This window comes from Phasianus colchicus, chromosome 1 (assembly GCF_987193195.1).
Source record: "Phasianus colchicus chromosome 1, bPhaCol1.hap1.1, whole genome shotgun sequence".
Lineage (NCBI taxonomy): Eukaryota > Metazoa > Chordata > Aves > Galliformes > Phasianidae > Phasianus > Phasianus colchicus.
In genome coordinates, this window is record NC_143436.1 from 7370513 (window position 1) to 7513644 (window position 143132).

At 42.0% G+C, this 143132-nt stretch overlaps 4 protein-coding genes across 12 annotated transcripts in view; 3 read left to right on the top strand and 1 right to left on the bottom strand.

The window, feature by feature from the left end:
- The first annotated feature begins 3880 nt into the window (after window positions 1-3880).
- SEC61A2 (SEC61 translocon subunit alpha 2) lies at window positions 3881-19723 on the top strand. 4 transcript variants are annotated; one of them, XM_090134710.1, is made up of 13 exons: window positions 3881-4071; window positions 4786-4847; window positions 5736-5803; window positions 9576-9641; window positions 11337-11415; window positions 13424-13555; window positions 13704-13813; window positions 14406-14559; window positions 15436-15596; window positions 16931-17128; window positions 17360-17551; window positions 17707-17783; window positions 18464-19723. In XM_090134710.1, the coding sequence occupies exons 5-13, from the start codon at window positions 11355-11357 to the stop codon at window positions 18648-18650; spliced, it is 1272 nt and encodes a 423-aa protein (XP_089990836.1). In that variant the 5' UTR covers window positions 3881-4071; window positions 4786-4847; window positions 5736-5803; window positions 9576-9641; window positions 11337-11354; the 3' UTR covers window positions 18651-19723. The 4 variants fall into 4 exon arrangements, with proteins under 4 accessions (XP_089990836.1, XP_031468566.1, XP_089990841.1 ...); XM_031612706.2 differs by lacking the exon at window positions 4786-4847 and having other exon boundaries at window positions 3883-4071; window positions 18464-19719; XM_090134715.1 differs by lacking the exons at window positions 3881-4071; window positions 4786-4847 and adding an exon at window positions 4229-4542.
- Window positions 19724-20419: 696 nt separating this feature from the next.
- On the bottom strand, window positions 20420-34615 carry NUDT5 (nudix hydrolase 5). 4 transcript variants are annotated; one of them, XM_090134748.1, is made up of 11 exons: window positions 34528-34612; window positions 28899-29080; window positions 27502-27610; window positions 25216-25283; window positions 24028-24080; window positions 23242-23349; window positions 22622-22717; window positions 22174-22275; window positions 21733-21789; window positions 21032-21085; window positions 20441-20778 (listed from the first exon to the last, which is right to left on the bottom strand). In XM_090134748.1, coding segments are annotated over exons 2-10 (606 nt in total). In that variant the 5' UTR covers window positions 28910-29080; window positions 34528-34612; the 3' UTR covers window positions 20441-20778; window positions 21032-21083. The 4 variants fall into 4 exon arrangements, with proteins under 4 accessions (XP_089990868.1, XP_089990885.1, XP_089990881.1 ...); XM_090134742.1 differs by having other exon boundaries at window positions 20420-20778; window positions 21032-21789; XM_090134759.1 differs by lacking the exon at window positions 28899-29080 and having other exon boundaries at window positions 20420-20778; window positions 21032-21789; window positions 27502-27607; window positions 34528-34562.
- Window positions 34616-34638: 23 nt separating this feature from the next.
- Window positions 34639-70218, top strand: CDC123 (cell division cycle 123). Its single transcript, XM_031615764.2, has 13 exons — window positions 34639-34811; window positions 36322-36393; window positions 38392-38446; window positions 39684-39716; window positions 42636-42731; window positions 43441-43547; window positions 49841-49889; window positions 51646-51721; window positions 54784-54906; window positions 58429-58457; window positions 64518-64646; window positions 66334-66471; window positions 67272-70218. Exons 1-13 carry the CDS (start codon window positions 34738-34740, stop codon window positions 67296-67298), a joined length of 1008 nt encoding a protein of 335 aa, XP_031471624.1. The 5' UTR covers window positions 34639-34737; the 3' UTR covers window positions 67299-70218.
- Window positions 70219-94255: 24037 nt separating this feature from the next.
- The window catches only part of CAMK1D (calcium/calmodulin dependent protein kinase ID), a 252128-nt gene continuing 203251 nt past the window's right edge, over window positions 94256-143132 (top strand). For 2 of the 3 annotated variants that reach the window (XM_090134801.1, XM_090134793.1), the window contains exon 1: window positions 94256-95149. In XM_090134801.1, coding sequence (XP_089990927.1) covers window positions 95058-95149 — 92 coding nt within the window. In that variant the 5' untranslated portion in view covers window positions 94256-95057. The remainder of the gene's footprint in view (window positions 95150-143132) is intronic. The other variant, XM_031616048.2, reaches the window with a different exon arrangement.

The window sequence follows — 143132 nt, forward strand, 5'->3', positions numbered from 1 at the left end:
GCACATTTGCCTGGTAGAACAGCTTTCAAAAGCTGCTCTGAGGGACTATCCTACCTTAACTAACTTGCACGTTAATTCATTAAATCTGTATGACCCATAAGCAACCTCTGTAATCTCTGCATTGTTGTCTGTTTCATGTAACTACTTCAGCACATCCATCATGACATGAAGTCATCTTTCTTCCACTTTATTCTGGCAAACTGCACAACTTTTTAGGCTTTTTGTAATCAAGATGTATTCTGGTTTAAAATTCTGCTCAGAATCACTTTTGTATTGTACCTGGAGCTCTGCCTGTTCTTTACTCCTTACTGTTTTATCCTTGAATATCATCTACTAGCAGCTGTACTTTCCCAGGGTTATGGTTGCATTTTGTCTAGATAAATATACTTGGGGGTATATACTTGGGTTTCTCAGAGGCCTTGCCCAGAAGGGCAATTGTCGTGCTTGGAACTTTTTGTATAATTTACTTCTCAATACGCTGCTCACAAAGAACTTCAGTATCAGTAAACAGAAAAAAATGAGGCAGAAAAGTACCACTGCTTTGGCTGCAGCTGTAGCTAGGGAAGTTATATGGTACAGTCATCAGTTTTGACTGCAAACTGACAATAGCATTAAAAAAAAAGACATTTTCTCACTATGACAATATGCAAGGGCAGAACAGACCAGCATTTTGCACGTTGCCTGAACCTGACCCCGTTATACACCACTCACACAGAGGCAATGCAGGTTTATCTAACCAAGTAAAGGATGCTTGAGTGTTCAGAGCCTGTTTTATGCTCCCTTTGGGAGCACTGTTACCGTAGTGCTGCTTGGCTAAATGCCCCCAGCCCAGCATTGCTGTGCTGGGGTAGGGAAGGAACACTTTGGCTCCGCTCTCTTAGGTATTGCTGATATAGAATTATCTGCAGAATACTGCTGTTTTGTGATGGCTAACAGCTACCAGGAGCAACACAAAGCCTGTGCTGAGTTAGACATTAACACAGTTCCCCTGCTGATTTTGGATATACACAAGGCTGTTTTCCTCCTGTGTGCTGTGCTGAGCTCTGCATGCAGACTTGGCTCACCTTGGACAAGTGCTAGTTTGCTTTTGCAATGCTGGGACTAGCTGTCTTTAGGGGGCCCTTGTTCAGACTGGGTACCTGCCCCTCCAAAATGCTGGGCAGCGAAGGAAGCGCTTGCATTTACACCTGATGAATCACTTATACAACTTCTGTAGTGATAATATTGGTAAACTTGCAGTGTCTTATCTGGGAAGGTGTCCTATAGCAGTGAATTTGTAAATCTGCATATTGTGAGTGAATAATTGAAAAAGAATGGGTTTGGAAAGGGAAAAAAAGGGGAAAAGAAGGCAAAGGAGAAACCTGTGTTACCGGTAGCTCCTGTAAAGCAGTCAGAGGAAAATGATATACTCAGTTTAAAATAATTGCAGAAAAGAGGGGCAGAAATCTTGAAAGCTTCAGACGAGGGTGCTGCTTGACAATGGGAACAAGTTCCCTGTGCAGGATGTGCAATTCAGGGAAGTGCTGGATAAAATGGTATACAAGTTAGGTGAGTGGTAACAGAGTAGGGCCCAGTGCTTGGACAAGAGAAATTTGTTACTAAAAAAGCAGAAATGAAGCCCTGTGTGTTGTTAGTAAAAAAGCTAACTAGAAAGAGAGGAAGTGTAACAGCACTTGTGCATTGTGGCACATGGAATGAAATGCAGAGGTAATGACTGAGAAGTTAAGGACGTGTTGAGGATTTTTTAGTTGGAAGTGCAAGAGTGGAAGGAAAAATAAAGACATCAAGGGAAAGAGATGTTAGGATGAGCAGCTCACTGAAGGCAACAGTGACTCGGTTAAAGGAAGAAAAATATTTTAGAACAAATATTTTAATAATAGTGATGTTCTTTTATGAGTTAAACAAGACTAGTCTTAATTTTGAAGCCTTAAAGTTTTGAATGCCATAGTAGTATTAATTTGGAATGAACAAAAAAACCTATTTTTTAAAAAAACTTCAATCATTGGTAACCCACTCAAAGATGATGCTGTAATATTGTCTCAATGGTGCACCTGTGTTAGGATAGATTGAAGGAACCTCCTGGCTCTTTTATCAGCCTTCAGACAAAATGGACCAGTAACTTGTATATGTGCAGGTTTGCTAAGAGTGAGAAAGTCAGCTGGAACTGGTAAGTACAGCTAAAAATCTGGACCCATATTAATTGCAAGAAGCCTCCTGAAGCTCATTCATGAGTCTGGACAACTCATTCCAGCGCCTCTCTACCCCTATTGTAAAAAATGTCTTCCTTTTATCCAATCTAAATCTCCTCTCTTATAGTTTGAATCAATTTCCCCTTATCCTATCACAACAGATCGTGCTAAAGAGTCTGTCCTTTCTTACAGTCCCCATTTTAGATACTGAAAGGCTTCTATTATGTCTCCCCAGAGCCTTCTCTTTTCCAGGCTGAACATTCCCACATCTCTGTCTTTTCCTGTAGGGAAAGCGTTCCATTCCATGGACCAATTCTGTGGCCATTCGCTCTAACAGGTCCATGTTTCTCCTGTACTGAGGACTCCACATTTGGATGTAGTACTGCAGGTGAGGTCTCACCAGCTCAGGGTAGAGGGGCAGGATCATCTTCCTCACCCTGCTGAGCCACAGTTCTTTTGATGCAGCCTAGGATACAGTTGGCTTTCTGGGCTGTGAGTGCACATTGCTGGCTTATGTCCAGCTTCCATCCACCATTACCCCAAGTCATTTCTGGCAGGGCTGTGCTCCATCCTTACATCCCTTAGCTTGTGCTGACACTGGGGGTTGTCATGACCTAGGTTCAAGACCTTGTACTTGAACCTCATGAGATTCACCTGGTCCTGCTGCTCAAGCCTGTCTAGGTCTCTCTGAATGCTATCCCATCACTCAGGCATGTCATTCACAAACTTGCTGAGTGTGCCCTTGATCCCACTGTTGATGTTGCTGATGAAGACACTGAACAGCATTGGTTCCAGTACTGATCCCTATGGGACACCACTGTTACTGATGAGGCATCTCGAGGTGAGATGTAAGGCCAATTACTGATGGGCATGACAGGTGATTGTTGTCTGTACTCAGCACGGGTGAAGGCGCACCTCAGTACCGTGCTCAATTTTAGGTGTCTCACTATGTGAAAGACACTGAGGCACTGGAGTGTGTCCAGAGAAAGGCAGTGAAGCTGTGAGGGGTCAAGAGCCCAAATCTTCAGGAGTGTGACAGAGGAAACTGGGATTCTTCAGTGTGGAGAAGAGGAGGCTCAGGGGAGATCTTATTGCTCTCTACAACTGCCTGAAAGGAGGTTGTAATGAGGTGGGGGCCAGCCTTTGCTCCTAGGTAACAGTGACAGGATGGGAGGCAATTGCCTCAAGTTGTGCCAGGGGAGGTTCAGGTTGGATATTAGGAACAATTTCTTCTCAGGAAGAGTGGTGAGGCATTGGCACAGGCTGCCAGGGATGTGGTGGACTCACTGTCCCTGAAGATGCTCAAAGCAAGGATGGACGTGGCAATGAGGGACGTGTGTTAGGGGGACATTGGTGGACATTGGAGGTGGGCGGACGGTTGGGCTCAGTGTTCTTGGAGGTTTCTTCCCGCCTTTTTGATTCTAGGATTCTATGACTCTGTGATTCATGGGCAGGGTGGGGGTGGAGTAGATGATCTCGGAGTTCTTTCAAACTGTTCACGCTTCTATCATTTATCAGATACTCAGGAAACTACAGGTGAGCGTAACTGCCACGGGGTAACTCGCAGTACTTGTGAAATTACGACTATGCAAACTGGGTGAAAAAAAAAAGCCCTATTTAAGCGACTTCAGCTGAGGGAAGCTATTGAATAAAACTGTTCAGAGCCACTGCGGCAACGCGTCGGCGTAACGGGATCCTCGGGGGCTTCCACCCAGCTCGGGGAGCGGCGGCTCGGCGGGAGGCAGCGGGCAGAGGCGGCCGCAGCGACGCCTGCGCGGGCTGCTGCGCGCCGCGTCACGTGACGGCGGCGGAGGGAACGCGGTGGGGGAGGGGAGCGGCGCTGACAGCGGTGAGGCAGCGGCCGGCCCCGCCGCCATGGGCAGTGAGTACGGCGGCGCGGGCGGCCGCGCCGAGGGGAGGACGCGGCCCGGAGGGGGGGCGGTGGGGGAACGGAGGGCGGCGGGGCGGCCGCCTCGCGGCTCGGCGGCGGGTCGCGTCCGGCTTCTCGGGTCGGACGTGGCGCCCGGCCGGCTCCTGCGGGGCGCGGGGAGCCGTGCGAGCGGCGGTCGGTGCGGGAGGAGCCGGGCGCGGCGGCGTGCGCGGGGATCGGCGCGGATCTGCGAAGGGAACCGCGGCTGACGGCTGTGGGGAGCCGCGCGTAGCGGGCTGGGAGCGCTGCGTGAGGTTTGGCAGGGAAACCGCCCGCCCCGCGCTTCGGGGCGTTGGGGTTTTCGTCGCGAAGAGCCGAGCTGCTGAGCCGCGCTGCGTTTTTAGCGGGGAAGCTGCGGAGGGAGTTGTAGCAGAAGTTAAATCCCACAAACTTCGGTCGGAATACGTGTTGCAGCAATTGAAGGTTTCTGAAGATATGTCAGTGATTTTTTTTTTTTTTTTTTACCCCGCCGGCGAAATAGATGCATAAAGCCTATTAGTTCCTAGCTAGGCGCATCCATTGCTGCTGTACTTGACAGGAGCGCTGGGTCGTGTATTTTTAGGTGCGATGTGATTCAGTTCACTGCTGCACCGCAGGTGATTCCAGCCGTGGAACAAAGGACGGGCCAATCGCTTGTAAAAAAACAATTCTTTTCCACGTTTCCAGGCTTGAGAAGTGAGATCCTAATGAGTTGTAACAAGGCCACGTGCGAGGCGTTGCAGACGTGGGTACGGACCGGGAGAAGAACTCACTGAGAGCAGCTCTGTGGAGATGGGTTTGGGGTTCAGGTGGATGAGAGCCAGCAGTGCTCTTGCAGCCCAGAAGGCCGACTGTATTCTGGGCTGCAGCTGAAGAGAGGTGATAAGAGGGAGAGGGAGGGGGGATTGTCCCCCTCTGCTCTGCCCTTGTGAGGCCCCACCTGCAGTACTGCATCCAGGTCTGGAGCTCAGGAAAGATGTGGAGCTTTTGGAACGGGTCCATAGGAGGGGAGACAAAGATGTTCAGAGAGCTGGATGGCCTCTCCTGTGAAGAATGGCTGAGGAAGTTCTGCTTGGAGAAGGGTCAGGGGAGACCTGGTAGCCTTCTGGTACATAAAGGGAGCTTATAAGCAGAAGGGAGATAAACTTTCTATACAGTGTGGTAGTGATAGGACTAAGGATTTGAACTAAAAGAGGAGAGATTTACTTTAGATGTTGGGGGAAATTTTTCACTCAGAGATGAGGCACTGGCACAGGCTGTCCAAAGAGGTTGTGGCTGCCCCATCCCTGGAGGTGTGCAGGGCCAGGCTGGATGGGGTCCTGGGCAACCTGATCGAGTGGGTGGCAACCCTGCCTGTGGCAGGGGGTTGGAACTGGATGATCTTTGAAGTCCTTTCCAAGCTAAGTCATTTATGCTTCGTGTTCACTTCCTTCAAGAAATGGGCGTTACTTCTTACATGTTCAGTTAGCGAGTGTTGATGAAGTAATTCACCTGTAGTGTTCTTACACTTTATTTTTTTCCTTAGAAGTTATGTGAAGTATGAAGTTTAATAAATCAATACAATACAATCAATAAAATACAAGTTCAGTAAAATGTTCTCTTCTTACTCTGTTTTTGTTCATTTTTTTCCGCAACAGTTAAATTTTTAGAAGTTATTAAGCCATTCTGTGCAGTTTTACCTGAAATCCAGAAGCCAGAAAGAAAGGTGAGTGCTACACTGTGTTTTTACTTTAATTAGTTCTCAGATAAGAGAATAATGCATTCAATACACCACAATACAAATGCAGATAGTGGGCCCTGAGGTAGGGCATATCCTTTTGGAGAAAGGAAATCTGCATTAAGGTAAAAGATTATCATCATAATAAATTCTTAACAGCCTTCTGACAAATCAAATTCTTCCATATGCTAATGGTACTAACTCATTTTGGTTTTTAAATGTCTTATCTCTAGACTGAATTTATTGTATTCAGTTCCTTATGACTACATCGATTTTAACATACCAGAATGGAATTTTCAGGCATTTTTTTCCTGTGGACTTTTTCCCCTCAAAGTATTTTTTCCTCCTACAGCCATTTTTCCACTTGATGAGGTGGGAAAGTGATTTGTGATAAGGTTCAAATAACCTACTAGCTGTGACACTTCTCTTTGTTCTGAGTCCAGTGAAATGAGTTCATTTACATCTGACTTATCCTTGTAGCCCTAGAACCCATTTCTTTGCCTATTTTCTAGATCAAAATTAGTTAATTTCTGTAGAAAGGAAGAGACTGTCCCTGTCAATAATAATGAAAATAAACTTTTTTACTAATACTCAAACATTCATGTATCACCTAGGTGACAAAGATTCTAATTAGAGTCGCAAATTTATGGAATTTTCATGCCAGCCACACCAGAAAATAAGAAGCAAATACTGATTTTTATTGTTAGAAAAAAATGCATGGCTGTGAGCACGATACCATCCTAGAGAATATTCTCACACTGTTGAGAGATTCCTGAGGGTTAGAATTGGATGCAGAGATTATTTTTTCTGGTAGCCACGTGCTGGCTTGAATGGGAAAGGTATGGTAAAAACTGCTGATTGTCCCCCTCTGGGACTTATTTCTGAGAAGGTTGATCCCTTGGCTCTTTGCCTTATCTGCTATTCCCAGCTGATTCCCAGTGTCTTTCCCTTTTGGAACAGATCTTCAGACAAGTGATACCAGTCAGACAAAGGCTTCTTGAGTCTCCAGAGCCAGACCTTGTGCTAAGATCAGGATGCACCTGATTGAGTAGAAGATAACCCACTGTGTTTCTGTAGCTTTCAACTTCAGTGCAATCTTCTCATGTTTGCTTATGGCATATTTTTGATGGGTTTCTAGCATTCATCTGTCCTATTTCTTCTGGTTAAGTGAGGTCTATGAGAAAGCTAAGACAAATCTACAGATACTGAGGTTTCTATAAAGCTCAGCAACAGTTGTGATTTTCTCTTGATTTCTTCCTCTCTCTGAGGAAGGAAAGAGTAGGGAGAGAGACTTGGTTTGTCAGTGTCCTCCATCAGCTGGTGAAGGATGCCCAGAGCAGTTCTTGTCCTAGCTACTTGGGTCACTTTGTCTCTTTCACTATCTAGGTCACTGGCTAAGCAATGATAGTCTGTTGCCAGCTTTGTACGAATTTGAAGTGAAGGATATACTTGGGAACGTCCTTCCCAAGACTGAAGAGTCTTTTGACCATTTTACATAATGTTCCTTGCTTATGTGTAGTCTATCAAGTGACTTAGGCCATTCTGTTTAACAACAAGTCTTTTTTATTTATTGTTTTCTTGCAAGCTGTCACTGGCAGGCATCACTAGTAATTATTTTAGTGGGCTGGTTAAGGCTGGGACAAGAAACAAAGATAACAAAGTAGAAAAAAAACTCTAAGCTTAACATCCTGTGATTGTTGATTGTGCGGAGAGCACAAAGTTTTCATTCAGGTGGGCTCTCATTGAACTTTTTCCCATTACTTGTGATGAAGGAAGTGGGCTTTTTCTGTCACTAGGAAGTGTTGCTTTTGTCATTTGGAGCTGTTGGCTGACAGAAGCAAGTGCTGCTTTTTTGTAGTTGTTATGTTTGTTCATGCTACATGCACAGATCTCTTAGATACTTCACAGACATGAAGTAGAACACAGTGTTCAGAACACCAGGATGATGGGGCTCACATCCATTTATCTTCATGAGCTGTAAGTGAGAAAAATACCAAAAGAAGAAAATGTCCAGTAGGATCTGATCAGATGGTGAAATGTACTCTTTTTGTGCTTGTTATCGTTTGTGGCTGGAATATTTTGGTACCAGTTGGTATTTTGCTGTTCTTGGCATATGGATTCAAATGCCTCCTTTTTCTCTTTTTTATTTCTTTGAATCACAGAGACTGTTCCCTGTGAACCAAGTGTGATTTAGGTGGTGCAAAATTTCTCTAATGCTCATGTTCACTTTAATTGAATTGAGGGCCAGGGTAGTTGAGGAGACTGACACCCCAGAAGCTAACGTTAGGCTTTGGGCTGCAGAAACAGTTCTGCTCAACATTTTTCTTTTTTAAAGTCTGTACTTTAAATCTGAACAATGAAATTGAAACAGTGCTTGGCAAAGTGGGTCAGCACTTCATAAAATCTAAGACAAGACGCTGGATTTATTTGCTGCTGTCACTATTTTTCTTTTTTTAACTTTGTACTCTATGTATTTTTAGCATCTGGCCTCTTTTAGAAGTGAGTCTGTATCAGTAAATACATTAAATTACTGGAACTACTTTGCCACAAATTAAGTATTATGCTTTCACTTACAAAGTTGCAGACTAATTCTGAATTCCTTTTGTCTGGGGAGTTGTCCTGCTGCCTCAGTTTACAGATTCTTGTTTGTGGGTGTTCAGGGCCTATAAAACTAGCCACTAACCTTTTCTCTTGTTACTTCTCTACAGGCAGCATCAGTGGTTGGAAGCAGAAATGTATTACTTACGCTGTATCTGTTTTGTGTGTCAGTTCATGTCTCATTTTAGTAGCTGCTGTGCTCTTGTCTGCAGTGAACACACTTATCCCAGTGTTTGCAGTCCATGGAGGAGAGGTGGGAACTTGAACATAGCACTGCAACAGAGCTCTCTCTTGGTCTCTTCAAGTGCTTTTCTTTCTGTCTTGGGCTTTGAGTAGTTCTCTCTTTCAAATTTAAACCTCGTGGTTCTTCTTCTGTGGAACTGGTTGCAGCATTCTGGCTCAAATCATGGACTCATATCATAGAATCATAGAATGGTTTGTGCGTTGTGACCATGGGGATCTCTTAATGTACTACTGACTGATGATCACTGATCTGTCAATCTTTTAAAAGTAATACCTGATGTACGTTGATAGAAATACTTTGGAGGGGGAAAAAGCTTCTAAAATTTGTAGTCTGTGGCCATTAACATAATGGTGAATTTAAGCTTCATGTAACAACTTTTGAAGAACTTCTTTCTCGCTGCTCTGATTTCTTATCCCAAACTCATGGTTCTTCTGTTTTTTAATCACTTGCCTTTAGCAGTTAAATCTCTATAAACTTTATAGCACTCAAGTAATCTTCAGCCTTACAAAACAGTGCTTTCAATCTGTTGAAGCCTAGTGATAAAATCACAGCAGATAAGGAGTTTTGCATTAGTATTTCATGTTTGTTCTGATATGTCCACATTTAGCCATGCTGTTGTTTTTTGGTAAATATTCACTGTGTTAGAAGACTATATATAAAACATGTTCTACTCTCTGAATGTCAGGCACACTGCCAGATCCCATGCAAGCTGTCTTTGACTACATAGAAGCCCATGGCTGTCACTCTAAAAAATCTGAAATCATATTAAAAATAATTCCTGATGAGAAATGTTGCCGTCTGGCTCAATATCTTTCACATTTAGTTCCAAATAATACAGCATCTAGCACTAGTGTGAAGTAGAGTGAAAATACCAAATGCAATTAACTCAATAATATCTATCTATAATTGGTTCTATAGATCCAGTTCAGAGAGAAGGTACTATGGACAGCTATCACTCTCTTCATTTTCTTAGTATGCTGTCAGGTACGTATGGATATATTCTGTGTTTCAGAAAGGCTGTGTTCTGTATGTAAAATGCTAAACATGTGAGGAGTTTTCATTTCGTGTTGATCTGCTTTCAGTTTTGTGTTTTAATTGCTAATGAATGAAGAGTATGTATCCAAAGTAGTCTTTATTATTCATGTATATGTTTTCAGAAATTAATACGTTGCTGTTATGATGTGAGATGTCCTATGAAATAGTGATACTGACTGCAGGATAAACAGCAAAGCAAATCATTTGTTGAGTAGCCTAAGCAAGCCAAGCAGTTCTATGCGTTCTTTAGCCTCTGTTCATAGCTAAATTTAAACTTCAGCAGTAATGAGTTTGAACAGAAATGACTATTTTTACCTGATCCTTCTTGAACAAGCTAAAAGATTGCAAAGATTGTGGGAAGATGTTTGTCCTGAGGTGTTTAAGTTCACATTTAGAGTGTGTTTTTTTGAATATATTGATGAAGATGCTACCTCCCCCCCAAGGTCTTCGTAAACACTTATGGTTTTGTTCATTCATAGTTGCAGGACTTCCTGGAAACCCTAGAAACTAGGGTTATAAACGTGTATTGTTTGTTGAATATTTAGATGCTGCAGAAAATGAAAATCCGTGCATTACTTTATTTATTTTAGCACTTTTAGACCCTCCAGATCTTTTAAAATGAACCAGACATCTTCAACCTTAGGCACTTTATGTTTTATTTATTTATTGACTTGAACTTATCCATTGCAGTCAGATTCTGTTGCAGCAGTTTAATAATTTGTATGTTTACAACATTGAAGGGCTGTTAAAAGGCCCAAACCTATCTGTTTTTCAACAGAGGATGTGGGAATGATACCAGAGATAGAAGAGTGTGGACTTTATTTGTGTTTCTTAGCTGCTAGATATATGCATAACTAAGAATTTAATCTGTACAAAAGATGGTAGTAGCTAATTGAAAATAGTGCAGAGTTTTCAGGAAATAATCTAAAGGATTGGCTGGGCTTTCTTTTGTGACTGAGTTTTAAAGAACTCAAAATCCTTCAGTGCTGACATATGGAAAATTGATGTCTTTTTTCAATATAAACTTGGCTGACTTGTACAGCTCCATATAGGACACTTTAAAACACATTCCCAGCTGTAGAATTGGAGTATTTAAAGTTGATGGAGAAAAATACTTACGTTGGAATTTATGCTTCATTTTTAATTTGTTCTATAAAGGAATTTTGTATAGGGCTGTTTAAAATCAAAACAAAACAACCCTGCTTTCTTATGTCTTCTCAAAGGTGTTTGGCTACAATTTGTTCTATTGCAAAAAATGTGGTGAAATAAGTACTTGAATATCACATATTTCATGTATTTCAGAAGCAGTGGAATATCGTGGTGGGAGGGGAGGGGGATGCTCTGTTCTCTTAATCATTTTAGGTATCTGACCTATTTATTTTGTGTTTCTTTTCTTGGATATTTTTCCAGGGCTGAGGTACTCTATGACTGCTTATGACAATCATTTACATCTTCATCTATAGTAATCTGCCCAGTGCTTGTCAATTAATATTGTTGTGTGATCTGGTTTAATTTAAAAAACAAAAGATGGTTGGATTACATTATACTGAACAGTGTAGCAGTTGAATCATTACAAGTTAAGGTTCTTAGATTAATGTAGGCTCTCTTCATATATCTGTTTAATATTGCTCTGTGCTTTGGCAGATACCTTTATTTGGAATCATGTCATCAGATTCAGCAGATCCTTTCTACTGGATGCGAGTCATTCTTGCATCAAACAGAGGTTAGTAAATTCTTTCTTTTCTCTTCTTTTTATCAGTACAAACAGACTGTGAGGAAAAATGATTGGGTGTAAAATTTCATAAAGCCCAGCTGTCGTGTTGAAACACTGTAATTGAATGATACCTGAGATGGATTTTGTCTTAGGAATGGAGCTGCCTTCGATGTGCAAATGAGATTCATCTTGATTCTTAACTTCCAGGATGGTTCTTTATCCAACTGTAAAGCAATCTTTTTTTCTGATAATATATGAAACATTGGGTCTCTTCTCCTCTTAGTTATGAAGGAAAATACTTCGTGTGTGCAAGTTGGTTATATCTCATAACACTTCTGCAGCATTGTAGGTAATTGTGTAGGTTGGAAAGCTAAGGACAGAAGTGATTAAGCTTATCTTGTAGCAAACCTGAAGTAGTTTACTGTAGAAAAGACAAATGGAGCCCAAAATAATGTGTAAAAGTATTAAACTAATGCTGGAAGTCAAGAGCTTAAGATTCATGACTTGTCATGCATGTCTCTAAGTAAGGTCACTGACCTTACAGACCTTGTCTGTACCTTGGCAAAATGGCTGGAAGTGAGAGAAGCCATGGGACCCTGTAATGTGAAGGAATTATTTAGGAAAGGCAGATATCATACCAGTGAAGATAATTAGACATTACATTACATTACACCAAGCAGTGGCACGAATTGCCAGCAGCAGTTTCTGAGCATATTGCTCAGTGTGTGCAGGAAAAGGGAAATAAAGCATGATACTTCCTGCACAGGAGGAGTCCCTTTGAATTGAATGTGAGAGTAGATAAGTTTCTTGTCTGATTATTTATTATATATCATTTCTGCTTCCTTTGACCTTTCACATGGCCCTGTCGGCCATGCTTCCCCTGTCAATGATTCTTCTTGACACTTTGCAAGTCTCTAATGGCTAAATACTATTTTCTTAATAATATTCGTGGTCATTTTAGGATGCTACAAGTGAGAGCAGAATTGCTCTTAAGTTTGCAGAGTTCTAGGGAATTGTGCACTGATTCTCATTTTTATCTCTCTGATGAATATTGTGACAATGTCAGAATAAAATGTATTTATGAATGAATTTAATTGCTTTGGTTCTGCTCTCATACCACTTTATAATATAATTCAAGCAGATATCAGTAGTTAAACAACATCTTGCAGAGAATATATTTGCATTAGAGTATGTGGTGGTAGTTCTGTTGTTGCATGTGAGTGCTTGATGCCCAGCTGTTATTACACTGAATGAAAGGCTGGGGGGGAAAAAAAAGGCAGATTTTCTGGAATATGAACCTATGTGCTGCAGAAGTAATGTTTTATGAAGTTGTATCTTCTGGCTGTATGCATTTGAAAGTTGTTAGCTTGATGACATTGTGCCAGTAGGTGAGATGGCAGAGTAGAACATCTTAACAATGTGTTTGTCTCATTAAGTCCTAAACTTCAGTGCTTTCATCTATAGAGTTTGTGATTTGGAGATTGGTGTTATCAAGCACTGTGGATCTGCAGCATCTTGTGGTCTTCACAATTAAACTTCAGAAAATATGGGAGTTGAAGCAGTAGAAGATGCTTCTGGCAGAGGTTTCTTGGTACAGTATGCCAAAAAGCTCACTGCGTAAAGCACTGAGGTTCTGTGTGTGCTTACCTGCAGTGTCCACATTGTTTCACAAAGATACGTAAAGTGAAAAGCTACATCAGTTTGCCTTCAATATCACAGATTTTTACACAGTACTCTTCTGTGAGCTGATTATGGGCTTTAAGAGTATGCCTGTACTGAAATTTACGTTTGAAGGGTTGTGAAAAATGTTCTTTAGCTAAAATCTTTTAACAGGCCTAATATCCTCAGCATATAATCCTTTAGGAATCAGAGAATGGCCTGGGTTGAAAAGGACCACTGTGATCATCGAGTTTCAACCCCCTGCTATGTGCAGGGTTGCCAACCACCAGACCAAGCTGTCCAGAACCACATCCAGCCTGGAAGATCTTTAATTGCATTTGTATTTTCTTTCTGGTAGGTACGTTGATGGAATTAGGTATCTCTCCCATTGTGACATCTGGTTTGATCATGCAGCTGCTAGCTGGAGCAAAGATCATTGAAGTTGGTGATACACCGAAAGATAGAGCCTTGTTCAATGGAGCTCAGAAATGTAAGCACTGTTCTGATTCAAGTTACTGAACATAGACTGGTTTCCCACGAATAAAACTACTTTAGAGATATGGAGTGTGAATTTCTTTGATAGATGAATTCAGGAAATTTTTCATTTTATAAAGGATTTTCTTCTTGTCCTGTTGCAGTATTTGGGATGATTATTACCATTGGGCAAGCCATTGTCTATGTTATGACTGGAATGTATGGAGATCCTGCTGAAATGGGTGCTGGCATTTGCCTTCTCATTATAATTCAGGTTTGTAGTGAGCTATTCTTTGTGTAATTAAAACTGATTAGATGTAGTATGGTTGGAAGGAAAAAATCTTTCTGTGTCTAGTTGCCTTTAACTTATTTTAATGCTGTGAAGCAACATCCTTCACATCTATCTGGCTACATATGAGAAATTCTAAATCTTCCATAAAGGAAGAAAAAATTGGGATAATTAGTATCATAAATATTTCAGATAGGGAGTAGCTGCTTCATTTCAAATATGGGAATTTTGCAATCAATAGCTGCTGTTTGGTGCCACAGAGGACTTCTCACTAAAGGCTATAAATTCAGCTTTGAGGCATTATCCTGTAGAGCAAATCAGTAAATGCACAAATGTAAACACTTAAAAATAAATACTTAGTGTGTAATCTGTTTGCTTGCATCGGTGTTGAACAGTCACAGAGATGTTTGGCAGGTGTGATGTGCATGTGAGGGGGCAGAAATCTGTATGAATGATACTTCAATGAAAAACTTAATGAGCTCTCTCCAACATGATGAAAATACTGAAATGAAATTAATATGCAGTTCCTGACTTGATTTATTCTTGTTTCTGCTCAGTTCTTTTTCTTTTCCCGCAGCTATTTGTTGCTGGCTTGATTGTGCTGCTGTTGGATGAGTTGCTACAGAAAGGTTATGGGTTGGGATCTGGTATTTCCCTCTTTATTGCTACTAATATCTGTGAAACCATTGTTTGGAAGGCATTTAGTCCCACTACCATCAACACTGGCAGAGGTACCTGTGCTATTACAGTTAGTTTTAATGTGTTTCTGTGGATGTGTGCTATATGTACACCCAATCAGGTGTGTACCAGATGGATTTTGAAAAGGTGTTTTAATGTGTGATGGTTAGCTTCTAAAATCCATTGTCTAACATTGAAGATGGAAACGTTGTTTAACTCACACGAAGATAAATTACCTGCATGTTTGCTTTTGTTGATTTGGAGTAGCTAAAATGGGAGTTATAGCCCCTCAATGGAAAACTTCTGATTTTCCAAACTGAAATAGCCTTGTTTCAGCATACCTTAGTCTGTAGAAATTGGGGTGTTTAAATTCTGTTTGTTCAGGGGAGTTCTTTATGACCCAGCTATTTTTGTGGCTGTAGGTTACTGTTACAGTTGGAGCTTCCCAATTACTTTAAGGTTGGTTGTTTCTTCAGGGACTGCTGTTCCTCAGCCAATGTTTGGCTGTGCTGAGACTGTAAATACCAAGCTAAGATGCATCCTGTATTTGCATCTGAAGTTAACTCATTTAATTCCTGTATTTGAAATCCTAAGCCAGGATTTTAGTTAGCTCTCATCGTTACCCAACTTGGAGTTTTTCTGTCAGCTGTGGTTTATTATTGCTTTTTTGAAGTTATTTTTCTCTTCTTTAGTTTTCTTTTTTTTTTTCTTCCTTCTGATCTTCCTCTTACCCACCCAGAAGAGACTCACAGCCTGTGAGTTAAGGCAGCACACTGTGGTGATACATCTATAACAGGACAGATGTCGTGTTGCATCTTATTTTATACCTGTCACTTTGAAAAAATCCTGAAGAAAGATGTGATGGTCTTTTTTAAACTCTATTATTAATTGACAGTTTCAAGTCTCTTCTACTGTTCTGCTTTCTCCAGGAACGGAGTTTGAAGGTGCTGTGATTGCTTTGTTTCATCTTCTGGCCACGCGAACCGACAAAGTCCGCGCCTTGCGGGAGGCTTTTTACCGACAGAATTTGCCCAACCTCATGAATTTGATTGCTACAGTATTTGTATTTGCTGTAGTCATCTATTTTCAGGTAAAATGAGAAATTTCTCATAGTAACTCTGAAACTGTATTGGTAGAAGGACGTGGACTCCTAGTAATGTGGTCATTGCAAAAAGAAATTGCCGAAGTAGAATAAATGAAGTATTTGATCTTGAGATCTTGTTCTCAATTCCTTGAAAGGGTAGATAATGGCAGAACAAGGGGAAGTGGTTTTAAGTTGAAGGAGGGAAGATTTAGGTTGGATGTCAGGGGGAAGTTCTTTACTGTGAGTGGTGAGGTACTGGAACAGGCTGCCCAGAGAGGTTGTGGATGCCCTGTCCCTGGAGGTGTTTAAGGCCAGGTTGGATGGGGCCCTGGGCAGCCTGGATAGTATTTAATCTGGAGGTTGGTGGCCCTGCATGTGGCAGGGGGGTTGGAGCTTCATGATCCTTGAGGTCCCTTCCAACCCTTCTGTGATTCAGAGAAAGGAGCTCTTACTTATTTTTAATTTGAATAGTGTTTCTTCAGTAACATAAACCTGTGACAGTGCAGCTGTTCACTGTTATGGATACAAATATTTCTACTCAGGCAGTGATGTCATCTCACTTTCCACTAAACAGCACACACACATTTGTTTTTTTTACTAAAAATGGATTATGAAACTGCTATGGTTCTATCATACAATTAACATACTTGATAATTCATAGTTGAGTTTAAAAAGAAAATATTACTTTTGAATGGAGCTGAACAACCTTGTTTCTTTGGGGCATGTATAATACAGATTTGTTCTAGAAAACAGCAGTGTAATTAATGCATGGCTTATTGTTCCCCTTCCCCCCCTGGACTTTTCATTAGATCCTTAGCTGGGGTTTGTCTTTAAGCTTGAGTATTTCCTACAATTGACATTAAAGGAGACCTGCATATTGGTCTGTATTGTTTTGTTTGTGTATCTAACTGTGCATCTTTAAAGCAGTTCAGACTGAGTGGAAGCAAAAAAAACCTTGAATTCTACTAGGATAGGAGCCTGCCCCAGAAAGTAGGACTTACAAACATAGGAGGTCTGGTGATACTTGTGAGTTGAGTTAAAAGCCATTAGATAGTTTTATCAAACCAAATGTTACAAAGTAATTGTATTTTAGAGAAATTGTACTTAGAGATGTTCTCTCTTATTTGCTGCATAAAGAATGTAAAACATCCAAGCAGTAACACTTACAAATCCTTAAAGTCTGTAGTTCAGTCTGTAGCAAGTAAGCCTTAGGGCTTTACTGTCCCAGACTTTGCACTCCTTGTTTATCTAGCAAATATCCTCTGGAATAACTTGTAGACATACTAGGAAGCATTTCTTTCTCAGAAATAGATTTGGCATATTTGTGTTCTTTCTTGTAGGGCTTTCGTGTTGATTTGCCTATCAAGTCTGCGCGATACCGAGGACAGTACAGCAGCTATCCGATCAAGCTCTTCTATACCTCCAACATTCCCATCATTCTGCAGTCTGCCTTAGTTTCAAACCTCTATGTTATTTCCCAGATGTTGTCTGTTCGTTTTAGTGGCAACTTCTTGGTGAACTTATTAGGACAATGGGCAGTAAGTATCTTAATCACCTTTTTAAAAAAGAATATATAAATATATATATATATTACTTTATCGTGAAACTCGAGTATTTAACCAGCGGAAGACTGGAATACTTAATTTCTAACAATTGCATGGAAAAGTGGATTTTGGAACGTTGATGAGGAATTCCTCTATAAATGCAGGATTAGAATGTGAGAGGTCTGTGAGAAACACCTAAATGTCTGTCTTCTTCCCCTTCTGTAGGATGTGAGTGGCGGTGGCCCTGCTCGTTCTTACCCTGTTGGTGGTCTGTGCTACTACTTGTCCCCTCCAGAATCCATGGGTGCAATATTTGAGGATCCTGTTCATGTAATAGTTTATATAATTTTTATGTTGGGCTCCTGCGCTTTTTTCTCGAAGACTTGGATTGAAGTGTCTGGTTCATCAGCAAAAGATGTAGGTGTTCTGATAAATGTGCCTAATGACTGTATTTTCAAACACTGCCTGTGATTTAGAACTGACTGATCCTTACTGATCAGTTATTACTGTGACTAAATATCAGATGACTGTGGAAAAAACTGCAGCAATTTCATCAAATTATGTTTCTGCAGGTTGCCAAGCAACTCAAGGAACAGCAAATGGTGATGAGAGGCCACAGGGATACTTCAATGGTTCATGAGCTTAACAGGTAAGATAATGCTGACTTTCAGCTGTGCTTCCTTACTGGGCAATTGAGAGTACTGGGAAGGTGTCAGTGAGAACAAATGTTCTTGGAAAAATCAGGGGCTTGTTTCTGCTACAGATGTCAAGATATTGCTCTCATTAAGCTGTCTTTCTCTGGAATGCAAAAAATGCATGTAGGGTTAATGAAGAGATTAACTTAGAGTGTCTTCCATAAGCAGAATAAGTAGGGAATTTGGATTGAGTGTTTTCTCTGTTTTTAAAAGGAAGACACCATCACATTTACAGGTGTCTAATTTACCATTACTGAGCTAAAACAGTGCTGCAAAAGTGGGATTTTGTTCAGTGTGCAAAGCCTGAAGATCTGCATTGCTAGGCAGATTTATGCCTCTGTATTTAAGCCAAGTCTTAGTCTTGTGGAGGTTAAATAGCATGCATATATTTAAAAAAATAATAAATTGTTATCTCATGAATCAAAATCTTTACCAGTGATCAGTTGTTTATACAGCTTTCCTATCAGTGAATATTTAATTTGTGTTGTGCAAATGTGGTTTAGAAACTTGTAAGAGTTAATGGTAGAGTTGCAGCTGCAGAGCTGAGCTTGTCTCTAAATGTCCTAGCTGGTTGTTTTAACAGTTGAACTCTTGTATGAAAATGCATGATCATAAATGTATGTTTTGGTTCCAGGTATATCCCTACAGCAGCTGCATTTGGTGGTTTGTGCATTGGTGCCCTTTCAGTTCTGGCTGACTTTCTGGGAGCCATTGGGTCGGGCACTGGCATTCTGCTTGCAGTCACCATTATTTATCAGTATTTTGAAATATTTGTAAAAGAACAGGCAGAAGTTGGAGGAGTAGGAGCGTTATTTTTCTAGATGTCCAAATATTTCATGGTTTGTGTGAAAGGGAAAGTATTTTGACAACATGAGTCATTTAGTCCAACAATGCTATTTTCTTTTTACTTGTTTTCAAGTGCTACATGTCCCATTGCTGTAATGGGCCTTGAGCAATGCCTGCGTGCAGCATCAGTACCAGCTGCCTTAAGAATCAAGTTTACATTATCTTGTTTGAGTATATCTAATGTTGCCTGTAATGCTGGAAACCAATTCATCTACCTTGCTGTTCAGACACTACAGTGAGATGGTAAAATGTATCAGTTTGGCGCTGGTAAACATTTTTGCACACAGCATAAAAACATTAAGTTTATTTCCCTATCCTTAATAGGAAAAAATAATAATAATCTGAGTTCAGAATGCCATGTGCCAGTATTCTTGAAAGAGTTGATTTGTAGCCTGTACCTTAATTTTTTTTATACTTTTTTAACTTGGATTTTGCCATCACTGAACTCAGCACTCCTTCCTCCTCTGTCCCCACCCAATCGCCTGCCCCTTAGCTCCAAGGCTGGACAAGCAAACATTTTACCAGAGACTGATACCCATCTCACCTATGAACTGGTTTTGTGGTGGATTTGCTGCATTGCAAGGACTGGGGCACGTCAATTTCTTGCCCTGGGCTTCCTGTGAGACAGCATGGTACTGCTGTCATGCTGCCAAGCCAGCCCGGTAGTTTTGTTTTAAACATGTATTTGTGAAAACTGTGCCACTGAAACTTCATGTCCACTTTGCTTTTGTGAGTCTAAGAAACAAAGCCTGGTTCCTAAAGCAGTGTTCATAGAAGGGAAGGGGGGAACGTGAAGTTCCTGCTGAAAATTTATTTATGTTGTTGCACTTTACAGTGGCAACCTAACAAGTGTAAACATTAGACAATAAACTTATTTAATTAAGCTCTCTCCTGTGTCTTACCTGTGCAAGATCCATGATTCACATGCAGTAATTTCACACACGCTGTGTTAGTGAGGTCGGTCTGGAAGGCTTCTCTCCTGTTTATCCTTTCTCTTGTAGTATAATTAAGGCTGCTGAAAGCTGATCTGAATTAAAAGAAGCAACAATCTGAAGTCTTTTCCCCTTTAAAATCTTCTCTGTTCCGTTGTAGTCAGTGGATTTTTCCCTTTTGGTTTCATATTTTGATTTCTTTTTTCAGCCTTAATTTGGAAGCACCTTTGTGGTGCTGTTTGTGAAAGTCAGAAAACCTTTCACAAGATTTCTACTTAATTTCTGAATTAGGAAAAATCTTCCTGATTATGCATGTTCATCTAAGTATATTTCAGAGACAGTGTTTGATATTAGCACATGCTTATGGTGACTTTTAGTTTCTAATCTTTAAGCTGTGGTGGTTATTTGGATAATAAAAAGCAGGTGACTGTGCACTGAAGGTTTGCTGGGCAAGTGATTTACATAGAAGTGATATATTGAATTGAAGTGCAACCTAGCTGTGTGCATGTGCCCAAGGGAACTGGAGAACTGCAAGGCTCTTCTACTAATCCCATACCTTAAACAGCATCACTTACCTGGCTCCATTCTAGTTTGCACTAGTTTATGTTTTGTAACCATCACCACTGTTATCAGAGCCTCTGTTTTCTTAGATTAAACAATACTTGGATCCAATGAATTCATTTTCTCTTACCACTTAATTTGGCACAAATGCATAATGTGGTCTGTTTTCTCTCTCATTTTGAACAGGTGTTGCTACCACACCAAATACAGTTGCTTAAGCATCCTTCTTATACTGAAATATCTACGTAGTGATGAATAATCAGAAATGAATCATCTTGAAAATTAAGCAGCATTTTTATTTTGATTGTTCTGTCAAGGCTAGATAGACTAAACAGTTAGAAGAAATGCTTTCCGTCAGTTTATTCCAGGTAAAAATATCAGAATCATTCTTACAAGTATTTTTTTCACTCTACAAGTAAGGAACCTTTATTACAAGAAGAGTTACACTTCTAAGCCATCTGGACTGGAGGATTCTCAGCTATATTTATTACTGTGAAGTTTTAGAACTTCATGAAAGGAACTTGGAGCGGTTTCTCTGTTGCACGCTTCAGGGCCAGTGCATAAGTATAAACCCTGGCATCCACTGCAATATGCTCTTCTGCTACTAGTTCTGAGGGGCAAGGGAAAAGAAGAAAAACAAAGTATGAGATGCAGTTACAACTTCCCACAAACTCCTATGTCCGTTATTAAAGTGGTGAATGGGATTATTCATGCGAACACCTCAGGCTACCAGAAATTCTGTCGTAGGGTCAAGTCTCCTGCGGCTTTTTGTTTAAGATATAGACTTGTGAAGAGCTATGAGAAGAGATGCTAATGGTTACTTGAAGCTCAAATTAGTGCATTTAATGTCAGAAAGCTCTTACCATCGATTCTTTGCAGTAAGTCGTTCTTTGGAAGTGAAATAACTTCCACAAATTCTAGGCAAGAAGAACAAAATGTTAAACACCTCTAAAGCAGTGAACAGTAGAGGATGTCTATCTTAGTGTCCTACTTCTTACAACCTACAGGAGGAAAAAAAAGCTAGCTTAATGCTTATCACCATCTAAAAGCGTAGTAGACCTCTGTGTATCATAAAAAGGCTCAGTGCCTGAGGGAAGGCAGTGACTGGGATCATTAACAGATTTGTCAGAAATAAACAGAAAAAACTGGCAGCTGTGGAAGGTGAGAACCTTTCTAAAAGGAGACTTTCTCCTGAGAATGGAAAATCTGTCAAATTGGAATCCTGTCGGGCTGAACTGCATAGGAAGGAATTTTAGATGCACTTGAAGACCACAACAGCAGTTTCTAAAGAAAAAAGGGTGAATATGTTAGCTTACACCTGCCTAGTCTGTATGAATTAGTTGCCTTTCAAGGCTTGAATTACAGCTGTTGAGGATTCGGTTTGTATTTCTTGAGATAATGGTGCCTCTGTTGTAATACTTGAATGCAACTGAAGTGATAATACCCACAGGAATTTTCACATCCAGGCCATAGAGAGTCTTGTGTATGCTTGATTTGGGTCAAAAGATTAACCAAGCCCAAAAAACCCCACAGTTTTAACTGACATTTTCTAAGTAAAACATACAAACACACTTGACCTTCCTGTTACCGGGAGCACAGCTACGTGACATACCTCCATCATCTGTAAGAAACAAAAAAAAACAACACAAGGGTTTTGAAATACCTTTACAGCTAAGAAGCATTTTGTTACCTGACTGTGAATGACATCATAGTTGATGGGCCAAGCCACAAAAAAGGAAAATCTTTTGGCACTCAATAAAGTTTAGCATCTAAATTTCTTGCTGTGGATAAGCTGATACTTTAGATTTAACATCTAGGCATCCCCTGTGAATTTAGCAAATAAACGTGGGTTTGCTTCTCTATGCTGCAGGGTATGATTTGAAGACTTTATTTACGGAGTCTAAATCATCAAGGATGGAAGAGAAGAATATGGTGGTAGGGATAGTTCCATTAAACACGTTCTGTAACCTTCTAAGAGTTTCCATCTAAATGGTACAGAACTCACCAAGCTTTTGCTTAGGTCTTGTATTTGCGGCATCGTCTCCGTTAATGGTAACGCTCACGATGTGTGTTGTGCTGTTTGACACACCTGGGTCCAAGCAGAGTGCTGCAAACAAACAAACAGACATTTGTTTTTTAAAAGCAGAGGCCAGGTGTCTCACCAGTTTACAAAATAACTTCCATCTGAATCACAAGTTTTATGTAAAGGATCACTTGTTAATAGCAACATTTTTCCCTGTAAATGTCAACCTTTAGTCCTGTGCATTTACAGAGCTCAACAACTGATTCATCAAGTACCAAAGTCTCATTGGTACAGCCATGGGATACAACTCTCTGTTCATTTCTGTAGAGCTTTCTGCGTAGTTCTTGTTTTCCTTTGGTTTAGAGTGTTTTGTATCATCCATCAGAGAGAATTAGCTTTGGGATGGAAAGAAAAAAAGAAAAGCACAGACCTGGAGTACATTCAACAACTTCCCCTTTGTAGCCAGTTTCTTCCTCCAGCTCTCGCAGTGCAGCACTTTCTGCAGTCTCATTTTCCTCAATGAGGCCTGTGAGATAAATAATAACACAAGAACAATTTAACAGTTAGCACTTAACCCACAGTATCCATTCTGAGATCAAATCCACTTCACAAATGAGGTGAAATGTCCTCATTGCCCTACTTTTACATAGGAAGAAATCGAGGTTTAGGAAGGATTCAAATTCCTGGACTCATCCATCATTGCTGCTGCTCCTGTCTTCAACTGACTGTCTACAGTATCGTGCTATCTTTCTGTAAGATGGTATTAATATTCTCATGAGGGAAAGAAGACGAGTGCTATGGCTCTTACAGATAAGAGGAGAGGAGGGAAATGCAATATTCTCTTACCAAACTCATGCACAATGCCTCCAGTCTCCTAAAATGAACTGCATTCCCTTTGTGTGCTTCACTATTAAATAGTGCTGAAGATCTCACTGAGCTACAGACCACCATGGAATTCTGGTTAGACCACTTAATAAAGATTGAAACTCCTAGCACATCTAAACACAGTTAACTGTCACTGTTATGCGACTGAATGTTTCCGTCTCTTACCTGCAGGAAATTCCAAGCAGTAGCCATTAATTGGAGGCCTGAACTGTTTCACTAGGACGATGCAGTCATAGTGGAGAGTTCTCTGTAGCACAGCTATCACTGCCACACCTAGGAGCAGTGACAGAAGATGTAAGCACGTACTATTTGAGTATAACAAAGCATTTAGTGCTAGATCCAGGAATGAACCTAAGGACACTAGCACTAGCATCAGGCTGGCAAACATTTAGATCACTGTTATCCTGAATTATGAATTTAAACTCTTTATACCATGCACATTGAGAACTGAAGGGCCAAAATGGGATCCTCAGAATACCTCAGCCAACTAGAGGAAAGTGTGCTAAGCAAGACTTATCCTCAGCCCCCCAGTAGCTTGGGAGGCACTGTCTCACCTGCAGACACTGTCTGGAAACCACCAGATGGAACCCCTTCCTACACTCCTTTCATGTCTGATTTATGTCCATCTTTTACCTGAAGAGTACTGTATGCTAAGCCCCTACAGCAAACCCAATTCATGAGCTGATATGCACCAGGGCATCCATCACAACTTTGCAATTCTCATCAGGTGAATACAGCGATCTTGGGAAAACAGTCCTAGCAGCAAGATTCTGATTGCTGAGCTCTTCAGTCAGTATTTCAGGAGAGCATACTTGCTCAGTGCTGTGGCTTATCCTGCAAGCCCTGCTGAGCTGTCTTTCTATTCACAAACATACTGGCTGCACAGTGAGTTTATTAGAACTGTCACAAGAAAAGTTGCTAACAAACAAACAAACATCACCACAGTCTTACCATCAGCTGAAACACTCTTTTTCTTGCCAACACGCTTTACAGTTTCCCAAGTTCTGTTCAGCATAGAGAAAACAACAAATTGATAGATTAAAAATATCCATGTTTTGTAAGTTGTCTTCTATCCTTGCAGTTGTAATCAGAAAGCAAAACATGCCATTGTTCAGTGAGGCCCAGAAGGAAAGCAGCTGGCTGTAGGTAACCCCTATCCTGTTTTGGCCATGTAAGATGTCTGTGATAGAATTTTGTTTTGCATACACAAATGAGAGAGAAAATAGATATCTGGTGATTGCTCAGGCTCATTAAACATAATGGAAAGACACAAATGATTGTCACAGAACAAATCATATAAAAGTGATCCTGGAAAAGTGCAAGATGGAACAATTTATGTATTTAACATGCCAGATTTTGTTAGTTTTGAAAAAAGACCACGTTCATTCTTTTACCTTGCTTTTATACAATTTATAATGTAATTGTGAACTCACAGCTCACGTACTCGAAAAAGAGAAGCACACAGGAAAGAAAGAAAAACTTTTCTCTCAAAATAAGCAATAGAATGAGTAAACTCCAAAAAGCCATCAGCTATAAAAATCCTTTCACAAAAGCTCCAGTCTTTGCTATTTCTTAAAAGGATACTTTGCTGATAAATAGGGAGGCACTGGAGAAAGGAATCAAGATGGAATGTAATACATTAAGGGGTGGTAAAATAAAGCTATGTCACATCTAGATAAATATGGCATAACTAAAGCATACAAAAGAACTGGACAAGCATGATAACATACAAGAAAACAAGTAACTTTTGAGTAGTATGCAATGTCCTGCACCATCAGCAGTGAAAATGAAGCCCTTAATGAGATCCCAGAAAAGCCAAAGGACAGATTCACTGATCATCTCTGTCTATTTGCACTGCTAGAACTTGCTTCTGTACATCATCTGTATAAGGAACTGCAAATGCAAGGTAAATGAAGGTCTAATGAGTCCCAAAAGATTCAGGAGCCAAGTATGATCCCACATGCTAGCATGCCTGCTAGAGAAGGACTTTTTTCTCTGAACAGGATGAACTGTAAAGGAACTGCTCAATACATAGAATTGTCATGTGTTGGGTAATAGGTTTGTAGGGTTCATATTCTGGCTGGCCCACAGAACTGGGAACATTACAGGAATCTGAAGAGGATCCAGAAAGATGATTACCTGGTTTTACCAAAGGCATCAGTGTAAGTTGTTTCCTCAAGCTTCAACCATTTTCTTTCTATGATTACCTAAAAATAAAGTATTCTTTTTAAAATAAATTATAAGATTAATCTCAATGTTACTTGGCTTTAGGAAGAGAGAAAACACAACTTTATTATAATGCTTTTAGAAAGAAAATCTCAGCATCAGAACATATGCAAGAACACTTAACAACTTCCTGTAACTGCTGGGGAAAAGCATTTATGCCAAGTTCTTGAATTGGAATAGAAATTAAGCCTAGTAATTTCTTTTAACTTTTATAACTACGTTTCAGTGAATTCTTATTGTATAACTAGAAACATTGCTGATAGCAATGGGGGATGTATTAGCAAGGGGAAGAGAAATTCTGGAAAATAAAAAAAACAACAAAAAACCCACAACATTAAATTGTAGCAAAGGATAAAAACCCAGAGACTGTTCATGTGATAGGCATGTTACCACCCTCTAGTGCAGGACAAAGAGCAAACAGGACACGTGTAGCCATGTGGATCATGAACCTAAATTGAGAGAGAGGTTCATCAACCAAAGGAATACCTAGAAGTGAAATGTAGTATGTGATGCAGCTCTTATCCAAAAGAGAAAGAGATGAAAATCGTTTCCTGTTGGCTGTCCATATACTTCAGTTAAACAAACAATAAAGCCAAATATTTTGTAATAATGAATTTTATTTTATAATTTATTTTGTTAAACACTGCAGAAGACACAAAGAACTATTGGTCATGGCCACATATTGCTGAAGCACTCAGCAGAACTGGCAGATCACTGCTCCATCACCACGTTACTATTTGGTAAGCAGAAATGGGAAAATAGCTGAAATCAGATTCTGGAGTCTGACGGGAGAAAGAAAGAGCTGGCTGTAAGAAATCAGACACAGCCAAGCTCCAAAAAGACCACTGAAGGAAAAAAATGTAGATTTTATGTGTACAAAGCAGTGTCAAAGTGTTGTTTTTAATCAGCTACTCTTTAAGCACAGCTTTTGTCCTCTGCTGTCATGGAGAAATAATTAAAAAGTACTATAGGACACGCAGCATAAATGTTAACATGGGAAGTGTTCTACAATCCCCTAAAGTCAGGTAGAGCCCTTCCTGCTCACTGTCTTCAGATTGAAAAACCTGAATGCTGACAAGTGTCTCTAGAAGAAAAATAAAGTTCTATTGTCACCCATCCTGTTGGGTGCGCAATTAAAACTTTTTAGAAGCTGGCCTACAAGCATAACTCTTGCTTTGCAAAATCCTTTATCTGGGGCCTAATGGTACTTTCCAGGGTATGTTCTATGAGCTATAGTCAGTTTCAGACTAAGCTATATTTATTGCTTCACCTATTACTTTGATGGGCAAAGAATGTCATCTTTTGCTCACAGACTGTGGCTTCCCAGAAGCAGGTGGAAGATCAGCAGCTGCTTTCATGCAAGAAGATACTCTGACATCAAACCATTTAGATGCTAAAGACGTACAGAAACACTTCAAGTATAAGAGTGACTGGTAAATGCATGGTAAACATTCTCCTCAAGAAAGCCCAGAAAATTACTAGAAAAGATAAATCATTTTGAATATGTAAGACTTCATAACAAACTTCTGAATGACACTGAAGAATATTACAAAGGAAAGAGGTATGATTAAAAAAAGAAAAAAAAAGAGCATAAAATTAATATGTGACCTGAAACAAAGCATGTTGTAAGGTCTAACAAAAATTGGTAATGAAAGGTGAAAATGCTCCTTATAAGCACACAGAAATACCTCTGAATTCCTTTCTGAGGACCTAATATTTTCTGATTCTGTGAAGGTAAGGTGCAAGTACAACATTTTCAGAACATCTTACTATCTCCTTATCAGCATCCTTAGAAAAGCAATCATCTCAATTCAAATCCTTCCAGAAAGTGTGAAGGAAGGTATAGTTGTAAATTTTAAGGCAACTCTCTGTGTTAGAGGGGAACAGATAACAAGACTCATTTTCACAATCCACCCATTTCTACAATCTAGCAGAGGTATCAGCATTATTTCTTAACATTGAAAACAGCCTGAACAGACAATACAAGACACAACTGTAAAATCAGAGAGAAAAAAAAAAAAAAAAAGCTTAAAAATACCTGAACACTCTTCGACCTTCAGGAAGAAGTACTTCCTCTGAACAGATTGTACAAACCTTTAGCATCTATCACATTTCTTATTCTGCACTCACAAATATTTTGATCAGTCTCAAATAACTGTTATTTAGCAATACAATGTGTCAAAACCAAACATGTTGTACCTCTTCTTTAAGGACGAATTGCTTAGCAGTTTTTGGAACTTCTGTGGATGTCTCAGCTGCCATTTTCAGGAATGTCAGGCTTTTCCCCTCCTGCCCAAAGTCCAGTCTACTATAAAACAAAGTCAATATTTGCTTTCAGAGTAAAGTTAAAAGGTTCATTTCTGCATTCTAAATTAACAAATGAAACTTGCTAGACAAAGTTAGCAACATGTGATAGCATGTGCAATTCACATTTTCAGCTCCACCTGACTGATTCAAAGGAAGTTTGGATCAAAGCCCTGACTTACATGGTTGGTAATAGTCCTGTCAACTACAGAGTGGCTGTACTGGCTGAAGATACTTGCCTTAAATGTTCAAAGTTCAGACACACACAAAGTGGATCAATTTTAGCTGAATTGGTTCATTCTGCTCTGTCAATCATAGAATCATACAATGGTTTGAGTTGGAACAGACCTTTAAAGACTGTCCAGTTCCAACCCTTCTGCCATGGACTGCGTGCTTCCCACCAGCTCAGGCTGCCCAGAGCCCCATCCAACCTGGCCTTGAGCATCTCCAGGGATGGGGCATCCACAGCAACCCCCTCCCTCATTCTGCTGGCCACCCTTCTGTTGATGCAGCCCAGGATACAGTTGGCCTCATGGGCTGTAAGAGCACACAGCTGGCTCAGTCCAGCTTTTCATCCACCAGAACCCCAAGTCCTTCTCTGCAGGACTGCTCTCAATGAGTTCTTCTCCCTGTCTGTACTCATATCTGGAACTGCCCCAACTGAAGAGCAACACGCTGCTTGTGGCCTTGAACCACATCAGGTTCTTGTGGGCCACTTTTCCAGTTTGCCCAGGTCCCTCTGGATGGCATCCTTTCCTTCTATTTTGTGAACCACCCCACTCAGCTTGGTGTCATCAGCAAATTTTCTGAAGGTATATTCAATCCTACTATCTATGTAATTGATAAGGATGTTGAAGAGCACCAGTGTCAAAATATACCTGTGCTGGACACCACTTGTCACTGACTTCCACCTGGACCATGGCCATTGACCATGACCCTCTGACTACAACAATCCAACCAATTCTTTACTCACTGTATTAACCACTGATCAAACCCATCTCTCTCCATCACAGAGATAAGGATGTTGTGTAGGACCTTATCAAAGTCCTAGCACAAGTCCAGATAAATGACATCAGTTGTTCTTATTTTGTCCACTGATGCCATCACTCCATCTTAGAAGGCCAGCAGATCACCTCCTCATCTTGCATGAGCCTTAACATAACTTCCAGGAGGATCTGCTCTGTGATCTTCCTATGCAAAGGGTGAGGCTCACTGGCCTGAATTTTCCTTTCTCCCTTTCTTAAAAAAAATTGTAGTGTTGTGTCCCTTTTTCCAGTCACTGGGGACTTTACCTGGCAGTCATGACTTTTTGAATATGATGGAGAGTGGCTCAGCAACCACATCAGCCAGTTATTTCAGGACATTGAGCTGTATGTCATCAGGCCTCATAGGCTTGTACACATTCAGACTCATCAGGTGGTCTTGAACTTGCTCTTCTCTTGCAGTGGGAGAGATTTTGCTCCCCTGATCTCACCTGTGGGTTCAGAGACGTGAAAGACATGGAAAGCCTGACTACCAGTGAAAACTGAGGCAAACCTCAGCCTTCTTGCCCATTGTTGTCAGCACCCCTTTCTCATTTAGCAGAGGGAATACACTCTCCTGGACCTTTCTCTTCTGACCAATGTACCTACAGAATCCCTTCTTGTTATTTGTCATATCCCTACCAGGCTCAGTTCCATCTGTGCCTTGGCTTTTCTGATCTCATCTCCACATGTCTGGATGGCATCTCTGTACTCTTCCCAGGCCACACATCCCTGCTTCCACTGCCTGTGTGTTTCCTCTTTATCCCTCAGTTTAACTAGCAGGTCCCTGTTCAGCCATGCTGGCCTGCTGCCTCTCCTGCTTTTATCTATTTTATCTATTGGGGGATAGAGAGCTCCTGTGCTCTGGCTTTCTCAGGCCTAATAAGCTCCACTTGATATCACAAATGTGGGCCCTTGGCAGGTAGCAAACCTCTCTAAAGAAGTTGTCCAAGGGGTGAATGGGTGCCTTAGTGCCTCTCAGTGAGGAGTCCTTTGTTACTAATGCCCTTTGCCTTTTTTGGTGGCACTGGTTCTAGTAATAGGTGCTTGGCTGGATCAGCTTCATATGGTTGTCCTTTCCTGGGTCTTGACTGTCACCGGCACCCTCTCCTTTTTTTCAGTCCCAGAGCCTTCTATCTGTTCTGCTCCAGGCAGAAATGAGTCTAGTCTCCCTCATCTTACTTGTTATTGCAGTCTATGTTCTCATAGGTGGAAGCTGGCTTAGCTTCTTTCCCTTGCATGGACTTAAGACAGGGCTGTCAGTCTGCCCTTTTACAGCACAGTCAGTCTCCCTCAGATTCCTGGATACTATCTGCTTGTTGATTTCCTCTCACAACCTGCCCACCTGTTCAAAAGAAAGGTAGGCACACTTGCACCCATGTCACAGCAACCCCACAGCCAAAGGTCTGGATGGCTCCCTTGTTCACTGGGAGGTGTTTGGGTGCATGCATTTGCCCGAGAAGGTTGTGGCCTGCAAGTCTGAGTTTCTGCTCATCTGTAAGACATTGATAAGCATGAATCTACATCAGCTTTCTCACATATAAGATTTGTATTTAATTCTTTAAAGTAGTGTGGAGGAGTAGATAGTACAAAATAGTTCTCTTTATTAGCAGGATTAAAACGAATGTATATAAATCCATTTCCTCACCAAGTACACAGGAGAAGCTCTTCCTTAAGACTGTTGGATGCAGTACATCAGGGTGGCCATTAAGCTTTCAAATTGCCTTTAGGTATCATAGAGCTTGTAAAGGAACCCTGACTAATTAAATCCAATCCTGTCACTTCAAAAACATTACATAAACCTTTCTTAAACAAACAAAGCTTAAAACAATGTAGCTTTCCTATCCCACTACTACTATGAAAAGCTGTTCTATAACCTCACTTTCTTACAATGTCTGTCTTATATTAGTTCACAGTTAGCTGTCACTAATTAGTTCTTAAGCCACAATGTATCAACCCTCCTCACTTAAGAGATGTAGCTGGACAATAACCATATTATCTTGCTGTGACTCTAACACACAATATCAAGGTTTCCACCAAACACATGCAAAATAAGCCCAGCAAACGGGCTCTAAGAGTTTTCTGGTCTACACGAAGCAGCCAGCTAGGCCCTATGTGATGCCCTAAGTATCCAGTTTCAACAGTATAAAAAAATCACATCCCTAAATACAAAAAAATAGACCTCCAGTGTTTGGAAAGAATTGCTGCTTTTTTGATTGACAATATGAACCAGTCAAAAAGAGTACAGTGAACCATATCACTATTCTTTTAGCAGACTGAATAAGTCTTCCTCTTTCAATCTCCTCTCAAAGGAAATCCATTCCATTCTTCATCATAGTACTTCTACATTTACTTGCCAGCATCAGTGTATCACTCTCTCAAACACAGATGACCACAGTTGTATCCAAAATCTCCCACTCTCCCCATGCACTGTTATTAATGCTTAGTATAACTGCATTAATACCTACTATATCAATTACAAATACAAATCAATTACAAAGGACCTTATCTCATGCCAGAAGCTCTTTTCAACACACCTTGTTCTTTTCTGCAGTGGACAAATTCATGAATAATTTGTGACTAAAATTACAAGCAGTTGCTCACTTATTTGAAAAAGCACCAAAATCTAAAATAGGTGAAATTGAGAGTCATCTGTATCAGATTATGTGGTGTTGATCTTTTCCACTAGTGGGTGCAATAACTCTACATATGAGTGGCATTTTAAAAAGATCTAACAAATACATATATATGTATTTTCAAATCCAACTGAACATAGAATTGAGAATTGAAATATCTCTTGGTTAAGCCTAAGGCTCTAATTCTGCTATCTCACATAAGCCAAGGGTGTCCTGGAAAAAGTGGCAGCACAGTTCTTTTTCATAAACATTTGTTGCAAAAGAAAATTGTATCTAAAGCTACAATGTAAATCCCTGCGTGAGGTTTCAGAACAACTGTTGTCTCACAGCCGACACACAGGAAGGTTCTCATAAAACTACCACTGCAGCATTTGAGTTAAAAATGTAATAATGCAGCTGGCACAGCAGCCGGGAACCTGATTACTTGATTAACGATCCGTGAATTTCAATATTTAATAGTTATTAGTAAAACTTAAAGAATACATTGGAATGTCCACGTTTATCAGCCTGCTTAGCTAGTATTTGAACTACAAAGTATAGAAGAAAAGTTTGGCCCACTTCTACCTTCTCTGATGACTTTGATAGCTAGTATTCCTGGGCACTGCTGGCAAACTATGCTACTTGTTCCACTCACGTCATGAGGGGCTCAAATTCAGACCTGAAAGAGTTATACTATTATGAAACGTATAACTTTATTCTCATTACTTGTTCCCTTACTGAGTGAGTGCCTTCCAAGCATCATCTTTTTGACATCAGTTTCTAAATTACCCTTCACAAACATTAAGATCTAAAACCAGCTGTGGTTTGCCAAGCTACTGGGGCCTATCCAATTCCCAGCAGATGGATTGATTCACAGAATCACAGAGCGGCCAGGGTTGGAAGGGACCTCAAGGATCATGAAGCTCCAACCCCCCTGCCACATGCAAGACCATCAACCTCCACATTTAATACTAGACCAGGCTGCCCAGGGCCCCATCCAGTCTGGCCTTCAACACCTTTAGTGACGGGGCATCCACAACCTCCCTGGGCAGCCTGTTCCAGCACATCACCATGTTCTCTGCAAAGAATTTCTCTCTGACATCCAACCTAAATCTTCCCTCCTTTAACTTAAAACCATTTCTCCTTGTCTTGCCATTATCTACCCTTTCAAAGAATTGATTCCCCTTCTGTTTGTAGGCTCCCTTTAGGTACTGAAAGGCTTGAATGAAGTCACCCCGCAGCCTTCTTTTCTCCAAGCTGAACAAGCCCAGCTCCCTCAGCCTGTCTTCATAGGGGAGGTGCTCCAGTCCCCTGATATCTTCATGGCTCTCCTCTGGACCCTCTCCAACAGCTCCCTGTCTTTCTTGTACTGGGGGCTCCAGACCTGGACACAGTACAGAATCACAGAATCACAGAATCGTAGGGGTTGGAAGGGACCTCCAGAGATCATCGAGTCCAACCCCCCTGCCAAAGCAGGATCCCTACACCAGGTCGCACAGGTAGGCGTCCAGGCGGGTCTTGAATATCTCCAGAGAAGGAGACTCCACAACCTCCCTGGGCAGCCTGTTCCAGTGCTCCGTCACCCTCACCGTAAAGAAGTTCTTGCGCACATTGGTGCGGAACTTCCTATGCTCCAGATGGGACCTCACAAGGGCAGAGTACAGAGGGACAATTACCTCCCTGTCCCTGCTGGCCACCCCTCTTCTGATGGAGCCCAGGATACCATTTGCTTTCTGAGCTGCAAGGGCACACTGCTGGCTCACGTTAAGCTTTTCATCAATCAAGACCCCCAGGTCCTTCTCTGCAGGGCTGCTCTCAAGGACCACTCCTTCCAGTCTGTAGGGATGCCTGGGATTCCTCCGGCCCAAGTGCAAAACTCTGCACTTTGCCGCGTTGAACCTCATCAGGTTCACCCGGGCCCACCTTTCTAGCCTCTCGAGGTCCCTCTGAATGGCATCCCTTCCTTCAACCGTGTCAACTGCACCACTCAGCTTGGTGCCGTCAGCAAACTTGCTGAGGGTGCACTCAATTCCATCATCGATGTCACTGATAAAGATGTTGAAGAGCACCAGTCCCAAGACAGACCCCTGGAGGATACAACTCATTACAAACCTCCACCTGGACATAGAGCCATTGATGACCACCCTCTGTCTGCAGCCTTTTAACCAATTTCTTATCCATCGAGTGGTCCACCCATCAAATCCACATCCCTCCAATTTGGAGAGAAGGATGTGGTGGGGGACCATGTCAAAGGCCTTGCTCAAGTCCAGGTAAATGACATCGGTCACCTTTCCCTTGTCCACTGATGCTGTCACTCCATCATAGAAGGCCACTAGATTGGTCAAGCATGACCTTCCTCTGGTGAAGCCGTGCTGGCTGTCTCGAATCACACGCTCTTTCCTCATGTGATCAAGCATGTCATCCAGGATGATCTGTTCCATGATCTTCCCAGGCACAGAGGTGAGACTCACTGACCTGTAGTTCCCAGGGTCCTCCTTGCTCCCTTTCTTTAAATGGGAGTGACATGACCCTTCCTCCAGTCATCCAGGACCTCACCTGACAGCCACGACTTTTCAAATATGATGGAGAGCAGCTCAGCAACAACCTCAGCCAGCTCCTTCAGAACCCTGGGATGCACGCCATTCTGCCCCACAGACTTGTACACATTCAGTCTCATGAGGTGATCTCGGACTTGCTCTGCCATTACAGTGGGGGGGGATTTACCACCCCAGTCCCCACCTACAGGTTGTAGGGATGCAGGATGATTACCTTTCCTAAATCTCTTTTCAACCAGCCCACAGTTGGATCCAGGTGATCCAACACCATCCTGCAGCTCCTTTCCAACCCACACCATGATGTTCTGGTTAAGAGCAATGAACCCAACAGCACGTGAGTCACACATCACTAACGTGACCAAAGTGACTTTCACACACTGAATTGTTACCAAGCTGCACTTGTATTACAGAAAAACCCTTCTAGTAACAGAATCAACCGGAGAGAAGCTGACAGGAGAGAGGCAAGCAGCAGGAGAAACGCTTCATTTCTGCTCATGTATTTATCTGTGTGGATGACTGCTACACATCACTCAGGGCTAAATAAAACAGGGATAATTAACTGGCCCTTGCCCTACAGATTAAAAAAAAAAAATAAATGGAGGGAAAAAGGCAGGTTTGTACAAGCAGAACTGGGTTAGCGGAATCTTAGGAGAGCTGAGCATAGCCTCAGATTTAAAGAAAGCACTGAGAAGGAGCAAGCCGGCCTTGGCATGACGGCACAGGGCTTACAGCCAGCGTCTTCCTCAACAGCAGCGCGGCGAGGCGGGAACGGCGGCGGCCGGAGCGGGGCGGGAGCAGAGCGGGGCGGGGCGGGCCGGGGCGGGCGTGTGCGCAGCCGGCAGATGTCCGGGCGGCTCCGGGAACGGCTGAAGAGGTTCCGGGGAAAGCGGGAGTTTCCGGAACGGTGGGGGAAAAGAGCGGGCCGGGTTGCGAGAGAGGATGAAGAAGGAGCAGGTGGCGCACTGCCAGTTCTCCGTGTGGTACCCGCTGTTCCGCGCCGTCACCATCCGCAGGTGAGGGGCTGCGTGCGGGGCGGTGCTGGAGGTCGGGAAGGAAGAACTCGAGGAAAACGCCTTGGCGGATCCAAAGGCAGTGACTCAGTGATCGAAACGTTTAATCTTTTCCTGAGTTTTCATGCTCGCCGAATGCCTGTGTTTAGGCAGCTCGGTCACGGCCGGGATGGGCTCTGGCAGCCTGATCTGCTGCCTGTTTCAGTGGGTGGCAACAAGGCGCAGTGCAGGGGTTGCGGCCAGCTGAGCTTTGAGGTCCCTCCCAGCTCAGTCTGTGATTCTCATTTAGTGAGAGCCGTCGTGTTTACACCTCGAGAGACGGGATGCCATCCGGAGAGACCTAGGCAGGCTGCAGCGCTGGGCTCAGCTGAGCCCCGTGAGGTTGAACAAAGCGAAGTCTTGTGCCTGGGTTGTGGCAGACCCTTGCCAGACAAGCTGGGGGATGTAGGGATGGAGCGCAGCTCTGCTGAAAAGGGCTTGGGGTAACGGGGGATGGGAAGCTGGACATGAGCCAGCAATGTGCCCTCACAGCCCAGAAAGCCAACTGTATGATGGGCTGCATCAAAAGTAGCCTTGCCAGCAGGGCGAGGGAGGTGATCCTGCCCCTCTGCTCTGTGCTGGTGAGGCCTCACCTGGAGTACTGCGTCCAGATGGGGAGTCCTCAGTTCAGGAGAGATGTGGACATGTTGGAGGGGGGGGCTACAAAGATGATCCAAGGGATGGAACACCTCTCATGAGGACAGGCTGAGAGAGCTGGGGCTGTTCAGCCTGGAGAAAAGAAGGCTGCGAGGTGATCTGAGAGCAGCCTTTCAGGATCTAAAGGGGGGCTGTAAGAGAGAAGGGGACAGACTCTGTAGCAGGGTCTGTGGTGACAGAACAAGGGGAAATGGTTTCAAGCTTAAAGAGGGGAGATTTAGATTGAATATAAGGAAAAAGTATTCTACAGTGAGGATGGTGAGGCACTGGAACAGATTGCCCAGAGATGTGGTGAATGCCCCATCCCTGGAGACTTTCAAGGTTAGGCTAGATGGGGCTCTGGGCAATCTCATCTAGCTGTAGGTGTTTCTTGCGGGATAGTTGGACTAGATGGCCTTTGGGTATCCATTCCAACTGAAAATATTCTATGATATTTGGAACACTATGTTGATATAGGCAAATTTAGATTTGCAACTCAGAAGGAAGAACTCTATTGTGAACAGCATGTTGTCCCCCTGCACTGTCCACACATCTTTTCTTTGTATTTCCCAGCAGTTTGAAAAGTTAGAGTGGTTTTGTTCATTTCATCAAAAATTTCTGTCTTTCTCCTGTACTTCCCTTTAGGGAAAAAGGGAGTTCCTTTTTGGGAAGGAGTGAGGGGAAGCAATAGAAATTTGTATTTTCATAGTGTTAGAGAATAAAGTGTACTGCTATGGTATGTTTCATTAAAAAATAATTATCTAACTGTTTTAGTAAGTAATATTATTAATACATTATTAAAGTAATTCTTGTTTTCTTTTTAATTTTTTTTCCCTAGTGTCATACTTCCTCTACCAGAGAATGTGAAAGAATATTTGCTGGATGATGGAACACTTGTGGTTTCTGGAAGGTAAGGAGTGTTTACTGTCCACCATTCAAGTGTTAATGCTGTTTTATTGCCACAATATTTGTGTTCACTTATTGTAACTTACATAATTAATTTTGTAAATTTGACCAGTCTCACTGCAGTAAACCTTGTCCTGTATGAAGGTGTGTGTACAAAGTAGTGCTATTAGTAAAATTTGACTTGCTAATGCTTAATGCAGATCCCCAAATCCATACGATGTGTGTGATTCCAGACTAGGTAGGGGCAGTTCTTTTTTTTTTTTCCTTCCAGAGTCTAACAGTTCTCAGGTGTCAGTGCCCATCCTGAAGGTGTTTGTTTGCTTTGGTACAGCTGGTTGCAGCTCAATGCCTTGAACAGTGCTGCAGCATTCCCATGCCTGCAGATTCATACAGGGATGGAGTGTCCTTACTTGAGTTGAATTCTCAATAATATAAATAAAATATGAAATCTTACTAATTACTGAGGTTATATAATCATTTGCTTACCTACAATCAGTGCATATGATGAGGCTGAACTTACTGCCTGTATACCAATGCTAATGTTCTGAATGAAGAGTGAGATTGGTGTCTAAGAAAAACAACTTATATGAACCCAGGCTTTATTCTTTGTTTTCAGCTTAGAATCTTACCGTATAACTCCCTTATAAAATGATTATTGCATGCATACATCTTGCTGGTAACCAGACTCAGAGGAGTTTGTCTCTCACAGAGCAACCAATTAGACTATGAATATAAAGGAGCTATGTCTAATTTCTCGGGAGCCAATTCACACAAAATGTGTGAATTGAAGCTGTTTAAACACCTTGCAAAGATGAAAAGTGGGAATGATTTTTAAAACCATTTTGGATAAGAGTAATGTTGTTGCCTTCTGCAGAACATTGTAACTTATTTAATAACAGCCATTTAATTTGTAATCAGACTTCAGAAAAACTGAAACAGAGGGTTTGAGTTCACAGCTGTGCTGTATGAACAGGTTTGGTATCTCAGTGGAATAATGGACATCTGTATAATTGACTTCAGTTATATTAAGATAATTCCAATTTAAAATTATCTCCTAAAAACTCATTTTTCTCTTGAGTTGAACATTCTTAGCTAGAAGTGCTAAAAGTCAATGTGATCTTCTTACAGTCAAGGCTGATGCGAATTTTAAACCTCAGTGAGTCTCTGATCTGAGCTCTAGATCTCAAAAACTGAATGGACAGTTTGATCCCTGTGAAAGTGCGTTAAGGAATGTATTGCAGAAATGTGGCTTGTTGAAGAATTGAATTTTTGCTAGCAGCACTTAGCTGCAGAAATTTGAACTTAACCTGATTGCTATGCTGATTTGCCACCTTCTTGTTCTTCTTCTGCCTTAAAGACCACTCAGTCATATGGGCTAAAAAAATCTCCAAAAATCACTTCAAATTTCAAGGGAATATTTGCACTCAAGTGCTTTCTCCCAGAGCTGCTAGTGTGTACAACAGCACATCTCATCTGTGTAGAAAAAGGAACTTCCCAGGAGGAAGCTAATGACTGTGTAACCACTTCAAGTAGGATCTTCTGTGAGCGAAGTGTGAGGGTGTTTTGTTTTCAGAACCAACAGTCTATGGGTCAGCATTTGGAACTCAAATTGTTATTTTTATGTTTTTTTTTCTTGAAAAGGAGTGTGAAGGCAAAGCATAACTTAAGTTGATCTTTTAAAAAACAAGTTAGTGGTACTGCATGAGTACAGAAAAGATCAAAAAGAATGATTAATAGGGTGTGGAAAAGCTTGGGTTACGGTGTTTTCAGAACAGAAAGTGATTTCTTCATTGGAAAGAATCCAAGTGCTTTGGACAGGGTGCAAGTCCAATGTCGGGGTGTTTTGTCTCCAGTTTTCTTTGTTGGGGTTTTGAGGCTTAATCCTCTTAGGAAAGCATTCTGAGATCAACAGTTGGTAGTTGCTGTGGAATTATAATATATATGGTCAATTCAAACTCTAGTGCTCATTTGGTTTTTTTTCTTTGCTCATTTTTTGGCTTAGAGAAGATCCACCAACTCAAACCCCAGAGGGGAGTGATGATGCAGAGGAAATACAGGTCAGTAATACCTCAGCTTTGTTTTTCCTTTAGAGACTTGATGTTAACATGTAACCATTTCTGCGTGCTTTACAAGTGAAGATGGTACTTCACCAAAATGATAATCACATGATATTTGCCTTGGAAAAAGTTTACAAACATCATTATTTATTACTGTGACATGAAGAAAAGTTTGAAGTTTTTCTGTGCTCTATCACACGCTTTTTCTTGTTAATTACATTTCTAATAATGACTAGGGGATGCTGTGAGATAAAGGAACTGGAAAATATTGCTGTTTTATGCCATGAAAGATTAGGAGGAGTGTATTTAGAGGAGTTACGTCAAGAAATAATGAAAGTCCTTAAGGCTGTAATAACTCAGAGGTATTCCAGAATTAAAAAATGCTGGAAAGTCTTATAAAAGCAAGATGACAGAAAGTACAAAAGGGGTGAGAAAGAGGAATATAAGTGAGGACTAGTGGATTGTGGGTTTAATCACAGAATCATAGAATTGCTCAGGTTGGAAAAGACCTTAAAGATCATCGAGTCCAACCACAACCTAACCATACTACCCTAACTCTAACAACTAACTCATGTCCCTGAGCACTACATCCAAACCATTTTTAAACACATCCAGGGATGGTGACTCAACCACCTCCCTGGGGAGCCTATTGCAGTGCTTCACAACCCTTTCTGTAAAAGAAGTGTTTCCTGATATCCAACCTAAGTTTACCCTGGTGCAACTTAAGGCCATTTCCCCTCATCCTGTCACCTGTCAGCAGGGAGAAGAGACCAACCCCGCTCTCGCTGTAAGCACCTTTCAGGTGAGGAGAGCAATAAGGTCTCCCCTCAGCCTCCTTTTCCCCAGACTCAACAGCTTCACTTCCTTCAGTCTCTCTTTGTAGGGCATATTCTCCAAGCCCTGATAGAATGTGTGATAGAAGTGTGGGGGGCATAGACAAAATTTAGATAGGAAAGACTCCACAGTTTTGCAGACCAAATCTTGTACATGAATCGCAATCATCTTATATAGGTGTCATCTCTTATTTGTACTTCACAACAGAACTTTTCTTGAACACAGTTTTTCCTGTCTTAATTTATAACTGTAATAATTAGAGAACAGGTATATTGTTCTGAAGAAAAAGCAGGGCAATGATTTTTACATGTTGTAGGAAGCTGTATAGATTCTGATGTCCTCATAAGTTATAAATGATACCATGGGAAGCCATTGACCTTGGGTTTGTTCTTTTTCTTAACAGTGGTCAGATGATGAGAATACTGCAACACTTAAGGTAAGGTCCTCTAAAATCCCAGCATGGGTCTGTAAACAATATTCTTTCTGAGCCTTGTGATACAAGCCTGTGGTCAGTTACTGATGTCTGCTGTAGTTAACATTTTTCTGATCATTATCACTAGATGGCAGTGTAGGTGTTTGCAACCTTAAAAACGTTCTGCTGGCTTAATTTTATTTAACTAAAAATAAAGTGCTTCTTTTCTTCATTCCCAACAATCACATGCTTTTTAGAATATAGGAAATGAACTGAAGGATTAGTCTAAATATAGCTGCCTTTTATTTTCACTGCTTTGAATATCTTCCAATTACTTAATTGAACTGAATGCAGAAGATCCCTGCAGCTCAGTTTTCACAGAACTTCTCTTATACCTTTGCCATTATTTCCTCCCCAGTACCTTGCTTTCTATTGCCTGGTTTTCCCCTTTTTGTTGTTTTAATGCTCTCTTTGTGCTGTGCCCAGCTTAGAATCAGAATCATAGAATCATTAAGGTTGGAACCTTACACAACACAATATGAAAATACATCCTAAGATGTATTATATTTACTGGAAGGGTATAGGCCAAGTGATTTCAGTTTAGCCAGGTAAGGAACTGTGTACTGTGTGTGGATTTCAGCTCTGTAACTCCAGTTTTACTGGGACTGGCTGGGATGTAGTTTGTTGTCTTCAGAGCTGCCCATATGGTGCTGTGCTTTGGATTTGTCTGAAACAGGATTTATAACACACAAACATGTTGAGTGTTGTTGAGCAGTCCTTGCATAGCATCAAGACTTTCTCTTTTCTGACTGTGTCCTCGTTTTTGTCTCCAATCCCAGCCTAATTGCTGGGAAGCATAGAGAAAGGGACAGAGCCAGGACAGCTGACCTAAGCTGTCCTAAGGGATATTCCATACCACAGAATATCTTACTTAGCAGCAAAACAGGTAGAGGAAGAAGAGAACTTCAAGCTTACAGGGTGGCTTTTGTTCAGAGACTGGCTGGGCTTTGTCTTTCATCAACCTTGCAGCTTTGAAAATGTTTGATTATGGGTGTGGGTTGTGCCCATGGCTATTTCCAACAGAAATACACCAAAAAAATCGAAAGTAGAAATTCACAATGTGCCGTGTACTTTCTTGTAAATCTGGGGGAGGTGATCAGACTGAAGGCACCATGATAAATATGCTTTCTCTGTGTGCAAACTAAGGGCTGTTCTGAGGATAAAGAGTGAATGGTAGTAGTCTCCTGTGCTTCCATGTAATGCATGTTACCACTCTGGCAGTGATGAAGAGAACGAAGAAACAGCCTGTCTAGAAAGCACAAAACTGGGAGCTGCACCTGGGGTTACTGCAGAACACAGGAATGGATCAAGCAGCAGTGTGGAAGCTGAATAGGGAGACAATAGGAACTGTGATGTATAAAGAAAAGTAGGGGAGGCTGGAGACTGTTCTGCAGCCTAGGGCACACTGTTTTCCTAATAGCAGTAGAAATGCTAAGTCATGGCCTGATACAGCAACTGAACAACTGGTGGGAAGGCAGAGTAACCCAGGGAGCTCAGGTGCAAGCAATGCACTTGAGTGACTGGAAGGGGTGGAGCCAGGATCTACCTCTTCCCAGAACTCATTAAAAGGATGGCAATGGAGGTGGGGGCATCTCTTGCTGGAGATCCCTGCCTACCTGAGGCCTTCCAAATGTAAGCAGCTCTTTTCCTTCATTTCTGTATCTGTGGCTGCTACGTTTGGGCTTGTTCTCATTTGCTGTAACCAAAGGCTGCCACCCTGCTATTATCATCCCATTATAGCATTACACTAATGGTAAATCCTGGGTTATGATTGGTTTCCCATCTGCTTTTATTGTCAGAGAGCTATAAGGTGGATTGTGACTATATTTCTGTTCGGTGCCCCACCTGAGTCACGAGATAGAAATTGCTTCCCTTGCCCCTCCTGTATTCTGAAGAAGAATTAGAACATAGGATGTCAAATGTAAAAATGTCAAACATCCAGAATTTGGCCAGTGTTAGAATTTAACTTATTTATGCTGCCTTAAAGCTCTTCTTTTGTGTAATGTTTTTTCGCTTGTATTCATCAAATGAGACGATAGCAATGTTTTCTCAGTGAGTTTTTATATGTACTGACATTACGTATGTGGTATGGCTCCTGGCTTCCATCAGAACAAGAGGAGGTTAGAATGCAGTGCATGAAGAGTTTTACCTCTTACTGAAATGCTTTTTTTCTTTTTTCTTCCTTAAAGGTGACTGAAGCTCTAAAAATGAAATAGAATAAGTGCTTATTTCAGTTTTTCAAGTGTGGTTTCCCACAGAGATTGAATGAAAGCTCAGTTTAGGTTGCTGTACTTCTTACTTTTTTTGATTTATTTAAAGCGTGTGCACTCTGTGAGGGGCTGCAGGATGGATGTACAAGAATGTATAAAGTTTTTATGGTCACTTATATGGCTGTGAGGGCTTTGTTTTAGAGCTCAGTTGGCTTTAACCTAGGAGTTACCTTTGGGTTATGTTTGCAGATGTAGGTAGGAATAGTGTTGGCTTTAGACCTGTACATCTTTAAAATGTCTGAAACACATACAAATACTTTCCTATTATTTTAAAGGTCAGCAGTCAGTAGTTTTTTTTTTTGTTGTTGTTTTTTACTGTTCCACATTAAGAGTGGAGCTTATGGCTTTTTGGCCTTTTTTCTCCTATCTTATGCTTACAGTTATTGCAATATTCTTTCTAAGTCAAAGTTTTCTGTTCCAATGTGTATCCTCACAGTGTGTCCTGATTTTGATGCAAGTTGGCTTGTATTACTAAGCTACTTTAAAGACTTTATTTGAAATGTTTCTAGAAACACTTTATAAAACCAAAAGTTAAGTGAGCTGTCACTCACGTTCTGCATTAACTACATTTATTATTATTTTTTTCCTTGTCTTGCTCTTGTTCCTTCTTCAGGCACCAGAGTTTCCAGAGTTTACAGCTAAAGTTGAAGAAGCCATAAGTTCCTTGGGTGGCAGTGTTTTTCCTAAGCTGAACTGGAGTGCTCCAAGGGTAAGAATGCTGACTCCTAAAACTTGTAACAGATGCTATCACACAGAATTTTTTGATTTATCTTAATGCATTGGAAAATAGAGCAGACTAGTGAGCCTGATAAGGAAGGGAGTGATAAATGACATCAGTTAAGTTTGATACAGCAAATTGCTCTGGTGAATTAGAGCTCAGTGGTGTGTTGTTTGGTGAGCCTGATGCAAGATAGCACAGTCTGTCTTATATAACATCTAGTTGTCTTTGCTCTAGGTAACAGTGTGGTGGCCATACTCTCCTCATTCAGGATATCAGTTGAAAACCTTACGTGGGATAAAAAGAAAAATAATCATTTTTCCTTTTTTAAAAAAGCGATAAATTTCCCTCTAGTTCTTTTTAGACATTCTAACTACACCTTAAGAATGGATGCCCCTAAGTGATTTTGTATTATATTCTCAAGGGAAATTAGTGCTCAAGCATTCCAGGAAAGTGCTTGGAAGTGAGGCAACACATTTTTTGAATAGATTTGGTCTACTTTCAGCAGATTATTCATAAGAGACGTAACTATTCTATGTTAACAGCTGACGAAACTTTCCTCAAAATCCAAAAATCACTTTCTGTATGTGTGTCAACTGTTGCATAATGTTTAGTTCTGATAGATCAATAGCTTGCATTACTCTCTGCTAGAAAAGCTACGTTTTTGGATAATCCTCTTTTTTTTTTTTTTCCTGTGTAGGATGCTTACTGGATTGCAATGAATAGCTCTCTGAAATGTAAAGCTCTAAGTGACATTTTCCTCCTCTTCAAAAGTTCAGACTTCATTACTCGTGACCTTACTCAGCCGTAAGTAGATTTCTAGCAGCCTTATCTAGTAAAACAAAAACAAAAAAAAACCCAAAAAACAAACAAACAAAAAACCAAAACCCTAACCCACAGAGGGTAGTTCTTCAGTACCTTGGAAAGATGTTCTTTACTGAAGAGTAGCAATAAGTATTTGAGAAAAAGATTCGTGTTCTGTATAAAAGTTGTTAATCAAGTAAATCTGAAGTACAGTAAGTAGTTGTTCTTTGAAACGTTCTCCCGTCTTTCTTCCTCTTTTTCTCCCTGCACCACACAAAAATAAATACCAGGACCAGTTTACTGCAGGGAGTTGTGAGGCAAATTATCGTCAGTGTTACTTACCATAAGTGAGTAATTTCTTGTAAACTGGAGTTGTTTACCTAATTTCAGTGAGCAAGAGAGAAGTAGGCTCCATTTTCTTCTCATACTTTATTTGCTTAATTTTGATACATAAATGAGTGAAAAGCAAACCAGGAAGGCATACAGAAGTACAGCATGTAAAATCACACCATGAACTAAGGCCTTTTTTATTGAGCTGCTTTCTCAAGCAAGTGGTATTTTAATGTTTTGGGGTGATTTTCTTGGTTTTTTTTACTTTGTTGAGGCTTATCAAGCACAGTAGTCTTGTCTTATGTAGCTAATGACCTGGTGAGAATTGTACTGTCTAAAACATGAAACCATCTGTATTAATGCAGTCCAACTGCTGCCTTCCTTTTTGTTTCTGTAACTCTAATAGCACTCTTTTCCCCTGTGATCTGTTGGTGCATTTGAAATAATGAATAGGTAACAACATCCTCATCCTTATCTCTGCATTTATGGAGTGCTAGCAGTGCTGTCAGTCCAATTCTGATACTATGTTTTACGTTATATCTAACCTGTAACAGTATGAGGTGGAGAGGAGGAGAATGGGAAAAAGGGGAGATGATGTTGGAGTGGTAAGACAGTTAGAAAAGTGTGTTAGACTGGGAAAACAGTTGGAAGCACTGTGAATTTAAGGTTCTGGGATCACAGAGAATGAAAGTGCTAAAAGAGATGCCATCTGCAGTTCGGAGTTGAGTGCTTGGTGTTTCTCAGGTGCCTTACTAAGGAGCTTTTCTTCATGATTTCCACTGATGGGAGACCAGGCTGCTTGGCCTGGTAACCCTTGGAGCAAACTGTCCTAATGTGATCTTTTTTGTAACTTGTAGGGCTGGAAGTATCTCAGGGGTCTGAAAACATCTGTACACTTTGTATCAAGTCCTTTGTGAATACATGTGGGTTTTTCTGTATTCTACTGTCCTCATGCATAAAAAAAATTGAGCAAAAATAACCCCAACCTCCTTGGTGAATGCTTGCTTGGTTAACCCCATTCTAATGTTTGGGACACATCCAGTGTTCAAGAGGCGTCTGGACGAGGAGCTGTGAGATATGGTTTAGTAGCTTGTGGTAGCAGTGGCAGTGTGAAGATGGTTGGACTAGATGATCTTCTAGGTCGTTTCCAACCCTGTGATTCTATGATTCTATAAGTATTTAGAAAGCACTGTGCACTTTTGAAAGCTGTGGCAACTAAACTTGTGCATGCTTTTAGGTTATGCCTTTTATATGGGATTGCATTTGGTACATTTTCTTATAAGGTTTTTATCTCACATCAGGCCAGGTTAGTGCCTCAGCTGTTCACCTTGACCTTTGCAGACAGCACTGACTTACAGAGGAGGCAGTGAATGCATTCCTATATTGTGAAATTTCACAGCATAGGTGTTAACTTGAGCCATCAGTAATTTCACCTTAGATTCACACCAAACTAAAAGCAGTGCTGGCTGAGCAGCCTTTAGCAGGTATGTTCTCTTCTACTGATCCTGCTTGGGGAAAAGTAACCTCCAGCAGAAAAGCTTCTCAGATTGTCCTAGTTCAGTCCATTTGCACTCCTCTTCCAGAGTGCTAAAATGAGATGCACAGTTGGGTAATGCAACTCAGAGGGTGGTAGGTAAACCAACCTCATGATGTGTTTATCAGATTGTCATTTAATCCCAAGGTTAAGGTGAAGTTTCATTCAAGAAGCACTGTGTTTATTTCCCTTCCTATAAAGTCTGTGAATTTGAGTGGAAGGATGAACATCACATATGAAAGCACTTTGGTTTCTGTGTATCCTGTGAATAAGAAACAATTTAATCTGTGAATAAAGAACAAATTATTGTCCGGTCTGTGCATGATATATCTAAATTGCCAAGTTATTAATACAAAATGTCCCCATCCAAACACGGAAATAATTATTGCTGAGTTACAGAGGTAGGCTTAATTATGCTATTGATTAGCTGCCAGCTCTGCAGTCCTTAGCAAGCAGAAACTAGAAGTGAAGTTGGCATAAGAACCAAAGTGCTGAACGAACAAAAATTGAAAACATAATATATTTAAATCCTTGGAAGAGCTGATCAGAGTAAGGAGAAGGGATAGAAATGCTATGTTTCTACTTATTTCATTAATATTCAGGGTGTTCTAAAAGCTGCTTGGCCTACATAATTAACATTTTTTTTTTTATTTTTGTTTATTCTTTTTCCTGGTCAGTGGTGTTAACTTAAATACACTTTCTGGGTTGTGACACAGAGAAGACTTTACAATGGCAAGTTGGAGATCTGTTTCTTGATGTAGCATTGTCAGTGATGTGGGACTAAAATCACTTTCTCTGCATCTTTCCTCTCTTGTTTCTTGTCTGCTTCTCTGATATTGATCTATCTGTTGTTCAGGTCAGGGAAGTGCCCTAAATGCCCTTGCTGCAATTCTTAACTGTCTCCAGTTCTGAGAAAACTTGAGCTATGCAATACCTCAACACAAGCTATGAAAAATATGGACTTACTGCAGATACAGAGTGTGACTAGATAAGCTTTGACTATTTAAATGTTTGGATTTTCTCATCATGTTGGCGCTTGTTTGGTTTAAAAGCTCAGAATGAGTTAACTTTCCTCTTGGAACAGCCATAAGTTAGCAAAGACTTCAGAGCAACGTTCTCGTTAACGTAGTCATTGTTTCTGCTTCAAGTAAGCACTACATTCTACTTTGCTGAGTTCACAGGAAACTTGTGGGTGGTGTGATCCTTGACTTTCCAGTTTTTAATGTAGGCTTTCAAGAACTTCATGTTCTGGTTGTGTGACAGAAGAAATCCTTTTCTAACTGGGATTTCTGTGAAGTGATTAACACTCCTGTTTTGGACAGAAAGTGTACATAGCTTTCTTGCTAATTATTAGAACATTTGGGCTGCATTTTGTTGAAAGTAAATACCCCCCCCCCCCGCAACCCAGGGCTGCTATAAACAGTAGCAATAGTTTTAATGATAGGGTAATGCCCTTTCAAAGATAGGCTTGTTGTCACTAATAAGCAGAACGTAAACCTTAGAAATTTTGTTGAACTTGGGAGATGGATTCTATGATTCTGCAGTGTAGTGCTGAGCATTTCAGATCTGCAGATGTCACTGTTGGGATGTTGAACCTCACAGCATTTTTGTGGTTATTAAACAACCATCAGAAGAGATGAAATCAGATAGCTGAAGTTCAACCTTAGTCAAAAGTAACCTCATGCAAAAGCTATTCTTGGCAGGTATTGCCCTTTGGCCCAGGCAGGAGCAGGTGGAACCAACCAAACCTGGATGCTTGTGAAAGTGATCACTTATGAATAACGAAATGCCTGACTCAAAGAGAGTCAAATATGGCTCTGCTGACACTAAACTTCATTCATTCAACTAGGAAGTATTTTTAGTAAGAAGTTGTGAAGCTTTTTTTCCCTGATGTGGAGGGGTGACAGACTGTGTTCTCCTGATGGAACATAGGAGGCAGCATTGGCTCATGAAGAAGTGACTTGCAAAAAGGTACCCTGATTGCTAAGGACAGTACCTGTTGCTTAAGACTTGAATATAACATTTCAAGATAAACGGTTTTGCATGATGGGATATGAGGCCTTTTACACTTTCTTTTCTTGAGGTTTTACTCACATACCCATTTTTTCCCTAGGAATTTGCAGTGCAGGCAGTACAAGATTCTCTTTCGGTAGTGTCTGAATCTCCTATTTGCTTGTAGTCCTTAAGGCTGAATGTTTCTTGGTGTTAGAAATATATCTTTGACTTTTTTTTATTAAGGTTTTAAATTAAACTATGGGACATCAGCAGAACTGTCTGGTACAAAGTGATTCTTGCAGCTCTCATATTGATAATTGTTTATTCTGATGATAATCTCAGTTCATAGTTCTCTTAGCAGGATGGGTTCTGGAGATTTTACAAACCTTCTTAAATCATTTTTCTCAGTGCTGCATGCTGAACTGCATAGCAGCTTCATGTAGTGTGTGCTGTTGTCAGGTGTATGGATTTGGAGATTAACGTGCATTTGCTACTTAGAAAAAGACCTCTATCCTTCTCTTGTTGATATCTAAGTGTAAATCTGTAAACAAGCTGTTGACCACACTACAAGATCAATAAACAGTGGAGTTTAATTCCTTCGTGCTTATTAGTATTTAAAATGATAATTTTCAGATGTTTCAGAAAAGGAAGCGCAAAATCTTTCAATTCTGTGGTCCTCATGTCTCTCTGATGCTCCTCTGGTTACCTCCAAACCTGAAGAGGATGCAGGTGAAAGAAATTCTGCTTAGCCTTCTGCCTCTGATGTTGAAAAGGCTCTGTGTAATGGGTGAATTCAGCTGTCCAGACAGTTAATTCTGAAACAAGTTGCTAAAAAATACAAAAGAACAGAAGATATCTCGCTTCCCTTCCACCCATGTAGCCTCCACCCAAAATATGAGTGCTGAGCAAGGGGTGGTTTTGACTTTTTTATAAGGCTGTTTTTTTTGACAGCTGGAAAAGATTGCATCTAACTGAAATGGAGTGGATTACAGATACCCAATCTGAAATATGGATTTCTCTGAAAGATAATGCAGGTCTGAATGTGCAGGGACTGGGGGACACTGTGTGTTAGGCTTCAGCTGCCTTTTTACCTGTAGTTTATGGTTATTTTGGTGTGTGGGGAATATTTTCTTGAGCATGGTAAGCAGATATGATTGCAATGGGGAGAATTTTGAAGATGGCAAAACTGCAAGCTCTCAGGAGTGTTTGTATTGCCTTGACAGATCTTAAATTGCTGGGAATATAAACTGTAGCTGTTATCTGTATACGTAGGCTTACAGATGTGTGGTCTCCGATTTACTGTTGGAAAGCATGCTCTTCTCTGTGTGGTGAATATTAAAGCCTAAACTAAAAATTTATTTCTTCTGGCAGTGTACTGAGAAAGCTCTTAGGAGAGCCCTTAGCCTCTGATTGAAGGCCGGGCAGTGTGATGCTTTGCTTTCAAAGTGTAAAGGCATTGAGCAGCCACATCTTACAGTGCACTGCTTAGAGGAGAGATGTTAGACTTCTGGATTGCTTAAGTTCGGTGCCAAAGGGAGATAGGAGAAATGTGCTATTTAAGACTGTTGCACAGTAGTGACCCTTTGCACAGTTCTGCACATCAGAGTAGTTTGTTGCCAGTAAGGTCAGGAAGTGTGTTTGGATGGAAGATTTATTTTCTCTTGCAATAATTCCTGTAAGTTTCACAGGGAATTATCAAAACTTGATGTATAATAGCAAAAATGTATGTAGAAATTGTCTTGGATATAAATGTCTCTGTTCTTGGTAGTTCCTGGATGGTGGCACACAGTGAGCTGCTCACAAGGGACAAAACCTCGACATCTGCTTGCAGTTATGGAAGTGGTTTTGTTCATTTTCATTCTCAGGAGATTTCTAAGAGTATCTCTTAAGGCTCTTTAATTTAGCAAAGCACCATGCTGTGGAATCAATAGTGTTGAGCAGCACTGCTTTTCATCTGTTCATGGAAATGAAAGTAATCCTGAAGTGCTGCAAGGCACAGTGATGTGTCTCAGTTATCTGGTTTAGGAAGTTAATGTTAACAATTTCATCAAGTTTCATTGCAGCATATTTTCCCTAGTGCTCTTAATGTTCATTTTGTGCTTGAGTATCCAGTTATGCCTGCATATCAATATAGACAAAAGGAGCAGCACTGTTGATTTAAGCAAAAGACTCCACGTTGAATGAGCACTTGTTTTAGCCAAGTTCCTGTACAAATTTAGGCTTTTCCAAACTACGCTACATCAAAAAAAGGTGACTGTTTATAATTGTGGAAAGTAGTTGTTCTGTTTTGTCTCTGACACACTGAAATTGCTTGCTTTATCTGTCTTAGAGGTAATTTAGCTGTGGTTTTGGAATTAACATTTTTGGAGTAATTTTTCCTCACTGTGGCTGGAGTCTTATATCTAAAAGCATATTTTGATGCCTGTGACTTTTCCAGATTTATTCACTGTACTGATGACTCCCCTGATCCTTCCTTGAACTATGAGGTAAGACTTTCTGTATGATTTCTAGGTTAACTTAAGTGAATTACAGGTGGGCAGGCAGCCACTTGTGCTTGAGTATGTGCCCATAAATAATTTTTTGTTTGTTTTGTGTTGCTGGGGAAGCATGGTTAAGAACTTGAGGTCATTAGATATTCATTTAGTTGTGGGTCAGAGTCAAGCTGAAGTTCAGATGTGTGAAGCTTCCTTGCAGCTTTCTGTTATTGTCTGTCTGGTTTTGCCAGGAAGCTGAAGCTCAGTAGCTGAGAGTTGCATGTTCCCTACAACGTGTTTCTGGGGAACATCACGGCTGAGGTTACTAAGAGAAGCTAGCTGTAATGGCTGGGGTTTGTAGCTGATTACTAAGAACTGAAATGGTCTATATTATCTCATTAGATATGCTTTCTGCTGCATTAAAATATTTTGTTAGCAACTCAGATATTGCATTAAACAGTTCTCGTGGTGCTGTCAGTTTTATGATAGCATCTAGTTATGTCTCTAATAATTTTCATGTAAATACAGCTTTTTGTCATCATCCTTTGGGTTTAAAAGGGCTTTAGGAAAGTGCATAAGTACTTTTTTGAAGTGCTATCTTAATGGGCTTTAAAGATACAGAAGAGTTTTTCATATTTACTTTGTAGTTTGGAAGAATGCTTCAATTTAGGGAAAGCAGAGACTGTTGGAGATATGCTTTAATTAGTGGGCATTCTCTCTTGTTCATGATAGTAGTTTGGTTACTATTTTGTTCCTGTGTCCTTATTTTAACCAGTTTGTGCTTTCAGAGGCATCACAGAATTCTGCTTGGGTGTATACCACAGTAGAGCTTGATCTGGTTAAATTGAATTCTGTCCATCAGCTCTTCTGACTAGAGAGCAACTTTCTGCCAACTCCATGGCAGATTAATTGTGCCATGGTTTTCTGTTTTCTATGCTTTATCATTAACACAACTTAGAAGTTGTTTTATAAATAACTCCATGTTTAAATTCTCTGTGCTTAGAGCCAGGTAAGCTGTGAGATAAAATTGAGTTTGTGGTGTGCTGTCAAATGTGGTTGTGAAAACCTCAGTGGCTGGAGGCTGTTCCACCCCACTGAGAAGGCTGTTGAGATGCTGGTCTGTCCTCATGGTAAAAAAAATTTCTTCCTGTGACCAGTCTAAACTTTCTTCTTTCAACTTACAAATTCTCATCCTTCCATGAAGGACTTCATGACCATCTGATGTAGTCAGTGCTGGTGGCCTATTTGTGTGCAGTTACAGAGGGCTACATTCAGGGATCTTGAAATGTGGAACTCCAGATGTACATACTGACAACATAGCATGCACATGTAATTATGGAAAGAAGTGGCATTTATTAAATTATTTTCTGGACATCAGTGTTTAAATACATCGGCCTTCAGAAAAGGGGGCTCTAAATTGTGAAATTATTGCCTACTAGGATAATTTTTAATTTTGCATTCTCATCATGTATAAATTAATACTAAGTCAAATTCTTTTGAGTATTTCCTAAGATAATTGTATGAACTGATCTTGTGGGTGGCAGCCTTGCCCATGGCTGTGGGATCTTTAAGGTCCCTTCCAACCCAAGCCATTCCGTGTTTGTATGAACTGCAGGGTAGGATTGTTTTGTTATCTGTTATAAGAACTAACATCAGAGACTGTCTTACTATTGCAGCAAAACTGCTGAAAGATCTAGAAGATATCCCTGTTTAAATAAAAGAAGTTACCCTCTGAAACAATATTTTGTCATTTCTTTTCCCTTCATAGCTTGTTCTTCGCAAATGGTGTGAACTAATTCCTGGTGCAGAATTCAGATGCTTTGTCAAGGAAAACAAGCTGATAGGTGAGAATTATCTTAGAGACTAAATTATTAGATGAAGTTCTTAGAAGTTTCTCTGATTTCTTGAATTGGTGCTGAATCTGAACACACTTCTTCCTTATCCCACTCAATTTGGGAATTAATGTCTGTAGTCTTAACCGTGGCATGCCAGTTTTCCCTCTCCACAATCTTTGAAAGCCTGATGCCATAGTAAGCCAATTTCACAGTGGGAATATTCATGGTTCTAATTGTTAATTCAGAAACTTCACCCAAAGGCTGTTTTGTAAGGGTTTCCTTTATATTCAGGTGAGAATTTAAATCATACCTAACCTGCAGAACGAATTCAGAGGCAGTTGGTTGTTATGTTAATTAAATGTGACCACACTTGAATTTTAAGTTCAGAAAGTTGTGAAGGTCAGAATACATCCGCAGGTGTACCATTTGTCTGAATTCCAACTATATTTCATGCATTGCTCCAGATATATTGAGTAGTCTCCTGTGACAGGAGCCTAAACAACTACTGCACATACAGGTGCTTGAACTGAGGGGTTTAAATTCAGCTGGAGTATCACTCAGGAGTTTGAATTCCTTTTTGATGCGTGCTACTGTGGAATCTTTGAAAGGATGAACAGAAATGAAAACGGCACAGGATTGGACCACATAATAGTCCTTAACAAGAACCATTCTGTTTGAACTCTTCGAACAAGAAAGTGTTGTAGCAGTGATGTCGCAAAGCTTCCAGAATTAATAGGAAGGAAAGTGATTTGCTTTTTCTCCTAAAGAAAAGCAAGTTTGTTCACTTTTTATCCCATACCTACGTACTCACAAGCACCAAGATGGACCCATGTAAGTGATATGTCCAGGATTCCTCATAATGATTCACTGGTGAAGGGATATTGTGTAGTTCTTGTTGTTTCTCCTGACATCTTTGAGCACAGTTACTACGTGCTAGTACAGCACCTGCCTTTTTGTACCTGTTAGGAGCTGTCAATAATTTCTCTTCATTCTGTCCCCACCTATCCAGTCACTAGGAATTTACTTCCTGTCCTTTGTCTCTTGATCAGGGTGTTCTATGAACTGCATGAAGACTTTTTGGGGATCTGCTAATCTGGGTGCTGTCTATTCATGCCAACTGCAGGCTTTATTGCACTTCTTTGTAACAGAGTTTATTTTGCTAATAGCTGAGGTTATCCATTAATCCTGCATTACTTAATGGTATTGATGTAACTTCTTGAAAGAGGAAGAACAGAATCCTGTCCTGTTAGGTGAAGAAAGAGAGAGAAGAGAGAGAGAGGCTCCGAGGTGACCTGAGAGCAGCATTTCAGTATCTAAAGGAGAGCTAGAGGAAAGAAGTGGACAGACTCTTTAGCAAGATCTGCTGTGGTAGAGCAAAGGAAAATTATTTCAAGCTTAAAGAGAGTAGATTTAGGTTAGATATACAGAAAAAGTCTTTTGCAGTGAGGATGGTGAGGCACAGGAACAGGTTGCCAGAGATGTGGTGCATGCCCCATCCCTGGAGACATTCATGGTGAGGCTGAATGGGGCTCTGAGCGACCTGATCTCACTGCAGATGTCCCTGTTCATTGCGGAGGAGTTTGACTAGATAACCTCTAAAGGTTCCTTCCAATTTAAACAATTCTGTGATTAAGTGCTACTAGAAACACAACTGCCAGTGATATGCATCACTGTAATAAATTCTAAAACATTTGAAAGTAAATCTGTTACAGAATGTGTACATGTGCATAATATGTATGCTTGAGAAAGAGGGTGATATTTACTTTCAAATACCCCAAGGCATTTGTACTCTGCCTAATTAAACATTCTGCACACTGCATTACTAAGTTTTGAAACCTGGGGAATTTACCAGTATGGGTTTTTTTTTACAAGCACGCCAACTGCATTTCCTAAGACACTTCCAAGTTTTTTTCCACAATATGTTCCCATGTTCTTAAAATTAATGAGCCTGTCAGTCAACCTAAGGCATAATACTTGCAAAGTGTAGTAAATGCTTTTCCAGTTAGATGTCTGCATCCCCTGCAGTGCTGCCATCTCTTGCTTTTTATTTTTAGGCTTAAGATTTGCAGTGGTATTCCTAACTCAAAGTTCCATTTAAGATGTAAACTTTATATGGACTTTTTGAAAGAGCTCATCTTTGGAGGTGGTCAGCCTTTTCCTAAAGTAAGACTTAGTCTCTGTGTTTTATGTATGGTTAAAAGAGTACACTGCCATCACTGATGCATCTTCTGTGGGATTCTGGATTTTTTTTCTTTCCTAAATACTACACGTTACTCATCTTGCAGTGAGGCATAGGTCTTAATTTGACATTTGTCCAGCGGAGTATTGCAGTGGTTTATGTTGACATATCCTGTATGAGAACTTTTGTCATTTAAGATGTGTTTAATCCTGTTGATGTTGACATAAACTATCATCTTGTATTCATACAAATGCCTGAAACGAAGTGATTGTGATGTAGTTGGGATGATTTATCTAATGTCAGAGACAAAAGAAAGTCCTCAGGTGGGCACAAAGATACTATAGATTGTATTCACTTTGATTCTAGGATTTAAGGTTTCAACTCTAGTGTCTTATCAAACAGGTATGTGTTATTTCATGCTTAATGTGAATAAGTTAAATGAGAATCTTTATGATATGTTCAATTTTGTCCTCTTTGCTAATTGGTAAACCTAGTCTCTCCCCTTTTCATTTCACTCCTCCAAATGGAAGCGTTTTTCACCAGGGTAAACGGGGTAAATGAAACTGATAGGACAAGACAACAAATGGAAATGTAAACTCAGGCAAAGATTACTTCTGAAACTCACTTAAAAATAGTGGGAGTGCGTGCATGTAAACTGAGGTTCATTGAACATAGGGCAGGAAGTTTGTAATGGCAATGCTTCCAGTACTGGAGAATAAAACCAAACAGCAGCTCATTGTTAATGGTTGAAACTTGGGAGAACCCTGTCTTTGAAATAGTGATGATAATGTATGTACTCTGACACTGTTCTGTGATTTTTTTTTTTTTTTTTTGTATTTGTTTGTTTTTTCCATGTCTAAAGCTCTTCATAATCAATTAAACTTGTTGACAGGTATATCACAGAGGGACTACACTCAATACTATGACCATATCTCCAAGCAGCACGAGGAGATCTGTAGATCAATACAGGAGTTTTTCAAGAAACACATACAGTATAAATTCTTGGATGAAGACTGTAAGTATCTTCAGACTTCAGTTAGAAAAGGGAACACAGTGAGGGGAGGAGGGTGTTGATGAAGGTTTCTAAGGACGTTCTGCACTCCTAGTCACAAAGACTTAACAAACAAAATATTTGTTTACTTGTGTGTTTTTTGCTGTTTATTTTCTTTAAAGGCTTTTTTCCCCCTTATGCTTGTTTCTAAATAAGAAAAAATCAGCTTCTGAGTAACGGGATAAGAAATGCTTAACAAAAGGCATTCAAAATTAAGGAAAAATACTTATAAAGATGTCTTATGCTAAATATTGGTTTATTCTCTGAAGAAAAGATCTGGAAGTTATTTTCAAGAACTTGTACAAATGTCTGTTGGAATACTGATGTACAGCATTTGTCTGCTCAAACTTTGGAATGGTATTTGAGATTCTGCCATACCTAAGCAACCTAATTAAATTGTCTCAGTTTGTAAACATGAAATCTTTTACAAATTTTATCAGTAATAATCTCACTAAACCACGTCAGAAAACTAAGATAGTGTTTTGTTTTGACATGTGATCAAGATGGGTGAAAAATATGAAGAAAGTTATATTGCTCTGGCATGGACCAACCCTCAATTTAGGAAAATACATGCACATAAGAATTGTTTGTCAGTTGTGTTGTCTTAGTAAAAATTTGACTACTCAACCATTAGGTAAGCTTTGAGCATGGTTAATAATTTTGCTATTTGAGTGCCATGGTAACTCAGATCTTTTCAGTCTGACTTTCTGAAAAGATCCCTTCTAATGCCAGTCTTTTACTGACATTAAAAAAAAAAAATGGCTCTGCACGATTCTTTTATTTTAGTCTGGATATAATACATATAATTATTATACTAATTTATCAGATCTGTAGCCCTAACATTTTGAAGTAAAATCAATCATACAGATCTGACATTTTGATTACTGTTTTAATTTTCCTCTGTGTCCCGACATAATTTCAGCCTGTATGTAATCAGCTCATAGATAATAATTCAGAGCACTATTTTTAGCAATTGATGCCCAGATTTCAGTTCTGAAACTGCTGCCTAGTGAACTGAAAGGTCTGAAGTGGTATCCTATGTAAAGTAGGTTAAACTGTGCCACCCAAATTACCTTTTAGGGAAATGAGGTTTCAGGATCACCTTCAGGGATGGAGGTTAGTTAGCCTTTTGGTCTTGGGCACTAAACATGGGCAACCCTTCCTGCTGCAGAGAAATGCCATACAGAAAACATTTTCTGCAGGTTTTTTTTCCCTTACCACCCCTACCCCCAACCATATCTCTGTTTCCACTGTCTAGCAGCATATTTGTTGTTAACAATGAAAGTCTGTATTTGTTTGCCTTCAGAAGGAAAGGTATTGTAGCTCTTTCCCTGACTCCTTGCTTCACTGGGGCTTTCAGTTCTGTTTGCTCTGCTTTTTCCAGTTGGTCTGTTAGTATCTCCAGATGGAAGAATTGAGTCAGAGCAGCTGAAGCACTGCAGAGTTGGAGCAGTAAGATAACAGATGGGCAAATGCATTTTAAATACTTTAGAACCTTCTAAAATCCTTTCATAGGAGCCCAACTGGAAACAGTCCTCCAGAGGTATTGATGCTTGCCACAGAGCCACACCTTTACTTGCCTTCAGTTTTAAGCAATTGGATGTTAAGTTTTACTCCAGTTTCACCAGCACACAGCTCGTTTCTCCTCAGTTGGTCCCTAAAGAAGGAGCAGTGCAAGTTTTCCTCTCTGTTTGCTGTTTATCAGTGTCTTAAATTAGTCACCAATGTGCAATCAGTCTTAATGGGGTTGTAAATCCCACTCAGTCTCAATGATTTATGATCACTGCTGCCATAGGCTTGCTTCAAGCTGACAGGCACTGTTTTATAATGGAACTCAGATGAAAAGGCTTTCTGTTGAACACAGTACAAGCAACAGGTTCAGTTGAGTAGCTGTGGAAGAAATCTAGAGCTGCTGTGCTTATCCTGGTATTAGAGACAGAGGGTTTGTCTTAGTGAGAAAGTTACAGCACTTAATTCTAGAGTGTCATTTTAAATTGACGTAACTAAGCTTGTGCAAAAAGATTTCTAGGCCTTATGGTCAAAAACAATGATGTGACTGCTTTTGGCCCTGAGTTTTGCCTTAGTGCAGCCAACTTAGCACAAAGCATGAGGTTAAGCTGCTGAGCAGCTTTACATGCATGGACACGATCTATCAACTTGTCTGCTATTGACAGGCAACTTCCTGAGGAGCTGCTGGGGCTCAAGTATTCTTCAGTCATATCCTGAGTTTAGTCTATCTTATGTGAATTGGGAAATCTCTTAGCTGAAATATTCCCTTCCTCATTAGTGAAGAAAGTGACAATACAGCATTTGTCTGAGTTTTTTTCTAATTCTGGCTTTTCTTTCCTCTACTGAGCTGGTACCATTTCTGCATGTACTCGTGCCTGAATGCTTATCTGTAGATTTTTCCATAGTTGAATAGAAAGACAAATCAAAGGTTTGCTTAACAATACAGAACAGAAGCTAACAGATAGAAGCATGTACAAAGATCTATGCTTAATTAACCAATGGGAGTGGCACTAATGTAACTACACAAAGCAGCTTGACTTAAATCACTGAGATTTTTTGAAAGAGCTGTTGATAACCAGTAGGTGTGCAGTGTCTGCTCTGTGTTACTTTAAACATAGCTCTTTCAGTGCCTCATTGTCAGCATGCCCACTGACCCCTTTGTTCCTACAACCTGTTTTTCTTGTTATCTCCTGAAGTTCTAACCTTTTTTGAAGCAGGATCTTTCTCTCATTAAATGGGATGTCTAGCACAGTGGAGACCAGTGGAGGCCTATCCTTCCATGAAATGTCTCAGTTCTGCTGTAAAACAAACAGCAGTAATGTAGGTGATAAGCTTTTCTCTATGCTAAGACTTTATCTGATGATCTCCACTGGGAGGAAAAATGAACAAAACAAGCCAGAATTAAACGAAAAAGCCCAGCAGACACTCTATCAGTGTATTAACAATAGTTCTTGAAAATTTTCAACTTCCTCTTGGAAATTAACCTAATTCTGGCTTGCATTTCTTTAGATGTATTGACTTTGCCAATTGTGTAGTGTACACGAGTATCTATGTAGAATCATAGAATGGCTTGGGTTGGAAGGGACCTCACAGATTATCGAGTTCCAACCTCCCTGTCACAGGTAAGGCTGCCAGCTGATAGGTCAAGTACTAGATTGGGTTGCCCAGGGCACCATCCAGCCTATCCCTGAACACCTCCAGGGATGGGGTAGCCTGTGGCAGCACCTCAACATCCTCTCAGAGAAAAAATTCCCTCTGACATCTAATCTGAATCTCCCCTCCTTTAATCATCAGACAAGGGGAAATGGTTTTAAATTATTTGTCTGTGTAAAAAGTTGATTTTCCTCCTGTTTATAATCTCTCTTTAAGTATTGGAAGGCCATAATGAGGTCTCCCTTCTCTTCTCCAGGAGAGTTTTAGACATCTTCTGGGAAATTGTATCTTTCAATATTAACTTTTTTTTTCTCTCTTTTTCAGTTGTTTTTGATGTGTACCGAGACAGCAGGGTAAGTGAACAATAGATTGTTTATTTCCTTAGCAATTAAATGTTTGTTCTGTGGAAGCTGTACCTGAAACCCTAGAGAAAGGAATCAAAGAATAGCTGCTTCTTCTTAGAAGTGATCCTGGCAAAAAAAAAAAAAAAAAAAAAAAAGAGTTACCTGGTTTTATCATTCTGTTACTGAATTCCTTTTCAACGTTTGATACTGTCAATGGGATGAAAGTGATAGAGTTAGGGTTGTAAGTATGTCTTTGCCAGTAATTATTTAGTAAATATTTTCTTCCAGACAAGTAGTCTGGAAGCACATAACTTTAGCTTCAATTACAGCTGTGTCTGAATTTGTGTCCACAGAAAGGCCATGAAAATGATCAGAGGGCTGGAGTATCTCTCCTGCTCAGAGATGGGCTTGTACAGCCTGGAGAATAGAAAGCTCTGGATAGACCTCTTCGTAGCCTTCCAGTAATTGGAGGGATCGTAGAATCATAGAATGACCTGGGTTGATCATTGAGTTTCAAATCCCCCTGCTATATGCAGGGTCACCAACCACCAGACCAGGCTGCCCAGAGCCACATCCAGCCTGGCCTTGAATGTCTCGAGGGATGGGGCATCCACAACCTCGTTGGGCAACCTGTTCCAGTGTGTCACCACCCTCTGTGTGAAAAACTTCCTTCTAATATCTAAACTAAACCTCCCCTGTCTCCATTTAAGACCCTTCCCCCTTGTCCTATCACTATCCACCCTCATAAACAGGAGGGGGAATGGCTGTTTATACGCTCCTTCAAGTACTGGAAGGCCATAATGAGGTCTTCCCGGAGTCTTCTCTTTTCCAAGCTTAAACAAGCTCAGTTCCCTCAACCTTTCCTCACAGGAGAGGTGCTCCAGCCCTCTGATCATCTCTGGACCTGCTCCAAGAGCTCCACGTCCTTCCTGTGCTGGGGGCCCCAGGCCAGGATGCAGTACTGCAGACGGGACCTCACAAGAGCTGAGTAGAGGGAGACAATCACCTCCCTCTCCCTGCTGGCCACCCCTTTTTTAATGCAGTTAGAACACAGTTGGCCTTCCAGGCTGCAGGCGCACACTGCTGGCTCATGTCCAGCTTCTTATCTACCAGGACCCCTAAGTCCTTCTCCACAGGGCTGCTCTCCAGGAGATCTTCCCCCAGTTTGTATAAATACCTGCGGGAAGGTATAAAAAGAAGGGGGCAAACTCTTTAGCAGGGTCTGTGGTGATAGAACAAGGGAAAACGGCTTCAAGCTTAAAGAGGATAGATTTAGGTTGGATACAAGGAAAAAATCTTTCCCAGCAAGGGTGGTGAGGCACTGGAACAGGTTGCCCAGAGATGTGGTTAATGCCCTGTCCCTGGAGACTTTCAAGGCGAGGATGGGTAAGACCCTGGGCAACCTGATCTAGCTGTAGGTGTTCCTGTTTATTGCAGGAGAGTTGGACTAGATGGCATTTAACAGTTCCTTCCAGCTGTAAGGATTCTATGATAAATAGCTTAAGTGAAGCACTGCTCACTCTATATAGTGCCTACTATAGGTACTTTTGACAGAAATGTAGCTGAATGTTCAGCTGGAATTAGTAGGCTATTTCAAAAAATGAGGAGGGTGATGTTTTGCTCACTAAAAGAAATTCAGTAGATTCTTAGCAGTTTTTCTTCAAAAAATCATCGCTATAGCATCTGAACTCATCAAAGTTAATCACTTCTTCAGAGTGTTCTTCAGCAGTTGAAAAATGACTCTTATTCTAAGATACAAAGGAATGATCATCAAAAGAGTATATGATTGTTGTATTCCTAATTTGAAGCAGATGGAAGCTATTTTTTTTCTATTCAAATTGTTCCAGCTGTGGTTCTGAGTGCTCAGCAAGTTGGATCACTGAACATCCAGATAGTGACAGACTAGGGAGAAATGTCCCATCCTAACTTGAAATGCTAGCCACCTTGACTTCTCCTAGTGTCAACTGTTAGAAATAGGTCATGTGAGCTATTCTCTAACAGCACATATTGTCTTAAAGGAGTCCACAACTGAAAAATCCAAAAGCTGATTTTAGGGATGACGTTCAGTCAGTGAGTTAAGTTAGGAGTATTTGTAGTTAGTTTGCATAAAAACTTTGACTTCTGCTGAAGTTTTTTGTAATTGTGTAATAGTAAATCATGCCACAGTTTGCGAAACAGAAACAAAAGAAATGCGTGATGTGGAAAATTACTGTATAGTGAAAGCTGGGCTGTCGAACAATAAGTATCTAGAATCAGGCTACAGGCTAAAAGCAGCCATGCTGAATGGCATGTGAAACTTACCTGCCTGGATTCAAATCATCGGACTTGAGGATGCTGTCAGATGAAACACGGAGCAGTGCTTCAGCATCTAAGCAAGTCCTGCTTTTGGGTACTCCTGCCTCACAGCTGAAGTGTGAAGACAGTTTATTTAAGTAAGAGGCTTCAGCCTCTGTGATCTCAAATAAACAGTGTTTCTTCATCTGTCAGGATAGAATATATCTGTTTGTAGACAACTCTCAGTGCCTTCTACCCTCGAGTCTTGTAAACTGCCAGATAATCCTTTGTGTGTCAAATCCTCCTCCTTTCACACATACTTCTGTGGTTTGCAATTGTATTATTCATTGCTCCCTTTGTATGTGAGATATAGGCAGCGAAAGAATATTGAGTGTTGCTGAGTCTAATTAATTTCCAGAGCCCATGCTCTTCCTCGGGCTGGTTGCATGGCAACCTCACCTACAGAATGAGAGAAATGTCCGATGTCTGCTTATTTTAAATTCTTTCAGCTCTAAAATATTCAGCTTGGAGAAGCTTGTTTCCTTACTGTGACTGTGGAAGAGAGCAAACCGCTCCACGCTTTCTGTAGTTGCTTGAGAGGCTGCAGAGTGGTCTGCCACAGGTCCGGCTTATTGAGTTGGAATGACAGTGCCTTGGTTTGAGGGCAAACTTTTCTGTGGCTGACCTTTCCATTTACTTTCTCTTCACTGAGCTCTTCTGAGCTAGCTCTGGTTTGGCAGACAGACCTTCTTTTAAGGCAGAAATGCTGTTATACGGTTTTCAAAGCTGGATGATCTGGATACCTAGCCCTAGAGAGGTCATGTTGGAGGACCAGTAGCCTGTTTCCATTTGGATTGGCTTTTTTTTTTTTTTTTTTTTGCACAAAAACTGACAAGCCTGAGTTTCAGCTCTGCTGTTGCTCCTGGTGATACCTCTTACAAGTTCTACACCTTGTAACCATGTTCAAAACAAGTCACTGTGTTACGGAAAATCAGTGCAAAGCTCCAGGCCACTGCAAATTCATCACTCTCTTCTTGTTAACATGCAAACCAGCACTAGCATCTATCTGCCTTGTGAGCATTGTCACTGTGCTTGCAGGTGCAGCTAGGGAAATGTAACAGTTTTGTTTGCATTTTATCTTTTAACTTCCTTTAAACAGTCTTTGTCACAAGCATTTCCTTTCAGCAGCATACTGCTGAATGCTTTAGAAAAACAAAACATGAAGCTGTCATGATATGGTAAATCTATCAGTTCCTTTTTTAGGATGAAGGGAAAAAGAAAAGTTATGTAATAATATGATTTTTTTTTTCCCTCTTCAGATAAGAACAGCCTTGCTTGCTTGCTTCTTGTGCATTTCTGTTCTCTCATATGATAAAGATTACTAAGAAGACTGCACATAAATAGCTTTACTATTGCTCTTTAGATATACAGCGCATATCACCTCAAACAACATTTAAATAATAAAATTCAAAGTAAGATTTGAATGAGTATTTAACCTTGAGAAAATACGGTCTAGTTACTCACCCAGAGCTATGTACATTCCCTTTAATGAAACCTGAGAAAGGACACTGTTTGCCACTTTTCATCCATTTGCAACTAATGGAGCTCAGCGTAGATTTAAAATGGTCTCGAGGTGTTGCAGTCAGAGTTCCACTGTCTGCAGAGAGGGAGAAATGTTTCTGTGAGCACCTGAGCAGCCAAATATTGCTTTCAGTAGTCAAAAACGTTTTTTGGTTTTTTTTTTTTCCAGGTACATCTTTTCCCCAAGGAAACAATCTTGAATTCCTACTTCTGGAAAGAAGTAGTTACATGTATTTGGGGTGAGAAAGTCTCTGAGAGAGCCTGTCATGGGGAAATCCTTTATTGAGTGTAAACCTTTCTGATGCAAGGAAAAGTTCTCTGAACTGCAGAATGAACTTTGCCAGCCATTGCTTCTGTCTGTGATTAAATTGGTTCATTAACTTGTTTTTCTAGAGTGATAGAATGAATCTGAATTTCAGATTTCTCCTCCTGATGCCTTGGAGCTAGTGAGATGTCCCCATTAGCAAAAGTAAAATATTGCTTATAATGAGAATTTGTGACTGTGTTTCTGGGAGGAACAGAGAGAGAAAATGATAGCAGAGCTTGCCCCTTTTTGCTGTCTGTGGTAGTGGTGTCAATTTTGGTTCAGAGGTTTTGCAATTTAGCCATGCAGGTCTGTGCAGTGTCACTCTTCCAAAACAAGTAAGAAACAGTTCAGGTCTGTGTCCTTGCAGTTCCCAGCTTCTTTTGTAGCTGTCTGGTTTTAGCACGGCTCTTATAGTTCACTGGCTTCTTAAAACTTGCTCTGGGACAGCTGAACCCAATTGATCTACCCTGAAAGGGAGACCTGTCTAGGTCTGTACGCAGCCAGGTTGCTGTGTTGGCACAGCTCCCATTTACAAGAAATATCTCTGGTTTCATCTGTGATGGGACTTCCCCAACCTGCATTAGTAGCTCAGTATAGATGGTGACAGACTGTTTTTAGCCTCTAGCAGTTTTCTGCTGTTGTATGGGTTTATATTCGTTTCTTACTCTACAGCACTTAAATGCCTGTGAGTGTGGCTTAGGTGGTGTGGGTGGAAGTCTCCATGTTACTCTACGACTGAAGGCTTCAAAGGAATGAAGCTACATGTTAGAAAACAGATGGCTGTGGTATAATAGTTAAAGATACATTGAAGTTTACATCAAGATAGGATCTTTTAAAGACAGAAGATCATTCAGGAAGGAGAGTGAGCAAAGGAAAGCAAAATTTTGTAGTAACTGCATAGGTCTCACGTGTGATTTGCAGTTGGTTTTTAATAAACAAAGTAAATCCCTTCAATCCCACTGATGCTTCAGAAACCTTAGTCTCCCTGTTTGGTAGGTCTGATTTCTTCTGTATGTGGCAGGTGTTGTTTTGCTAGTTCTCAGTACCACCTATATTCACATTTCATTATGAAGTTTTTGTTTTATTAGATGACACTTCCTTGGGTGAGAAGAGGTGCAGCTTCAGCACAGGGCTATCTTGAGATGGCTCAAGGAACACAAGTCCTTTCTTGCTCCTTGGCAGACTTCTGTTACCTTTAATAAGTCATATCAATCTCTCTGCTTACATTCTTCAATTGTACAATCAGCATGCTCTTGTGCATACTACCAGAACTGTTTGACATATGAATATGTTAAAGATATGGCAAGAGAAATTAGCTTGGACTACTAAGGGTTATATCAAAAATACCCTTGTGTTTTTTTTAATCTATGTCTATGCAGCATCTTTCAGCTTTCATGATCTCCACCAGCAAATTGCAGACCTTGCTCTGTATTTTTACAGTCCCTTCTGAGAACAAGAACAGCGATCCTTTTAGGCTGCTGAATGTATAGGAGTGCTGTGGTGACTTTTGATGGAAAGCAAAATACCTGGGTTTTATTTCTTTATATTTCTTTTTTCTCTTTCTTGTTCATGCTGTCTGGGGATCATGGAGGATTTCTGTGGTTTCACCCTTGCATAGAACTGCACCTTGTGTGGAGCTGAATTCAGTTTATTTGAGCTCTGTGTGATCTTCTGTCTAAAATAATAATAATAAAAATATTAAGTCAGAGCTTGCTGTTTTTTAAAACTGTTTGCCTTATATAAAGTATGTTACAATATTTTCAGCATGTAAGAACAGATGCTTTCAGTTTTGGCATCTATTTTTGTCTCTAAAGACCAGGCCTATTACAGTAGTATAAGTGCATGCGTGTTCTGGCTTTATTTGAAACTATGTGACTTGTTTTAATTCTTCTTTCGTTACATTGCAGGGTAAGATTTGGTTAATAGATTTTAATCCGTTTGGAGAAGTAACAGACTCACTGCTGTTTACGTGGGATGAACTGACCTCTGGGAGAAATCTAAAAGGCGACCAGAGTGAAGGGGAAGCAACAGAACAGGTACAGCTCTGCTGCCAGGGAAGCTGGCTAGCAAATCCAGAAGGCATTAGGGCCTCTGCTGCTTCTTTTTTTCTTAACTGAATTATGGTGCAAATCCCACTGAAGTAAATGAAAGTCCTCAGCTCTTGAAATGTAAACTCTTTGTGAGTAGAATCAATCTATCTTTCTGACAGTAGTTTATCTCAGTAAGCAGCACCTGCTAGTGTTAAATGCCTACAGGGGAATTTGTAGTTCAAACCTTACAAGCCCATATAGCAGCTTTGACCTCATTGTCAGAAAGATGCCCTGAAAATTGCTTTTACTCAGTTCTAATGTATTTTAAATTTCTTCCACTCTCTTTGATTTTTTTAAAAATCTGTTGCTTTTCCGTTTATTTGCTTGAAGTTCTGTTTTGTTGATTTATATTTGGTAGGAAGCAAGAAGCAGCTTAACTTCTGTATCCTCCTCATATTGAACACTGTCTGGGACACTTTGTCCTTTGGTTGGACTCTCTGGACTTACAGAGCAGTGCTTTTTTATCCCTGTTCCAAGCTGCATTCTCTGTGTGAAAACAAATAACTTCCCATTAATTTGGAGAGAGGAAGAGCCTTTTTGTTCTCCAGCTTCTTTCTTGTTGTGTGTCTGAGATGAGTCCTCACTTCTAAATGGGTTCTTGAGTGGCTGGATAGAAGAGAGAAAGCTAGTGTGATCTTATGAAGTACTTGCTATTTGTCTGAGAGATGACTAGTCAGATACTATGGGCTTCTCTTTGTAACTGTAACTCAAGTGACATTATTGAGCTTTGCTTTAGTTCCATCACCATTTTCATAACGTTGAAAGGGAAATAAACTACTGTTTTCTCTTAGTCTCATGGTGTATGTAAATTCAGCGAACTCTTCTGCTAGAAGCTATGTCTCCCTTGTTAAAGCACATTCCCAGTTCCAGCTTTCCATTTTTGTTTTGTGGATTTATTTTTCTGGGTGCCAAGTGCTTTACATAATTTTTCTGGTGTAAGCCCGAATGAAGAGTAGAATGACTTCATGCTGAAACTTGCATCCAGTAATAAAATCTGCTGAAAAGTTACTGAACTTCCTTTAAAATGAAGTTACCCACTGCCATGCAATTAACAATCGTATTGCTTGTCAGATCTAGAGTATCTTAAATATATAATACATTAAAGTGAAATTTTATATTAAATTAAACCTTGCTAGAATTGAGAGTTTAGAGATACTTTTGAATGTTGCATAGAGGTATTTTAGCCGTCAGTGAATAAATTGGTCAGAGAGGTTAGATCATAATTTTGTTAATACAAACATGGGTTTAAAGAAAGAACCTATGAAGAGGGGCCTAGAGGTATTACTGTAAACTTTTTCTTTTACACACAGTCACATAGATTTCTTGATATCTCCATTGCTATGGCACCATTGTAAATATACATATTAAATACATTTCTACAGTGTATCATTTGTTTTACTTTGAAGTGAGGAACTGACTCTATTTGACTGTTAGTAACATTCTAACTCTTGCTTTTAATTGCGTGGCTTTTAATGACAAAATATAAAATTGTTAAAAAGTGCAAAGTTAGTCGACTGAAAGCTAAATAAGCTCTTCTGCAAGGTGACTCAGACACTGTAATGGAGGAGTTCAAATGATGTTCCTGGTTTTACTCAGGCACTGTTTTTTTATTATCCATCATTCTTTTCCAAAGGACTATCCAGTTTTTCGTTGTACAAACAGTCAAGTTACTGTTCAGCCCAGCCCATACCTGAGTTACCGACTACCGAAAGATTTCGTGGACCTGTCTACAGGAGAGGATGTTCACAAATTAATTGACTTTCTTAAACTGGTAAGAGTTACCAGAAAGTTTTTACATACGATCCCTGTAAAGAGGTAACATCTAAGTGCCTGAAACTGCTTTTATAATTAGCATAGGTTACATGTGTGCATAAAAATGTATGGGTTAATTTTGTATGTATGTATGCATGTATTTTCTTTCACTGATGAAGAGCAAGCTCTCTTTTTGATCTCGCTTCATTTAATTAATTTTATCTTTAGGGGAAGCAATGAGTGTAGTTTGACAAGTCACACTCAAGAACCTTGTGGGTTTCTTTTCTTATTGAAATGTAAATATAAATGTAGTCTAAATGGAAATGTCAACTTCAGCTATTAAAAATACACATCTAAGAACTTCTTTAAAAGTTACAACATAAATATATTAGGAAAAATGCAATTCCTTTCTTCCTTCAATAACAGTGACAAGGAAGTGTGACTCTTTTAAAGGTGGGGAGACAGGGCAGATTGCCTTCGTCCTGATTACTGACTTCTTCCAGTTAGTTATTGGGGGTGCAAATCTTGTTCTTTAGTCTAAATAAAATCCAGTAGTTTGGGATGAGGGAGAGAGCTGCCATTGCTGGGAACATTCTCTTATATCATTCAAAAATAGCTTAGAAATGCGGTCGTTGTCTAATACCCATTTTATCTTTGATGTACTTGTGATTTATTAGTGCTCTCACTTCACACAACTGTATTATAGAATGGAATCATAGAATGGTTTAGGTTGGAAGGGACCTTTAAGATCACCTTGTTCCAACCCCCCTGCTATAGGCAGGGAGCTGTATCCTAACATTGTGAATTTTCTTTTGACAGAAAAGAAATCAGCAAGATGATGACTGAGATATCAAGAAGCGTCGCAATTAATTGTGGAACAATTCAATCAGGAAATGCAGAAAAAGCTATGTTTAGGGCAACTATTAAGCTAAAGAAAAACTGTCTTTTATAGTCAACAAAAGAACTTAAAAGCTGTTCATCTTTATGTGTCTGTTGGCTTATATAACAATGTAGAAAGCTTCTTCGTGAAAACATGGAGGATCAGGGTGAGATCTTCTTGGATTCCAGCTTAAAGGCCATGATACAGTGATGCAAGCAACAATCTGAGTGCAACTGACAGCCTTCGTATCACATAATGTAAAAATGGATGCTATTGAAATATGCTATTGGACTCTCTGGTCATAAATAGGACAACATCTAATTCGTCTGCAGTTAAAACATCAAGAATTCTCTGAATTTAGACACTGTCTTGCTTAAAACAGAATAGTTACAAGGAAAAACTTTTTCTTCATTGTGAAGGCTGCTCCTTCCTTCATTTCATGGAACAGATGTAACTACTAATGCTTCCTTGAAACTTATTTTTAACATGATTATATACCAGGCATCAGCTTTGGCTTTAATATAAATAGTTAAACGCAACATGAACCTGTAATTTTATGTGGACTCAATCTCACTTCTTCTGGATTACTTAAGAAAATGATTACTGTTTTTGTCTTAAATTCTGTACTTTCTTGATACTACTTCATGTTCTTTGTATAGAAGGAAAATTGACTAAATTGGGGAAATGGAAGCTCTTGGTACTGATTTTTTTTTTTTTTTTCCCTCTCCTATCAAAGGGGGTCATTTTCAGACTAAGAAGCAGCTGCCTTCTGGACATAGGTGTTTGCATGGTGTCGGTAGTGTGTTCTGTTGGAGATACTCAGCCACTGGAAACTGGTTCCTATGTTGGACCAGTTATGTGATACTCTGTGTGTGTATATAAAGTTATTCGTGTTTCTTGCCTCGCTTTTGCTGGCAAGTTGATGTGGCACTCAGTTACCATCTGTTCTTAGATGTTAAATCTGAGTTTAGATGTTAAATGATTTCTTACTGTCACTATTTAGCTTCAGTTTTGAGTGAACTCTTGACTAAAGATTACGTGGAGTAAGAATTCAGTTCTACCAAATATAATTTATTAAACATCACAGATTTACAGCCCCTCTAATCTGTAGAGAATCTGCTCTACTCTTTCACTCTGAAGCATTGGAATCTCCTTCTCCATAGCTTTTTGTTCACAAATTAGGTGGACACTAACTTAGGGCTGGGCTCTACCGAATTCTGTTGTACTACAGGACTTTTGAGGAGGTTTTTCTCACCCTTATCAGAAAGGTGTATAAATGTTTCTAAATCAAGTAGGAACTTCAGAACTTAAAAATCAAAAAAGCTTTACTTTCTCTTCTGAAGTTACTCCTTCCTGGCCATAACCTAAAGATCTAACTGATTATCTCTAAACAAGATAGCACCCTGCAGTTCCTCTTCATAACTACAGATTGTTGTCCTGAAAGATACTGAATTTTGGTTTAAAGCAGTAAGATGGCTTTCTGAATCTTTTTTTTTATCATCATCACAGCTTTCAGTGCTGGATATTTAGTGGAACAAATATGGTGTCAGGACTTGTTTGATGGGACCCTGTGTACTCTGAAGCATCCCTTTAGCTGAGTAAACTGCAGCAATAGCCTTTTAACAATCCTTCACATCTTGAGTTTGTTATTTCTCTTGAAGATGGCATGACTGATCATAATGCAGAACTCTTAGACATGCTGGCATGATGTTTTTCTTGTGCTCTGTGTTTATAGTTCAGCTGTTCTAGAACAAATCCCAATGGAACTGAAAACTAGCTTAGAATGTGTGTCCCTAAACAGCTTTGCTTGTTTCCAGCCTGAGCAAAGTTTGTTTTTCTCCCCTGTGATGCTAAGAGATGACCAGTCTGAATTAACAGGTTGCTCAACCAAGCTACCAAACACTGATAACTATCTTTATTTTGAGTTGCAGGAACTTAAACTTCCTTTGGGCTTAATGAAGAACCATATAAGGAAGCAGAACAGGAGGATTGCAGCTCAGCAAGAAGTATCAGACAAGTCTTCATTATTTCACAGCCAATGGCTGTAGTATTTAATCTCTCAGATGAATAGTGGGAGTCAGGATTCCAATGGCCCTGCAAGTAATACTTATTAGCACGTAGTGGCTTAGTTCAGTACAGTTCTATTCCATTCACTCTTCCAATGCTGTCCTTGTCTTCCTGACTACCAACATAACATTTTGAGTGAAAGTTAAGATTAGAATAAGCAGCATCACGGATAATACTGTTCTTAATTTAAAAACTTCTCTCTCTCTGTCGACTTGTTTCCACCTAAAAAGAGATGTTCTGACTGAATTTTCTGAGAGGTGCTCTATTATGTCTGAAAAGGATCCTAAAAATAGTATAATTTTCCTCAGCTCTGGGTTTCAGTAAATGAATAGCACTTGTTGGAATCCAGTCGCACTCTATGACTTGTTAATCCTCCTAATTTCATTTAACGTTCCTTGCTAGAAATTTCATGCATCTTATTCTTAAGCACTTGCACTTAGCTGATGTCCAGGGTGCAGTGCTGGCCAGAGAAAAGGTACACAGTGAGACACAGTTCAGGTGCTCGTTTAAGCACTGCAAACAAACAGTCACAGTTTAAGGCTTTCGTGAGACTATTGCCAGTTGAAAAGGTTCAAAAGCAGATCATTGGTAGTGTGGAGGTGGGTAACAAAGTGGTGCAAAGCTGCCTAAAAGCACTTCCTGGTACTTTTGTGTGGGCTTCAGTTAGTTTAGCTCTTACAAACTGTCCCGATTCTGAAGTGTTGAATAGTTGGAGAAGAACAGAAGGTATCTGTCAGTGAATATAATTGCACAAATCAGCTTGGCAGCTAGCAAATAATTTTAACCCCAGAGGTCAGAGTTATGCTGCTTAGTTTGTGTTTGGATAGCGAATCTGTCACTTGAGGAAATTATATTGTGTTAAAATACGTATCTCTGTTTAAGAGAAGGTGAGTCATTGAAGTATAATACAGAGAGAGACAATAGGACATTTGATTCATGTCAGATACTTGATAATGCTGATATTTGGGGGCTTAAGTTTAGCTGTCTTAACAACAGAAGTTTGTCTGGATGTTGAATTGACAGTGTCTTTGAACTTGATGACTTCTGTAAAGATAAAGTCTGCTTAAGTTTATGGCCATCCTAGAATTTTATGGAATTGAAATGATTTCTTGCCATAGCTGGCTTACTGCGTGTAGACTCGAAGCTTTCTCAAAGGTACAGAGTCCTTAAGCAAGAATATGTAATTATAGATTTTTATAATAATAAAGGGATTAGCACTGTGCTAAGATGCTGTGTTTCTCTTTTTTGTTTTTCTTTTGAAGACTTGCTCTATTTCTGTGTGTTAACTATGGTAGCAATGCGTCCCCTGGGCACTTAAAATGTTTTGCCTGCCCTGAGGTCCTCTGAAGAGCTGATGAGGCGTTTTCTAACAGTGTATTTTGGCAGGTTGTGGGGAAAGGTTGGTTGGTCAAAAATGCTGACTTCTCAGAACCTTGCTCTATGGGAGAGAATTTATGCTAGTTACAAATAAACATTTGGGAGAGACTTCAGGTTCTTTCTGAACAACATTTCTGCCAAGTGAAAAAACAGTCATTACCTGTTATTTGTAATCTTCAGGGCTCATGTCCAGATGATTACACCCTAGAGTAGGGCTTAAAATTTTGCTTTCTGTCTGTAAATGTGGGTTCCTGTTTCCTGAACTGAAGGATCTAGCTTTTGCCTATGGTGCTGGTGTGGAACTTGGTCCTGCCAGACTGTTGTATTTCATAGATGTAAATAAATTACTCATTGGAGCTGAGACTTTAAGAGGCAGAGAGAGAACGAAGACTAAAATGTCTTTACAGCAGTATGGGTAATGTATGAGAGGAACTCAGTATTTCTCAAAATCCAGGTTAGTGGGCATGGCAGAGATTTTTGGAAGACAAGCTGGAACAAAGAGGCATGTGGTTCTTTTGGGAAGCATTGATGCTGAGGCACGATGCTGTAGAGCAAAAGTGTCTGTATTCCCAAGGCTGTGGAAACTAGATGTTCCCACAACAGGAAAAACAGAAGCTGATGTCCAGCCCATGGGCCGTGTGTGGCCTGACATGGCTCACAATGTGGCATTTCTCCTGGAGGTGGCTCTTCCCTACTGAGTGGCCAAGTGTGCACCCACTGCTCACAACAACCAAACATCAGTGTGTGATGGGCACTATCTGGGCTGAAACCAGGGCACAGCTGCAGTGCTAACTCAACGTATGGCAAATAATTGTATGTATTTTCATACTTTGGCTTCACAGCCAGGCTTTATTTGTGCTATTGCTTTTGGCTGTATGTACTTCTGTGAGCAACTTTTGTGAAGAATAAAGTACAGGAAGAGTAACATTTTGTTAAGAAAATCTCTGATAAGCACCTTGAGAACTCACTTAGACTTGCAACCCCTGCTGCTGAATCAAATTGATGCATTAGTTTTACAAAAACAAGGCTACATATCCCACTAGTTTTGTTTTTGTTGCTCTCTCTGTAGTACATATTTTACAAGGGCAGCTCTTAAAGTAATGCCTGCTATTTTATTATGTTGGCCCAGAACATCAGAGGTGGATGTTGTTGATATGGCAGTAGAGGTTGAACTTTCCACCAATATTCCATTATTTTTGTTGCTATGTGACAGATGGCAGCAGAGGGGCAGTCTAAGAAAATGGTGTCTGACACGAAGTGTGGAAGAAGCAAAGGTGTGCCATTGAATTCTCTCATGCAAAAAAAAAAGGAATTGTGCCTATTGACGTTCACTGATGCTTGCTGAACATTTACAGAGACCTAACAATGAATGTGAGTGCAGTTTCAACAGTGATGACAACAACAGTGGGTCACCTCTGCTGCTGCAGGTTTTGACGAGCATGGTATGCAGCCTGTTGTTATTGCTGGTGAAGATGCATAGCAAGTGGTGCTGGCTATGTTGGAAAATACTGTCTTGTAGCTGAGAGTTTTCTCTATCAAGCAGAGTTACTGCGCTCATTATATCTGTCGTAGTTTCCATGGAAATTAATAGGAGGTGTTAGTTTCAGGGTGACCTATGTATATGCAGCCCAAGACAATTCCTCTTCACTCACTGCTGCCTGGGCAAGTCAAAATGTTGGCCATCCATGAAGTAGTCAGATGGAGACGTTAGACATTTAGTAGACAAATGAAGTCTGGTGGAGATGGGAAGTATTTTATACTTCAGTACCTGCTGGGAAAATAAGTCTTTCCAAGCATTCCCACGTTAATGGATTTATTTCAAGAGAACAGAGTTTGTATTTCAGGAGGTATGGGGAAGGTATGAGGCTTGTACGAGATTCAACTATTTTGGATTACATTCAGGCTTATTAGAAGTGGTTAAAAATCTTCAAGTAAGTGTCTGCACAGTTGTTATTTGATGCTCTTGAGAAAGGAGGGAAACGAGAAACAGAATAAGGAGTCAGAAGGTAGTTTCAGTTGAGCTGTTTGGAAGATGATGGGTGGGATAAGGAAATAGAAGAGAGCTGCTTTCTAATGGCCCGGCAGCAATCTCCTAATGTGAAGGAAAAATAGCATAGCAAGGACTTCTAAGGATCAATCAAAATGAAACTACAGAAATTGGAAGGGAAGCACATGATTAAGTGTGAAAAGATGAGGGGATGGAGAAAAAATGATGAATGATTCAGAGAAAACGGATACATTTAATGTTTTCTTCGCCTCGCTTTCTTCTGATGAGCAAAAGGAGGAAATGGATTAAATTATCAGAATGTGGTAGAAAGAATAGTTACTGGTATGTGGTCAGAGAGGGTATTTGAAGTGAGACCACTATGCCTGCATTTTCTTATATAGCCCATATAAAAAATTATGGTTGTCACCAACTTGAGAATACATGCAGGCACTTCAGAGGGCTGTAACAGGGTTTGAAACAGCTGTAAAGTGCAGGGAAAAAAAATTGCCTGAAATGAATGGGAAGAAATTTGATAAAGATGAATGCAAAGTGCTGCTCTTAGAAGGAGGCATCAGACATTCGGATACAAAATGGGGAAATTGCTGGCAGAGCAGCAGTGTAGTGGGAGTGGATAAGTTACATCAATAATAAGCTGTGGGGGGAGGAAAAAGGTAGGTGTCATTGTGGGCTGGCAGGAGAGATGCATGCAAGAAATGAGATCATATTGTTTGATGTTGGGATGGTGGACTGCAGTGACCAATTTTAGGCATGGTATTTCAAGAAATATGTTGATTTTTGGAGAGTGGCCAGAGGGAGAGAAGATGATTATCACACCAAAACACGGTTCGTTAGAAAAGACAAGATCAGAATCTTCTAATAGGAGAGTGGCACTGAGCTCGGCATCATTTCTAAAAGAAATTGGCTGAAGTGTAGCAAAGATGAGCACGGAGAGATCTCAGATGAGAATCATCCTTCTCTGAGCCCTAAAGTAAGCAGTGTGAGGAGCCTGCGGACCCTGCAGGAATGGCTTGATCTTCCTTGAGACCCTTCCTCATCTCGCTTCCTTAGGACTTGGTGAGAATTTCAGTCTTATCCAGGAAGACAAAACTCAAACTTCACATCTCCTGCGGGTGCCATGTGTCCTTTCCCAGTTCTATCTGCTATCACTGGTTCCAGGTGGAAGATTTTGGTGTTCTCTTGTTTGTGTGTAGCCACCTCCATCTCCTTTGAGGACACAGTGGTTCCAACCCCTCTTAGAGCACATGAGTGAAGAAGAGAGCGAATTCATCTCCAAATGGGGATAGATTTGGGTTTTCTCCTTTGCCAGAAGGCAATGAACGATGTTAAGTAGTGAAGAAAGCCGATGACAAGGAACAGCAATTAGAGTCTTCTACAAACCATGTGATTGGCATCACTGAGCTGCACAATGACCCTGTAGGCTTGGTGATAGATTTTTCTCTCTAATCTCATAGTAACAGGAAGGGAACTCACCTGGTACTTCTTGTGTTCACCTGCATCTGGGGAAGGGACAAGTTTGAAAGTGAGCAGAAAATGAAGGAAGTGTGTTGGATGGCCTCTGTCGTAAAGGGTTTGCTTATTGCTTTGCAGGATTTGGTGTTCTTTGCATATCCATAGTAACAAACAACAACCAAAAAAAGGCGTTATTTTCTAGTTGGTTTTAATTATAGGATGTCATGTGTGTTTGTTGTGTGTTTACTTAACCCCTTTGAATGAATCTGAAGGTTTGTCAGGAATATTAGACTCAAAGAATCTAGGTTGATCTGAGGACTTTTGACTTGGTTTTGGTGGCCTTTTTCCTAAAGAAGACTTGAAGACAAGTAATAATGAGTGCTAATTGCTGCTTTTTCACCAAGGCCTGCCTGGCTGTAAGCTGTGATTGATGACTCTTCCCTTAGTCTCAGAGCTTGTGAGATTTATTTACTGAATTAACCATTAGGGAAACAGTCTGGACTTTCAAATACGAAATAAATAACTTGGCAATCTGTACATGAGCCACCTCTTCTCTCTCGCTCCCCAGATCATGCTTAGCAGTTTGCCCAGGTTGCTTCCCTTGTCTTCTAGGAAGAAGGACCTTCTCTATAAAGCTGAGAACACCTGAGGCCCACTGAAAGCAGTCCCACCACGTGGTTGAAGCTCTACACTGTCCACACTCAAGGGAGGAAGCAGAGAACTGCTGAAGGATGGCAGCTGCTTCACACTGAGCACTCAAGGTAGTTTTGTACATAAAGCAATATGTAAAATTTAGGCATTTCGTTCTCATTTTACTTAGAATTTAAGTGCAAACCCACGATGGTGGTAATTCAGCATGAGATTCTTCTAGCTGTGTAAATAGTTGCTCCAGTTGTTGTTAATTTCCTAAGCAGATTATCTGCACCTCTTTAATACGGACATATAATTTCTTAGCTTCAATTATGTTGTTTCAATACATACACCAAAGATAATTCTCCCTAATTATTACCTTGAGCACATGGCTGCAGATGCTGTTTATGTATTTTATTTTTGTTTCTGTAAGGAAATCTGCATTAGTCCTAAATTTTGAAGTGTTCTTCATTTTCTGGGGTACTAATACATTAGTCAGCCTACAGCTTTCATGTGCCAGGAGATGAGGGCTGTGGTGACTTCCTGGTTGCAGAATCCTCTTTAAAATTAACTTGGGAGAAAAATAGGACCCAACCCTGAAATAAATTAACTGCAGTAATTCCAGGCACCTGCAAATGCTGTGTTTAACTATCTGATGTCTGTGGCTGATGTTTACAGCTAGAGATACAGGTTTCTCTTTGGAATGGTGTTAACCAGCTGAAGGCTCTGAAGCCCATCAGTGGTGGTGTACACAGGTGATGGTCTTTTCTTCTGTGGTCTCTTCAGCAAAGACTTCTGATTCCCTGAGCAGGAGGCTGTCCCTCGTGCTCTGTGCCCACTGGAGGGATGTCCTCCAGCAACAAATGCTACTTTGGGTGGTCTTCAGTCTTCCTCGAGGCTGGGAAGGGGAGGAGGCTTGATGTGAGATGTGATGTTAAACTGGGATTCAGGCCTGAAGAAACACTGTTTTTCTGCGTTCATAGAATCATCAACGTTGGAAAAGACTTCTAAGATCCTCCAGTCCAGTCATCCACCTATCACCAATGCTGCCCACTAAACCGTGTCCCTCAGTTCAGTTTGCAGAAGTTTCTCTAGAAGAAGTGTAGAGTCTTGGATGGGAAATGAATGCAGCTTGCCTGAGTGTGCATCAATGACTCCATGGGCATCTTGGTGATGGGCTGAAAACAACAGCTACAGTCAAGGAGGAGGAGGTCTTCCCACGTGGGATGTTCCATCATACCCACTCTTCTGCAACAGCTCATGTTGGGACTCCTGGCTAATTGTGCACAGGATCTTTGTAGGGAAGATCTGTAGGATCAAGCATCCACTGTGAGAAAAGGACCAAAAGGAGCTGAAGCAGCGGCTAAATACAATAAATTGTTCTGTGAATGGTAGGGCTCACAAAGTCTGGTTTCCAAAGGATTTATATCCCCTACACAGGCATCTGTTCTTCTTCAGCCTCTTATGGTCCTCAGCTGCAGGCAAGGCAAAAGACAGCCTCCAGGTTGAACTGTTTAATTATAATAATTTTGAGCTGTTCATGGGCTCGACAACTCACATGCTGTCTGGTCAGCCAGAAGGACAAACAGAACAGATAAAGGCTACAGCCTGTAAGAGAAAGAACTTCAGCTTTTCTTTCCTCTATCCAATCATTGTTCTTCACACATGCCACTATTTCATATCTTTGATTTTTAGCTGTCAGAGTTGGTAGAAAATAGCTGCTGGACAAACAGACAGCGATCATACAAGCCCTGAACCTTCAGGAATTCAGGCAACAAGTTGGGTTGCATTTTGCATTTCAATGGAGATGCATCTGGATGGAGTCACATCCATCACGCTGCCCTCAGGTCTGTGTGCGTGGCCCATAATATTTCACAAAGTTTTCCATCAGCTTCTAACAGCTTGTTAAACAAGATAATCCTGGCTGCATACTTCCTACAGATGTTTCCATTCATAGATCCAGCACTGTTTCTCCTCGTTAGAGTCAACGCTGCTCATTCAGATATCAATTCTGTCACCAGTAGAGTGAAGGGCATCTTTAAGTTAAACTAATTAATCAGAAACACAAAAGACTCTTAATGTGAGTTACTAACACTTGGTAACTTCAGAGAGAAAGCTGTTTTCTCACTCTAAAGAACATTTTTGGAATTTGGCTCCTAGCCTATAATTTTTTGTCATCCCGTTGGATGATTTTTTTTCAGGCCTATCCAAAAAGAATCTTCATTTTGTTGGTAAATATTTACCTAATAGCACCAGTTGGCAAAAACAAATATAATACTTTTAGGGAAAATTAGGATAATGATTTTGGATTCCCAGTAGCTTAATGCTGAATTCTGTCCAAGATCTGACTTTGGTAAACTTTGTTTGAAATTCAAATGTTATTTATTAGGTTTGGAAGGAACTGCTCAGGAGGAATAGAAAATAAGGACAGGGAATTACTAGCATGGAGTACTGGGGTTAAAAAGGAGGGATCAGGAGGGAGACAATCATCTTGATCCCTAGGTTGAATGTGGGTTTTCCTTTAAGCTGTAACCTGTTACAGACAGTGACACCATGCACTTTCTGTTGGTGGATTTGTAGATTTTGAGCTGAGCCTTCTAACGGTGAGACTCCTTGCGTGTCAAGCACAAACTTAAGCAGAAATATACCATACCAGGACTGGGGCTTTGATATTAAAAAAAAAAAAAATATATATATATATATATAAAGGAAATAGAAAATATTCCCTATTACCTATATACTTGTAATTATGTGTCTCTGGGGTGATGAAAGGCAATCTTTCATTTCATTGTGAGTGTTGTTGCTGTGCTGTATGGGTGTGTGGGTGGAGATGCTTTGTGAACGTGTATGTTTTGCTTTCTGCATGCTTATGCAACAGCTTATTGCTTGAATAGAGGAATCTGGAGAAACGGAGATTGCAGGTTTCCTCACTGGTGCTTCTGAAACCTCTGCAGAAACCTCACACCTCCTCTGAGAGACAGGAAAGAAGGGAGCAGATTGGCATGGCCCTGTGCTCCCTGGTGTTAAAGTTGCCATCATCTGATTTACTTCCCATAGCTGGAAAGGCTCTCCTTGAGATGGCATCAGCCTGCCTAGAGATGCCAGGAACTGACCTGTCTTTGAGATCAGGGAAAATAAGCTACAAAGATAGTTCTTGGTGCAGTATTCAGAGTCAAACCCAATGTGATAGGATGGGACCAGGGGATTCATTTGAGTTATGAAGCAGCATCTTATGTTTTGCCAGGGGATGTTCAGGTTGTATATTAGGTACAATTTCTTCTCTGAAAGAGTAGTGAAGCGCTGGCACAGGGAGGAGGTGGAGCTGGCATCCCTGGAGCTGTTCAAGATAAGGGTAGATGTGGCACAGAGGGACGTGGTTAGTGGGCATGGTGGGGGTGGGTTGACAGGTGGACTAGATAAGGTTGGAAAAGAGCACTAACCTCTAAGATTCTATGATTCTATCTGTGCTTGATCAGGTAAATGAGGTGTACATGCATCCAATTTATGCTTTAGAGAGGGATGAGAGAAGAAGCAGATGGAACCAGAAAACCCATTACTCAGGTAACAGTGGGGAAGGATAGCTCAGCAGTTAGCTCCATCCCACCAGGCTGTCCTGTGTTGGATGGGGCTTGCCAAAGAAAATACACAAAGGGGAAGTATTTTAGCCCTCTTTCTGCCTTTTTCAGCAGTGTTGCTGGAGTTCCTGGCTGGGGCTGTCTTGTCTGCAGAGGGGCTTTTTGGAATTGCATCCCACGTTTCGTCTGAGATTGCTCTGCAGTGGAGGACTGCAGCATTTGGGGGTATCTCACAGAGATCTGTCATTCCCACAGAAGAATATAACAGGTATGGGCTGAGCACTGCAATCTGGGGCATCACAGAGTGGCTGGTCATATCCAAGCAGTTATGGAGGGAATCCCCACTCTTGGCAGTCTGCTTCCCCTTGGCTTCTCAGTATTGAGCACGTTTGAGAAACACACCTACACCATCCCTGTTCCAGGTCTTGGAGCGTGTTTGGGAGCCCTTAAAAAAGGTCTGGAGTATGTTTGGGGATACTTAGCACAGCTATGTGTAGTTGCCTAAAGCAGCCCCAGGGAAATCGATGCTCCTTTCTGGGTATTTCCAATGTATGACTGAAGGCTCTGCAAGTCCCCACAAGTGCAGCCTTGGCTGTTTCATGCTGTGAGGACACAGACTTCTCTGTCCTCTTTCATCCCTCCTCCTGGCTTCATTCATTTCCTTCCACAGAACCATTTCCGTCCTCCAAATGTCAGCTTTATTAAATTGCATTCATAGCTCATTAGGGTTTGCCAATTCATTTAAGGAAGCACAAAAGCTAATAATCCTTGTGAAAACCCATTAAAGTTGAAGAAGAAAGGTACCCATGGGCCTGCACAGATGTTTTGTGGTGGTCTGCAGCACGGAAGTCCATCTGAACCTGAAATACTCCTTCACTCAGCTGTGCTGAACATACAGAGCCAGATCCTGGTGGGTCCTGTGCACCAATCCTGTGCAGAACTACTTGAAGCATTTTTGCCAAGCAATGCCCTCACTTGCTTTTATGGGATCTGCCAATGCAAGCCACTGAGAGGGATGACAGCAAAGCACTCTGCGAGAAAACAGGGTTTGGGGCACAGGAAGGTGCCCAGGGCCTGGAGCTGGGGCTCAGTACAGGCTGTGTTGGCTTTGTGTGCTTACTGTTTCTCCAGCAGCTGGAATGATGGTACAAGAAGATGAGAAGATGTTCTTGCAGCTGTGCACAGCCAGCTGAGATGTGCGGCTTTAACAACAGTGCAGAACTTCTCAGCTGGCTGTGATCTTTGTCTGCACGATAGGAATTAATATAAACATCGTGATGTTGTGCCGTTGCACCAGTTGTGCTGCTTTTCTCTGTGAATTAAAGACTAAATCACAAAAGCACTCACAGGTTTTAGATACTTAGAACTCCATGACTCCTTTTATAAAGGCTCTCGGTTAAGTAGCATCTAATATAATGGATATTCCTGTCTCATTCTTGGCTTGGTTACAGCCCTTGAGGTGCTAAAGCATCATAATTCCTCAGAAAGCTTCTATATACATAATGGGAGGCAGAAAGCAATATTGTTCCCAGTTGGGCAAAGAACACCTGGGGCTGCAGGCACGTGGCTGTGCACACTGCACCAGCAGAAAGGCTTTCCTGCAGCATGCTTTGATGAATGGGTTTTGGTGTTGTATTGACCCTATGGCAAGAGCTGGGCACCAAGTGTACAATAAAGGGGAAAAAGCTTTTCATCTTTTCATGGGGCACGTGGGTAACACAAGTCATTAATTCAGGTTTTCAGTTGTGCCAAAGGAAGGGAGAAGAAGCAATGTTTTCTGATGGTTGGAAGAACAAATAATGATTTTGTGCACTGAGAGCTGCTTGCTGGCTTTTAGGCTTTCTCCCCAAACAAGAATGGTTGCCCTTTCACTTCAGATACAAAAGTAGGAACACATGTAGTTCTCAGTATGTACCTTCTTCATTCAGAGGAAAGAAAAGAGTTAGGTTCTATGCTGATAGGAATCAGCACAGCTCTGGCTGTGTGCTGTCTGAGCAGCTGCCTTTTGCTGTGCGAGTTCTGTGACTGCTTTAGGATTTGCTGCTCGGCAGTGGGGAGTTTGCAGGCAGTGTGGCTTCAATGAACCCATACTTATCTTGGTGCTGCCTTGGGCTGTGCTGGTGCAACCCAGGGCTTCTGCACAGAGATGTGCCTTGGGTGTGCCAAGGCGTGGACAGGCTGTTCCAGCAGCTGCTCACTCACACTTTCAATTTGTCTAGGTAAAATTAAGAATAATAATAACAAAAATCTTTATCGTCTTTTACATGTAATGCCACCTGCCTTGCAGAGAAATCCCTTTGTCCCTGATTCTCCTGCTTCTTTTAAGAGCTGGTCAAAAAAGTGATGAGTTCTTTTTTTTTTCCCCTGAAGAGTTGCCAGGAGATGTACAGCTGGTTCAGTGCAGGGGGAAATGAGGCAATCCAGAGAGGACAGCATCATCAGGGTGGTGAGGCATTGGCACAGGCTGCCCAGGGAGGTGGAAGAGTCACTGCCCATGGAGGTGTTCAAGAAACATGTAGGTGGGTCACTGCGGGACATGGTTAGTGGGTATGGGGGTGGGCTGATGGTCGGACTAGATGATCTTAGTGGTCTTTCCAACATTTATGATTCTTTTTCAACCCAGGAGCGTCAAAATTAGGATGATGCTTCTTGAGGCTATCGTAGCAAAGGAGGCAGGATTTGAAGGCTGCTAACGTGATGCTTTGTCGAATGCTTGAGGGAGCATCTCTCGCAGGCAGGGCAATGTGGGAGGAAAAGTACTCATTGCATAGTTGAGCTCTGCACCCATTTTGCCAAGGCTGGAAACAGCCTGTTCAAAGAGATTCATCATGGTGAAAAGTCTGCTGCTAGGGAAGGGGGAAAAACAGGTAGGAAATGGCAGGGATTTGTCAGGAGCTGCTCGAGGGCCACACTGAGATAGGCACAAGTATGAGGAAACCCCATGGCACGTGGGCTTTGGCAGATTTTCAGCATGATAGGGTTTAAGTGGAAAGGATGAAGCCTACAGGTAGGCTGTTTTCTGTTGTTTTTGTTTTTACTTCTCTTTCCAAGTCCCTTGCTGCAGCTCCTGCTCATGCAGTGCTGTGCAGCCGGGATGCAAAGAGGAAAGCCCTCTGGGTGCCACACCATGGCTGGGTGTCCCAGGATGGAAGAGATGCTGGATTCTGTCCTACAGATAGCACCTTATTAGTAATTACGTTTCACAGACCATCTCTTGTTTCTGTACATTGCCTACAGCCAGAATGCACTGCCAATTTACCTTCTGGTGATCACAGCAATTTCCCTCTTCTTAGGTCATTGTTCTTGTAGGAGAGCCCCCAAGAAATAGCTGCATTTTCACTGAGCTTTGAACTCTCCCACAAATTGCCACCAGGAGCACGCTGTGCTGGCTTCACACTGACCTTCCATAGGGATGATGGATGAGCTCCACAGAGGTGCCACCTTCATGTTTTTTGGTACACTGAGTGCCCATGCTGGGAACCATCCCATACACTTGAATGTGTTTACCAAAGTTTGATGTGAAGTTCCTTGGGATTAAACCACCTGTTGTGCTTGCTGTCTTGCTTTAGGGAAGCAAATGCCTCATTTGTGCCATGAATCACAGCATTGTAGAGTCACTGAGGTTGGAAGGGGTATTAGCTGTGCATGTCCCTGTTCATTGCAGGGTGGATAGACTGGATAACCTTTAAAGGTCCCTTCTAACTCTAAGGATTCTATGATTCTAATTCAAGATCAAGTCCAGCTGAATAAACACTGTGAATTCAACTTAAGGAGAAGTTGACAAGACAACAGAAAAAAAAAAAAAAAAAAAGAAAAACCAACAAGCAAACATCAGGAGCTAACGAAACTTTCTGTATCTAAGATTTTTAGCCCCTTTTCCTACCCAATGTCCTCACAAAGAAAGAATCTCACACTGGTCCCTGTGAGACCTATCTCCACATCAGCAGCATGTGCAACCTTTCTTCCAGACAATGACAACCCTATGGGGCTTTGAATAAAATTTGCTTCCTAAAAGGAAAACATTCCAGCTGCTTAAACACCTTCATGCCCTGGCTTTTCCACCTGAGTCCACACTTCCCAGAGGGAGGAGGCTTTCTGTTGCTATTTTTCTCACGGTGACATGGAGGTAAATGGAGGAGTGGTGAAACAAATTAAGAAAGAAGAGGAAACACCCTTTTTTTCCCCATAGGATACAACATAAAGATGGTTTTATTAGAGGGACAAGAGGGTGGACGAGTTGTTGTTCTAGGAGGTAAAATAGAAAATTAATGAGCCAGAGCTGGGTGCGTTGGTGGTTGGAATAGATGATCTTAGTGGTCTTCTCCAACCTTAATGATTCTGTGATTCTATGAAATCATCATGGATGTGGCTGCTGCAGGTTTGTTGGTGTGGACGGTTCCTGGAAGAGAGCTGTTTGTCTGAACAGCCCCTGGCAAACACGGAGCAGCCCAGGGTACAGGGAGACCCGGGTCAAGGCACTCTAATAGGACACGTGGCAGCAAGAACAATGTTGCCCCTTCCAGAACAGCAGGCATTCCTAGTGCTTTTCATTCACTAAAGCAGGTCTTTTTTTTTGGGGGGGGGGATAAAAACATGCTGAAAGCTTCGTTTTCCCATTTGGCACATAAATTAAGGATCGGAGAGGCTGGGTCAAAAACAGATTTTTTCCCTTCCACCTCTTGATGTGAATAATGGAGACTTTGAGGAAAAGGCAGTACTGCTCGGGTGTTAGCAGAGGGTCTGGCTTAGATGTGCTCTCTTTCATGCTGTGATTTTCAATTCATTGCCTTTGGTAGATCTGCTTTGCTTTGACAATCTGAGACCACCTAGACAATGGTACTGCATGAAGCTCTCCACCAGCTTAACCTGCCCTGACCACAGCAGGCTGGAGGATGGGAGCCCAATGTCCCTTTTAGGTGTGCATTGCTAATAGCATGATAGAATCATAGAATCCTTTCATCCTTTAAGGCTTTCTGGTCCAACTCTTCTGCAATGAACAGGGACACCTACAACCAGATCAAGTTGCTTTGAGCCCTGTTCAGCCTGACCTTGAGTTTCGCCAGGGATGAGGCATTTACCTCCTCTCCAGGCAACCTGTTCTAGTGCCTCACCACCCTTATTGTAAGAAACTTCTTCCTTATATCCAATCTAAATCTCCTTCTTTGAGTTTGAAACCATTTCCCCTTGAACTATCACAATAGACTCTGCTAAAGAGTCTGTCCCCTGTCCTAGAAGTCCTAGAATCATAGAATCACAGAGTCATAGAACCACAGAATAGCATGAGTAGAAAGACTGGTGTGTCATCTCCACTCCAAGCACTCTGGCTTTGCTTTTCAATGGATGCTGAGGAAGGGACACCTCCATCCCACCTCTGGGTGGGAGTAAGTTGGTTGGAGCTAAGCCTGACAGCAAGCCCATTGCCCATTGAATAGGTGAGATGAGTTCAGGTCCTTGGCTGCAAAACTGCAGATGTGTTGTGTTTTTTCTTGGCCTTCATCCACAGCATGAGTGCTCCGTGTAACCACGTAGGCAGGAGGGCAATGGCCTTGACTGCTCAGTGAGTGCAACCAAAGTCTAAGGGTCAGTGGAAATGGTGTGTGCACAATCTCCAAGAGGTCTGAATCTTTCCAGTCAGTCTCTGCAATGCTTGATGATGTTGATCTGTTTGCCTTTGCAGGAACAAGAGGAGTCAGCAAAGGGTGGAAGCAGCTATACAAGAGCAGGATGAGCTCAACCTAATTGCAGGGTTTTGTTCTCATTAGTTTCATCCATTCATGGACCCTTGGCTATCTGTGTTAAGGTTCCTTTGCCAGAGAAATGAACCTTTCTGTCACCTCCTTACCACTTGACCTTGGCCCAGGTTCTTATTTAGGGCTAAATAAGGCTGTAAAAAGTTGTATGCTATGCCCATGGTGTGCATGATCAGCTGGGTAAGGAGTATAACATTTCCAAGGGTCTGTACACTGCAGTGTAGTGCATCACTACTCCTGAAACAAGAAGGATTTGACCACAGCAGCTTACATGAAAGCTGTGCTTGCAGACATCATCATTTTTCTCTAATTTTTTTAAGCATACAAATAATTGCAATGTCATTGGGGTTGCACATGTATTCGTGGCAGGTTTACCCTGACATCTACAGCCAGCAGCTGGATATTCAGCATCCAAGGTTCATCATGGGATGCAATGGATACAGTCAAAATGGTGTTGCAAATACTCTCTTTATTTTTCTTAACGGGGACACATTTAGCACAGTGTAAGCTTTCTCAGGAGATGAGAGGCACTGATGCAATGGGAAATACTTTAAACTGCAACTCACAGAAAAATAAATAAATAAATAAATAAATAAATAAATAAATAAATAAATAAATCATTAATTTAACTGAATAATTTAATTCCAGACTGAGCTGGGAGCTCTGCCACTAGGAGAACTGTGACATGGAAAGAAGTGTCAAACTCCCACGGAGCTCACTAAGGACAATGTTATTGAAACGACAAGGAAATAAGTGTTCAGAGAGGAAGATGATGGTGCACACTGTAAAACCTCAAGCCAGATGGTGATTTCCTGTCTGCAGAGTGCTGATTAGATCTTATCTGAGCACAGCTGGGAGCACATAAACGTGGCCCAATGCTGTGCAGCCCTACTTGAGATGTGCCCCAAGGGAAGCAATAGTGGTCAAGCTGCTGAGAAGGCCAGCAAGTGGGTGTGCTGGGAGAGGCAGTGTGCAGAGAAAAGCCAAAAACTGCAGGTCATTTTGGGAGTGGAAGGAAGGAGGTTGTCAGTTATGGGCATAGTGAGTTGGTGGGAACACAGGTTGAATTTCATTTGGAAATACCTTTGGGGCAATGGTGGGGTCTGTGCAACTTCTCAGTTGTTTCTCATACCAGGCTTTTGTTTTAGTTAGAGACATCAACCTCATTCTGGAGAGTGAAATTGGTTGAGGTGAAGGTCTGTGATAAGGTGCAGGAGTTGCAGTGAGATGCAACCTGATCAAAACATCAGTGATGTGGTTGTTCAGTCCAACTGCTTCTCTGCACCTCTACAATGAGGATTCTGCTGCTTATCAAAAAGCATGCAGCAAAAATAAACAAAGACAAGAGCTACGATGGCAAATATGACAGAGTTTTCCTTGTTCCAATAGGAACTGCTGCAAAATAAATGTGAGGAGACTCTCTTGGGCATTTGTTTGGGGCTAATGTATTTGTAGAACAAACCGACCACAGTGGTCACTGCTCCCAGCCCTGTGAAGGGGCAGGAGGTGAGTGAAGCGAAGAACAGAGAGGTGGGAAAGGATTTGGCAGCTCCATGCTGGTGGGGTTTCAGTGTATTCAGGAAAATGGGTACTGCTGAATGAAAGGAACAGGGTTCAGTAAAGCAGCCTGGCTATCCTTGCTTTCTAAGCAAATTTAATTCGGAGCGTGCCTAAAATGAACTTTCATTTTCAAAGAACACAAAATAAACTTCAATTCCATTGGAGAAAGCCACCTGAACAGTGGTGACTTAGAAACAGCCATTTGACTGAGTGCTCTATAGCAACCTCTGAGGGACTGTGGCTTTCTTATCAGTTAGATGAACACACATTTCTCCAGCTGAGCTACAGATAGAGCTATAGAGCTCTGAAAAACGAGATTCCACCTTCTGCTATAATCCTCTTTCTCTTAACCACTCCACATAACTCATCTTCTGGAGTTCTCCTCCCAGTCTGCTCACAGATTTGGACAGATTACACTGGCTGGTGCTGGTGGCTTGGAAGTTGGGAAATCCATTAAAACTTTCCAAAACACATCTGCTTTTGCTAAACACTGGCAACTTTTGCTTTTGTCTCTGGCAGTGAATGGTATTTTTGTCAAGGCTATAATTGCAAAATTGGACCGTTTCTTTGCTTGGCAACTCAATTGGTAATTCATTTTGTTGTGTACATGGAGGGTAGCTTGCAAAGAGACATCACTGATCCAGCCATTGGACAGCTTTAGCTCAACTCCATCACTTGTTTACTGACTGCAGAATGAGATAAGCCTAGATCCAATAGATCATCCCAGTGCCACATACCACATCTTTGCCTGGGGTTACTCTGCAAGCAAAGAGTGGTCTTCTGATCAGGATTAGCACTTGCATTGCCCTCTATTCACTCAACCAATAGCTTTGAGTTCAGATGTTGACCCTCTATGCAGAAGGGCTGAACACAGAGCAAAGCCCAGGGTAGTCCTGCTGGCCTCCTTTGGGAGGAGAAAAGCTCCATGCTTTCACTAAAGCACACACTGAGTTTGGGGTTTGAGTGTCAGGAAGCACTAGGTCAGCACTAGGCCTAAAACCATGGCAAGAGCATGTCTCATGTAAAAGAACAAACATTTGGACATGTGCAAGCTCATGCTGAAGTGAGTCTTCATTTCTCTTCCACACAGGCATGTCCCACTTCTCCAGTAGTTTCTGGTTACTCTTTAACTTTTCTTCCAACCCTTGCTTGAGTTTTTGGTGGATCTCTATCTGGTTTTGGAAGTCTCCACCTTCCCATGGGCTGCTAAGCAAGAAATTGCAAGGCTGGGAAGAGACAGGAAAAACCCAGGAACATTTCCTTCTCCTGTCTACTACCATCTCTGTAACACAACCCTGTGGCCAAAGAACTGCTGCTAACGGACCAACCTTGTCTCATGTGGGGTGCAAATAATGTGGTGGACAGGGACGTGGGATGAATAAATACAAGATCCAGTTGTGCTAGCTTCTTCCTAGCATGATGCCCAGTTAGCCAGGGAGGCTGGACCTTAACAAAGGCTTTGCATCGGGAAAGATAAAGAAAATATTCCCCAACAGATCTCCCTGTTGGCTTCCCTCTATCCTCAGAGAACTCTTTGTGGGAGATAAAAGTGCTAGTAATTTACTTTTTGTCATTGTCAGCTCCAGGGTATTTGCTTTTCTTTTGGTGACCTGAAGCAAAAGGCCAAGGGGACAATCTCAGCCCACATATCATAAAAGCAGCAAGATTTTGTAGAAAACCAGAATGGAGAGACTGCTCCAAATGTGTATTTCTGCGTCTTTTGAAAACAAATACAGTCATTTTTTTTTTTTTTACCTGGAATAGCATAGTGGTGAGAAACACAGAGTGGGAAACCAAGGAAAGCAGCCCTAAGTAAGGTATTAGGATGGAGAATCTGCCCATTGATAGGGACTAAAACACTTCAACTGATCTGGAATCAGTTTGGGCAGCTCCAGCTACTGTCTTGTGTACTCATCGTCCGATGGCACAGTGCCTTTCCTTGCACGTGAGTGCAGTGTCAGTCTGGACTTAATGCAGTGGCTGTGGCTAATTAACAAAGCTGCTTTTCCCTTCATTACTCAGCAGTGTTAATATCTGTGGAAGAAAAGAACAAAATGAGCCAAGTTAATTTCAGTTCTGAGAGAAACACAGGAAAACAGAAATGGTCTCCGAATGGGAAGGAGAGAAAACGAGGAGATAAAAAAAATTAATTTCCAGTTTCTAAGAGGACTTTACCAATAACAATATAAAAGATAGCTGAGTGTTCTGCTTAAATGAAAAAAGTGATTACTTCACAGGCAAGTGAATGGCTTTGTATCTCTTCTTCCTCTGCCTGTGCCATTTAATTTCTTTTCCTCCAGTTTTCACTTATTATTTGACTCCATCAGTGTGCTAAGATGGTGCTGGAGGCTGTCAGTGTTTCTCCTTGGTGCAAGGAGAGGAGACACCCACACTAAGTTCTTTCCTTGAGCTGGGAGGGCTCTGTGCTGTCCCAGTGCAATGAATGGTGTCTGTGCAACATTCACATGGCTCAAACACGTGTCAGGCTCAAGAAGGTGAAAACTCAGTGTACACCATAACAATAATACTGCGTGAAGCTGAGGATCTGTTCTCAGGGTGAACACAGGCCCAGTGCAAGTGTGGGTTGAGAGGAAAGAGAGGCTCCTCTGTGATGTCAGTGAAGCTGCATGCTTCATGGCAGGTTGGATTTGGCCTCTACGTGGCTCTTAGAGGTCAACAAGCCCAGTTCCTCTATGGATATATCCATCAGATGAGAGATCAGCATGGTGGGCAGATAAACCAGGGGTGCCCATGGTCTACAGGGTTGGGTTTTGAGTTCTGTCTCTCTGTGGAGAAGCAGCTGGGCCTTTCCTTGTCTGTTGAAAACTTCTATTCTCTAACCCCTACTGCATCATTTTTTGGCTGGATCTGGGTGTCAGATCAGATCAAACAGCCCACCCAGCCACCCCATCCGTGGGCCTTTGTGCACATGCCGTGCATTGTGTCCTTAAATTATCTGATCACCTATGGCTTGTGGTTATTTTAATGCAGTGAGTTGCTCCAGGCCACATTAACACACGCTATTTGAACCACATGCTGAGATCAACATTAATTTCCTTGTGAGCTTCTCTGTAGTGCTTCAGCATCTGATCAATATTAATGCGTTTATCTTCACAGCGCTCCTGCGATATCATCAGCTGGTGTGACCGAGGCACGGGGAGATTAAGACCAAAATAATCAAACACGTTTGCTAATTTTGGGTGCTCAATTTGCAACACTAAGGATCGGATCTTCCAGGGCTCTCGGCATTTTACGGCTCTCGGTGGGTACAAAGCACGACTCCCATTGACTTCTGCCTGTCTCTGAGTGCAAGTTCATCCCTACAGGGCACCAGGAATGTAAGCAGACTCTCATGAGCAGCTCCTTTGCCATATATGAATGAGTTTCCTATGTTGAACTCTTCATTGTAAGGGAGAAATCCACCCCAAATTAACGTGGAGCAGGATGCAGAATTGAAACAATTTGAGCAACTTCTTTATTTTTTGGTATTTTTGTAATTTTTGAGTCCATGCCTTGTCACCTAATGTGCTTTCAATAAAAACTTTATAGGTGGAATGTCCTAATTTATTTCTCCCTCCAAAACACAAACATGCAAAGCCAAACCATCTAGAAAAATACGCAATTCTTGTCATGACCACAGCTTGGCTTGTTGGCAGGGCTCAGCCCATTGAACCCCAAACCTCAAACTCAGCATCGGGGATGTGTGTGAGCAGGATTTGTGCCATGCAGCCCTCTCAAGCTACAAGACATGGTTGGACTAGATGATCTTAGTGGTTCTTTCCAACATTTGAAGATTCTGTGACACATTTTGGTGGTGATTTTACATTGGCATTTGGGACACCAGAGCTCAACGCTAGGAACTCTGTGGGATGGGTGGTTTTGCTTTCTGTACTTCTGCCCTTTGGAGCATCCCCTCTCCTTCACTCCTTTGTCCTCACTGACTCCCCACTCTGCCATCCTGCCTTTTGTCCATTGCTCACATCCATCTTTACCAACGTATCACTCCTCTTGCTTCTGTTTTGGCAATGATTGTAGATTTTTCTCCCTGATTGTAATGTTATACGACCATGATTTACAATCCGGAATTTGAAGATTTATTGCAATACACACATAGCATGGCAGACTTAAAATGAGATGTTCAGCCTGCCTGTTACTCTCTCAAATCCCAATTTTTCCGTAGTCTAACAAGCCACCTTCTCATCATCTTGTCAAGATTTTCGTCCTCCAGCTTCCTCCGTTCATCCAGCTGAGAATAAAACCAAGGAAGAAAAGTTGGCTGATATCTCCAAACCTTCTGAGTAATAAAAGCACCTGGGGACTTAGCAAGGCACCAGATGGTCTTCAGGTAACTGACTGAAGGCTGGGAATTCATGTCTGGATCAGCACTTGCTTATTCCATTTTATAGAGATAGTTAAAAACCCTTCAGCAATTTAAGCTCCCACCTCCCCATGAGAAAAACAGCAGACAGCAAAGCACCTACCATCTCCTCTCCATTGCATTTGCATGCTTTTGGGGCAGTGCTTTAGCTGCTAGGATGAGCAAGAGCCTTAGGTCATCTTAAAGAGCTTAAACTGATCTCAGGCTTTAAAATGCCTAGAGGTGGTTTAAGGACAAGAACACAAAACACCATGTATCTAAGACTTGCAGCAGCCTCAGGTTTCTTTTTTTCTTTCTTTTTTTCTTTTTTCTTTTTTTCCTTTACATGCATTCTTTTCCTGCACAGCTCTGAAGTCACCAAAAAGTCTATGACAAGCTCGGAGGAGCTTTGCTGGTGGCACATTTTAATGGGCAGGGTGGTGATGGGTTGAGAGCTGGACTGGGTGATGATTTTATGGGTTGCAGCAGGGTCAGCCTTGGAAAAGCATGCTGCTGTGGACATGCTTAGAGCTGAGCTTGTATTTTTGTATCTTGAATTTGTGGTGTCAAAAGAAGCCTAGCAAACATTAACACCTAACCACAAGTTCCACCCACAATGAAAACCAAAACCCCCCGATCACCTACCACAGTCCACCTTTCAAACCAGTGCTTTTTAATAACTGTCCCGAGGAAAGAACTAGCACAAAACCATTCTTTCTTTAAACAAACGGTCTTCTCATATGAATAAACATTTAAATTTCTCATTTTAAATAAGCCATTTTCTCCCTTGTTTAAATAAGCAGTTCTTCTTGTGAGTTAATTTTCTTATGATTCAGCATAATTCCTATGAGGATTTCCTCCCGCTTACCAAAAGGGACTGAATCTACACCATTCCCATCACTGCAAATCATAGAGTTGCAGAATCATCAAGGTTGGAAAAGATCATCCAGTCCAACCATCAGGCCATCCCCACCATGCCCACTAACCATGGCCCTCAGTGCCACATCTACACTTTTCTTGAGCACCACCATGGATGATAACTCCACCACTCCCTGTGCAGCCCATGCCAATGCCTCACCCCTCTTTCTGATAAGAAATGTTTCCTGATATCTAACCTGAAAATGCCAAGAAGAGCTGTAAAATTATATATATGTAAATAGTTGCTTTGGAAGGAATGCTTATCGTGCTGGTCAGATGATAATTAAGATAGTAACCCGTACTGCCAGACTGAAAGATGTTTTGTTCTGGGATTTTATTGTGTCTTAGGCTCATTTTAGAGACTGGGAAGCACTGGGGATGTCACTTTGCTCGAGGATAGGATCATATGATTCTATAATTCTATGAGTTCCTTGCTGAGCTCTACACTTGTTCATGGCATCATTACTAACAGCATCCATGTGAGTGAAGCCTGACCAGCATCAAATGACTTTGCCCCCATAGTGCATACATACATATGTGTGTAATGTGGATGTGACTGTTAATGTTCATTATGGAACTGTGCCATACTAAGGGCCCCAAGCAAACGTGGCTGTATGCAACCACATGAAATGTATGCCATCCGCAGAGGTAAAAAATGTAACTTGGAATACCACTCCAAAAATAAGGTCATTTTATTTAGAAACGAAATGTCTCACAAAAAAGTTTATTTTCAGTGTTCCCCTGAATTCCCAGAGTTTCCATAGAAGGCTTTATAGAAAGAAATGGAACTACACTGTAAGGGTGTGAAGCTTTTGCTGAACTGATGTCTCATCAGCAATCCTCAATCTTGTATTCCTGTCTGCTTCATTTTACCACTCTATTGAAGTTCTTGCAATCTAGTTGTGAGCGACTGAATACTGGCTTCTGCCATACAGAGCTGCTTCACTGCAGCATGCCCTGCTGTATGAGGCCCTCGCAGAGAGAAGTTTTCATATAAGATTTTCTTTTTTTTCCTTAAAAAACACCTATTCTTCAAATAACTCAGTGCTCCACAATGCCTCTGCAGGAGCCCGTCAGTCAAGTGACATTACAGACTCCCTAAATCCAGCCTGACACCGCAGACTGCGATGACTCTAAGGGGCTGTTGTGGTCCTATTGAGCAGTGCTCCCTGCCTGATGGCAGCATCTCATACACTTCTCATTAAAGCTGGAGATTTATACATTTTCAGTTGTTTCAAATATGAGTTATTTTATCACGCGCACAAAAAGAGCACATTCACATGATGTCAAAGGTGTGGGCTAAATTGGGAAAGGATTTGCAGGCTGACATGGCCCTTATGCTTAGAGTTTGAAGTGTGGGCAGGAATTTGAGTAATTTTAAGTAAAATTTTTGTCTGCTGAAAAGGAAAGCGAGCAATGCTGTCTGGTGGTAAGATTTCAGTGTGATGCTGAGGGGACCAACACGACTTCTGAAAGAGCAGCGGTGGATGGCTTGGCTCTGCTGCAGCTCCAGTGTAAGTTATGGCACCGGTCCTCTGCTCTGATGGAGTTCTTTGGCCTCTGTCATGCTGCAGATCAGGGTAGATGACTGCACTTGCCCTTTGTGGCCTCAGATTCTCTCCATTATCTCCTGAAGACAGGAGGTTATGGTCAGCAGCTCCATTCAAGCGAAACTCAACCAACGTCACCGCATGGCACTTCTGACAAGCAGTGATTCATTTGCTTGCCAAAAAGACAGGATACACCACGTGGGTGTGGGCTGAAGGGAAACTCTCCTTCTGGTGTTGGCTGCATCTTTTTGGGTCAGTGACATGTATTATTTCCCAATATATCAATTTGCAGGTGCAGATCGGGGGTTAGTATTGGGGCCTGTTTAATATCCTTACTGAGCAGAGCAGTGAAGCTGTGAGGGTTCTGGAGCACAAGTCTTAAGAGGAACAGCTGAGGGAGCTGGGATTGGTCATCTGGAGAAGAGGAGGATCAGGGGAAACCTTATCACTCTCTGCAACTGCCTGAAAGGAGGTTGTGGCAAGGTGGGAGTCAGCCTCTTCTCCCAATTAACTGTGATAGGATGAGAGGGAATGGCCTCAAATTGCACCAGGTTGGATATTAGGAAGAATTTATTCTCAGAAAGAGTGGTGAGGCATTGGCACAGGCTGCACAGGGAGGTGGTGGAGTCACCATCCCTGGAGGTGTTCAAGGAAAGGGCAGATGTGGCACTGAGGGCCATGGTTAGTGGGCATGGTGGGGGTGGGTTGGTGGTTGGTCTGGATGATCTCAGTGGCCTTTTCAAACCTTAATGATTCTCCAGTTCTATGCTTATATGACCAGTTTGGGAAATGCTGGTGACACGACCACAGGGAAAGAAGGAGCACACGAGGGAGGGAATCCCTATAGATAGCAAAAGGCAGGAGATGTCAGGAGCAGAAGAAAAGTCTCAGCTGCCCAAAGCACAACACGTAGGCACCCGTTGCGGGGAATCCCAAAAGTTTTGGGCTGCCGATGTGATAGGAATTGAATTAAAAGAGTGCACTGAGAAATACAGAAGCTGGCACACGTGTGGCTCTGCCCAGCAGAGGGTAGCATTGCCCGGACACCCCAGCCTGCTCAGCGCTTTCCCCACTTTTTTCCCCACAAGTCCTCTTGGCATGGTGGTGGGGGGGGGGGGCACAGCTCAGCTCCAGGAAAGCCTGTAAATTCTGCCCATAAACTATGAAAATCGGCTTCCAAAGTTGGATTTTAAGGATGTATTTTAAGTGCTTATGTTCACGTTCGTATCTTTTTGTAAGCCCGTGTTACTTAGCTGTGTTAGAATTTTCACGTGCCTCATCCGACGATCAGTGTTTGAGATTTCTGACTCTCCTGCACCTGCCACCAGCAAAGTCCTCGACTTCAGCTCCCAGCCGGGGGAAGAAATGCACTTTTTAGTTCCTTACCCATCACCAGCAACGCCCTGCGATGCTCTCTATGCGAGTCCCTCCGGCCGCTTCCCCCGGGCGGGGATTTCTGCGCTGTCACGCCGGGGGATCCCCGCCCGCAGCCCGGCGCCGCTCCGCGCAGTGTGAGCGCTGCGCTGCGCCCCTTTTGCGCCCTCACTTTTGTGGGGCGGGTTGGGCACCGCCAACCGCGCAGCGCCCGACCGCACTGCACAGCGTGAGGCTTTTTTTTTTTTTTTTCCTGCTTTCCCTTTTAATTTTTTTTTTTTTTTTTGCCTTGGCTTTCCCTCCCCTCCCGTTTGACGTGAGCGGTTTTGGTGCAATGCGAATTATCTTCAGTCATTCAGTCAGGAGGGGCAGCGCCAGGCAGCACAGCAGCGCCGGGGTTGCCTCCACCTCCTCGTCCTCGTCCTCCTCCTTCTCTTCCTCCTCCTCCTCCTCCCATTGCCATAACAACCGCGCACAGCCGCTGCCGCCGGGGCCGCACCGCACCGCGCCCGGAGGGCTCTGAAAGTCCCACGGGAGACGAGGGAGGGGGAACAGAATCCGTGCGGGCAGAACGTGAAGGGGAGAGAATCGATGATCCTATAAAAAGAAAAAAAAAAAAAAAAGAAGAAGAAGAAAAAAAAAAAAGATAAAGAGAAAGGAAGGGGAGAAAGGGGGGGAAAAAAAGAAGAAAAAAAAAAAAAGAAAAAAGACAAAAAGAAAGGAAGGGGGAAAAAAAAAAAGAAGGGGAAAAAAGGATTTTTTCCCCCGGGGTGGATCTGTCGGTGAGGACCAAAGTGACCCCGAAGAGAGCTGCGCTCGAGAGTGCGGAAGGAGGGGGGGACGGGGACTAGAGCTGGGGACACGGAGGAGGGGGGGCAGAGAAAGTTGGGACGAAATAGCCCAGTAAAAGTGGCACTCGCGGAGCGCGCCCGAGCGCGGAGGAAATAAAAGCGGCGGAGGGCAGGAAGTGTGAGGAGGAGGAGGAAGAAAAAAAAAAAGAAAGAAACAGCAGCAGCAGCTGCCGCCGCGGCAGAAGAGAAAGCAAAAGCCGCACGGCGGCGCGGGGCCGGCCGGCATCCGCGGGGCTGCGCGGCGCTGCGCGGAGCGGCCATGGCCCGGGAGAACGGAGACGGCGGCGGCTCCTGGAAGAAGCAGGCGGAGGACATCAAGAAAATCTTTGAGTTCAAGGAGACACTGGGGACGTAAGTGGCGGGGATGCGCGGGGAGAATTGGGGCTGCGCGGGATTTGCGCGGGGTGCGCAGCGGGATCGGCGCGGGTGCGCGCTGCGAGCGTCTCAGCACGGGTAGGGATGGAAACGTGGGGAGAAACAGAACCGTGCGTTGGGCAGCGGAGTGGAAGGACGGCAGCGGGGCAGGCAAAAAAAATATATTAAAAGACAAAGAAACAAAAGAAAGAAAAGGGGGGAAGAAAAGGAAAGAAAGAGAAAGGGAAAAAAAAAAAAAAGGAAGAAAGAAAAAGGGAAAAAGAAAGAAAAAAAGAAAAGAAAAACCCGTGGTTTGAAATATTGATAGAATGAGGAGGTGTAAATAAACGCTCTGACTCGCACGCTGCGCCCCAGCGCCGATGGCCGCCTCTATTCGCGGGCGGACGGGCAGAAATAGTCGGAGCGGATTGGATGCGTTTCGCTGCGACGCTGAACTGCTGCTAGGGTTTATTTCTGTTATTTATAGTGGCGGGGCAGAAAGATTAGAAAAACGCTCGAGTTGGTTTTTTTTTTTTTTTCCTCCGAAGGCTCAGAATAAACATGCGCAGATGGTGGATGGGAGCAGGGTGCAGGATGCTGCTTTTTTGGCTGAGTGGAGTTTTATTTTTGTTACGTTTTTGCTCGCCGAGTGTTGTATTGGCCATTAAAGTTTTGTTGTGTGGGGAATGCTGTTTGCCTCTGTGCCACTCTGGCTTTCATGGCAACTTTGAGTGACTCCAAACTACGCTCCGTACTCTGCGTGCCACTTCCAAAGCACAGCTGAAGTTTCTGCTGAAATAGTTCAGTTTCTTTCTGCTTCCAAGGGAGGGCTCTCTACAAACAGTAATTCTGGTTCCTGGGCTCACTGATTACCTCCAATGATCTGCAGGTGAGAACCAGGCTGCTCGCTTGGTATGGAGGTGGGTCATCCCAACTGCACTGTGATGACCATGTAGTGGAGTGCTTGGAAAAATGCTGCCTTGGCCAATGGCACAAATGTCTGTCCAGAGCTTTGAAGATGCAGAATGCAGTGCAAGGGCTGAGTGTCGTGGGATGTTTTTGTCACCTTAATTGAGTTTTGCTGTCAGAATTTTGCGCTGTGAGAGATGTGTCCCTGTGCGTCACCTTTGGTGCGTGGTTCCCTTATTGAGCAAAAGGGCTTGGAGAGGAGGAAGGTCTTAGTGCTGGGAAATTCATTCATTTGCCTAGAGAAGCTGTGGGTACCCCATTCTTGGAGGTGCTGAAGGCCAGGCTGGATTTGGCCCTGGGCAGCCTGAGCTGGTGGGGACACCCAGCTCACAGCAGGGACTGGAGATGGAGGGGCTTTGAGGTCTCTTCCAACCCAAGCTGTTCTATGATTCTGTGACAGGACAGCTTTCTACACTTTCCATTATACAACTCCATGTTGTTTTCCCTCTTGAGGTGTAAAAAAGCCATCAATCAGGCCTAACTTGTGCCACTTAAGAGATCTAGAAGCATTTAACACTGTGGACTTGGTCCAAAACCCACTGAAAGTATAGGAGCAGTTGTAGGTCCTGAGGGAGGTACAGGTGATTCCAGTTCATAGTTGTGCCTGTTGGGATGGCTGTTGCAAATGTGATACAGTAACCACAGCCATTGAGTGCCTCCCCGCTATTCAGCACCATCTCAGCATCACAGCTGGGTCAGCAGGGCCCTCATGACAGGACTTCTTTAATTTGATGTTCTTTAGTTTGAGCAACCAGTCTAGAAAGTTTCAGAGAATCCAAATAGCTGGTCCTGTATGAAGAAAACAGAGCTGTTCTTTTCTGTGTCGTGGGCATGTTAATTCTGAGTGCTGTGCACTTTGCAGCCCACACATCGGTCGCCTTCTGGCTGTGCTTCCCGAGCTGCAGAGAGCAGCTGAGGGTCTGAAAGTGGGTGGTGGTTCTGTGTTCCCCCGAGTAGCATGTGTGGTTCTTTCCTGCTCTGCTGCCACTTACCAGGCTGGGAAACTTGTTAAAAAATTAGGCCATTCCTGTGCAAATCATTAAAGGAACTTCAATCTTCACCGAAGCCGATGAAGCTGTGCTCACTGACTCCAGCACTGAATACACAAGAGCTCAAATGATAGAACAAATATGGAGTTACTGGTAGAAAAAAAAAAAAAAGAAAAGAAAAGAAAAGAAAAAAGAAAAAAAAAAAGTAGGAATTAAGCTAAAGTCTAAATACCTTTAGAGCATCTGGATCCAAATGCTTTCCTCTAGCATTACTTAGCAGCAGGGATAAAATCTGCTTTGCTCCCTTTTGCGCAGTGATGCTGAACTGTGTGGGACATGCTGCGCTCAATCCGTCATTTAATAGGTTTTACTGGAGCACGGATGGGGCTTGGGGCGAGGAGCTGGAGGCTCAGTGAGGGGCATCAGATTGGTGTCAGTGCTGTGCTGGGCATCACTCTGCCTCCTCCCATCTCAGGATGCTGGAGCACAAGCAGCACCTGGAGCAGCAAAGCAGCCCTTTTTCTTGGAACCTCCGCAGCAGCTGGAACTCAGTCAGATGAAATCAGTGACAGTAAAAAGAGAACCAAACCTCCCAAACTGGGGGAGGGGGGAAGAGGGGAGGAGAAAGTGAAAGAGAAACTGTAAAAACGTTTTATGTTAAGAGCATTGATTTGTGAGCATTTAATCTGTGTGTGTACTCTGATAACGGTTTGCTCTCTGAATGGAACCTTTCCTTTCTATAAAAGGTTTTCCCCAGATCTTCAGCATGAGGAGAGATAAGACTGCTGTAATTATTTGAAAAGTCTTAGCTTGCTTAATCATGAAATCATTTGTGCTTCAAGGAACCTCTAACGAATACCCAGCTCTCTTCCACAGCAGCATTATGGCAGGCATCAATTATTTACATGGCCCCGTAAATCATGTCCATCCACACTGACACTGAAATAGGCATCCCGAATTGAACATCACCTCCGGCTTTAGGAAAGTGGCCTTTTGCAGCCAAAGACTCATTTCCTTCAGTAGCTGAGGTCTGGGCTGCTTGCTTTGCTCAGTGCTGATGGCAGTAGGGATTTCCTGAAGATGTTACCAGTGATGCATTGGCTCAGGTGGGACCCAATCCCAGGGCTGCGCAGCCTCCCATAAGCACAGCTTTTGTTTTATTTTCCCTTGGGAACTGGGAAGAGACTTTTGCTGGTACACTTCAGCTTCTGTGGTGGAAGTGGGAATAGGAGACGGAGGAAAAGGATTTGTAACCTCAGAGGGATTGGAGCACAGAGGGACATGGTTAGTGGGTATGGTGAGGATGGATTGATGGTTGGACTGGATGATCTCAGTGGTCTTGTTCAACCTTGATGGTTCTATTAAGATAGACATTAGAGAAAAGAGTGAGGAGAGGGCAAGACCAGCAGAGACGGAAGAAAAAAGACGAAGGAAGCAGAAAAATAAAGGGAGTGTGGTGGGAAGGTTGAGAAACCATAGATGTGCCAATTTATGATTGCCAATGAACTATTTCGGTAATATTACGCATGAAAATGTAACAGAAACATGTGGAGATATGCTGATAAAATGTGGTTCCATTTCTGCAGTCTGTACAGAAAATTCCTCTTAGCCTCCAAAATTCTGTTTTGTATTTGAATTTTGTGGCTGTGGAAGCTGTGGTCCTGATTCTATGTGTGCAGGTTCAGCACGGGACCCTTCTGAGCAATGGAAACTGAGGTTACATAACCAGAGAAGGTAGCCAGGAAGAAAAATGCAAAGGAAACACAAGATAAAATCATAGCAGTGGGTCAGATGCTCAGTGATTACAAATGAGAGTCTCTCTCCAGTCAAGACAAGTAGATTTGAGGAAAGAAGGGGAGTGGTCACTGAAATACTGTTTTCTCTCTGTAAGGCATTTCAAAGGTAAGATGTTGACATTTTGAGAAGTAGTATTACTGTTATCCATCAGCTAATCGTTTGGTCCATCTAACTGGAATGACCTCACATTTCTAATATATGTCACCAGGGCTTAGTGACATTGCAGTTATGATGAAGTTAACCTTAGCAGCTGTGGAAATGCTGGTGTTGTCCATAAATATGCTCCAGTGAAGTCCTTCCAGCTCAGTAATGACAACACAGGGAGCTGCATGGGTATAGTCATAAGGTAGTAATAGCTGGGTGGGAAGACAAGCACGCTGCGATGATGTCTTCAGCACTTTTCTAAAATATAGTTCAGAGAAAACTGTAGGTGGTTCTGTTTTCTTTCTTTCAGAGGCTCTACCATAGTCTCTACTGTTCAGGTCCCAGCATCTCAGGTCTGTTCCGTATTCTTAAGTCATTTGATGAACTCCTGCTGCTCTCTTGCATGCACCCATAGGTTTGTTTCTGATGTGAAGCACAGTTGTTCAGTCCTGCTGTCACATCTGTTTCCTCTCATTCACACGCATGCTGTCACAAACAATTGTGCTCAGTCGTCTTCAATTCTGTGCTCTCACATCCTTCATCATGTTTTCCCCACATAGTCCCACACTGACACGTAGGCTTCCATGAGCAGGCTGTCTCATGGTCCCATCTGCTCTGCATGCTCAGACCTTCATGGGGAACGAGGCTGCCGGAGGTGACATATCCTTTGTCCCTGACTTGGGCCAGGCAATCCTGGTGGTAGAGGTTCTCCATAACGTTGGAATAGCAGTGTAGAAGATGCTGAGAATACCATTTAGGCTCAAGGTCTGGTTGTCTCTATTCAAAGATCCTAGTGCTTTATCCAGAAGTTGGCAACCCTACCCACAGCAGGTGTAACTGATCAGTGAGGTCCAACACAAGCCATGTTATTGTTCTATGATTCTAGGATCTTCCCATCTTATCAGCTACGTGTCAACACCAGTTATCATAATGAACGTCAATGTGTTCAATACAACGAATCACCACTGATTAGCTCATTAACTTCAGGCATCATGCAAGTTACCCAATTGTTTTTTTTTTTTTTCCTGAGTTTGGAGATTCTTGGGATTTAAATATCCTCCTATTTGTGCTTTCTCTGTCGCTGTACCCCCTGTGAAGATAGAAGAGTGTTTGCCTGATTTCCATGTCTGTGCTGACATTATGAGCAATTTCTACCTCTTTTTTATGACACCCTGCTGTGGCAGCAGTGACTGTATCGGACTGTTTCATCGTTTTCTCAGTTCAGTATTTTCCTAGTTTTTAACTACATTAAGGAAACGTTTCATGGTGAAAAAATATCTTAAGGGGAGAAAATACAGAGTTCCAGAGGGGCTGAGGGAACTGGGATTGTTCATGTGGAGAAGAGGAGGCTCGGGGGTGACCTTATTGCTCTCTACAACTGCCTGAAGGAGGTTTTGGTGTGGTGGGGTTCAGCTTCTGCTCGCAGGTAACAGCGATAGGATGAGAAGTAATGGCCTCAAATTGCACCAGGGGAGAGTCAGGTTGGATATTAAGAACAATTTCTTCTTAGGAGCAGTGGTGAGACATTGGAACGGGCTGCACAGGGAGGTGGTGGTGTCACTGTCCCTGAAGGTGTTCAAAAAAAGGGTGGATATGGCACTGAGGGACATGGTGAGTGGGCATGGTGGGGATGGGTTGATGGTGGGACTGGATGATCTTTTCCAAACTTAATGATTCTATGATTCATGAAACTATGAAGGCAAGCAGCTCTCATCTCCTCCAGGATGAGTTGCTAGGAGAAATCCTTTTATCATCTCAGAGCTCTCAGCTTCTTGCCCAAGGGTACAGAGGAGGATGTTTCATGGTCCTTTCCAACCTTCAAATCTGTAAATCTGGGAATCTTACCTGCAAATGCTCACGGAGCTCGTGATAATGAGTGCTAAGAAATGGGTCATATCTCCAGGAGGAGCAACAGCTGGGATCCAGGTCTGAATGTTCGACTGAATGCTGTGGGACAGCTTGGATATTTTGGTTTGTAGAGAATGTAGAGAAAGCAGAAAAATACTCAGATGGCTCCTGTAGGCTGGCATATTTGTTTTAACCTAAGCAATCCTCCCTGCTATCACGTTTTTACACGTTTTATACAGTTTTGCTATCCAGTGCTCCCAGAGGCATAAAAATTACTAGTTCCACTATTTGCAATGTGAATTGTAGTATCTTATGATGTAGATTGTTGGTCTCTCGTTAAACATTACAGAAAATAGCAGGTTGGAACATTCAGCTGGAATTGAAATGGGAGAAAAGGCAAGCAAGATGGCCAACTGATTTAAAGGCAGATGGAGAGGGCTGCGGAAAAGTCCGCAGCTGTCAGTGAGAAGGGGCTTCTGACAGCTCTCCCAGGGTGCTTCATGGATGCATTTTGGGTAGTGGATGCTTATTGGGGCAGCATGGTAGCATAAGGGTCCATTTCCAAGATTCTGAAACTCTCGATAGCTTTCAGGAAGACATGTTATATTGGGGCACCTGGTTTGCTGTGTTGTTTGGTTAGGATTGAAATAGAGTGTCGGAGCTTTTTTTTCTTTGTTGGCTTTTGCACAGTGCTCAGCAGCATGCTCCTCGCCTAGCCCGTGTCTAATATGTAGGTTGCTCTGAAAATGGTGCCTCTATTTATTTCCATTGAGACTACAACAGATGCAAAGAGCACGGCAGCACTGTTTGATAAAGCAAAGTCTCAGCTGCGAAACACTATTTTTTTCAACAGCCATCACTATTAACTCATTTGCACGGATAAGCTGATCGAGATCCTTGTCATTTTGTGGTGTCACAGCTGCCTTTGGCCATCAGGAACGTGACTTCTCATCCAAGTCACAGTTATCACTGCTGAAACCTACCACCTTACTGTGCTTACATCCACTCCATAAATGTTTAACAAGCATCAGTGAATGTCAGTAAAAATGCCCCATTTTTTCTGCACAGAGGAATTCAGTGACACAACTTCTCTTTATCCTCACTTCCTTGTCAAATGCCGTTTTGTCAGAATGCCCCCTCTGCTGCCATCTGTCACATGGCAACAAAACATAATGGAATATATTTGTGAAGGTTCAACCTCTACTGCCATACCACCAACATCCAGCTCTGATGTCACTGGCCAACACAGTGAAATAGGAGGCATTGCTTTTGGAGCAGCCTTTGTATTATTGATACTGGTATCTTTTGCTGGCCACAGAGCCAGCTGATGTCCTAAATGTGCAACAAACAAAACCCGGAGGGACTGGAGCCCTGTCAGGGCACATGGGCTGAACTCAGACCTATGGAATCCCATAGTAATCCTTTATCCCAAGTTTATTCTTCCCAACACAGTCACAACACAGTGGGTGTGAGAGCCTTCTTCACCATCTGGAGGAGCCTGTCTGCTTCCTTCACCCTCCATCTGCTTTAACACAGGAGATGAAATATCTCCTTACCCATTTTTCCTTCCTTTTTGCTTCTTTCCTTCACTTCTTCTGTGTCTGACCTCAATTATTTCAGTTGCCCCTTGCACATGTTTCTGTGTACTATGTGCAGAATATTGGTTGGAATTGTTTAATCCTTTCAAGCATCGAAGGATGCAATTAATATTGAATAAAGTTGTATTGTTTTGGTTTGCCTGACAATAGCAAGCATCTATAATAGGTTCTGAATTTATTGCCAGTAATGGCATTCACTTAAGTGGTGAGTCACTGTTTATATTCATGATAACTTAATAGGATCTAATTTTATAGTCATTTCAGATAGCATGAAAACAAGCTGGGACTAAAAAGGTGCTGTTAGTAAACAGGTAATGAGTGAAAGGGGGGAGAAAAAGTTCCTTGGGGCAGCAGACTGTCATTTTGGTTGGAATTCAAAGCACCTTGCATTTCAGTGGTTTTCTGTAAATAATAATTTAGAACAGTAACAATAATTTGCAATCATATGTGTGTGATTGGGCTGTTCTGGAATGGCAAATAACTCAGCAGTCAGAATATTTCTCTTTTATAGCAATCATGCTGTTCCCTGAAACCTTTCTATCACATCTCAGCACTGATGTGCTGTTGTGTTTTCTGACTTGGCAGTTCCTGAAATTTTCCTCTGTGTGTTGTGTCAATCATTTTTTAAAAAGAAAACCATAAATAACAGATTGTTAATAAACTTCTCGTGTCCGTTCACTGATGTTTTCATGTTGAAAGCTGTGTGTGGAGTTTTGTGCCAGAATTACTCACCAAACAGATTGTGTGAGTTTAAATTAAAATAATGCTTTTTGGCAGATTTTTCTTGGCTGAATTAAAAAGCTGTTTTATTAATATATATATGTATTTAACACTGACTTTGCTAAGAGAAAGCTGCTGGGATGCTCTCTTGATTCTGCTGTGTGCAGAGCAGCTGAGCACAGGGCTGGAGATCCTCTGTAACAACAGATCACTGGTTTGGCTTCCCTTTTCCTGGGTAATATCATATGCTGTATTTAAAAATACCAACAGCTTTGGACTAATTGACTGCTAAAGCACAGGAATGGTTCCTAAATTACCTTTTTCAAGGCACAAAAGTGAGAGAAAGCAGCTCAGCTGTATTGAAGGTTTATTTTCATTTTTGTTTGTGTTGTCATACAGTCCCAATTTGAGCTTGACTCAACAGTTGCAGTCTCATTCTGGTTTCCAGGAAGGACAAAAGATAGATCCATTTAAAGATGAAAATGAAGGTGAGAATTTACCATAAGCAGCAAGAGGTTGAGGGACAGCAGCACCTCTCCTCCATACCCTTTGTGTTTGCACCTCTTCTACTTGCCATGGATTATGCACATAATGCTCTCCCTGTTTTAGACTGAGTATCTGAAAATAGTTTTTTCAAGCCTCAGTGCCAGAAGTCAAGGGAGTTACCTTGAATGCTGAGATGTCAGAACACAAACCCTAGAAACTCATCTGTATACGATGGGAGTGGAGCAAGGTCAGGAGATATAGAAAATAAGGGGTCTGAAGATGTCCTTAGCCTCTGCGTTTCTTTTGGGGAGTTTTGTGGCAGTTTGGACATCACATGTAAGAAGGATTACCCTCCTCTATTATAAGCAGGGAGGTGTGAAGGTTTGCAGATTTTCCTTGGAGCTTCCAACCAAGGAAGTTCTCCCACGCTTGGGGACCCTCAAGGTCAGGCTGGATGAGGCTCTGAGCACCTGATGGAGCTGTAGGTGTCTCTGTTCATTGCAGGGGAGTTGGACCAGATGACCTTTAAGGGTCCGTTCCAACTCAAATGATTCTGTGATTCTAAGGCTTTCTCAGTCATGGCAGGTGTCCTACTTAAGATGATTACCCAGTACCTTTCAATGCTAGGAAGCTGTTTTTTGGTATTGCTGTTTTAGCTGAGGAGCATGTCTGAAACTTGACAGAACATGCTTTTGAGGACTGTGGCCTTCTGGCTCCTACCAGCTGTATGATGGTTTACATACATGGCTGTTTCTTGGTGTAGTACGACATAAATAAGTGAAGCCACTCGTTTGATTTGGAAGGTTTGCAAAGACTGAAAAGCCAGGGTATATTTTAGGTTTAGACACTAACAAGAAAAATACGAAGGTTCAAAAATATTTTATTGCTATGACTTTTACTGGCCTCAAAAAAGATCAGACTCAGCGCTAGAAATACTACGAACAAGAATAAGAGAGCTCATACCCAGAAGAGCTTAAAATCTAAATAAATAAGACAAAATGCTAACGTGACTTTGCTTTAGATGAGGCTCTGTGTCACTTGTAAGACGTGGAGCTGAACATGAGCCTTAATCCCAGCCTTGTGCAATGGATTGTCTTGCTTCTTTCAGCTTCTATCAGCAGAGCTTCTTCACAATGTATTTATTTACTTGTGAATCACCCAGGGGCATCACAAATAATGAGTTTTCACTAGCCAGGGTTTGTAGCAGACGTTGAAGATGCACTGCACTGTGTTCTGTGCTGTTGGTAGCAGCACGAGCAGTTTACTGCTGTGTTGTTTCACAGATGTGTGGAGGAACTGAAGTTTTCTCAGAATTTTAAAGAGCTGCAAAAGACCTGTCTGTTTTGGGGGCAATATGGGATCACTCCAGTGTGCATGCTGGTCCTTGGCGGTGGCATTTCCCAAGGGCTGCTTGGGCATGGCGGTGATGGGCTGATGGTTGGACTAGATGATCCTAGTGGTCTTTTCTAACCTTAATTGTTCTATGATTCTATTATTTTTTTCCATCTTTTTTTGCATTACAGCCCAATTACAGCCCAAATTACAGGGAGTCAGGCACCAAACCCGGACTCATTTCTATGGTCCTGCCATTTCCTTTGTGATGGGGAAGGGCTCAAAAGAGGGAAACTTTTGTATGAAAAACTGAAGAGTGCCTGAAACAAAGTCAAAGACTGCATCTTTTACTTGAGGGCATTTTGTAGCTGGGGCCTGAGATATCCAAAAGACTATTTAAAGCTCTGGGATCATCATGAGACTCACACCTCTGCCTTAAAGGGATTTCCTGCTGTAGTTCAAGAGACTTAATATATTTGAGTGGAAAATCTGACACCATTGATCTTTTCCATGGGCTGATGATCACTGCAAAACCACTACTTTCTCCTCTCATTTCAAGCCACTGTGTTCTGATACACCTTTTCTAGCTTAATTACATAGCAACCTGAATATTGTAGAGCAAATAAGCTCCCCTTCCCAACACAGACTGCTCTCAAATTTAGAAAAGAGCAATAAAACAAGCACACAAAAGCATCTCCTAGAAGGGTGCTGCACATGTACAACTTCCTACAGGGAGAAAATAGGGAAGCAAGTAGCATGCAACACATTAGTTGAGTTGTTTGACAAGCCATAGAATGATGCTTAGGTAAAAACAGATATGGGATAAAATAACAGCCCAGCTCCTGTTGGCTGAATTACCCAGTTACTGGGGCAAAGGAGGAATAAATCATAGAATCATTAAGGTGGAAGGGCCACTAAAATTGTCCAGTCCAGCCATCAACCCATCCCCACCATACATACTAAACTGCATCCCTCAGTGCCACGTCTGCCCTTTTCTTGAACACCCCCAGTGAACTCCCCATGCCCTCCCTGGGCAGCCTGTGTCAATGCCTCACTACTCTTCCCAGGAGGAAATTTTTCCAAATATCAGAACAAGGGAGGTATGTTGTGCCACAGATTTAACTTATGGATTATGTTTTTTCTGAAGCAGGATGCTGTATATCTAGGAGGGGGGAAATGTAGAATGAGCTGGAAAAAAGAGCTGAAATGATTTGGAAAAAAAAAAAAAAAAGCCAACAGGTTCTTAAAAGCATGCATGTTCAGGGTGTACAGGTTGTTAGGAATTGGACTTGATAATCCCTTCCGACTTGGGATATTCTGTGATTCTATGATTCTGCTACAGGGAGACTGGTCCTCTTAGTACATTAAGTTATATCTGAGGTAATTTAACTTCCTAATTTTCCAGGCAAAAGCCATATAAGTGTAATTTATATCATAGAGATAAATCCTACGTTCTTAAGAGAGAGACCTTGAAAAAATTATCATAGCTTTATATGCAAGGCTATTGAGTGTTTTTTTGTGTGATGAATCTTGTATTTTATTTGAAAGAAAATCAATTGATGCCAGGCTTCCTGAGTGACAGCTGAGACGGTTTGTACCCAGAAAGCAAACTGGTGCCCTTAAGGCACTGCTGAAGGAGAATATCAACAATATGAGAGCATAATAACTTTGCACGTGAATGGAACTGCACAGGGGGAAAGTCAAAAGGAAGAAGTTTAGGGGCAAGCATAGCAGTGAGAGTTCAGCTATGGATAAATGCCAAGAAAGAGATTTCTAAAATGAGGTAGTTTTAAGCCTAATTGACATCCATAGACAACTAGCTAAATGTGCTTCTTCATGAGATACACCATTGCAAAAATTAATAAATACAGGTTCTTCATAGAGGATAGCTCATACTGTGTGATTGACACTTTGTCACTGTCAATCAAGGACCACTAAAATTGCCAGCAGCTTCAACTGTTGCATCTCTACACTGTAGTTATGATGAAGGTGCTGGAGCCTTTTGTATACATACAGATAGAGTGATATACATATGTGTATTAAAATGCTATTCATGTAGCAATGTGCAGTGATATATAGTGATATACAGTGCTAATTTCTTGCTGCACATCATATTGTTTGGCTTCATTAATAAATGCATAGCAAATGAACTGTGCCATTTGGTGAAAACTGTTTAAGAGCATTGTGGAACAAGGTTAATTTATTCTGCAGTCTGAATTTTGCTTCTTGTTGGGATTACATTGAGGTGAAGGCAGGAGAAGACCCATGCCTGCTTATATCTGATGGAGCCCATCCGCAAATTCAGTATGAGAATCTGTAGTGATGAGGATAAGTTTCTACTTGGATACAAACTGGCTTTAGCTGGTTTCTAAATGCCTTCGTGGAGTGTCTTCATGACAGATGTTTTTGTGATGCTGTATTGTTATATATATTCCATCTACTTGTTAGACCTCGGTCCCACTGTTGGCTCATTGTTTCTACTTTTGGTCATTAGTTGGTTGCTTTCAGCAATGAAGAGAGGATAATGGCTTTTTCCCATGCTGTTCTGTTTAACAGGACTTTGAAAGTGCTTCCACAGCTGCTCAAATACACTGTGCTTGATCTTGTTTGGTTTAGGGATTAGGGAAAGCTGTCAGAGGTGGGAGGTCTTGGTTCTGTGATGCCCTATGGCCTTCTGATTTCATTTTTGAGGCTCTTCTAGTAGGTCCTCTCAAATATTGGAAGAAAAATGTTCACTTTGCCCAGACTTATAACAAGAACTGCGTGGAGTCGTAGCATTCATGTGGCACCCATGTAGCATGGGTGTGAGCACAGCCAAGAAAGAAGTGAGCGTGATGGTCCTTCCCTGGTGCCATGGTCACATCCTACAGGTGTATTCAGCTGGGATGCACAGCTGGAAGACAGCATGGCTGGGGGCTTGTTTAGATAATACGTCTTTCACAGCATGTGGATGAACCAACAAAGCTGTACTTGGTGTTAGCAGGTGTGTATCTGTGATGTCATTCAGCTCTATGGATGGGTGGTTGGTGCATCGTTGACAATGTTTAAGTCACTCTGCACCACTGCCCTCTCTACAGCATAGTTAGGGCTGGCAAAGTCACACTGATTGGAAACTCACTAATATCTATATACAGAGGTCAGTGAGGCACTGGCACTGCTGCCCAGAGAAGCTGTGGGTGTCCCATCACTGGAGGTACTCAGGCCCAGGTTGGATGGGGCCCTGGGCAGCCTGAGCTGGTGAGGGGCATCCAGCCCATGGCAGGGGCTGGGGGTTGGTGGTCTTTAAGATCCCCTCCAACCCAAGCCATTCCACGATTACATGATTATGATGGCAGGTGCATTAGTTTCTGCAATCAACTCCCTTTTCTCTGTTATTTAAGCCATATCACTGGTGACACAACAGTGGCTTTGGAGTTCTGGTACCTCAACTCTAAAGGCAAAATACAGAAGAGAGGGCGGATGATAGCAAAAATGTTATTTAAAAACAAGCTTTGCCTTTGAAAAATGTCTTCATAGAGGTCTCTGTGCATCGGCTTAGCTCTTCCAATAGATCCCCTTGAAGTCAGGGGGTAGCACACAAAAGCACACCAGGCCTGTTTTTTTTCTGATTTGCTCTTAAATCATTTGTAGCAGTGTGAAGTGACTGTAAAATTCTGCCTTTGATGTGCACAGCTTGGAGGTTTTCCTCTGGGAGTCCAGAAAGGCCCATATTACTCAGCAGCAAGCTGGAAAGCAGCATTTTATGCTCCTTACATGCAGGTTTCAAAAGGTAATATAAAATTACAGGACTGGGGAGAACAGGCTGCCGTTCCAGGCAGGAATAGAAAGGGGCTGTGCCTGTCCCGTGGGGCAGTTTGCATCTCCTTCCAGCCCAGATGTGATACGAATTTATTTACTGAAATGATAGGTGTTAAAAAGACTCTTCCAAAAAGAAGGCAAAGAGGAAGGGGACAAATACAAAGTACAAGGAGTTTTACTTCCTTTTCATTCTGTAGAAGCTGTAAATCAGCAAAGAAGGGAGATGCATTTTTCTCCTGTCTTGCATTGTTAAAAAATCATCAGCCTCTGCTCTGAGATGGTTTGCGAGAGATACTTCACCAGGAACAATATCTAAGAGAACAGTAAACAATTGGTGGATGCCAGGTCAAATCCATGTGTCAGCAGCTGCTGAATTTGACTTAAGAGCTGTAAATGGAATCATAATTTCTTAATGAGATATATGAGAACAAAGAATCACAATGCTTGGAATGATCTGTCACGTCTCCATCAGTGCTGCTCAAGCAATTATGTAGTTTATTCAATGGTTTGACAAGGTAACACGACAAAATCAATTTACAAAGCAGATTAATATAAATATGCACTAGGGTTTTATTCCCAGGAAAGTCATTCTCAAAGCTTTATGTTTTTTATCTTATCAATTCCTACCCAGTCATCTGCTTTCAGGAGAGCTGGGATAAAGTCCTGCACGGCCCGCAGTGACGTTCACCAGATCATTTGTCACTTATCCACCTCCAGACTAATGATACTGTCGTCTGGGCCTTGGTAAAAATGAATGATGCATCGCTTCAATATACAGTGTGAGTACGCTTTGCACTCAGTGCTAAGGCTGTATTTTTCCCAGGTCCTTAAAGCAGCTTGGCTCTCAGCCCTTATTAACACTTAATGTAAATCTTTCTGAATATTTTATTTGTTTGGCAGCAAAAGCAGCAGACATTTGGTGTGGGTTCCCTAGGAGCTGAAGAAGTGTAGTACACTGAAGTGATATGATAGTCTATTTTAATACCAGGCCTTCATCATATGGCAGTGAATGGGGACGGGGACTGACCCATCTCTGTTCGTCGCCATGAGTATCTGCAGAAAACCACTACTAAGAAGAGATAATAGGGACTGGGACATTAAATGCCATCCTCAGCAGCAGAATGGGGTGGCTGCTGTAATTCCTGGCTGTGTTCCGGTGCTGTAGAAAGGCAATGCGGAGGAAGCCAGGCTGGGAGAGCATTAATAAATTGAAGGATTATGCTTTTTGGACTGTCAGCACAGCACTTTTGTCAGAACTGGAAAGATTAGGAGGGAGGGAGAAGCACTGTGATATAACATTGTTCAAGAAGTGTGTAGATGTGGTACTGAGGGACGTGGTTTAGTGGGCAATATTAGTGGCACCTGGATGGTTGGATTGGATGATCGTAGAGGTCTTCTCCAACCTTAATGATGCTATGATTCTATGATCTGGACTTGTTCTCCTCGCTGCCAGGACAAGAGGCAGTGGGCACAAAATGGAATTCAGGAGGTTCCCTCTGAACACCAGGAAGCACTTTACTGCTTTCAGGTGCCGGAGCACTGGTGCAGGTTGCCCAGAGAGGCTGTGGAGTCAGGACATGGTCCTGGGCACCCAGCTCTGGGAGTCCCTGCTTGAGAATGGGTTGGGCCAGATGGGCCCAGAGGGTCCTTGCCAACCTCAATTTCCTTTGTGACTCCTTGAGTCTGTTTTGCTGCTAAATGCAAACTGTGTTCAGTGCAACTGGCTTCTTTCAGATCATCTGAGCCGCCTGTCTGTAGGCGTTTTCTGGTCTTAACCCTTGTTGAAGTCTCTGCCCTTAAGTGAGCTTGGGTAGCAAAGTGCAGTGAAACTGACACGAAAGAGATTATTTTTTCCTCATGCAAAACTTTTGCAGCTCTCATGTTTTCCACAGGGAGCTTAAGGATGTAGGATTTCTTTTCCTCATACAAATAACTCTGGGAATTCCCTCTGTCCAAATGTGTTTTATAGTGTTTACAAGATGCTACTGATGTATCTGGCTGCATTATACTTCTAACTTTGAATGTCACCGAGTTCTCACCTGAGATGTTGTAATCAGCTTTTAGTGAACTGCAAACACTTTTCTTTTTATTTCAGGCAAGGTGACAAGGTTCCCAGCAGCCTTTAAAATACATCAGAGGATCGTGTTATGGATGAAAAGAGTATTTCTTAATTTATCATTACCATATGATTCCCTTCACTACAATTTCTGTGCAAATCGCAGTCCTTAAAAAAATCTGTGATACCGAAAATTCTTATATGCTTATATTTTTGCTATATTTATGCATAACATATGGACTTCCAGTATCTAGATACTCAATTTCTGCTCAACATCTTGTATTTTCCAACGACTGCTGAAGAATCTGAACGTGTGCGGTATTTCCTTCTGTGTCATTCGTGTTGCTGCAGCTCCTCAGTCTTTATCTTGTGGTTTGTTGGCTAACCGTCAGATACTTACGGCTTCATTAACAAACAGATGTACAGGTCTACTCTTTGTTTTTGTAATTGCACTTTTGACATATTGTAAATGTCCTTAATTGATTTTGTGCAGGATAATGCCATCTGCTGGCATCTGTTTCTGCTATGGCTCTTGCCGAATACTTAAGTGTATTGTGGTCTGTAAGGGACAAATTAGATTTTCAGCACAGTACTATGCCATTTTTTCCCCCTTAAATAAATGAAAGTAGAGTTTAAACATGGTAAGACCAAATATCTATGTATTTTAATATTTAGACAAATACAATCTATTCCAAAAGGTGTTTCGGGCAAAACTGAGCCCTGTGACCATGTTGATTTCTCTTGTTTTATTGTTGGCATATATACAAACACGTCAGAACTCCCAGGCAGGAAGAAAAGCAGCCTTTGTGTTTATATTTGGGTGCTCTTGATCATAGAGGGATGTGGAATAAACTTTAGATCTTGAAGCCTTGACAAAAAATTTTGTCTAATGAACAATTAAATCATCTTTATACATCACTTACTATAACAGTAAGGTTGATGGACTTCTGGTCAGCTTTTAATCTAGCTGAGAGCGTTTGATATGATATGAAACTTTTGACAGAAAAAGCAATATTGGGAGACACAGGATTAAATGTCTTGTGGATGCGAGTAGGAAAATCATAGAATTAACTATGAAGATTTGATCATCAGTCCAATCATCCATCTGTCACCAATATTGTCCACTAAACCATGTCCCAATGTACCACATCTACACAATTCATGAACACTTTCAGTGATTTCACCACCTACTGAAGCCTGTAGCGTTGCCTTGGGGTTGTTGTGAGCAACACTTGATCTTGTTGAACTTTACCTCACTGGCTTTAGCCAATGCATGCTATCTCCTGAGAGTCTAGACAAAAGTCCTACTTTTTAGTGTAGCTAATAGTTGTCTTGAGTTTAGCTCTCCATTCTTGGGCCTTTTGATTAGGTGGCATCTGTGTTTGTGGTAGATTTTATTACAGCTGCCATCCCTGTCTGAACCCTGGAATTTCATTTCTTGATGCATTCTGTCTTGGGTCATGGAAAGTGCAGACAAGCATCAAAAAATATCTAGGCTGGGATCTATCTGCAGTGGCCTAACTCTGCTACCAATAAAAATGATGAAGGTTGGCCATTGATGTCAACGAGACAGTGCTAAACAAACTTGGAGACCCTTGAGAAGCCATTCCCTCTCTCCGCACCACTCACATGTGGCAGTAATGGAGGGAGAGTATGTGGGGTCATGCAAGGAAATAAGAGTCCTTCAAATATTATTGAAGATAGAGAGATGGCTGTGCAGTGTTAGATGTGGCTCATCAGTCTGAAATACCTGGTGTCCCGGCAGGGATGGATTATCCTTGAGCTGGAGTTGTCTTTGTGATGCTTCATATGGGAACGATTTAAGAGAAAACTTAAATATGTGATTCTTCCTGGCCGTGCTCGTGTATTGGAGCTCACAAGGGCAAAGAACAGGTTCTTCTTTTACTCTGCCAACCAGTTCTTCTTGGCTCAGCATCCTTGATGGCCCACTGTATCGACACCACCGTATTGGTACCCACAGATGGTCCAAGTTCAGGAATTTGGTTTTTAAGGTCATGAGCTTTGGAGATGATGCAGGCTAGTGGTAGAGGCATTTATTGTGTGGAAGGGCACAAGATAATCATAGAGTGATAGAATCATTAAGGTTGGAAAGACCACTAAGATTGTCTGTTCCAACAAACAATTATTATTCAGGTGACTTGGATTTCATTTCTGACTGTGAGACTGGGTTTTTTTATGTCCTTGGAAAAGTTGCAGCATCTCTCTGGCCTGGTTTTTTAGTCTGCTGAGCAGTCACCAACCTACTTTAACTCACTTTGAGATCTAACTGATTAAAGCTTGCTGTGTGAACCGCTCAAAATGTACTATGCAAGGTGTTGTTTTTGTTATGGTAATACGTTATGAATCTCCCCCATTATCCTAAGTTATATTTGAGTGTGTCAGGAACTCGGCTGCAATGCTGGCATTTTGCAGATGATGCTTTTTGTTGGACATGCAGGAACCTGCTCCCTTTCCTAAAAATACCCCTGACAACTCCTTTTCAAAAACACTAGAAATGGGACAAAAGAGAAAACCCTGCTGAAATGCATTTCATTTTCCAAGACTTTTGTAATTTCTCAGTGCGTTGGAATTCTGGCGGGGCACAAAACATTCCAGAAATGTCTCTTAGCTCCTAAATCTTGCCTGCTGATGGGTTTTGCAGCAGAGATTTGCTGGCAGATGGGCATCGGGGAGATGATTGGAAGTAGCTGTAAAGTTGTGAGTCAGTTTTCCCCTCCTGTGCAAGCCAGGTTATAAGTGGGAGAAGAAGAAAATGAGGGTGGTTTTCTCATCATGTTGCCGACAGAATGGGATTTGCAAAGCAACAGATAAAGGTTTGTACTGCCCTGAAGAGTCCTTCAGCGACAAGACAATGTAGCCTTGTATTCAAGATATATTAGTATCATAACAGATCTGTTAGTTATCTGTTAATTATGTTTTTTCATGTCTAGCAATAGTTGTGCCTCTTGAAAAATCACTTCAGTAGCTGAAGTCAATACGGTGAGTAGCCATGGTGACCCTGAAGACATAAGGTTTTTGGAACACCTTCAAAGAACTTTTAAAGCAATTGGAGTAATGTGTTCATTTCCATGTCTTTGTGGGGAAAAAATTGGTACCTGCAAGATGCAGCAGGAGTATAATTGTGTTTCCAGTCGCTGCAGCATTACTGCTTTAGAAAAGCCTTTTTGTAGGCAGAGTGCATTCTCTGATTCTAGAAGCAGGTAAAGTTAGTGCATAAATTGGAAAGCAGGCTTTCATTTAAGCAGCGTGATTTAGATCTGCCGATGAAGCCTTCCACTGGAAAGCTTTTGGCACTCGTCAGAGAAATCTCCAAGTCTGAACAGTTTTATTATGCAAAGTTATATAGCTGGGAGGTTAAACACTGTCTTTTTCCACTTTGAAGAGCAGTGCTAGCTGATAGATATCCTGTCAGATTTCCCATAAGCTTGCAGGGAAGCTGGAGAGCTGTAGGTCTCAGCCTTCACCCTGTAGCTGCTACAAGCAAGGAGCCCTGTGGGAAAAGGATGCTCAGCTGAGCCACGCAAAGGAGAGCAGTCATGCTCAAGAAGTATATAAGTATTATTAAGTAATGCATTGAACACGGATTGAGCAAGCAAACCACTGGTATCTTCCTCAAAGTTCCAATAATCTTGTCTTTCCATTCATAGAATCAGAGAATCATAGAATCATTTGAGTTGGAAGAGACCTTTAAAAATCATCTAGTCCAGTTTCCTGCAATAAGCAAGGACACCTACAGCTAGGCTGGGTTGCTCAGGGTGAGATGTATTCAGATTGTGTTAGTACAGCTTCTTTCTTTTTACAGGGCAGTTCCACTGCTGCACTAGCAATGACCGCTCTTTCACAGAGTGTAGAGATGTTCTAGATGGGAATATTTCCTTAGAGATATGAGGTGACAGTTCACTAAAGCATTTGTTAGAACTTCACCCTGCTCAGCACATGATTAATTTACTTATGCACACTGCCAGGGATGCTTATCCCCAGGCAAATGCTGAAGTCTTATTAGAAACGTGAAGTCAAAGGAACTTCAGCAGGAGCCAAAATATTAAGCACTTAATTGCTTTTTTGATAGATATGGACTGCTGAAAGGTCCGTAGGAGGACCAAGAGCTCCCTGAGTAGCTGCTCTCTGTGTTTCTCTACATTTCTTAATAACAGGAGGGAGCAGGTTTGTAATCCTACTTTGAGCTCATCGCAGAAGCTGAAAAAGCTTTATGAGATGGAAGCCTTGAACCAGACCTCACCTTGCAGCCTGAGCCATAGGGATGGTGTTGCAGAAGCAGCTGTGGGGGTTGCAGAGGATATGTCTGCATACACCCAGCACTGAGCCATAACCAGCATGAACCAGAGCTCTTTTAAGTTTTTTTATACAGCATCACTACGGAAATATCTTGGCAGAACGAGAAGGGAAAAAAACATTCAGCTTAGCATGCTGTAGAAACACTATGAATACTTTACTTGATGGCATCAAAGTTGCTATAAGGGAACACCAACCTTTATAAAATGCCCTTTATAAAGCAGTTAAAAAAACTCATTGTATTAACAGGTTCCCATTTCATGAAGCAATCCTTGAAAAATAAAATAAACTCTGAGAGCTCAGAAAAATAACTTTCTTCTGACACATACAGAAGAAATGCACTGTTTCTTGTCTTTGGAGAGCTTTAGCTTTTCTGAGAAGAGGACTATAGGAGAAAGAATAACCCAAGGCAACAAATTGGGCCTCGAACAAGAAAATTTTCTTGCATGGAATTTGGGTTTTCTCTCAGATGAGTGTGCTTTAAGTGAAATGTGTAAAACTTAGTGGTCTTTCAAAATCTCAGAGAAACATGGGAAAGGACACATTATTTCTTCACCTTGCACACCAGAGCATCTGCAGAAATCTGCAGAAACCAAGATAGGATGAGAGGTGATGGCTTTAAGCTGTGCCAGGGGAGGAGCAGGCTGTATATTAGGAAAAAATTCTTAGAAGTAATGGTGAGGCATTGGCACGGGCTGCCCAATTAAGTGGTTAAGTCACCATCCCTGGAGGTGTTCAAGGAAAGGGTAGATGTGGCACTAAGGGACATAATATTGAGCGGTCACAGGTGTGGGCTGATGATTCAACTAGATTATCTTACTTGTCTTTCCAACCTTAATGATTCTTTAAATCCATGACTCTTTTTGAAACTAATCTGCTGTAAACTAGGAATTACAACAATTTTAAAGGTGACAAAGAGGCTGGGTGGAATTCACTGCGCTGATGAATAGTGGGAGTAGTTGTCTGAATTCAGTGCCATGTGATCTGTCCTAGGGTATCTGAAGCAGCACATGGTGACTGGTTGTGCTAGAGATGGGTAGCCTGCAGGAGCTGAAAGTCCTGCAGGGATAGCAGAGTGGGTCTGAAATGGCACTAAATGGCATATTGGGTACGTTATATATCTATAAATATATATTTATTTATATGCTCAGTAGCATTGCTGAATACTGACATTTGGGTCCCACGATGAATGGAAAAGTAGAGTCCTGCATGACTAAGCACCATATGGATCACCTGAAATCAGCCCAAGTTGAATTATAGAATCATTAACGTTGAAAAAGGGCGCTAAGATCTTCCAGTCCTACCATCAACCCATCCCTACCATTCCTACTAAACAATGTCCCTCAGTGCAACCTTTACCTTTTTCTTGAAAACCTCCAGGTAGACCCTCATTTCATCAGTGCGTGGGAGAAGTGATGTGTTGGTTTGATGAGGTATGAGCTGAGCAAACACTGTTTGTAATATAAAAATTGTTTTAAAATGTCTTCCTTGTGACTTCATGGTCTCACAGGTGAGAGCAAACATTTAATAGTCTTGGTGTGCAGCTGCAGCTGATTAACTCATCTGAAATTAGGCCAAAGATACCTCAAAGTGGGATACCAGAATCAACAGTTAGCTTAAAAATGTAGGTTACATGATTTTTCTGTATTCACCCATGTGAAAACTGTTTGACTTTCAAGTTTCTGAACTTACAGCATATTGCTGGGACTACTGCTAGTCAATTAAGTTAATGCCAGTTTGGCTTTGTAGGATCGGGTCCTTTCTATGAACTAAACCCATCTGTCTGAGAGCATGACAGGTATGGCAGCTTCTTCTTTCTCAGGGAGACTCAGGTCTTTTATTGTGCGCAGTTCTATTGGTATTGTAAATCTTTATGTCTTGCTTGAAAGTCTGCCATGGTGTGTCAGTCAGTAAAGTGAAATCAGGTAGATAAAAGGACCAAATGAAAAACAATTAAAAATGCATTACATAAATTATTCTGTTAAATAATACTGGCAAAACTAAAAAAAAAAAAAAAAAGGTTTTGGTTGGAACCATTTTTATGCTTTTCTCTTTTTCAATTCGCTCGCCAGATATCCAATTATCTCTGGAAACTTAATACAATCTTTTTCAGTCCTCTGAGAGTGGTGGTAAAACTATTTTCTCTCCCTGGCTTTGAAACGAAGCAGACATTTCTTTGATGTTGGCCATTTTCAGATAAGCTCTTGAAAGAAAAAGTAAAACCACACACGCTCACTAGCATCACTTTGTCTGTTTTCCTGGAAAACCTCTGGTTTGAGAATTTCATCCATGGTTTGTGCTCATTAGGAAGCTTTTGTGATCTTCTGCTCTACAAAAGTAGCATCCACAATCATTAAACATTAACTCTACCTTCACTTGAAAATAGCTGCTATCATTGCTCTTAGGAGTTTTGAGTTGTTTTGTGTGTGTGCATGCACTTTCTGCTTTTAGCATACATGCCTGCTCTTTATCTCAGTTGGTATTTGTACTGAAAGGTGAGTTGGATGTTGTTTCATGTCAATGCGTACAATCTGCTGAAAATTACTTCTTGGTTATTATGTTGAAACCCAGGATTTCTTTGTTCTGTGTTTAGTGGTTGGTGGAAGGAGGAGATGCCCCACTGACTTTCATAGAACTACAGAATGGCTGAGGTTGAAATATATTTCTGAGTCCATCTGATCCAACCTCTGCTCAAGCAGGGGCACCCAGAGCAGGGTGCCCAGGACCATGTCCAGGTGGTTTTTGGATATCTCCAAGGAGGACACTCTGCAGCCTCTCTGGGCAGTCTGTTTTGGTGCTTCATCACGTCTTCTGCTCTCCTGTCCAAGGGGGAAACTTGTCTTAGATTCTGGGGAACTTGCACCCCACAGAGTGAAATCAGACTCTCTACCCCACTGGATTTATAGTGATTACTGTGAACAGTGAACAACATTGAAACAAGGTGGCATCCATGGTATCTTCTGCATGGCAGCCCTTAAAAATACAATTCAAGTAGTTTTCATCATCTGTCAGTAGCAGTCTCTCTGCATTTTGCATTTCCTTCCCACATGAGCATTTTGAGCTGTCAGATTCAGGGGCCAGCACTTGTGTGGTGATTTGTAGTGTGGGCAAAAAAAGTGTGGGGTCATTTCAGCTGCTTCTCCTGACCAGGAGGCACACCTCATTTTTAATGATTCTAAAGTGACATGTCCTGCAAAAGGAGAAGCAGTAACAGAAATAAAGATTTGCTTCACAGCTAAGTAAATGAAGAGCAATTGCTGATGGCTCCAACCAACTCCGTTCTCTCCCTGAAAGGCCTTACACAGACCCTACATAACACATTATAGCACGGCTGTTTCCATCTGGAAGTGTGTATCTGGAATATCATCCTCTGCACCTGGGTTGGAATGGATTTACTGCTCTTGTCTGGAGTTGGGATTGTCCACGTTGCATGAAATTGTACATTGACTTTTATGAATGCATGTGAGCAGTATCCATGTAGTGCTGCTGAGATTTTGGATGTCCTGAAAGTCTTGCACACGTTGCCAATTCTCTTTTTGTACTTACACAAAATTTCCAGACAGAAAAGATGTCTGCAGGGAAACTCAGACAATAACCTAAAATTAGAGCTGTGAACAACGGATTTGGGTAGATAGCCCCAAATGGGATTTTTGTTTAGTTTTAGTCTGGGTAAAAATTGTTTTTGAAGTGAAATATTTAATTGGCTCATTACATCTTTTTTTTTTTTTTTTTTTAAACCTTCTTGAATATTGCAAAATGTTAATGTTTCTTTTAAAAGAGAGAGTATTTTTCCCCCCAAACTGAAACTAATAATTAGTAAGTAGTTCTGATGTTCTCCAAAACATATGGCCAAATGAATGTAATAGTCATTACAATATTTTTTTTTACAGCGCAACTGTTTTGCACATCAACTTTTTCATCTGATAACTGAGGATAAAGAACAGGCTATTCTTCTTTCCAAAACTGCTTTGGAATCCACTTTAAAAATCCTTGTTAATCGCTGCTATTGACTGCAAGAAGGAACTGTGCAGAAGAGGTGCCTCTGCCTTGCCATAATTTGAGTAATTTGGGTTAAGTTTCCATAACTTGCAGAGGGTCAACAGATAATTAGAAAATCATTTGTAATAATAAATAAAAGAGCCAAAAAGGAATTATATGAACACAGTGCTTGCAGCAGCTGGCTATAACTATCCTTAACACTTGTAGATGCATGCACTGTCATTGCTTTGACCTCTGCCAGATGTGTTGGCCAATTCTCCCATTTCTTCGTAGCCATTTCATAGAAAAGAATCATGGAATGGCTTTGGGTTGAAAGGGACCTTTAAGATCATCCAGTTCCAAGCCTTATCACTGCCGAAAGCAGAGTTTGGCCTTTGTCCACATCTTCAGCTCTCCTTCATCCTGAATTATTCAGAGATTTGCCTTTTCATGCTGTGCTCCCAGCTCTTAATTTTCTGGGTAGTCTGATCTCTTGTAGCCCCCATGAGAGTGACTCTACAATGTGATTTCATATGGACAAGGATACATGTGGCCAGACAAAGGGGAACATTTATTTGTCTATAACTAAAGCTACAACTTGAGTAGATTTGAAGTCCAGACTGCAGCTTTTTGCTGGCCAAAAAAGGCTGGGCTGCCTTTTCAACAGATGATGAAGCAAAAAGTCACAAAGAATCATGGGGTGCTCCAAAGTGCTTTTATTCCCCAGTCAGTGGTGCTTCCTTCACACATGGTACCCATTCACCTATGACATCAAAGCTTTGCACAAGCATCCCCAACCTACTACTCCAAGAGCACCAAGACTCCAACATGAGATATAATCTTCCCCTTCCAGAGATCAACAGTGTTTGGGTACCATCTTGCAGACCCCTAGAGGAACAGCCAGGACATTCCCATACACACTTCTCCCAAAGGAATGAAAAGCGTCTGGGAGTCAATTTCAGGCTTGTGAGAGCTAAAGATAAAAGGGTGAAAATTCACAGTGGAAAGTGAACTTCTTGGGTGACTGATGGTTGTCTGCTGCCCATCGTTTCCTACAGTGATAACCGGTGAGTGGGTTAATCTGGGACAAAGATGGAGGAAGAGAGAGGCACAGGAGCCAGAGCTGGAACTGTAATGTCAGTGTGTTTTCTTTCTTGGTTGCTTAATGCTTGCAGCTATGTTTATATGAGCTTGGTTCTAGGGATTTAACATGTTTTGGAAGCTACTTGTTATGAATGCAACTTATCAACGTCATGTTTTCCCGTTTCTGTGGGATGCGGACGTCAGCAGGAGAGCTTTATGTCAAGGGACTCATTCAAATTAATGGAACTATCTAGTTGCAAAACTTGCTGGAAAGTCCTTTTTGTCAACATTACAATCACATTCAGCTAGGCGGGCTCACTTTGATACTTTTAAGTACCAGATTTGGGTGTGTCCCAAGGAATTTTAATCTCCCATTTAATTCAAAGGGGATTTAGTGAGCCAGGAAGCATGTGCACACTGCCCTGGGTGCCTGGTGAGAGCATGACTGAATTTGGGTTGGATAGGGATGGCCAAGATGGGATAAGGGAGTGTTGTGTTGTTTGGCTGTAGAATACCCCTGAGGAGTGGTGAGTTGAGTACCTCCTGGCTGTGCCACAGCCAAAATCTGCCCTCCATTGGGCTGTTTTCCAAAACAGCACCTAATCTCACTGTGGCTTATTGCCTTTAATTGGATTTATTATGATAATGTTTACAGTGAGAGCAGAGTTTGGCCAGTGATGCCAAACTGAAGTGCTGCCCTGGCTAACAGAAATGGTGAAACAGAGAGTGCAGAAGCAAACCCAAAGTAGGGTGGCTTCAGCTTCCGTGATACCCAGCCCCACTGAGAAGGGCACAGGTTTCTCATTTTCCAGGATCACTGGAAGTGAGCCACCCTTCTCCCCATCATGGAACAAGCTCAGCGCATATAAGAATGAAGAGCTTGGGGCCTTAATCCTGCTCCTCATTTTTTTCATACTGATTATTTCACCATCTGGAGCCACACGCTTTGAGTTGATAAGATGTGCTGCCTTGCCAAGTGCTCCTTGATGAGACACATGTCTCTTCTGCCCAAGATGACAAAGACCAAATCAGAAAGAATGGGAAAAACTGTCATTTCCATGAAGAAAGCCAAAGCGTGACAGCTGGCTTGGGATGACATGTTGACTTGAGCAGCAGAGGCAGCAGCTTTGGCTTTCAGAAGAGCAGTAGCTGTGGACTTTTCTAAGAAAGATTTTCTCCCTAGTGCCATCCTCCTAAATTTGCCCTTTTAAACCGAGATTAAAGATGCTTAAAGATGTGATGAAGTATGACGCTGCATGTGTAGCTGTAGTAGAAAATTGCCTAAGTATGCATGAACAAGTGACAGAGGAGGGCTAGGTGAGGAGTTGGCCATGGCATACAATTTCCTAATGACTTCTGTTGCTCCTTATGTACTAAACTGATTGCTAATACAGCATCAGTAGCATTGTCTCTCCTCTTCCCTTGCTCCCGACTGTGACCTCCACCAAATGCTGTGGAAGGGGACATAGAAAACAGATGTGTGTTATGATCCCCCACACATACTTAATTATGTACCCTTTTTGATTTCTCATGCTTCAAAGACTAGCTTATGCTCTGAATGTGACCTTCAGTATGCATTCAAAAAATGTTTACTCATTAGCTGTAACTCTGTTTAGTCTTATTATCAGTATAAATGCGCAGTAATATCATACAGCCCTATCAAGTTGGACATATAATTAATTAGCTCATGCTTTATATCTGATCGGATGAGTTTTAATCCAGCAGATGCTCTTAGCTGATCAGTGTTTTCCACTTCTACGTGGTCTCTTGCTGCGAGTGGAAATGTGTTTGTATTCACTGAACATATTGTAGTTCATGCATACACAGCATGTGCAAGAAGGATGTGCTTTTTGGGAGCATGGCACATGGAAAACAAGGAAAGGCACTTCTGTGAGTGGACGTTAGCTGTTTTGTGGGTTTTGTTTAACTAGTAGCCTTGCACTTGGAAGGAATTTCCTTCATTTGGCAGTATCTGCTCTTTCGTACTGTTCCAGTTTGTTTTCAACACAGCCTGAATGTAATTGAATGGCCTCTTTTATTTCTATGATAAAAAATATCTGGTTTACATGTCCCCTGAGGATTAGGCAGTGAATTAAAAGCATGTGGTTTTAGAGAATCACAAATAAAGCTTTAACCTCCCTCCCCACTGAACCCAATGGATGATTCTCTAAATAAACAGATATGATCCTGTATGTATTGGACTGGAATGAGATGAGAGTCATTTCCCCAGCTGGCTCTCTCTGGAAGGGGTACGTGAGTTATTGGGTGTCTGCAGCCATGGAATTCACCCCCTTTGTGATGGGGAGCTGCTGAATTACTTCACACATGGCTTGTCTGGTCAGCTGGGTTGGTTTTATCTTAAGTTGCATAAAGAGTTTAGAACAAAACTGTTCCTCCGTGGCTCTTTGACTATTTTTAGTTAATCTCTGTGACTTCCCTACAGCTCTCCTCTCCCTAATGCAGCTTATACTAATAGGCAGAGACAGTCACTGGGGACGTTAATGACTTGTCTATTGAGGTCTGTCACTTGCTGGCGACTTGTGCAGGTTGTTGTTTTCCTCCCTGGAGCATTTCATGATACTTCATCTGTGTGTCTCTCTCCTGTCTCATTGGGATTCCTGCAGACATTTTAGCTGCAAATGCACCTCAAACACGGAGCACTCTGCATTGTTTATTAGAATGTTTCTCTGCCTCCTCACCCATGCCTTATAGAGCCACTTGTTGAGCAGAATTTTAAAAAACCCTTCTTATTATCAATGACTGTTAAGAGAGAACCAAGAATGTCTCGTACCGTGAGGGTTTAAGTCTGTGTGGATTCATGATGGGTGAGAAAAGTACTGCGAGGAGAAGAGGTGCTGACAGTTTGGATGACGCAACTCTTGTAGCTCCTGTGTTGCTACATTTCTCTTAAAGAGTCTGTCAACAATGCCCAGTCTTTTGGACAACTTCCCTTCAGACAGGTTTTCCTTTTACATTGAACTGTCACAGCATGCGGTTCGGAAGAGCATCTTGGGAAGAGCTGGGGGATGTCATAGCTCAGTCTCTCTCACATGTGCTGGGTTTTCTGGTTGGATAATGCTGGTTCTTTCTGTCTGTCTAATGAAGAGGTCACAATTCTATGTCAGAGAGGTTTCTTTCATTGTAGGCCAAACTCAAACGTGTGGCAGACTCTGTGTTAAAGTTGTGGCTGAGCAGATTACTACCAAGAGCCTTGGTTTTCAGTCTCCAGACACAGTAACTTATGGTCCTGCTAACCGCTTCATTTCAAAGTCCGGTCTGATTCATAGGATCACAGGATCACTTGAATTGGAAGGGACCCTTAAAGGTCATCTGGTTCATCTCCCCTGCAATGAACACCTACAGCTACATCAGGTGCTCAGAGCTCCATCCAGCCTGACCTTGAGTGTCTCCAGGGATGGGGCATCCATCAAATCTCTGGGCAACTTTGTTCCAGCGCTTCTCTGCCCTTATCTTAAAAACATAACCTTTTTCGTATATCAAATCCAAGTCTTTCCTCTTTCAGTTTGAAACCATTTCTTTTCTTTAATTATGATATATTTTACAACTTTACAAACTTACAGCAAAGCCAGTTCTCCGTCCCCTGGTTCTCATACTCAGATTAGATGCGTGAATTTATGGCTCAGCTCTTTTGTGTATTGTGCTTAATCTGTTCAAGTTGTAGCTGCATGCCTCCTAGTAGTACAAATCATGTAGCTAATTTCTGTCATATAATGACTATTTTTTCTCTCGTCTTAGAAAGGCAGTAGAAAAAAAAGTTGAACTGAAATGCAGAATTGGTAAAAATGGAATAAAGAGCTATTGCTTTTTACCACATCTGGCAGCTGTAGATAGCCCTTATTGGATAAATGTGTTAAGTAAAAATAATAATTTCAAATGTGCCCGAGCTTTGGGGGAAAAAAAATTGAATACGAATTCAGACTTGGCTTTGAATTAGGCAGTATGGCTCTTCTGTTGGGTCTAGATGTAAATCCAGATCTAAGCTTTGGGACTTCAGTCCTGTATCCTAACCATAACGGTTTCTAAAGAGATGAAGAAATATAGTATTGTAAGAAATAAATCCATTAAAGCCCCAGAGTGTTTCAATTACAGGGCCTGAGAGATGAAAAGAGGAAGTTGGTGTGGCACTTCTTATTACTGAAGAAGACCTCAGGGCAGCAAAATTCTCTGCTGGTGTCACCTCAGGTGTCACCTCCCCTCCACGTGGGTATCTTCTTGTACCAGCAAAGCACTGATAGCATAGGGGATCTCTTGGGGTTGGGAGAAGAAGGTGGTAACAAATGTTACCAGTTATCAAGGGAGCTGTATTTGTGACATCTGAGAAGGCTGCCTTGTGCCCTACAGGCATAGAGGTGTCTGTGTGAGTTCCTGCTGGTTGCAGGAGAGGAGTAGATAGTCTATGCTTTGGGTTTTCAGAAATTGGACAAATTTTGGTGATGGGAACACCCTGTTGATGGGCTGCATGTTGGTTGAAAGAGATAAAGATTCAGAGCCAGGCTGCTGGTACTGAACTGTAAAAAGATCATAGAGGAGTGTCCAAATGGGGAGGTAGGAAAAGCTGGAAGGAAGTGCAGAGAAGTGCCTGGCTTGGACTGGTGCAGCCCATGAGATGGATGTGTTTGATGCTCACTGTGCATTTGGAAAGTCCAGGAGGATTGCACAGAAAAAAAAAAATGAAGTAGATGAGAAAGGCTTTTGTACTCAGTGCAAAAGCAGCTGAGTGGCATTGCAACAGCATCAGGTGCAGGAGTGAAGACAAAAAGTACGAGTATTTGTACCCTAGTGCTGGAAGCCTGAAAAAGTGTTATGGGAATGAGTGCTCCATGTCAAGAGACAATCATGACATAGTGGGTACCTCAGGGACCTAGTGAGAGGAGATAATTAGTGGGATGCACTGTTGCCAAGCTACCATTATTATGAGTGCTGGAGTGGGATGTATAGGTGGAGGAATGACAGTACAAGTGAAGGTTAATACAAAATGCAGCAGTGTACAAATGTTTTGGGAAAAGAGGGGCCCTGTAGTATCCTTGTGGGTGAAAACCCTGACTCTAATAACAAGTACGGTACTTAGACTGTACTGCTGTTCCCCTCTCTGCAATCAGGAAATATTAAGTGAGATTAAAGAAGCTGCCAATTTGGGACAGGTATTAATAGAAGGAGATTTCAACTACCCGTACATAGATCGGGTAAGTGCCTCATCCGAATGAGATGTAGTGAGAAAGTTTTGGGTGGAGTAAATAGTTGCTTCCCAGAACAATTAATCCTAGATCCTGTAAGACAAGATACTATTCTGGATTTGGCCTGGAGTGGTGCTCAGGACATGGTCCAAGAGTCATTAGCGGGTGAGCTCACTGGTAGCAAGTGCATTGCAATTAGACTTAACATCACAGCAGGAAAAGGCAGGCCACATAAATCCAGTATGCTGAGATTTGATTTCAAGAGAGTGAGAAGGTAAACATGAGGCAGACAATGAAATAAGTGGTTTGAAAAAGCAAGAAACCTACACAGAATTCTTGCAGGCTCAGCAGAAAAGTTAAGAAGTGTCTGATGGTCCGAAATGTGACATCTGGGAAATGGAAAGCTTGTTCCAATGAAGAGAAAGGGAAAGCCTGTAAAATGTGACAGGTCAGATGTAAAGAGTTTGAAGAAGCCCCTATAGATAGTCAGATGCCTTGGAGATAATAAGAGAATCCAGAAAGACCTCATGAGAATGACTGTGCCAAAAAGTGCCACATGGCCTTCAATGTAAATAAATGTGAGATAATCCATGAAAGGAAAACGTGTGGTTATGAATGGACATAGAGAAGGCCTGGAGCTAAAATGACCAAAAGGTGGAGTAGCACGTTGTGAGGAGAAACTGCATGAGCTGGGACTTCAGCAGAGAGAGGAGAGGACAGGTGGAAGATACGTTGAAATGAATAGGTGGTTGGATTAAAATCTTTAGATTTTAACAGTATTTTCAACTGCTGTTTCCTGCTCTGGTAAGTTCTGAAGCTGTATCTCCTTTGTTCTTAGCTGAAGGCGTCTTAAGTGTGCAGGTCTATTGATTGTAAAGGAAAACATTCAAAAAGGAGTGAATGGGCAGATGCATGAAGCTTCTGTGACCTGTGCCCAGCCTGCAGCCAGTCTTTATCTAAAAATCCAACTTCTACATTATGTTGGCAACTGTTGATGCCTTGCAGTACAATTTGCCTTTTCATCTGCTTTACGTTACACAACAGCCCCATGCAAATTAAAATATTGTGATCCTCATTTTCCTAAAGGACGGGAAGGAAGTGAGAATGGAAGTGGTGGGAGAAAGGTTATGGGTATGGTTATGAGAAGGACAGAACATTTAGGGCAGTGTGAAGGTAAATCAATGCCCCAGGTACAGTGGAAGGGGTGTGTGGAAAGGGTGGAGCGAGAAAGACAGGAGACTGGAGAGCCCTAGCATGGGGCTGTGGGAGGCAATAAGAGATATGTGTTACAAAGGTGATTTTAGTACATTTGTAGAAGCCAATATGGTGTACATTTAGGACTATTCATCCCCACACTGGACTTTAGCACATACAAACTGCATATGTGGTTGTGAAGTAGAAGGAGAAATTAACTTGTTCCTAAGTAAATTAAGATTTTGGTACCATGCTGACTGGTTGCTCTAGAGGCTCCTAAAACAAACTATTGTGATTTTCAATCAAATCTGAAAAGCAAACATAAGAATTCTGCCTGATATCACGAGCATTATAAATCCACCCACCCTCAAACTAATTTTAATACAGATAGGAAAGCAATCTTCTGACAAGAAAGTTCTTAATTGAGTGCTTTAATAGCAAGTGGCAAGGAGAGGATTGTGGGCTCTGTTACAACTTAGGAAGCAGGCTGGGAAGGGGACGGAAATGAACAGTAAGAAGTGCTGTCCACAGTCATTAGCTAGGGACAGCATTTCAGTGTGACTGAGCTATGAGAAAGTCCTTTTCTTTGTGGCTGTGGACATGGCAGATCATCTCGGTTGTTGCTTCTGATGTAAAAGAGGAGAACGGCAGCACATGATTGCCATGTCCATTGCTGGCATGATGCTGGTTGGGTCAGCGTTGGAGGTCTTTGGCCAACCAGTACGTGAGATAACAAGTGAGCGTGGGTGAATTTTCATCAGCTTTACAATGTTCTGACATGTCTTTCCCAGTTGAGAGGCGTCTCGTTTCCCACTTGTCTGTCTCTGGGTTCAATTGGAGGACTTGGAGTCCATGGGACCAAGCAGCTGGGAATGGAAAGCCTCCAGGAAATTCAGCATATTCCCTTGGCTTCCCCACTGTTTTTATTACTTTCCTCCCCTCAGTTTGCAGCCATTTGTACTGGCAGCCCTCAGTCCCCGTGAGAGCTGAAATGCTGAGGTGGGAGGATATCTTTAGAGGCCAACAGAGTCTGAACTTGATGCTGTCAGCTCCAGTGAGAGGGTGGGAGGCCTTGTGACTCCCTGTAACCTGTGTGGTGTGGCTGACCCCGAATGCCAGGTCTGCAGTATCTGGCTGCCTGTAGACCTTCGTCAGCTGTCTGGTTTTTGGTGGAAGCCCTCCTGCACCAGTCAGCTTGCTTATAATAAACCAGTGAGTCATGCAATTGCAGTGTTTCCTTCTGCTTTACTGTAGGATTAGGTTGTTGCAGAAAGACTCCACATCTTTGACCTCACGAGGCTTTTGTTTGCTTTGACACCCCTTCTCCTCTGGGGACTACACACAGAAACACAGCAGAGACAGTTCCCTGTCAGTTTGCTGGTGGCTCTGGCATGGCCATGGTTGGACCCAGCCCTTCCTTGCGCAGCAGGGCAATGGTGCTCTGTTGTGGCTTGCCCTGTGTAGCCTCCATGGGTCAAGCTGACTGTGGCAGGCACCCCAGGTCCTGTGGTGGAAATAACACCAGGGCCCCACTCTCAGGAATGCATTATGACTAATCTATTTTGGGAAACAGCCATATAGACGAGAGCTTAAAGAGGACAGCATGTATCAAATCCAGGATGACTGTTTGGTTCAGAGAGGAGGAGGATGGTTTGCCTTTGTCACTGGGGATGGCATCCTTTGGAAGCTGTTCTCATTCAAAGAACCCCAAGTCTGCAGAGGTCACCCCACCACATCTCTATGGAGAGCTGCAAGCTCGACCTCAAAAGCAGGGGATGCAGCCAGAGCTCATCCCCTGCAGCACTCCACCTCATAACCACATCTTAGCCAACAGAGAAGGGTTGTCACCATCCTGAAATAAATGTGTGACAGTGTCTATTTATGTATTCTTCCACTGTGGGTGCTCCGTACTCATCTAACTTTACTTTTGGAGGCAATTCTATTCATACACTCCAGGAAATTAGTAATGGCTCCACCATGAATTCATTTGGATACCTAGAGTAAAGGCTCTGTTTATTTTGATTTCAGCTGAGCTGGGGGCAACAGCATGAATCTATAGGATTTATATCTTGAAATCTTGTGGTGGTTACAGCAAACCTCAGTTGCTTTATGTCTTGGTGCCCAGGCACCAAGTGTAGGTGTAGTGGATAGGGATAGAGTGGGAGGATAACTTAACTGTCTGGAATGCTGCTTGGCAGGAAGGACTTGAGGGGTGCTGGTTGCAGCTGGCTGTACATCAACCAGATGTGTGCCCAGGTCTAAGAAGACTCTTGGCTCCTGGTCTACATCAAAACAAATATGGCCAGCAAGACTGGTGGAGGAGACTTGAAGGAAGATCTTGTCAGTCTTGTCTGGAAGGAGGCTGTAGCTAGAAGAGTGTTGATCTCTTATGTGACAAGAGATAGGATGTGAATAAATGATCTCAATTTGATCCAGGGAAGGTTTAGACTGGTTTTCAGAAAGAATTTCTTCATTGAGAAAGTGGTCAAGCATTGTACCAAACTACCCAGGGAGGTGGTCAAATCTCCATTCCTGGAGTTATTTAAGAGACATGTGGGTGTGACACTAAGGGACAGTTCAGTGATGGGACTCAGTGGTTGTACCTGTAGATCTTCAAGGCTACAAAGGAACCACAAGTAGTGACAGATCTGGAAACATAATCTTAAGCTCTGGATTTGAATTCCAAGGGTGTGTACAGAACTTGCTTTTTCCAGTGCAGAGATCCAACCCACTGCACTAGAGGCATATGCTTCACACTGCCCTGTTCATCTGTAGGTTGTGGCAGGAGATAAAAAACAAACAAACAAACAACTTCATCATCCAATGGAAGAACAAGGAAATTAGAGATAAGCAAATTATTATTACCCAAACTTGGTTTCCCTGAGATAGAAGAAGCTGGTGCCAGCCAACGCAATGCTCCCGTTCCCTGTGGAAATATATAGATTTACACTAAGCAAGGAGCTTGAAATGTGCATCCACTAGAGGAAGTGTTATGTAGGATTTTGGAAGAAAAATATTTTCTGCCTTTTTTAGAAAAAGGAACGTAATTGTGCTGTTTTCTGTAACACAGATAGTGCAGTGCACTCGGGGCTGGGAAGTACTCTGGGAAGTACTCTGAGTCCCAGATCGGGGTGGAATATGGCCAACCACACAGAAAAGTCCTGGAGTCACATTGTTCAGTATTTTTGAGCATTTTGCTTTGCTGAGTGTTTCCCTTGCCGAATTGTGGCAGACCTTCACCTGAGCAGTGGTTGATAAGCTTCAGTCTCCAAGGAAGGATTAATTTCATAAATGAAAAGACAGCAGTGCTTCCAAAGGCGGAGGATCTCCAGGGACCACTCTGCAGGAGATGGGTTCAGATTGCCCCTCCAGTGTGGCCTTGGTCACTGCAGATGAGATTGCTTTGCAGAACCTATTAAAAGACAGATTAAGATCTCTTGCAGAGGTCATTTAGCAAACAGGGAGACAAATCAGAGGCCTTTCTCTGAGGAATACTTGTTCTCCTCTCAGTCCTCATAACAATCTGGGGAATGTGTTTGGATCCAGCATGTTTCTGCTGGATTTAACCCTCTCATCCCTAGGAAAAATCGTTTGTGTCCTGCCCACATGACGTGGATGGGGCAAGCTGTTTCCCATCCCATGGGGAACAAGAAGCTCAGGGATGCTGTTGCAGCTTTCTTGAGGTTTGTACCTTGGCTGCCTGGAACCCACTCCCATTCTGGCTTCCAGAGCCACCTTGGTTTTCAGAAGCACGCAGCAGGATTTGTGGAGTATGTGTGGGGATATGCCTGTATGTGCATGACAAGAGGGTGACTACAGTTGCCTGGCATGTGATTACATAAATTTGCATCAGCCCCTATGTTGTATGTAAAGCACAGGGATGACGATGACTCAAAGGCAGGATCTGCAGTGACACATAGCAACTGCTGGCTGTCACTGGCTGACAGCTCAAGGCAAAGCTGTGGTTGGGTCTGGTTGTGTGTTACCCCTGCCTGCCACAGGTGCTGGCACCTGGGTGCTGGTGGTGCTGGCATCTCTTGTATCCATCCATTAGGGAGTGGGGTTCTGGTGCTGAACCTCAAACCAGCTGACCAATGGATCAGCACCATCTGGAAATGCAATACTGTGTGTGTGGGCTGTTGAAATGCAAAGCAGCTGATAGGAAAATGAGCCCCATATCTCTGCAGTGGTGATTCCCCCACTGCCCATATGAGGCAAAACCACATTTAGATGTAATGATAAAGGATGCACAGTGAGCAGAACTCAGCTGTGAGCCCTCTTGAGCTTAGGATCCAGACTGAAAGCCTGAAGCAAAACACGTTGGACTGCAGAGAAAGATTTTGCTGGTAAGACAGAGGGCTTAAGAAAAATAGTTTTATTCAAGAAAGAGTGCATTCTTCATAGCTGTCCTATATATTAAGAATCATGCCTTCAGATCACAAGATTAAAAATAAAACCGATTTTTTTCATATTCAAGTTAACTTTCTGGATGATGGAGCTCAGATTTCTATGCTTCACAGTTCTGTTTTTCTTCCAGCACCACAAGTCCCTTTTCCTCCACCCCACTCCAAACTCCTGGCTAATTGCTGGTTCCAGGAGCTGGGGTGTTAAGAAAGGGCCAGGATGGGCAGTTCTGGTGCTGTCTGACTTCAACCAGTAATAACTACATCAACTGAAGACAGATGGCAAAGCACAGTTTTGTCATGTTGTACATGGATTAATGATTTCAATAAACAGCTTTTCTCATTTGTGTGTGTTAGGGGCAGCCCAGCATCCTAGAAAACACTCTGAGCCTTCTCTGGCTTTCTCAGTGGCTGCATTCGAAGGCTGAGTTTGTTTGATCTGCCTCGGTCCTCTCTAATGTTTGTCATTTGTAATAGCCACCAGACTGCAGTGAGACAGCAGTTGCTGATCCCCGAGGGGTCTGGTTTTCCCTTGATGTATCTGTAACTCCTTTTATAATGGTAAGAGTTATTGGTACATACTGTGGGGATTAGTTAATGACCTGCGGTGTGCAATCCAGCAGGGCATGGATCTCCAGTGTCTCCCATTATCTGCTGTGCTGCAGTGATTTCTGAGTGCTCTGAAGACGTGCCTTCATTAAGCTGCAGTGCATGGTGGGGACAAATATCATTGCTCTTGTTTTGAGATGGCAAAACTGAGATGCTCCTCTTTTTGTGGGTAAACAACATGAGATGCTGGAAAAGTCAATCAATTTATGGTAAGCTAAGCCTGGTTCAGGCTGCTGTGGTTTAACAAGTCATCTCTCTTTGCCTGTGCTCTCACAGAGGCCATGGATGTCCTGCTGTCTGGGGGCAACTTCTGTGAGATGGGCTTAGCTGAGAGGAGAGGTGAAGCTGTCATGCATGAGGTTGAGCTTGATGAAGGTATCAGACATGCTCACATCTCCCACAGCATTGCTTATGACAATATTTGGAACCTCATAGAAAACCCTCCAGGATCGGTTGTGGGAACAGGCTAGTGGTATGCTTGGGTCCCTAAAGTGTAGGCCATATTACATGTACACATGCCCATGCTTTCCCATGACTGTCAGAAATACTAAGAGCAATTATCAAAGGAGAATATGGCAACACGAAGGAGTATTCCTGCTTGTTGGGCAGCATGTATGTTGATATTTATATATATACCCTGGAAATGTTCAAGGCCAGGTTGGATGGGGTCCTGGGCAACCTGGTCTAGTGCCTGATATAGTGGATGGCAACTCTGCCTGCAGCAAGGGGGTTGGAACTAGATGATCTTTGAGGTCCCTTCCAACTCAAACCATTCTATGATTCTATCACACGGTCACCATGTTGAATGTCCCTGCAGCCCAATGTAAAGCCCAAGTCCCAGGGCAGTATGTAGTATCCAGGAATGACTGTGTTGCACATCTATTCCTGACCAGATGTAAAGCAAACACATGGTTTCTGTGTTATCTTGACCCAGACTAATGTTGCTATTTTGGGGTTTTATGTCAGAAGCACAAAAAATCCTGGAAATCACAGATGGAAAAGACCTATGAGATCATCCCTTCCACCCACAAGATTGTTCCCTACAAAATATTCTCCATTGCTTTGTCCAAAGCAGTCTAAATTCATTTTGGAGGGGGATCCTAATGCTTCCCCAGGGGAAAGCAATAGAATCTTACATCTTGCAGTGTGCCAAAGAGAACTCATTTATCTTCAATCTACAGTGCAAAGTCAATTTTACTGAGTTTAAACCTGCCTGTCCAGATTCAAGTCCCTGAAACTGCTCCTGCTCTTCATGCTGTTGGTGCTGCACGTCACAAGGGCTTGCAGCAGAAAGAACTGAACAGGCTGCTTAGCCCTCTGTAATGGGATGAGTTTCCCACCAAACAATGATAGGTCTTCCCTCTATACAGCTCTCACCCCACAGGGCTGCACCTTCTCTTTCCCCTTGAGACACGAACTTCCCCAAGAGTGTATTTTATTCCATTGAATATCTCGTTTGTGGCTTAATGGGATGTGAAGATCCAGAATGGTTCACAACTTCACAAAAAGCCCAGTTCTTTTTTCACCTGATGAAATTCATGCTGAATGGGAGTGGGCTACAGCAAGTGCCTCCTGTGGAAGAAATGATGGGCAACTTGGGGAGAATACAAGGAAGTTGTTAGGATATGCAGGGAGAAAATTAGAAGGGCAAAAGCTAAGCTTGAACTTAACCTGGCCACTGTAGTAAGAGAGAACAAAAATCTTTTTTTTACAGAAATACTAACAATAATAGGAGGGCTAAGGAGAATCCCCGTCCTTTACTGGATGTGGCAGGGAACGTGACCACTGAGGATAAGGAAGAGGCCAAGGTTCTCAATGCCTTCTCTGACTTTTTTTCTAAAACTTTTTTTTCTGTCTAAAAACATCTGTTTTTAGAAGTCAGGCCAATCATCCTCGGGGTACTTTACCCCATGACCTGGAAGTCTGGGATGGGGAGCAGAATAATGTGTGTCCACATGCTTGAGCTCCTGGGCAGGGTGCTGCGGACAGCAAGCCTTCTGCCAACCCTTGTCACACCTGAGATGCTGCAAGCTATTAACAACATCTGCTAATGAGCCCCACCACATTATTGAGAAGTCTGTTTTTAATACAGAATGCAATTGCAAAAGAACAAAAAAAAAAAACAAAAAACACCCCAACACAATAATTCATAACAAACTTTACAGATATATTGGAAAAGAAAACACTCTCCATCTGCAGGGCGGGGACTGTGTGTGCCTGTTCCCTGCTCCATCCCAACTGTGTGCCTGCTCTCCTGTCCCCTGGGAGTGGAGATGGAAACCTCTGCACTGAGCTCTGGCAGTTGGATAACAGGGAGAGGGTTTTGCCAGTTCTCAGCAGAAGCCAGCTCTTGCTTCACTGTAGCAGTTAAACACACCAGCGCCACAAACTTGTACAGTCCTCCTGGCATGGACTGAATAGTTATTTGTGTTTAATTTTTTTGCACAGGGGAAATTCTCTTCTTGGGCTCTTGAACACTCACCTCAGTGTTTGTGAGATCTGTAAGCTTGTCGTGAACAACATTTTCCCTCCTTTAGTCATGGAGGAATCTCCAGACTGGAATCATTCAGCAGTTGGTAATTTTCAGCTGTCTTTCGGTTGTGTTTTCAGTGGGATTTGAACGTCTTTGGAGAACACTGATTTAAAGCCAAGCATCACAACATGAGGCCTCCCTTTGTGACCTTCTTTGGGCAAGCTTTCCATAGAGGCCACAGTTGCCACTGCTGGTGGGCTGCATGGCCAAGAGGATGCTGTGGGACCCATGTGAGATGCATGACTCCACACAAGAAATGTACCAGGTTGTTCAGTTGTTTGGCTTCCAGGTTTTTTTTTTGGCAGCGGATCCTACTTAAGCTGAAACCCCTGAGCTGTGTGTGGGGCTACTTCAGCCCATCTCAGCCATTTGTACTACTGCACAAATGTATAGAGGAAGGAAAAGGTCTTCATGTCTACTGACAAGTCCTGTTCATGCTGAGCACTTGCAGCAGATAAAAGGAATAGGGCAAAAAATGTCTTTCAGAGCAACCTCTTGTTGCTCTTGGTTCCAGTATTTTTACTGAACCTGCCTGTCTTACCTGCACTAAGGACATTGTTCTACCATGCCTCTGTATCCTACTAGCAATAATCACTCCCATTAATTATCCCATATTCATGTAACTTTCTGATTCATTTATTTTGCTCTGCTTGCATTTATTTTCTCTGCAAATTCCTTAGGCCAGAGGCTGTGTGTATAAGGCATAAAGTGAATGTCCAGCAGGATTACAGTGTGCAATTTGACTCGACTCAGATTTTAAAAGTGAAATTAATTCCTGCAACAAAGAATATAAAGCTGGATGGGGCTCTGAGCAACCTGATCTAGCTGTCTGTGTCCCTGTTCATGGCAAGGGAGTTGGACTAGATGACCTTTAAGGGTCCCTTCCAACCCAAACGATTCTGTGATTCTAAACCTCATTTCTTATCAAACTTTGGCTGTATAGTAGTTGAATCATGTAGAAGTAGAATATAAACACACAAAAATTCTGTTCTTCCCAATATCGAGCACAAACACTTAAAAGTGTACTGGGTTATCATCACCACGTTCAGTGGTGCCTGCGCCCATTTCTTACCACCCACAAAGCCTGCTTTCAGAGTAACCAGGCTGAACTGTTAGCATCCTTAGCTGTGCATTTTGCTCTTTGAGCTTCACACTGCTGCTTTGCTGAGCACATTTGTGCTGATTCACTGAAGCGCAGTTCATTTGTTTTATCGATGCACCCACGGGACAGTGTGGAGAGTCAAAGTGAGCCTGAGATTGCAGTATTGAACCTTTTGTCTCTCAAATCATTGCACCAACCCCTGGATCAACAAGGGACAAGCTGATGGCTTTTGTGTGACAATTTGGAGGTCACAACTCTGCTGGTAGCTGCTGGGTGTCTGTGCTGCAAAAAAAATTGCTGCTGTAGCTGGTGTGGTTGTTAGCATCTTTCACTAGCAACAGCATGCACTTGTGGGTAAAATGTGGCTGGTCGTCCCTCCAGGGCTCTGCAAAGGGGCTCACTGGCTGTCATGCAGAGCAGATAGACTTCTCTGGTATTATAAATTCTGGACCAATTATTCTTGCTTGACTCATGCAAAATTCAGAGAAATTGGCTGTCAGAGCAAAACCCTTTTGCATTTCCTGTCTTGCATTCATTTCAAGCTAATAGTGGAACCACAAAATCTCTTGAGTTTTATTATAAAATTACTAAAGAACCAAGAGGCTGCGTCCTTCCAAGTGGAGGTCTCTGCTTCAACTATGAAGCCACTCTCCATTTTTGTAATTGTCCATTTGCAGAAAGTAAGGGAATTTATATAATGGCTTGGCAGATACATTATTGATAATTATTGGCAGCACTGTAGACTCAGCTGATATTTTGCTCTGTTGTTGGAGATGCAAACCCACGTGCTCATACCTTGGACATGTCAGCTGAACACCTGGGGAAGACCTTGAAGGTTTTTATTACACAGCACAGACCACTTTTGCTACTCTTCATAGAATCATTAAGGTTGGAAAAGACCACTGAAGTTGGAAAAGACCACTAAGATCATCCAGACCAACTGCCAACCCACCCCCACCATGTCTGCTAAGTATTGCCATCAGTTGCACATCTACATGTTTTTTTAACGCCTCCAGGGACAGTGAACCCACCACCTCTCCCTGGGCAGCCTGTGCCAATCTTCCTCACCACTCTTTCTGAGAAGAAATAGTTCCTAATTTCCAACCTACATTGGGATTGTTCTCTGTGAAGTGGCTCCATCCTTCCTCTCCTTGGGGTGAGCACCACTGATAGTGTCTGTGTCCACTGCAAGGTATGGGTGCACATGGGGGCATTGGCTTTCTATAGGAGATCATTAGGAGGCTCTTGGGTGTTAGAATCAAGTTGTGCAAGTGCAATACATCTCTGGTTTGTTTACTCTTCCCTGATTAACAGAAAAAAAAAATCATACCCCCCAGTATTCCTACTTTAATTCCCTTTCTGAGTTTCCATGAGCTGCTTTCTGCCTGCAAGTGTCTCTTTTGGCGTAACAACTGTATTGAAAGAGAACCAAACCTTGGTGTTGTGAGACCAAGTTGCAAGTGCTGGGTTTGCTTTGGAAGCTGACCAGGAATATTCCTCGTTGGTGCAGAGATTTTCCCTTCATTAAGGTTTTCACACTTACAAGAACGCCGATGCACCTGGGGGCTCTGGTACTGTAGACTCCAGCAGGTGGGCGGACAAGAAGGGAGCAGTGTGTCTTTATTGTAAAACCATTCCTGTGGGTGCTGAGAAGTCATACACTTCAAGGGCTTGTCTGCACCACAGACATGAGTGGTGGTGCAGAGCTGTTGGTCACACCAGCACACCAGGCTGGTTTGTTTAAAGGGTTGGGCACCCAAACAAGGTGGTGTAGCTAAACTGCTCCTGGAGCAACCTCATTTGGGGTATTCTTGTGTGCTTTGTTTTTTGTTTGTTTGTTTTCACAGCAGCAATGTGGCCAAGCTCTTAAGCTAAGGACTAACTGACCTATGGCTTTGTAGTTTCAATTCAGAGGTAAAACAGTGGAGTTCCTTCACCATTTGAACTAAATAGCCACGATCTCTGTACAGCATCCTCCTATCTTGTTGTCTGAGCACTGATGAGGGTCATAAGACAGGATCTCAGCAGTGGATTACTTGGTGGTGTAATCCTTCCTTGCTGTTTCACATCTCAGTCTTTTTTGTGTGTGTGTGTGTGTGTGCAGCTTTTCTAATAGAAGCGTTTGTTTGCAGCAGCAAAGAAACTGCAGACTCCCTGCCACATACTTCTAATGAATAGGGCAATGAGAGGTATAATCTAATTGTTTACCAGAAAAACAAACAAACAGACTAGACACTGTGTAAGTATGGTCAGAATAGATGGTCAGCTCCAGGAAAAAGGGGGAATTTGCAGTGTGATACTTTATATAAACAGAATACTCCATCTTGTTCCAGTGGCATATATGGATGATTAATAGCAATAACATGTCAGTTGCAGTTGGCAGAGATGCTCTTTAGCAGTGGCATGTTGCAGGAGGCTGAGCAATCAAGTTTGCATATTGTGTAGGTACAAAATAAACATGGTCCTGCAGCTCCAGCACGTGAAACAAGCAGGAGTTATCAGAATGAAACCAGTCTCCTTTCTTTTGGCTGCGTGGTAGACTTTATTAAGGTTGAAGGCACAGATTGGTTGTCAAAAGATATTAGATTTATTGCTGTTTCTCACAATGATTCCTTGCATTCTCTTCTCCCAGAAGTATGACTGTTCATTGCCTCTATTTCTGTGCTAATAAAATGGGGATTACAACATCACTTATCTCACAGGAGTATTATCAGCTTGAATGAATTAGTGTATCTGAAGATTCCCGATGGAAGGTGCAAAGTTGTTTCGTAAGAGCTCACAATTCCAGCTAGAAAACAGTTTTGTGTGATGAATGCTGAGGTTAGAAAGGTGCGAAGACAATTTAGCTTCCAAATGCTGTGAGCCTTGATGCAGCACCAGATAATCTGTGAATCTAAGCCCTTGATACCCAGTGGTTAATCAGGATCAGACCCTGCCATGTGCCTGTTGAAAACAATAGAACCAATAGGTCTATGTGCATAATACTATAACGTTGACCCAAAACAATTATAGACACATGTTCTTTAGACTTTATGAAAGGAACTCTGTAAAATCAGGCAGCATTAAACTATACTTAGACCACATCAATGGGCAAGGAAAGAGCAACTGATGTCATCTACCTGAACTTCTGTATGGCCTTTAGTGCAGCCCTCAGCAACATTCTTGCCTTTGAATTGGGTGGACTGTTAGACGGATAAGGAATTGGCTAGATGGCTGCATTCAGTGAGCTACAGTCAATAGATGAATGACTGAATGGAATCCATTAATGAATGGCATTCCTCAAGGCACTACTACTATTAAATAAATTTATCAGTGACATAGAAAATGGGAGAGAGTGCACCTCCAGTGAGTTCATGGATGATACCAAGCTGAGTGGTGCTGTTGGTACACTAGAGGTAAGAGATACCATCCAGAGGAACCTTGATGGGCTTGAGGAGCAGAACCACGTGAATCTCGTGAAATACAGCAAGATCCTGCATGTGGGTCTGGGCAGTCCTCACTCTTGCTACAGACTGGGTGATGAATGGACTGAGAGCAGCCCTCCAGAGAAGAACGTAAGGGTACTGATGGGTGAAAAATTGAATAGGAGCCAACATGCATATAGTTTAGGCTGCATCCCTTCCAGGCCAAACCTTTCCATGTTTCCATAGATGGATTACCCCAAGCTATGCTGCTAGTTAGTGAGTTGATGGAAGCCTTCATTCTAGCTGAATTCTCAGGAGTTCCTGAATTGTCTTTTAAATTAAGCAGAGGAATACAGTCTGATATCGTGCTTTCTGTTGATCAGGTTAGATACACTCGTTGTTTGATTCCTGGCTTTTAAAAATGGATTAGGAAGGTCAAATCTGTTTCTGGAGATGGGTATTCTGATGACTGGGATTTGTGTGTATATAAAGTCTGAATGTAGGTTTCTCATAATGCAAAGTTGAAAATTTTAGCTCAGGAATCACAGACAGCATGCAGCAGCCTTAATAATAGAATGTAAATCTGCAAAGGCAGAGCATTATCTACAAGAGTGCTTGGTGTTACACTCTGTCTCTGGGTGTGCTTTTATAGAATACCTCACGCTGAAAATTTAATTAATCAGAGAAGGGTTATCACATTACCAGCCTGACTGAATTATTTTTTAGTGAAAAAATGTGTGTTTAAAAGTCTAAATGCTGCTGTTACAATGACTAATTATCTCCAGAAAATTGAAAGCACACAAGGAATTATCCAGAAAGAACATTTAGACATCATCTGTCTTCTGAAAAACATTTGTCCAAATGTATTAAGGAGAATATTATTGCAGCATAAGATGTTGGCCACTTGGAATATATTTTTCTGCCTTCTCTTTAAATTCATTCTTGCTACAATTATTTTTTTTTTAAATACAGTGTCTGAGTGGATTAAAGATTTATTGAATTTTTTAACTGTGATGATTCTCTGGAAGAGATTGATTTCCCTGACGCCTCCGATTCTGTATAATTTTTGTGTTATTTATGAAATAATGAGAAATATACATCAAAGTAATGGGAGCAGCAGTGGCGCGGAGCACTAGTGACATGTCACAACGTGTGGGTCAACAAGAAGTCTCATCTCTTGTATTTATGAGCTGTGACAGTATCACAGAGATTGCAGCTTGCAGAAGCAAACTGATTGCCAACACCAGAACTGGTGGAGCGTTCACATATAAAGCTATGCACTCTTACATTAACTGAGGATCAGGGTTTATTAATTACACAGGACTTCATGATGACATATCTTGTAGAAAAAGAACAAAGCACACGGTGAAACTCTTTAGTTTTACATTAGACAAAACAGATAAAGGACTTTTACAACCCAGCATGGATTTAAGAAAGTAAAATTTACTCAGAGAGTTATGCAAATTAGGAGCATCCTTGGGTTTTAAATTGAGGTTTAGCAATGGGTTAGCCCCGTGCCAGTAATTTGCAACAGACTGATAATTACAGCAGGGAAATAAATAGCACATAGTTGCTCTTTCTTATGAAATGATGGAAAACAAAACAAGAGCAGAGAAATCTCAGGGAAAGGAATAGAAGGTCAGTTATGTAGATTACATAGGATACACAGAGAAGTCAGCAAACATGTATTTGATGACTACTTTTTTGGCTGGCACAACAAGGCAGAACTAATACTGCAGACACTCCTGAAAAAGAGCCAAATCTCTGTAGCAGAGAGACACTGTCTCTGCACCAGTCTGGGAGAGTGATCAATGGGATGGGTACAAGTGCTTGAGGACAGCATGTTGTTAAGTCAGCCTTGCTCTGGAATGAAACCCTTTGAGCTTTGTTAGACTTCTGTCCCCTAAAATCTTTGGATCATTACATAAGGCTCAAGACTGTGTTCTAAATTAAATCCTTTTATAGTAGCTTTGGAGGAGAAATGGGCAGGGTGGGATGCCTATGGCAAGGAAACTGCATATTAATAACCAGTCCCGTGAAGCAAACAGTTAGCCAAAGAAAATAACAGCAAAAGGGAGAACCAAGTACCTATTCCTGCTGCCTTTGTACATGCAAGAAATCCTACGGTCAGCCCTGCAATGATCCTTACATGTCTCAAAATCAAGGACCTGGGTCATATGTCTAAGCATAACAAGTTCCAATGAAATTTACTCTTAGAATGAATATTATCTTTTGTTTTCTGAACATTTCCATTGCCCTCAGTATAACTTTTGAGCCAAGTACTCCACTAGTATTCAGCCTGTTTAGTTATGCTCATTTATAGGAAATGGAAAGAAATAAAAAGGGCTGAACGTTCAGATCAAATTAATGGCCATACATAAAATAGTAAGTGGATGTTGTGAATTATTCTCATGGTTGTTCTTTTTCTTCTAATGATGAAGAAAGACTGCAGCGATGCAAGTAGTAAGTAAACACTGACTGAGCATATTTTGGAATTCATGCAGAGCTTTTCATCAACAGAGCTGGCCTAGCCCTGCTGTGGTAATTACATGATGCACAGCACAGTTGTCTCACCCTTCATTCTCCCTATATGAACAACCACCACTCTCAAGCTCGCTGTAATGAAACAACTGATAACTCTGAATAATTACTTGTGCTAATCACCAAGCTCCAAAAAAATATTCATTCCAAATAATGGCATCCCTTTATCACTTGTGCAGCAAAAGAAGACACGTTAGTTTCCGTAGAGCAGCATCGACTTTCATCATGTCCTCCTGACACAGCGAGTCCTCGCATTGCCTAACGTGTTATGTGAATTGTCACTGGCAGCCTACGCAGGCTTTAAAGACATGCTGCAGCTGCTCTGAATTTTGGTAAGAGAAGAAGGCTTTGTAGCCACAGGTTGCTCTCTCCAAAGTCTTTCTTTCTGAGTAGTGAGCATCTTTTATTGCACCGTGTTTTCAGGCTTTATCTGATTGGTTTAATCATGGGAGGCAGTGTGAGTGCACGTGGCTGTAACATTCCTCACTATTGCCCTAAGAAAACACCAGTTTGAGGCTTCCCAGATGCTTCTGTCTCCATAAAACATTGATTAACTCAAAGACATTGAGGACGACCAAAGTGATACACTGACTGGAGCCCATCACAGGAGAGGTTGAGAAGACTAGGTTTGTTCAGCCTGGAGAAGAGATGTCTCAGGGAGGACCTTTTTTGCTGTCTTGGGAGCACGCAGAGATGGAAAATTCCAAGTTAGTGCAAGCAAACTTTTTACCATGAGAGTTCTCAACCTTTGTGGAGGTTGTCAGAGTGGCTGGAGGATGTCCACTTTGGCTATATGCAGAATATGGCTGAACAGAACCCTGAGCTGTGAGATCTAGTTGGATGTGCTTTGCATAGTTGGCTAGACTAGAGACATCCAGGATTTCCTCTGAGCCCAAATTATTTGATGATCATTGACAAGCCCAGGATATGAATAGACTCTTCTTTGCTGTTGGTTCTCCCTGTTGTGTTGTGGGGCTGGGTTTGTGACAGTGCTGGCTGTTTTAGGGCTGTAGGTATCTCAGAAGCAGATGGGAGTCACAGATAGTGTTGGAAACAAGCATCTCTTAGTGGGGTGTTGTGAACCACCTGCTGCAGACTAGAGGCTGCATGGGCCAGGAGATGTGAAGGAGCTGAGAGGGCATGCTGGCTCCTGTGTGAGCACAGCTGATGGGTTTTTACCAGCTATTTAACACAGACCTGGCATTCCTTGCTTCCTTGGAAACTTCACGTAGCTGAAGGATGCTGTGTTTCTGTCTTGTTTTGATCACTACTCCTCGAGCCTTTACCCTCAGGCTGGCCTCCAACTGCCACTCTGTACACCAGCGTGCTGCTCAATGTCACAGCATTTTATTGACACCCCATCAGCAGTCTTTCAGTTCACTCTGCAGAGACTGCCAGGAGCTGTCAGCTGCTCCCCCAACACTCCTGCACATTTTGGCCATTCTTAGGCTCCTGCCTCTTATGGATGCAACTCACTGCAAGCAGAGACCTTGGAGCTTGGCATGAGACAGAGACAGGAGCTAAATTTGCCTCTGTATTTTTTTATAAATTTAGAGGCCTTCCTATACCAAGGTGGAAGTTTCCTGCCCACTGAATATGCCCCCACTGCATTCTGCTTCATACTTGCTAAAATGTGCCTATACACAATACTGGAGGCCAAATAGGGGAGGCTTTCAGTGAAGCCCTGAGCATCTCTGTGGAGTCAGTGTGTTGTTAATTTGCTCTCAAACTGGAGAAATAAACTCTTGTGGTTAAAATGGCTCTGAAATAAACAGATGTTTTCTGGACAGGCTCTTAAAGACATTTCCTAGCATCTAAGCACTAGGGAATGGAATGAACCAGACTTGCCTGGACATCAGTACCCACAAATTGAATTTTCACATTTTG

What these genes read in the sequence shown, in the direction of transcription:
- NUDT5 (XM_090134742.1), bottom strand. An exon ending in AATTCGTCCTTAAAGAAGAG is followed by an intron (nt 25,284 to 27,501) that starts GTACAACATGTT and finishes CTTTATTTTTAG; the next exon opens with GTAATCATAGAAAGAAAATG. An exon ending in GATGCCTTTGGTAAAACCAG is followed by an intron (nt 24,081 to 25,215) that starts GTAATCATCTTT and finishes TATGCTGAACAG; the next exon opens with AACTTGGGAAACTGTAAAGC.
- SEC61A2 (XM_031612706.2), top strand. An exon ending in GTTCAATGGAGCTCAGAAAT is followed by an intron (nt 13,556 to 13,703) that starts GTAAGCACTGTT and finishes GTCCTGTTGCAG; the next exon opens with TATTTGGGATGATTATTACC. An exon ending in ATGGTTCATGAGCTTAACAG is followed by an intron (nt 17,784 to 18,463) that starts GTAAGATAATGC and finishes TTTTGGTTCCAG; the next exon opens with GTATATCCCTACAGCAGCTG.
- CDC123 (XM_031615764.2), top strand. Translation starts at nt 34,738, where the DNA reads ATGAAGAAGGAGCAGGTGGCGCACTGCCAGTTCTCCGTGTGGTACCCG. An exon ending in ACTCGTGACCTTACTCAGCC is followed by an intron (nt 43,548 to 49,840) that starts GTAAGTAGATTT and finishes TGACTTTTCCAG; the next exon opens with ATTTATTCACTGTACTGATG. An exon ending in TAATTGACTTTCTTAAACTG is followed by an intron (nt 66,472 to 67,271) that starts GTAAGAGTTACC and finishes TTCTTTTGACAG; the next exon opens with AAAAGAAATCAGCAAGATGA.